The sequence below is a fragment of the Corvus hawaiiensis genome, chromosome 1 (assembly GCF_020740725.1).
Source record: "Corvus hawaiiensis isolate bCorHaw1 chromosome 1, bCorHaw1.pri.cur, whole genome shotgun sequence".
Classification (NCBI taxonomy): domain Eukaryota; kingdom Metazoa; phylum Chordata; class Aves; order Passeriformes; family Corvidae; genus Corvus; species Corvus hawaiiensis.
Window position 1 is genome coordinate 8000790 of NC_063213.1, and position 143742 is coordinate 8144531.

At 41.4% G+C, this 143742-nt stretch overlaps 2 protein-coding genes and 1 long non-coding RNA gene across 8 annotated transcripts; 1 reads left to right on the forward strand and 2 right to left on the reverse strand.

Moving 5' to 3' along the window:
* The first annotated feature begins 7612 nt into the window (after positions 1–7612).
* On the forward strand, positions 7613–108961 carry RBM33 (RNA binding motif protein 33). Of its 6 annotated transcripts, none has more exons than XM_048325496.1 (19): positions 7613–7846; positions 18605–18683; positions 23564–23612; positions 25454–25530; positions 27513–27813; positions 28909–29019; positions 35715–35886; positions 40708–40916; positions 42708–43017; positions 48217–48275; positions 63909–64068; positions 64967–65298; positions 66016–66264; positions 67052–67339; positions 74749–75387; positions 88395–88598; positions 89978–90166; positions 102009–102097; positions 102277–108961. In XM_048325496.1, exons 1-19 carry the CDS (start codon positions 7819–7821, stop codon positions 102323–102325), a joined length of 3594 nt encoding a protein of 1197 aa, XP_048181453.1. In that variant the 5' UTR covers positions 7613–7818; the 3' UTR covers positions 102326–108961. The 6 variants fall into 6 exon arrangements, with proteins under 6 accessions (XP_048181453.1, XP_048181263.1, XP_048181354.1 ...); XM_048325306.1 differs by lacking the exon at positions 7613–7846 and adding an exon at positions 14066–14117; XM_048325397.1 differs by lacking the exon at positions 7613–7846 and adding an exon at positions 14066–14117 and having other exon boundaries at positions 88398–88598.
* Positions 108962–129386: 20425 nt separating this feature from the next.
* Positions 129387–132759, reverse strand: LOC125336798. The gene is made up of 2 exons (XR_007207856.1): positions 131236–132759; positions 129387–130737 (listed from the first exon to the last, which is right to left on the reverse strand). It is a non-coding gene; the product is annotated as an uncharacterized LOC125336798 (long non-coding RNA).
* A 59-nt stretch (positions 132760–132818) lies between these two features.
* SHH (sonic hedgehog signaling molecule) lies at positions 132819–142726 on the reverse strand. Its single transcript, XM_048325974.1, has 3 exons — positions 142157–142726; positions 137146–137407; positions 132819–133630 (listed from the first exon to the last, which is right to left on the reverse strand). Exons 1-3 carry the CDS (start codon positions 142463–142465, stop codon positions 132924–132926), a joined length of 1278 nt encoding a protein of 425 aa, XP_048181931.1. The 5' UTR covers positions 142466–142726; the 3' UTR covers positions 132819–132923.
* Between the last annotated feature and the right edge of the window lie 1016 nt (positions 142727–143742).

Here is a 143742-nt window from a genome sequence, read left to right on the forward strand (position 1 = left end):
TTATTTTGTGCTTCCAGTGTGTTCATCCTATTCTAAGAGCCAGGTCTTTGCATTAGCCTCAAGTTCTTTATATGTTTTCTGCTTGCATTTCTTTACATCACATAAAGGACTAGAGAATTAGCCATAATTTAGCTTAGCTGACAACACAATCATTAAAAGAACAGTCTTGAAATTATTTGTCCCTCATTTTTGTCTATTGTGCAATCACAATTTTTTCTAAACTTTACAACATGATCACAATTACAACCCTCTGAAATCAGCAATGAATGAATCTTTTTTATGACTATGAGATCATGAAGTCACTGGAAAATCTCCTCCTGCAAATCAGAGGCTAAATTTCTACTTCATCTGAGAGCTGGTGCATTGTGAATAAAAACTACATAAATCCTATTACCAGTGAAGGCCACTGGTAACATTCCTCCCTGCTACAACCTTCCTTACAAAAATCCATCTGAATCTTTAATACTAAGTCATGAAGAATAAACAACCTAGAACTTAAAAAAATCAGGTCTTTTCAATTAAAGATTTAAAAGCAGAAGGCACCTTATGTACCTTTTTCTTATCTTTCAGATAAAGACCTCTTGGGTAAGCTTGGTAAATCCTTATCTGCTAGATAAAGGGCCACCATGATGGGCCTTATCGCTTAATTAAATCCTAGTACTATGTACAATGAAGTCAATAATTTGTTATACAAGATAGCACTTCAACCTGAGCATTGGATAAAGCATCTCTATCGGTTCCCTGTACCTCAGCCCACTGTAATGGGTCATGTTCCATAACCTGCTCCTGGGCTGCCAGGAATTCAATACAAAAAAGGTACCCAGCTTAACATGGACAGGCTGTGATAAATAAATCTGTTGGATCAACTAGATAAATTAAAGTCCCCATATCAAACTGATTTGATACATAAGTCCTAATTCTATCACTCTTCCTTGTAAGGAATTTAGCTGAATGTGAAAATTTCGTGATTTTGACCCAAATAAAATACTGATGCCTCCAATGACTGTAATGGAAAAATAGTATAACCAAAGTTAGTATCAGAGGGTGTTGCAAAACCTGTGGACCAAATGTAGCTACTGAAAAAAAGACATGATAAGGTCTGAATCCTGACCATCCTCGTGTTCATTAAGGTTCACATACTCATTGCATTTACATCCACACATATCAGGATGAAAAGAGAAACTGATCAATAACAGCTGTAGCAACTATCACCACATATCACACTGGCAAGGTCTTCCTGAATGTAAACCCAGTTCAAATTATTCTGTCTTCTACACAAACATATTTGCATAAAGCAGTCTAATACTTGCAATGCCTCGTTTCACTAATTGGCTTATTGGTAACGTGCTAGAGTGATCTGTTCCTGAGTCTGTTTGGCAACAACACTTTTGTGCATATGGAAAACCCATAAAATCAGGTGCTTTGTATCTCTTGAATCTCTGAAGGACCCTATTAGAGCCTAAACCCATTACCCATTAGGCCCAGCAAACACAGAAATAGCTTGATTCTGTAATAATGCACTGAAGCTCTCCAAGCCAGGAGTCTTTTCCCGATAAACATGGAAAATGTTGGACTGAAGATCTGCTACCAGCACTAATCTTGCTCAATCCTTTAAAAATAGAGACTCTATGGCTGGGATTTATTTCCCTTCACCTTGACCAAAAGAAGTGTCTCCCAGCTAAGAGCCCCCATTCAGCCCATCCAATGTAACTGAATGAAGGAGGTTACACAACGAGCTTGGCTTAGGCATCTGACCTTTGCATAACCAGAGATAGAGAACATTTATCCTCCCCTGAGAAAGAAGCCCCGAGGAGTGTCTGAGCATGGAGTTGTACCAGTGCTACAAGGCAAGATGTCTGTCCATAAAGGATGGGGCATTAAAATTCTCAGGTGCTCAGTAAAACAAAAGGTCCAGATGAGGATGTTGCTCATGCTGAAGATGCTGAGTGCTTTGGAGTGTGTTATCTTTACTAATTTATGCCAATGATGTGCTCAGACCTGCACTCTCAGTGTTAAGCAGAGACAACTCTGAGCAACTGGGATAAACCATAAACTGACTCTATAGATTATGCCACTCCAAATCACCCTCATTAGGATTCTTCTGTAAATTTAGCATCTCCACACATTTACAGGGTTTGTTGCTATCACATTCTGCTTTCATAAAGCTGAGGGAGCAAAAACTGCTTTCAGGAACTACTGGTACTGACGCCAGGCTAAATATGCTCTAAGTTGCTCGAGCTGTGTGCAGGAGTTCCTGGATTTCACAGCTGGCTACTTCTAGCAAATTGTACTCCTTTCTGTGCATAGTCCCAGAGGATTTCCCCATAAATGCATAGACCTAGTTCTTGCATGTCTGGCAAACTCTTCTTGTATGCTTGCCAAGTTTTAAAGGGCAAGGAATCAACAGCTGATAATTTATGCCAGGAACCTACAATGATCCAAACTCACCCCTCGTGTAATTCTGGTAAAGACAGCAGAGTTCCAGGGGAGAAGTTGTTGGCTTAGCAAAGCAAATTTTCACTGACATTTGAGAAATACACAGTATCAATTAAAGCAGAGCTAATTATTGCTACTATTATTTGCATTGCAGTAGTTCCCAAAGGCTTTTAACGGGATTACAGCCTTCTGGCACGAGGAGTTCTTAGGAACATGAGCTTGTATCTGGAAGTTCGTACACGATAGCTGACATTTGGTACCTGTGCACAATGTTCAGTGGGGCTCCACAGAGCACTGTGTTTTGCTCACAGGTATGGGTCACAGGAATCTGAGCCACAGGAGTTCCTTGTGATGCTCTGAGGTTTGCCTAGAGCCATCACGTGTCCTTCTGCTCTTTTACAGACTGGCCTGTGTCCAGAGAAAGCAAGCTCTTCCCAAAGCTCAGCATTTGGGCAAGGCCAACAATGCTGTACATTGGCTCCTTGTCAGGAAGTCTTGGGAGACACTCCTAAGCTTTATTTACTCTGATATGTTTATCATGGGGTACCACTCCCTTTACCTAAGAATGGGGGATCTTAGACATTATCCACTATATTGAGTCATTCTTGAAAGGAAGGACTGCCTTACATTTGTAACTTCACCCTGATTCACCTGCTGTCCCTGACACCAGATGGGTTCCCGGGCGAAATGAAGCAAAGACTTAGTCAGATGCCCAGTTTAGTCAGATTTCCAGCATCCAGACTGAAAAAAAAATATAATTAAATCACTGTAAAATATTTAACACTTTTATTTTCTTGGTGCTTGTTGATTTCTTTCCACTAGATTCCCAAAATATATTGCAAACACTGGGTCCAGAGCACTATTCAGGCTTCTGAGTGCTGCTCTCTGTTCAGAACCCAAAGTACAGCCCAAACTTCCCTGCAGCCAGTTGCAGCTAGTAAAAATTTATATATTTTACACTACAACAAGATATGTGTTCTGTTGAGATTTTGATCTTTGGTGGTTGACCACCTTCCTAGGGACTCCACACGTGACATATCAATAACACACTTGACACATTGCTTGTTCAGCCCATTTCTCAGCTCACAAGCTCTCCTGTTCTCCACCCTCGCAGCTGCTTATGGGGTCCCAGGGTCACAATGCTCTGAAGAAATTACAGTTGAAGTAAGATGTATCAAGTGGATTGCAGACTACAAGGCAGATAAGCTGCAACAAGGGGATAAATATGTAACAAGAATGCAGGAGGAAACAGAAAGAAAAAATACAGTGAAACCAAAATTGGATACACATGAACATTGCCCACAGCTCTGAAACTGCAGTTAGTCATGGGGCTGTAACACACTCAGAAATGTTTTCTGTTCAAACTTCATTGCCAGTATTTTTCATATACTTTGTTTTAATCCTCATACTGTTCTCCTTCCTTAAGGATGACACTTACTAGTTTTTAAGTCTTGGCAACTTCCTAATCTGCCTCTGTCCATCCAGGGAATTGGCTCACAGAGAAAGCACCTTTCACCTGTGTCTCTCTTTTAAGAGGTACTGCTGCCCCCTACGATTGCTGTCACTGCCAACAGGTCATAGATCAGGCCCAGTGACACCTACGAGAGCGGATTTGCTTTTGCACCCCTCATTTGTACACTTTAAATCCAGGATTTCCTGTCAGGTGTGACAGAACATTTGCTGCATCACAGGATGTTGCTGAAGTAACCCAGGAACTGTTTAATGCCTGGTTTGGAGGAATTCACCCAAAGACAGGTTTAACTTTGGATGAAAGATGGTGCCTGGGAGTGAGGTGTCACTTTGAGAGGTTCAGCACAGGGAGGTTATGAGCCAAACCCACGACTGGACCACCCATCTGGGCCAGCCTGCCATACTGTGAAAACTCAAGTCTGGTTTTGCCAGACTAGAAAGCAAGCTCACAAAGAGGTAACTGTGGTTAAAAAGTAAGTCAAAAGTATACTTTGTCTAGGGAATTAGGAACCATTTGCTGTTGATAACACTGTTCTAAACACCCTCATATTAATTTCAAGTGTTTAATGGAATTAAACTTGGAATGTTGCTGTACTGGATTTCTGACTGATTTTTAACCATTTGAGTGTGCAAAAATAAATAATGATTTAAATATAAAAAAGATTTTAAAAAAGATTGTGCCTGCTCCAAAAATAAGTCAAAAATTCTTTTGAAAAGTAAATGTTAACATCCAAACCCTGTGTAAATAAAAGTGATAATGACTATTACTGGGGAAATAGCTTAAGGTAGAGAAGTTAGGACACAACAATTTTTATTGAAAGGTTTAAAAGAAGAAATCTGAGGCAGGAAATGCAAAGCAACCTGCTCCAGTAATGCAGTGAGTGCAGAATCAGGATTACTGGATCTTGAGTTCTCTCTCTGTCATTTACTTAATCCCCTTGCAAGATAATCTCTTGCATTCCTGACTGCAACAGGATTTTCTTGGAAGACTCACAGGCAAGTATATTATTTATGGAGAACTTCCAAAAGTATTTTTTAAACTGATGATGATTAGTTCACATAAAGTAATTTTAATTCATGGGTTCCAAAAGCTGTATGTTAACTAACCAAAAAGACATGAGCACACTTGTGTTTTATAGCACAGCGTAGGTAGTACAGAGAAAAAGCTGGAGTTTTTACACCCAGTCCAGAGCAAGTATAGTTCCTGGAATTTGAAAATTCATAGGAAGTTCTGAGTGAAGGTGAGTAGAGTCACCATACCTGCCTCTGTCATTATCATTTAGGTCCCTGTTCCACGCCTGCTGAAGTTCAGATACCTGGGAATGGCCACTCATTTTGTACCAGAGCTGTGCAAAGTGGCTGAAGTGTTTGTATATTAACAAAATAATAGTTAAGCGTCCTCTTATTCCTCTTTAACATTGGTTTGGTCTGCTAAGCAAATGGTAAATTGGTTTCTGTTTGGACTGTCAGTCATAGCAAACAAATTAGTTATTAAAATGAGCAAAAATATGGAGCATAAGACATCCATAAAATGCACTCTTCTACATAGCTGAATTCCACAAAGCTGCCCATTGTGAATACATTATGTTTAACAATTTTCCAGCATCAAACAAAAGGAATACAGAGAATTTTGACAAGAGAGCTGTGAACTGTAAAAGGCTGCAGCTGAGACTGGCTGAGTCTTGCCCCACACAGCCTTTAAGGAGCCCAGGAACTCCTTCCCTTGTCAGGAAACCCTTTTGTATTGCAAACCAGCTTCAGGAGAGGAAGATCAATACCAATGAGTAATTGCTGAAATCCTGGCTGCACTGAAATCACGGTGGGTTTTTACCATTGATAGTTGTAGTATTCACTTATCACCCCTACATCAGGCAATCAGAGCTGGACTGATGGACTACATACTAAATTATCAGCAAGCATCACCTACTGATGTATTAAAGACAGAATTCAGCTGAGTTTGTAGGAATACAAAAAGAATAAACCTCTAGCTGTATGGTTGTGAAGAAAACCTGAAAAATGAGATCAAATGCAATGTAGAGACAAGTCTGCAGGGAGCACAGAACAAAGTGACATGAGAACTTCACTATTCTCATAGCGAGGGTTTAATCAGATAATGCTGATAATTTAAATACTAACATTGTTAATTATTTCCATGAGGACTTGTCCACCTGGGAAAGTTTTGCCGTTTACTTGAACTAGTCTTGTTATAGTAGGCTCCATTAAACTGTTTTAGATCAGATTTGGTTTCCTCACAAGTAGTATAACCTAGAAGTTTGTTTTATATCATGGCATAATTTTATATTGCATTTAACCTGGCCTGTGCAGAAATCTGGATTCTCCTGTTAAAACTGGGAGAACTCAAGAAGGAAACTCAAAAGGAAAACTTTTTGGTAATCACTTTTCTATGGGATCAGCGATGCAAACTGATGCACTCAGCAGCCACACGATCACTGGGTCCTTTGAAAAGGAGAGGGGAGCAAGCAGCCAAGCAGCCAGGAGGGAAGTGCTTGGACCACCAGCAGGAAAGGATTCACAGTTTGCAATGAACTAAACTGAGCATGTTGTAAAACTGAACCTGTAAAGTGAGAACTCAGGTGAGGTTTGAGTGGGAAAGCAAGAACCACATGGTCTGAACTTCTTCAGTTCAATTTATACATGGGTTAACTTCCCTGCATGCTCAAGCCTTGAGAGATGGGGTACCACTGATCTATCTATCACACCCTGACCCATCCCCTTCATGGTGTATTTAACTCCTCGACTCATGAGGCTTTTTGTCACCCAACAGGCAGCTGAACTGGGGCGTTCAAGCTGGAACTGTGACTCCTGAAGCCTCAATACAGCCCAGTGTGTCCAGTTCTGGGGCTCTCCATTCAGGAAGGACATTGAGATGCTGGAGTGGGTCCACAGAAAGGACACGAAGCTGGTGCAGGGTCTGGAGCACAGGTCTGACGAGGAGCAGCTGGGGGAGCTGGGGGTGCTCACCCTGGAGAAAAGGAGACTCAGGGGGGACCTTATTGCTCTCTACAAGCACCTGAAAGGAGGCTGGAGCCAGGTGGGAGTCGGTCTCATGTCTAAAGCAACCTGTGATAGGACAAGAAGAAATAGTCTTAACCTGCCCCAGGGGAGGTTTAGGTTGGACAAAAAGCGCGATTAGACATGGGAATGGCTGCCCAGGATGGTGGCGGAGACGCCGTTCCTGGAAGCGTTTAAGGAAAGACCGGACGTGGCACTCAGTGCCGTGGTGTAATTGGCATGGTAGTGTTTGTTCAGTCATAGGTTGGACTCGATGATCTCAGAGGTCTTTCCCAACCGAACGGATTCCGAGATTCAATGGGAGCCGCGCATTTCAAGGCGGTACGAGGGGTCACCCACGTCCCCAAGAGACATCTACAGACCCTCATCAGGGAGTCTCTCCCTTCCATTCCCACTGCTCGTCCAGGCCAGGGAAAACCGCACCAGCACCAGCTGGGCTGCCCGCACCCGCAGCCGGGACACCGACCGCAGCCGCGCCCCGCCCCGGCCGCCATTCCGCCCTGCCGGCGCCTCCGCGCACGCGCCCCGCCCGGCCCGCCCAGGCGCAGGCGCGCCGCCCGCCCGTCCCGCGCACGCGCGGAGGCCGCCGGGGCGACCAACCAGCGGCGCGCGCCGCCCGCCCGCCCCCGCCGCGGAGGAGGGACCTTGATCCGCCGCCGTCCCGGCATGCAGCGCGGCGACGACAGCGGCGGCGGCCGCCATGTTGTGCTAGTTTGTTGTTCTCCGGCGGCGGGAGCGGGGCTCGCCGGGCGCTGAATCCGAGCCCTTCCTGGCCCGTTGCCCGCGTCCTTCGCCGCATCGCCGGGAGCCGCCGTTCCGGCGGGCGGCACCGCGGCGCTGCCGCGACCCGCCGCCGCCGCCTGGGCCGGGCGAAGAGCCATGGCAGCCGCGCTGGGAGGAGGCGCAGGTGGGTGCTCGGGGGCCGCGCCCGGGGGAGCGGGGCCGGCTCGGGGCGGCGCGGCCGGCGGGGTGCGGGGAGCCGCGGGCTCCTGCGGGGCCTTCCCGGGGCGGAGGCGCCGCCGCTGCCGTGGGCCTGGGTGGGGGCGGCGCGTCCCGCGTGGTTGGGGGCTGGGGGGCCGCGCACCGGGGGGAGCAGGAGCTTCCCTGGCAGCGCCGGTTCCCGGGAGCGCCGCTCCGGGTCCTGGGAGCCGGCGTCGTGCGGCGATGGGAGGTGCTGTGGCCGCTCGGCCGGGGCAGGGCCGGGAGGGACAGCGGCCTCGCCACTCGCCCCGGGTGCGGGGCGTCCGGGGGACATGGGTGTGTTTTATTGAAAGACATTCACAGGATCAGTTAGGTTGGAAAACACCTTTGAGACCATCGAGTCCGACCTGTGACCGAACACCACCGTATCAACTAAACCATGGTACGAAGTGTCACGTCCAGTCTTTACTTAAGTGCCTTTATGGACGGTGGGTATTTTTTCATAGTTTTTACAAGTACAGGTGTGTGGCCTGTCTGAGTAACACGTCTCTAATCTGCAGTGTAGTTATAATTTATTTTACAGATTGTCCGGAAGTAGAAAATATCACTTGGAAAGTGTAAAATGAAGTCAGTGCTTGACTCCCAGGACTGTCAGGAGTTTGTTCCACTGTACTTCTGCGTAACTGCGGACACCTCTACACACAGTATTTTAATAGATAGCTCAAAACTTGTGGTTCTGATTAAGCAGACTTTAAAATGAGAACATTTGTTTGGGCGATTAAAAGAAAGCCTTTCGAGGGGTCTCTCTGAAGTGTTCAGGGGAGATACAGTTAAGAGGATATGTGTGTTTCTGTGCTTGCTTTCACTAGGAATATCAGTTTTTGATAAAGACTGATCAGAGTGCTCAGTTGACCCGCTTGTCCTTGTCTGTACAAAAGTTTAGGGTGATTAAGTCTCTGTAAGTTGTTGAGAAGAGTGGTGGCTCGTTCAGTGCTTACTCAGCAAAGTGGTCTGACTGTGCTCCATGGTTGGTTTGATCGGTGACAAGGCACATAAACATAATTACATTTTTATAGTAAGTGTTGCCGCACATAAAGGTAAGTGTTAGAAAGAAATTCCCAAATTTAGGAGTTGAGTTTGGGAAGAAGGCGAGGAAGGACAGCGCTGACTGGTAAGATAGCAAATAGTTTAGTACCTTAGGCATTGTTTTAATGGTATTAAATATATTGCAATATTGGAGTTATTTTTCAAAAATTGTCCTAATTTCTGTGGTTCAGATCAGTTACTTGTGATGTGGAAGTAAGGTTGGTATCTGTGTTCTAGGTAGAAGTTTTTGTGGTGTTACGAAGACAGAGTAAATTAAAGAAAGTGTCACTTTTGAAGCATTTTGGTTCTTGTGTTTAAAACTGCTGCAAGGTGAATGAATGTGCTTTCATGTACAAAAGCGTGTGCTGCAGCAGATGGCCTTCAACGAAGTGGTGAAACTGCAATTTCAAGGCTGATTTTTGTTGTTGTAGAGTTCTGTTTGTGTCTGAGGGTGAATTGGGATCCCTGTGTTCTAAGTGGGCACAAGCAGTTGTTTGTTCAGCGTTCACACTGAGCATTGGGAAATGGTGGCCACTTAAATGCGATCCCTGCCCCATATAAACAGTGTTTGTTTAGTCTTGGTGATCACTGTGCAGCACTTGCTGAATGAAGGAACCCACTGGTCACACACTTATGTCCGTGACTACTCAGGGAAAATTCCTGGTTGAGGCTGTTAAATACACTTTTAAAGCCCAGTAAAGAAAGCCTAGAACTTACAGAAATAGAATATGCACCTCTTTTTGGAAAGGGACTACTGTCTAAAGTCAGTAGTGGTAGCATGAGAAAGAAGCTAAGTGATTTTTGTCATTTAAATTTTAACTGTAGAAACTAATGTTCGGGATTTAGTTTTTCAGTTTTTGGGAGTGAGGGAAAGACTTTAAAATATGTACATAACAGCACCCCACAGTTTTCTTAAAAAAAAAAAGAAAGCTAATGATTGGTAAAATAGTACAAAATAGGTATTGGAGATATAAGTTAGTGTTAATTTGATGACATTGCAGCATAACAGCTGACAAAATTAGATAGTTTTGGCTTAGAGGATACAGATTAAAGTTTAAATTCTCTGTAACAGTATTCTACAGGACTGAGAATAAAATGTGAAATGTCTGTGTTGGCTGAACATTTAAATGTATTTGATGGAAGGAAGATGATTTGTCTGTTGGACAGCATGTGTGGACTCATTCATGGGTCATTTATAATCTTTAAAGCTTTGGGGAAATACTGGCTTGATTCATAAGAATAAAGCATTCACAAGTACTTTTGTGACCAGATGTGTTGGTGCAGCAAAGCTTTTTAAGGATAAAGGTTAAGACTCTTTTGGTGTTAGGTTTCACAAGCTAGAAAGTTTTTAAGTGGTGGTCTGTGAGGTCTCTGGGAGTCATTCACAGTTGCATAATACTTTGCAAATTCTTTAGCTAGTAAACCTGATTCAGCCTGCTTCTAATTCTGGAATGGCTACAAGTAGAAACATGAAAAGTCGAGGTGGGTGTGCTGGTGATGAGGGATCTTGAGGGCTCCTAGCTGGTTATTAGTCCATTGATAAGACAGTGGTTCCCAACCTTTGTTCCAATTTTACATACAAAAACAGAACCAGAGGAAACACTGAATATCGAGAACATAATCTTACTTAAAGGGTGAGAACAGAGAGGATGGAGGCTTTCTCTTCACAAGGAGCTGCAAAGAGAAGACAAGGGACAGTGGCTACAAATTGCACCAGTAGAGGCTTCACTTGATACAAGAAAGACTCTTTTAACAGGGAGAATCATCATTCACTGGGAAAATTTCCTTAGGAACATGATGGAGCCGCTGTTACTGGAGGCTTTCAGGATATGTTAGGACAGGGTGCTAGGTAATTTATCTCATCTAGGCTCCTTTTCTCATGGGAGACCAGGTGATGTTGGAGGGTCCCTTCAAACCTGGACTATTATGTGATTTAATGATCATATAGTATAAGGTAACAACCATTTTGTATAGATGCTGAAATTTTTTACTGATATTTACTGCAGTCAGTGTGCAGCCAGACTTTAGTCCCATTTAGGGGGAGGTGGTTATAGGTTAAACACCAAACCATCTCCAAAACAAAGCAAGGAGCACCTTTTCATTGTCTGCCACACTGCAGTAAGGGAAAATAATTGTAAACTTTCTTCCTTTCAGATTAGTTTACTTCTGATAAACTTCAGTGGCCTAGAAGACTTTTGGGTGGAGATGTCCTTGGTTTGTGAGTCATGGCATGGGATTGGATGGAGGAGGAGTTGGGGAGGGTCCCGTTGACACGTGTGTCCCTTCCTGCTGGAAGTCCTGGACCAAGAGTAGCAGAATTGATGTTTTACTTCTGAGGCTTCATGTCATTTGAACATATATGAGGTTTGCTGTTGCACTCTCAGCAATGTAATGGCTTTAAAAGCCTCTTGTGACGCTGTTGATGAAAAGTGGAGAAGAGCTTCTTACACTGCTAGCACAGCAAGTAGCTTTCTGTGTGTTGTGGGTCACTGTCCAAAGATGTAGTAGAAGTTATCCAGTGTGATAAATTCAGTTGAACTTGTTGTGCTTCAGGCTATTCAGCAGTGGCATCCAGGGACTGGAAGTAGATTCTACATTAGTGCCTAGGTGATGCACACACTAAAACTCCTCCAAGTCTTAGAGGTCTATAGAGTTTACAATTAAGGAAATAGTATGCGCATGGATGTATTAAGAACTAGTGCCCTTGTGTTGTACTTAGTATTGTACCAAGAACTAGTGCCAAAAAACATTGCTTCTTCAATGTGCTTGAGGCAGGGAGATGTCCTTTGAACACAGCAATTTTTAATCTCTCTGCTTTTTTGACAAGCTTTCACTCTTTTGAATGTTTCCTCTTTTCAGGTCATCTGAAACAAACATATCCTTAGTATCAGTTGTTTTTATAAAAGCCAGACCAAACTTTATTGTATTAAATACTAAACCTCAGATTTTAGGTCACATAGAATTTTTTATCCAGGATAGTTTAAGATGATGGCTGTCACAGGCTTGACCAGAAAACCCCCGAGTAAGTGATGTGATTCATCCTGTGTTATGTTGTGCTGTAATGCAGCCTCAATTTTAACTATGACTTTTGGTTGCTGTGAAAGATGCTGGAAAGTTTCTGGAGAGTTAGTTTCTCATCAGTGTCCAGATCCATTTGGGAACCAAACTCATGTGATTTTCATTTAAACTCTCGGCCTTCCTTTGCTGTTCAGCATTTGTAAAACAAGGACTATGTTACTTTTGGTTTTCTGAAGCAAATATATTTTCTAGTTCAATCAGACTTTGAAAAATACTTTCAAATAAAAAAAAATTAAATTTTTTTTTTTGGTGACTTGGTGGTTTTGAGTTTAGATGTAGTTTATTAATTAAAAAAAAAAGGAAGAAGAGGCCCTATTTCTTTCAAGCATTGGTTAGAGAATTCCAGTTCCAGGCAGCATATCATAATTCTGATCTTGCATATTGCTAGTGGCTTGCTTTGCATAGAAACTCAAAAAAAAAAAAACCTGTCGGTTTTAAGAAGGTAAAAATAATTTCTCTGCTGTAGAACTTACTTTTTTTGCTTTATTTCTTTGAGGAAGCTAAACTTTGTCTGTAGGAGTAATTTGGAAACAAAACATGAAATACACTAATTGAGGAATGTCTTAGGCAATTGCTAGGTTGTTATAAATACTTAGTCACCAAATAGTTAAGCCTTCTATGAGTAATTGTTTACCAATATAAAGGCTGAATGATGTCTGTTCCTGAACTGATAAACTAAACTGTTTGTGGTGTATTAGTGCATAATGTGGTGATGAGACTGAATGTGATTTTTGTGATGGTGTAGAAAGCTTGCTTGTTTTGTAATAAGTGGGACTGGATTTGTAGTGGGCTTCATAAATTGTTGGGTTTATGTCACAGACTTGGATTCAGAAATTCCTGTTGACCTTGTGGGTTTTCTCCTGCTAGATGCTGTCAGGATTTGTTACCAGAAGTTTTTGTTCAACTGGTGTTAACAGTACAGTTATATTGCCAGCCTGTGCTACAGACACAGTCAGTCTTTATGAAACCTGTTATTTTGTATTGTATGGCAAGAGATACCAAAATTCAGTTCATTGGCTGCTTTTACATGATGTACTTGGGTGCTGAAAATCAAGCTTTTACAGTTCGTATGTGTTGTGTAACTTTTTGCAGTGAAACATGAAGAAAAATATTTTGTAGAAATATGTTATTACAAAAGGATAATCTGGTAAGATGTTTTTCATTTTCTGTCTTGTGCTTGAAATGCTATCAACTTATTTAGTGTTTTGAATGGGATAGAGCAAGATGGATTTGTTATATTCAGTATTATTTGAAAAATACAGAAATGGTGTTTTTTCACGTGGTGACTTTTTCCCCTCTAGTTTTCTGTTCTTCTTTATTTTTTTTTCTTTTACTAGCTCGCTTACCTGTTACAGAATCATACTGGGTTTGTTTTTATTTTGCCCAAAAGCAGTGAGGTTTAGTTACTTCAGTAAAAGACCTGTTGGGTAAAGAGTGCATAGAACTGTTTTAGCCATTGAACTATAGGATCATTGTGGCATCTCCATCTTGTTTTGCATAAGGAGAAGTCTTCAGTGCCTAAAACTACAATAATATGCTTTGTGTTCATGAAAGTGTAATGCTGAAACAAACCAGAACACAGGATTTTGAACTGTTCAGGTCTGTGAGGCAGCATGTGGTTAGTGTTCTGGAAAGCTTTCAGGTGTAGTTCTGGGAAGACTGAAAATGCAGTCATCAAATGTTTTCCTTACTCTAGAAGTCTTGGCCATCTCATTGCAGTAAAATACTCCATCTTAGCAACAGTTGCTATGTGTGACTACCTTTTTAAGCTGTCAGTACCATTTTAAGATGTTAAGAGCTCTGCAGTGTTCTGCTGATTCACCTCCTACGCCTATGAGACTTGACTGTGCAGCTTAAGACTTCCATTTTACAGAGAAAAAATAATGAGGATTTTATTGAAGGGGTGTCCACAGAGTTAGAAACTGCCATCAGCACAGCCAGAGAAGAAATGAGGCTTGTATTTTTGTGGTTTTCTGGTGTGGATGATCTGTTCTCATTGAACAGGAAAAAAGATACCAGTTGTGGCCATATATCATAAAACTAGAACATAAGCTGCATGGAACAATTTACTTCACTGCTGGTGCAGCACCAGGGTAAGTATAAAGAAAATAGGAACCTTTTAGTGTGGGGCCCAAGTGTGTTTGTGTTTATTCTGCTTCACAGCTGGCCAGAGCCTTGTGAGGCCGGCTGGTCTAACAAAACAGGCACCATGAGTCCTTCTCTGCAGCATCCTGAAACTTCCCTGCCACTTTGATCACGGTGGTTTTCTTAGAACTGCAGTAGGAAGAGCCAAGTGGTGGATTGGTTTGGTTTTTCCCTCTATAACTGGCCCCTTCTGCTTGCTTATTCAGTTAATGCATTTTTGGTGTTTGATAGATCTCCTTTGGTTTGCTCTGGGGTTTTTTTTGTTTTGCTTACTAGTGTTGCCTGGAAATTAGAGGGGGCTTAGTGTGTTTGGTGATCACCTATCAGCAGGTTCCAGTTGGTACCCAGCTGATGCACAAACATCATCTTGGTGAGCTTTGCTGAGGAGCCGTGGCCAGCGCCTTGCGTGTCTTAGCAACAGTTGCTGCGTACGGCTGCACCGAGACTGCTGGAAGAGATACAGACCCTCTTCCCTGCCATAGACATTTTAAGGCTTTAAAGCTTATATTCATGGATTCCCACCATCCATTTTTCTTTTCTACTGTCTTACACACAGTAGTTCTGAGAATTATTTAAAAAAAAATTAAACTTTGGCTATGCTCTCACTCTGCTGATGCTGAGTGGTTTTATTTCTGTACAAGTTAATGTTTTATAGGCATTTAACCACCTGTGGCACAAACACGGGCTTTGAGTTTCTCAAGGAGAAACAGCTATAAATGTTACGTTGATTGTTGTTTACTGGTATTTTGCAATGTTATTGCCTAGACAGGTTGAAGAAAAATGAAAGTCTGTGTGGTTTCAGAAATGGAGAGAAAGTGATGCCTCGTGAGGTCTGTTAGGTATCACATCACATTGCAGGTGCAAGGCCCGAGTCCATTTCAGAGGTGCTGTCTCAGAAATAAAGCTGGCATGGAAAGTTATTCGTAGATGTATGGCTGTCATGACCTCCTTTTCTAAAGGAAAGCTACAACCTGCTCTGACAATCCTTAATGTCAAAATGGCATAATTTGTAATGCTCATTGTCAGTGTCAGCTGTCACTGAGCAAATAAGCATAAAAAAGAAAAGCTGTCTCTCTCTGTCCTGAAGATCTTTATATCATGTGTTGATGTGGGGAGAGAAGAGATGAGAAAACAGGGAGGTGAAGGGGACATGTGGAGCAGTTCTTGCAAGCTATGGTCACTACAGGCTAATTGTCCAGTCATTTTTTAGGCTTTTGTATACATCCTGCTAAAAGGCAATTTGGAAAAGAGCTTTGGTGGATGTAATTCAGCTTTGAATTTTGGTAGAAGTTGCTCATAAATAAGGAATAGGATGTGAGAAATTTGGAGGGGTTGGAAGAGGTGGAGGGTAGAGGTTCGGGATGATAGCTGAGTGGTGGAGATTCAGGCCCACACTAGAAACTTGCCAGGAACTTGGACCTTCATTTGCTCTGATTTCGTCACCAGCAGCAATAATAGGTTGAAACATTTTTATGGCTGTGAAGCTTTGATATCTGGTTTGGAAAAGTGCTGTGAGTTGTACTGAAAAGTGTTTCTCTTTGCTGTGAAGACATTTTAACAGAGAAGAAGGGTTTGGTGTGTAACTTCATGTTGTCTAGATTTAAACCTTGCTGATGTGAAGGCCCATCTGTGGGAGGATTGTGTGCCAAGAGCTCAGATCTTCAAGTGTCTTGGTTTATAATACAACTCTAGTGCTAAAGGGGTGCCTGGCATGAAAAAATATATCTTGCAAGCAGGCATAGCTTAAAAAGAATTTACTGTCTTCCTAATGGTGGTCGTTGTCTTCAGCTGTGCTAGGCAGTATGTGGACACGTGTTATTTGGGTTGCTGCCAAACCAGTTGCTTTACCTTAAAAAATAATCTTTGGTGGTAGTTATATCAAGTCAGTGGATTACTGCGATCCAGCTGTAAAAACAGTGTCAGTGCATGATATTAGTGCCCTTAAAATGTCACTGCCCTAAGACAGTCACTGCACCGTGGTTTTGAATGACCATAAGGAGAGCAACATGGTGTTTTTTTTTTTTTTTTTTTGGTTTTTTTTTTTTTTTTTTTTTTTCCTCCTCCCAGAGACCACAGAACTGGTTAATTTAGTGTTCAAGAGGAAGATGGGAAATTTTTGTGTATTTGTTTGGCTTTCCCCTGTGAGTGAAATAGGAATTGGAATAGGAGGTTGCAATATGTAGATGTTTGAGCAGAGAAATGTAAAACAACTGTTTACAGTGGTTTTAGCCCATGTGAATCAGTTTAAATGTAAAAGATTAGTTAAAATATAAACATATCTCTTGATAGTAAAGGGGAGGACCTGATCAAGGAGAATTATTTCTACCTACTGTTTCAAAATAAGAGAGTTGCCACACTTGTCTCATGTTGCATCGTAATTCATACTGAGCAGTCTTACTTTCATAGCTATTTATGATTAAAATTTCGGGTTTGAAAGTTCTTAATATGATGATGTTGCAAGATCTGAATTTTCTCTTTTTAATGTTTTTACCTTCTTTTAAACTTCTATCAGTCACTAACACTGATATTTTGGTAAGATGAAGTAAGAAGTGAATAGGTTTGTCACTGCATATGGGGAATATTCACTAAAGGATAGTGGGTTGAGTTTAAAGAGCTGAAGACAGATTTGGTTTTGGAGGTTTATTAAAGAAACCAACCAACCAAAAAAACCAGTTGAATAAAACAGTTGATCCTTGGCAGTGTACTTGGTTAGAGAGTTGAATGCAAGTAGACTCAGGAGGGCAAGTGGGTATATGGCATCTTCATGATCCAAATTCACAGTGTCAGACCGCAAGGACTAGATTGCTTGACCTCCTGTATTTTGCGGACCATTAAACTGCAGCAGGTTTCCCCCTGTGTTGAGCGTAACTTTTATTTGCCCACTTGTTTGATTCTTACTAAAGCTGTTAAAATATGTGAAAAGAGAATAAATCCAGGTGTGCATTCTATGTTGGGCTGTAGTGAGAGAGTGGGAAAGTGGAGGCAGAGTATAACTGAGGGTATGTGCTTGCAGTTTCCAGGTGACAAGACATGATGTCTGAACAGAGCAAATGACCTTTGCATATTCTCTGCAGAGAAATGGAGGTTTTTATATTTTTAAGTAGCAAAATTGTCATTTGCAAACTAAGCTATGCAAGAGGATGTGGTGGGCTAAATTGGGGTGTTTGTTGAGAGAAATATGGAGCACCAGTTGTTTCTTGGAAGGCAAGTGCATGCTTAGGTACAGAGTGTAGTCTGCTGCAGTGACTTCTTGGGGGTTTTACTGCCCCAGTTGAGATAACTGATGGTGCCTTCCAGCTGACTTTTCTCTTCTGTGTCGTGTTGCTGGTACTGACCTGAGGTTTACTCCTATTTTCAAAGTGCCTTTGCAGGCTCAGTGTTAGTGGTTGAGCTTGTGGCCTCCAAGGGAAGCAAGATTTGGCAGATGTTGTTACCTTCACCTCCATTGTACTAAAGTTTCGTGCTTTTCTGGGGAGCTCTTGTCTGTGGAATGACTTTCATTGTAAAAATCTGCCAGTGATTTAGCTCATGCTCTGTTTTCCTCAGGTGATCCTTGCAACAACAGTGAGAAGAGGCAAAGCTGTGTAGTACATTATGGAGTTTTTTTTACTGTTGAAGCGTGGGGATGTCAGTTGACAGTGGCTGAATATGAGCCAGCAGTGTGGCCAGGTGGCCAAAAAGGCCATCTTGGTTTGTGTGTGTGGCCAGCAGGGCAAGGGCCATGATCACCCCCTTGTACTCAACACTGATGAGGCTGCACCTCAAATCCTGTGTTCAGTTTTGAGCCTCTCACTGCAAGAAAGACACTGAAGTGCTGGAGTGTGTCCAGAGAAAGGCAGCAAAGCTGGTGCAGGGTCTGGAGCACAGGGCTGACAGGAAGCAGTTGAGGGGGCTGGGGGTGTTCAGCCTGGAGAAAAGGAGGCTCAGGGGGACCTTATCACTCTCTATAGCCACCTGAAAGGAGGCTGTATGCAGGTGGGAGTCTGTCCCTTCCCCCACGTGACAAGGGACAGAATGAGAGGAAATGGCCTTAAGTTGTGCCAAGGGAGGTTTAGATTGGATATTTGAAAGAATTGTAAAGCATTGAAACAGGCTCCCCAGGAAAATGGAGTCACCCTCCCTGGAAGGGTTCAAAAACCACTTGGCTATATATGGCACTTGCAGACATGGTTTAGTGGTGCACATTGTGGTGGAGCTGGGTTGATGGTTGAACTTGGTGATCTTACAGGTCTTTTCCAACCTTAATAATTCTATAATTCTATGTTGGTATTTGTCTGTTTTCTTCATGGTAATTAGAAAGTAAAAAAGGGTATTTTTGCATCTTCTGAACAACACGCACACCCCCACATGCACCCAGAAAATCCCATCTGTGTGGTTGCTTTGGCAACGTTTCATTTCAGTAAGAATTATTTAATGTAGTCACCTTTTTTTACAGATGATGACTTTGATCAGTTTGATAAGCCTGGTGCAGAAAGGTCTTGGAGAAGAAGAGCTGGAGATGATGACTGGGACAGGTAGGTAGAATATTTTCATGTTCGCTTTCTGATGAATTTCAATGCTGAATTGCATTGTTCTGTTTTCCCCTTCTGGCATTTTGTACTGTAACATTTAGAACAGTGCACATTTAGATACTAATGAAGATGTTGGTTGTTTTGCATGTGTCAGCCAGTGCTAGATCGTGCCAAACATGTACTTGCCTTGAGGAATATAGAGCATTGTGAAGAGGTGCCATTTAAAATTGGATAAGTACTATGTATTTATGGTGTGTAATTTTGCAATTAATGCTCTGGTTTTCCTTTTAAATATTTAGTAGACCTTGGTGGTTTACAGAGTTAGAATTTGCTAGTACTTGAATTTGCCCAACTTAATTTTTAATTTTTTTTTTTTTACTTGATGTTTAAGTTCTTATCCTCAAAGTTCTACTTCAGTTTTAAATCGGGGAAGAGGTGGAGAGCTTAGGCATGGGCTTCTTCAACAATATCACTGTTTTAAAGGTTGAGAAGAGTGTGTGCTTTGGGTTATTTTGGGGAAGAATGTGTGTTCTTTTATGTGACAGGAATCAAGCTGCTAGCTAGACTGGTCTACTCTTTCTGGGAGAAAACTTTTCACTTGGTTCTGTTATTTTTCTATGATTCCTTTTTAGTAATAGACTTGTTCAGACTTTACCAGTGGTTTCACTCTAAAAGGGAGAAAAAAATACTCCAAATAGATTTCTGTCTTCTCTAATAATCACTCAAGTGACTGTAGTAAACAAATTTTACTAAGTAGTTTTCCACTGAGCTGAGCCCTTGGGGTAAATCAACTGCTCTACATTTATTGTCATTCCAGAGGCATTCAGTTCCTCCTCTGTGCTTTTCTGCTAGGTTAAGTGGGTAGTTTTCATTGCTGCAGGAGGTGAGCATATGACTGAGGAATTTGGACAGTAGCTCCAGTATATACAGGGTGTTCTGCTGTTTGCTGGTGAGCAGTGTCTGCTCTCTGTCAGGCCAGTACAGCTCTTAGAGGGTTGGATGCTGAACTGCATTGAGGAACTGCTCTGGTTTGAGAGGGTAATTAAAAGAACTTGCTCGGGGTGGGTCACTCCTGTGCTGCCTTCCATCCCCAGGATGGGTTATTCAGAAACCTTAAAATCAGTCTTAGAGGCAGAATGTTTTGTATTAGAATATTTTCTGAACTTCTGGCCTTTGCTGACTTTGTGGTGTGAATGGGTGGGCTCTTAGCTGCTGACTGGTCACATTTGGTTTTAGCTGCCCTACTCATCACTTGAGAAAATTTGGAAGAGTCAAGCAGCTGTTGCATCGGAAATTGGAAGCTTTTACCCAGTAGTAAACTCCCTGTGCAAAGCTGGTTTTAATAGGGCTTGAGAGCAGTTCTAGAGTATTTTCACCAAGCTGAGACTTTGAAGTATACAAGGACTTAGTTTTAGAGAAAAAAATTAATTTGTGTTTATTGTTAGCTGCATTTATTTAAGAGAGATGATAAAAAATTCGATAGTGAAAATGTGAGGGAAGTGGTTTTAGGTGCAAAGCGGAAGATTCCAGACTTTCATCTTGCTGTCATTTCAGAAATTTTATTTTACAAGTGTATCTAATAAAATATTATTTGCATGTGTTGGAATATTTTTTTAATTAAAAAAGTCTTTGGAAGTGTTGAGTTTTATGAGTGTCTTGGCAATTACAAATGCTGTACATGGATACGTTGCCTATTGTAATTGCTTGGGGGTTTTACCTACTGGCCTAATTCAGTAAAGGACATGGTTTCTTGAAGATGGAAGAAGGGCTGGATGAACACAGTAGTCTATGTTTTAATCCTTCATGCTTTGTTTTCAACTGAAGCAACATTTGAGGGGGGGAGATGAAGGAGTTCTGTTAGTCACAGATCTTCATCAACCATCAGCTCTTGCTGTGTTGTTATGCAGTAAGGCTTGACTGAGTCCCATCCCCCAGTCACTTAAATAATTTTAAATTTTCCAATCTCTGTCCTTTCTCAAGCCCTGGGGGGTGTTAACTGAGATTTGGAAGGCCCCAGTTATTTGGGAGTACAAAATGTAATATTGTTCTTGGAGAGTTTTTCCCATTTTTTACAGTTTCTTTTCCTGAAACATTTGTGTCCTTGCTACTGCTCATGTTTAATGAGGCATGCTCATGAAACTGGAGGCCTAAGTCTGATGTCTTTATCATGTTAATTTATACATTTATCTACATTAAGTAGCCCAAAGCTTGGGTTTGGGATAAACCTGCATTTCTGGTGCTCTTCTTCAAGATGACAGGGCTGATTTAGTAGTTGACTTCTACTGAAATTCACTTGGTTCGGACCCTTCTTTGAGATTACTAATTTCTCTATGCTGGCAGAAAACTTTCCACTTTTTACTGTCTGCTTTTTTTGTTATTTTTTTCCTTATTTGGGAAAGCTAAATTTATTCAGTGAGGAAAATGTTGGGTGTTGCGGGTTGAGGAAGGGGAAGAAAATCAGTCTCTTTCTTTTGAGAGCAGCAAACCCAAAATTATCTTAACCCAAAATTTCTTGTGGGTTTGGAAAGACTTTTGTGTCTTGATGATAGTGAGGGTGAGTTGCCTTTATCATAGACGTGTACTTTTATTCACGTTTATTTTATGTGGATTTGTGTGATAGCAGATTACAACCATTCATTTTTGTCTGTTCTTCTCAGCTAGCCTAGTATCTGGGGTTTTTTGTTTGCTTTGTTTTCTTTGTGGTTCTTTTGTTTGCTTTCTTTTTAATGCTCAGATTTAGTCCTTGTGGTCCCCCTTTTTTCTAATAGGTAACTTTTTCTAACAGATAACTTGTGTACTTGAAAGGAGCTTGAGATAGTTCCACTATATGGTGCAGTCTTTTCACTGTTACTTTGCTTATTCAAAAAGTCAAAAATGGTCATTTTTCTTCTAATTTATCGATGAAAATACTGAATGACATTGAATATTTTAATATGTTTTGATGGGTATCCTTTCCTGATACAAACTTCATTTATATCCTAGTGTTAATTTTTTTGACTGTCAAGCAATAGGCCAGAGTTTCTAAAAATCTATAATATGTTTGCAGTTACTTCTAGTGATCAAATGTTAATCTTTTTCTGAGTAACCACATCAAGGATGCTTTTTTAGTAATATGCTAAATAGCCCTAGCTATGTTTAGATAATTAATTTATATCTTTCTTTTCCACTCCTTTCCTTAATCTGAATTTCTTGCTACCTGAACTTGGTTTTTGTCTTTAAATGCTGCTATAACATATGCTCTTGCCATCTTTTGGAATTTCTCTAGTGCAGTTTTATTAAAAGCCGTCAGTGGCAAACCATGTGCTGGGAAATATTTTCAAACCTTTTGATGCATTTGTCAGATTACTGGCAGTTGAAGAGATTAGTGATTTTTTTTTTTTTTTTTTTTAGAGACAAAATTGAAGTAGGAAATTTTTCTGCAACCATTTCTGTTACATAGTTTCCTGTCTCAGAATGAAGAGGCTTAAGTTCTAGTCAGTTTGCTCTTTGGAATGTATGATATGTCTTACCTCCTGATTTTTGTTTAATATTACATTGAGCACAAAACAATTGCTATTAGTTAATGTTCAGCCATTCCTGGAACTATTTGTGATCAATAACCATGGATAAATTCTGTGTACTGATGATAATGTCCTATTTAGGGCTTCTTCAGTGTATCATTTGTTCTTTCCTAGCCCATAAGATTTTTACACCACCCCTATGCCTCCTTCCCTCCCATCTGTACAGTAATCAGCACTGAAGGAGATGTATCCATCTGCAAAACCAACTGATTTATGTTTTGGCTCCCCATTTTCAAGTATTTGCCATGTAGTCCTAAGGAACTCATAGAAATTACTTTTCATATAGGCCATTCTCACTTGGGATGATTTGATTTTTATGTACTACCCTAAGGCATGGTGGTTTTTGTTTGTCTTTGATTTTTTTTAAGGTGTGCAGGTAGAAATAGTCTCCTCTTAAGGTACAACTCATATTTCAAATCACTGGCATCTCATTTTAGTATTGATACGCATATTGTAATACATGCTTTTGTCAGTAACAAGGGTTTATTATAGAAGGGGAATCTGTTTATCCCTGTTGCTAGATAACTCTTTCACTGAAGAAAGAGTGAAATTAAGCAGCTGTTCTAAAGTTTAACACACCTGGACTGTAGCTCCTTGAATTGAATCTTATTTATGGGGCAGGTGTCCTGTGATGGCAGAAGTTTTGTAAGACAGGTATTTCTGTGCTTCCTGAATTCTTGGGCACAATTACAGAACTGGGGAAACATGCATTTGATTTTGTCGCCCTACAAATATCTGTTTGACCTTACCCTCAACTTGAGGAGGAGGGAATAAAGTGTTTATGAAAGATCAAGGCCTAAGCCTGGCCTTTAGGAAAGATCCAGGCTCCCAAGCCAGCTGGCTTCCCAGCTCTTTGTTGAGCTGCGGCTCGGGCCACAGGGGGACCTGTAGACTGAGTTTTGCCCACAGGACATTCTTGTCTCACTTGCTTCCTCCATGGGGAGCTGGAAGTCAGCAATTTGGACAGAATGAATTTGGACAGTGTGTCCAAATGGCCTTGGTGTGAAGGATCTAGAATGGCTGTGTTTTGGCTGGCTGTGCCTGTGCTTTGGCTAGGTTTCTCTGCTGTGTTTAGTTGAGGGGATATGGAAAGGGGAGCATATGGAAATAAAATGACTGTGCAATAGCAGACTTATTTAATATGTATGGTCTGTTGTTTCAGTAAAAATACAAATTTTTATTCCCTGAATGCTTTGCTAAAAGAGGCTTTGTGCTGTCTTGGCAGCAATTCTTCTCGAGGCAGTTTTTTAAGGCGCGTGCCCTGTAAGGTGTTTGGTTTTGTTTTGTAAGGTTCAACTTCTTAAATTTGTTACTGTTTTCCAGTGAGCTTGATGATGACTTGCTTGGAGAGGATTTACTAACTGGAAAAAAGGTAAGAGATGTGTAGTAAAGTGAATTGTTGCAGACATCAAAATGTGAATGTTATTCAACTTAACCAGTTCAGGTTTGGTCTCGTGTGTTTTACAGTCACCTCCCCAAAGCCTGACAGCCACAGGTACCTGAGATCTTCCTTACTGCCAGAGCATTCTGCACTCAGGGCTCTGTTTCCTTCTGTGAAATACCTTTAAGTGTGGCTTTTAAAAATAAAACTTACAGGAAAATTTTTTTTCAACCCAGCTACGTCTGCTGAATGCTAATTAGCATGATGAAGAATTTAATCCAAATGCCAGTTTCCTGCCTATTAAAAATCACTTGTCAGAATACCAGCAGTATTTACCAGAGAATAAATAAAAAAGCAGTCAGTGTTGTCTGTGAAAGTTCGCACTTGGTGTGCATGATCTGCTACGTTGCTGTCTGATGAGTAGGCAGAGGATTTCCCCTTTTAAAGTGAGGGGAAAAATATGGGAGCAGCTAAAACTGGGGAACATAAACAAGTTCTCCTCATGTCTGCTCTTCCTTCTGGTACCTATTTCCAGAATTGAACTCTGTGAAAAGAACTAAATGTATCTTTAGATTTGCCAGATATCTGTAGGAGAAGACAGGACTTCTGTTTAAAAAATCAAATCGACTGGTCACCTCTTTCGGTATTTTATCTGCTAAATGAACTCATTTTTAAAGTAATTTTAAAGGTTTTCATTGGAGACTAATAGGTAGTTAAAAAACCCAGCTTTATTAAGAGTTTATTTGTTGTAGTTTTTTATAACCATCCTCCAAATGTTGAAAGTTAGCTTCTTGAAATTATTCTATAAGCATTTCTATTAAAGATAGGAAGTTCCTTATTCTAATGTGCTGGTTTAAAGAGAACAAAACTCCAGGAGGATAATGGTTGTAGATGTTTGTAACACAGTTACCAGAACCATAAGCAATTAATTAGCATTGTATGCATCTTTGTACTATGAATGGAGTTGATAAAGCCACTTACTTACCTTAAAAATTATATATGTGAATACTGACCAGTACTCGATTCTCCAGTGTATTATGGTTTTTTGTGCTTTTTCTATTCTTCTTTTTAGTTTGTCATGTCACAGGGCAGCATCTGTGGGTATGGACTCATATGGTGGGGTAATAATAGATTTCTCAGAAAGTTTTTCCCTGAGCTATTTAGGCTAAACTTCCATCTATTTAATCTCATCCCAGTACTTTTAGGTAAATCTGCCTTTGTGTGACCTTTCTGGCCCTATTACTTTAAGGGTTGGAAATGTTGCTTAGCAAAAATGCAGTTACCTCTTCCAAGGGGGTAATTATTAAAAAAAACCCAAACCAAACCACATGAACGTTGTTTAATTTGACAGATTAGGAGGAGACACAGTATTTTCTTCTGGTTTTTTCTTCACTTATAAATGAAAAATGATTTTTCAGTTTTCTTTATTGTATCCTTTCCTCCAGTCTCCTATCTCAGCTCTCTAGAAGTTGCAGTTCTTGCATTTTCTTGACTTGCCTAATGCATCAAGGTCACAAGGCTGTGTACAAACGCTAGCCTTTCTTCCTTCCTGGTCTGTCTTAAATTGTCATCTTTGGCTGTATTTGAGAAGCATCAGTGAAAAAAAATGTTGATAGGCAAGTCTGAGTTCTGTAAATATCTATAGGATTGTCAAAGATGTATTTTAAGATTTGTGATCTTGTGGTGTGTGTTTTTTCTTATTGAATTAGGTAATTTCTTTGATGATATGGTCTTAGTTTGGAATGTATTCTTCATAAAAATTATTTACCGTTCAGTACTTAGTTAAAAGTTTGTATCTTTTGTGTTCATGATTGACTTTTTCTGAAACCTAGAATCAGTCAGACTTGTCAGATGAAGAGCTGAATGATGATCTTCTGCAAAGTGACAATGAAGAAGAACAAGAATTTCGGTATTTCTCTCTTGAATCTTGTTTTGGATAACTCAAAGCTATGAATGACTACTATTACTGATAACTAATAACTACTAAACTAAAGTTACTGATATGTACTTAGAATGGTTTTGCTTTTTAGCTAGCCAGTTATTTAGTGATATATATATATATAATGTATTCAGTAGCATTAACATTTCAGTAAAATTATTTTTTATTTTGATCTAATAAATTTATTCAAATCTATAAAAAGCCTATGAGAAGAAATTGTCATCTATGGTGCATATAGAATTAATTATAAGCACTTACAGAGCTTTCTTTACTGCCTCAGTATTGCTTACTGTGGTAAGCTTCCTTCTCCTATATAGTCCTTTTCTGCCATCTTTCTTTTAGAAATTTCTCTTACCTCCTAAGATGCCAAGGAGGAAAATTTGTGACTTAAGTATCTGTGTACAATTACATAGCAGAAAATTTTGAACAGACTTAATGGGCTGGAGCAGGTACTGCCGTGGGAGTTTACTGAGGATCCTGCCCTGTGAATACCCTGTGGTGATACAGCTCCACAGCTGAATTATGGGCGTTACAAGTCAAAATGAGTGTCTTCTTGTTTTTACTTGTCAAGCTGGACTGAAGTAGGAGGGAGGATGCTTGTGATGCCAGAGTGATGCAGTGCCATTGCTGCTTCTTCTGGCCTGTGTGTTTTTCTAGCTTTTCCTTTACTTGTCAGGGCATGTCATCTGAAAGGCTTTGAATGTGTATGTGTAACATACATAGGTGTATCTCCATCCCTGACATCCCCTGTCTTTAGCTGTAGTGTGGATAAGGAGTCCTGCCCCTATGTTGGACTGATGAGGGTGTGATAAAACACTCCACCATCAATCTCTTCACTGGCTGCTGTTTTCCTCCCTGCAGGAGTGAGGGTTGGACTGTTGCCTTCAAAGGGAGAATCCCAGTTGTAGTTCTTTGTGGTTTTTTGCTGTATATCCTCCTTGAGGCCCCTGGGTAACAAAACACAGTGATGATGAAGTATCTCAAATGTGATAATATTGCCCAGTGGAAGCAGGTTTCTGTAGCCAAGATTTGCATTTTTAGCAGTTTTATTGCCAGAGAGAGCCTTTCCCTTCCCCTTATGTTTCCATTCAACCTCATGCTTCTGTAGTTGGGAGGATAATGATAATCCTGCATAATGTCTTCACTTTCCTGTTAAATCTTCTCTGTCTTAGAGATGCAAATAGCTCAAAGCTGCCTGGATCTTGTTCCCCCAAACTTAGGAAAATAGTGAATAATAGGAATGTTATTTAACAAAAAATAAATACTTTGTGTTCCTTATACCTGGAGCCCTCAAATCAAGAACTAGTCTGCTGTTGGTTAGTTGCTTTTTTTTGTGTTAATGGCACTAGCTTTTGTCAACAGTAAACTCTGAGCTTTGCTTTGCCTGCCTGCAGATTATAAACTTGCCAGTTTTTCTATTGATTGGTTTTTCTCAGTGTCTATGCTAGTGCTAGTTAAGAATGTCTTAATCATTTAAATTACAGTTCTTGACTATTTTATATGATTTTAAGTAGAACATTAAATCTATCATAAAAATGTAAGTTGGAATTCAAGATAATCAAGAATGAAGAACATTAATACATTTAGTGAAAAGTACTAGTGTATTCTGGAAGATTGGAAAAACAGATGCAGTTATAGTAATTTTGTGTGGTTTTTTGTTAGTCTTGGAATTAAAATTGAATCTGGTCTGCTTTGGTTACCAAGCAGGACTTTTGCCAGTTTGACCTGCTAAACCATCTGGTTGGTTTGATTCCCCTGGTCAAATAGCCTGCAGCTGGTGATAAGCTGCATTTTAGTATGCATTATGAGAACATGACATGGAGTCAAATAGTTTATGGGGTATAATTCTATCCACCAACTTGGATTTTATGTTTGTTGGCTTTGTTTTGCTGAATCTTTGTGAGTAGTTGACAGTTAGACTTCAGCCTCTGAATTCTCCCCCTATCCCACAGCTCTCCAGGCGTCACAGTGAGCCTCAATGCCACATCTGGCATCCTGACATCATACGAACTCTCTGAGTCCATCAACGATCCCTCACTGGAACATGAGTCTGAGTATGACCAAGGGGAAGATGAAATTGGTTATGACAAATCTGAAGCACCTGAAGAATATGCCTCAGAGTATGCAGAGGAAGGACATTATGAAGGCAATGATCCTGAACTGACAGAAGACCAAATAGAATATGGGGAAGAGCCTGGAGAAGAAGATGAAGTGCTAGACCTTGAAATCAATGAACCCCTAGATGAATTTCCAGTGAGTTTCTTTCTATTGTATCTTCAAAGATAACATTGCTTCACGTGCATAGGGTTTTAGACTGATTTAAAATCTGTTTACCTCCCTAGGGAGGAGGGAAAATTAGACCTATTATCACTGTGTGCCAGTTTCTTTATCTAGGCTGTGACAAAGTTTGTGTTGACAGCTTGTTTGGCGGTAGGTAATGCTCCTTTGTCATGCTGGAAAGCAGTTGAGAATCATGACCTTGAGGATTGTATCCTTAAGGAAGAAAACAGCTTTGTGTGGTGGAGATACACTGCCAATTGTTAGAAGTACTTAATGCAAAAGCTTTTATCCAGGCTTTAGACAAGATCTGATAAAGTCCTTCGAAGGTGAAAAGATTATTGACCTGCTAAAGACATCTTTAAGGTGCTAATATCCCAAAGTGATTGATGTCCTGCTTGTTCATCCTTTTTGTAACTGAGAGCTGTCTAAACCTGAATAAAGAGATTGGAGGTTAGTTCAGAAAATGTCACCTGCATAATTCAATATAATTTAAGCAGCATGTTAGAGAACATGCACTGGCTTTAAGTGCTAATGAAATTATTTAATCTTAATGAAAACTGTATGTGTCAGTGAGGTGTTTTAAAATACAAGCAAATGTAAGAAAGATTTTGCTTTCGTTTTATGTTCATAATTTTTCAGAGTTGAACCACTCATATGTAAGCACTTGCAGAATGCTTAAAGAATGTTTATATTTCGGTGGGGTAAAACCTGATGTTAATGTATATGTGCTATAGATGGTTTTTTCCTGTAAGAAAGTCCTGCAGTGTTTGCTTTATGAATTTGTAATCAGTGGATGTAGATGTATAGAAGTAGTTGGGGCAAACAGAATTAAATTGAATCTTTATGATGACATTGCTGGGATAGGAATGGAAACTGTTTTGGTAACGTTGAAATTATTGCCTAGTTAAAAGCCCTGTTAATTATGCTGTATATGTGCTGCATAACTTACTGTTGATAGTTCTGAGAGATGCAATACTTCTCTTCCACTCTGGAAGCTGTAGCAATGCAGTCAGACCTCACCTATTTTGCTGGCCTCTGTCTTTTTACCTTCCTGTGTTACTGCTTTAGGATGAAGATTACATGCAATCATATAATGAGCAAGCAATGGAAGAACAAGGAGAGTATGCAGCTGATGAGGAGCTGGAAGAATCCCAAACAATGGCTAATGAATCAGAAGAGGTATGCTGTGACTAATGGAAACTTAAAGTAACTAGCTCTGTTACAGTTTGATTTTTGTAGAGTTGTACATACTGCTGGGTAAGAATTGGTGCAACTTCGCCAGTGTTGAGTTACTGGTGGTAGTACTCTTTCTATAAGATGAATTGTGATAGCATCTGTATTGTCAGATACATCAGATCCCCTCTCTCCCTTGGGATTAAAGTCATAAGGAAAAGCCCAAAATGAGCATACTTAGTCTTGGCTTCAACATTAGAAACTTCAGGGACCTGTTTAGGTAGGAGATGACAGTAATACTGCACAGTCTGTTAAATCTCCAAGAGCTGTGGTGCTTCCCTTTCCAGATGTATCATTGGGGCTGTTGGGATGTAAATACAGTTCTTGGGTATCTCCCTTTGAGGAGGAGTGTAAGCATGGAAGGTTTGGTATTTTAGACAGGCGAAGGTCAGATTGTTGTTTCGAAAGTTGTGGTAAGACTGAAATTCCTGTGAGGTTTATCTTCTTTGATTAGAAAAATGGATGGGTTCTTTCAGTTGCAGTAAGAAAGCTTATGCCAAAGTCTGCCAAGTACACATTAACTGATTAATGGTAGTGATGCATAAAGGTTTTTTAGCTTTTTATATATTTTTCATGTATTTATAGCCTTGTAGATTTTTAATGTATATTTTTGTAGCTTCTAGTATTTTTCCTGCCCTCCCTCACAGTTTAACAGACCCTTACTATACATTCTTGAAATTCTGTTTAGTCTTATTCTTAAGAAGAGAATTCCTGACAAGGACATCTTATTTTCTACCAAAATTTAAGAGACATAACAAGAAAATAGGGCAAAGAAGGCCCTGGACCACTTCCAGGGGGCTTACCCAGGGGTGGGTTACTGGGATAACTGATTTCTTATTGGATGTACTGGCTAGATATACTAATTAACCTTACAAAAATGAAGACATCTTGTATCATGTGTGTGCAATGCCATATTTTGTGCACTTGAAAGCTTTAAGGAAAAGAATTGCTTTTTTAACTTACCACTTTAACTCTGTTGCAAGGTTTCTCCTTTTGTTATTAGGCAAGAGTATCATAACTATTTTTAATTTGCAGCAAGTTTTTGATGTAAGATTTTTCTTTTCCCCACCAGGAATCTCCTTTAATATTACTTTTATTCCAATTCTTAATTAAATAGGATTGAATGGATTACCTGCTGAGAAGTGTAGTCAGAGTGTATTTCCTCTTTGGAGCTTTAACTCATCAGGAAATCAATTCCTCAAAGACACAGCAGCATTACTCTAGGAAGTTCTGACAACTGGGTGTGCTGTGATGCTCCAGTTGTATCAAACCTGTCTTGGTAAAACAACATTTTTGGTAGGTGGAGATCTGCATTGAAAGGGGCCACCTGCATGGTTCAGCCTTCACTGTTGCAAGAGCAGCATCTTGCACCAAATATACCTTAATGTGGTTAATTTCCTACTTCCCAAGTGTTAAATCTACCCTCCAAAAGAACGTGAAATCCTTGAACACTCTTTATTCATTCGCTGGATTGATGATACACACTTCTGCTATGGTGTTTTGGAGGTGGACTGATGCATTTGTGCTGTCTGCAGCCACAGTCTGAGATGATGGACACAAGGCACATCATGTAAAATTAAATACATAGCTGGGATTCACTGCCAAACACTGCTGTAGAAAAGCACAGCTTCATTTTGAGAGTACGAACTCCAGAGTGAGAATTCTGTAATAATCACCTTGTCCAAATTTGTCGAACTCAGAATTAAAATCCTTTCATTCAAAAGGTACCATCAAAGCAAGTTCTTAACTGATTTTGTTAATGGAGCTTTTATAGAATTTGCTCATCATTTAGGGTGAATATTTTGGCTGTATCTTCGGTTACTCATGTTTTGGCTTTATTCTGATGGCTTGCAGATTGCCATAAAATTCACCTTTCCAAAATAGTACCATCTCTTTATTCCTGTATTATTTTGTATGGGTCTTATTTCCATTTGGCAGTAGGCTCACAGTTGCACTCTCCAAAGGAGAATACCACTATGAGAGAGAACCTTTGTAGAGTATTCACTTCTGTTCATTGCATGGTTAGATGCCTGCCTCCAGCTCTGAAGAGTTTTGTTCTTTATTCGAGTGTTATATAACAGCACTTTTCCTTAAATCTCATAACATCCACTGCTTGTAAACAAGGGTAAGGACTGCTGTTCTCCTGCAACACAAGACTGGAACTGCAATGGATGCAGTACAAAGAAAGAGCATTATTATCTCTTGATTGAAATTTGGCATCTGAACAACAGAGAAGGGTGTCGAATGGTTTATTTTAAGCAGTTTCCACATTAAAACCAACTGAAGTATCTTACTGTATTGCACGAAGAAATCTTGTAAACCAAGAGAAAAGCTTACTGGCTGGAGAATTGGACCATGATGGGGGGGAAACAAGTGAATAAGAGAAGTGAGACACTTGTTACAAGTGGCACTCAGGTGGGAGAAGTGAGGAATAGGCAGATAAAGTTTGGTTTTGAAACAGTCCTTGAAATTTCAGAACTTGGATTTTAAATGAAAAACACTCTGTGTGGCTTCCCTGAAAAATGTAGTAATGCTTCAGAAAATATTTTTGTCTTCCTAAGGTATAAAGCAAAACCCAACACCCAGAAGTTTCAGCAGCAAATAGGTGTGTAGAACAGCCACATGAGGTATCATGTCCTAAATATTTTTAGAGGAAAAATACCACTAATTACTTCTGTGAAATGTTCATAAAAATTAAGCCTCATGAAATTAGAATTTATAATGTCTTTGTTTTATATTGGAAGTAATCTGTAAAGTCTATGATAGGGGATTTATCATTGCATAATTTAAACTGTCTTGGGTTATGCTGATAAGAAATGAAGAGTACTTTAATCAAGAAAGCATTTAATGAAGTAGTGCTGCATACTGCTTTTCTTTTGATAGAATACAGGCTTGGAAGAAAAAGGCCAGTGTGTCTATCTGAATTGTTCCATCTGTGTTTAGCCAAAACTTCTGCATTTTAGTTCTGTTTTTCAAGTTTGAAAACACTACTTGCCAGCTTGGAGGAAAATGGTGAGAAGAGTGCAAATCAAACCATCCAATTTTGAAACATATTTTAAGGCACTTAGATTAATTTTTTTACTCCCATTTTTTGTCTGTGAAATTGAGGTGCCCTTAGAATAGGTGTAATATCTTCTTACCTGCCTTATTTCTTGATCCCCTAGGATTGAAGAATTGATGCTGCTTCAGTGTTAACCTCTAGTAGATGCTTCCACTTCCTTTTTTATGGCTATTTAGTAGAAGTTTTTTGTTTCACCTTTAGTTTAGTTGGTTTTGCACATCTTAATGAATCTCTGGCACAAAGCTCTCCTGAACACTGCTGGGAGGATCCCATGTTTGGGGGGATCATGCTGTCAGTGTTTCTGCGCTTCCCTTGGGCTGTGTCAGTTACCATTCCTGCATCTGCCTGTAAGCTCTTCAGGGCAGGAGCACTCACTCCTTCTCCATAGCGGATCATAACTCAGTGTGAGGAGTTCTGCTCAGTAGCTGGGATTTATGGAATAGTTATTTCTAAGAATGGCAGGAACCCCTGACCTCATGGCAGAAGAAAGGTCATTCTGTTTCTGTGTAAGGGCCAGCAAAGCTCTTTGGTAGCTTTGTGCAAGGTGTCATAATGGGAGATGTAAAGCTTCCTTTGAGGAGAGCTGCTGAGAAGCCTTGGCTGGTGAGTCCAGTCCAATGACCTCAAGTGGCCATTCAAGGACTGTTTATATATATGCAAAGCTATTCATGATTAGCAAGTATTAAAGAATCCTGTAACTAATAATGTGTCTTAATTCTCTGTCTTCAGTTGTGTCTTTTTGAAACACAGAATTCATTCATGCATCTTGGCAAAACAGCTCCTTCTGTTTGGCTGGAAGCGGGAAAAGATCATGTAGAAGTTTTGCTTTGTACAACTGCAGAACAAACTGCAGGGGAAGGGTGTGTGCTGCTACCCTGCTCAGCCAAGCTTTCCTGGAGCTGTATGGAGAGAGCATATGGGTGGCTGTCAGATGTGTTTGTATCTCCATTGCAAAATCCCTCAATAATAGGTGTAATCAGACTTGGGTGTGGGTCAGTTACCGTTCTCCAGCACTGAGTTGCCTTGGTGCCGGCTTTTTCATTGGCTCCTTTGATTTTTTTGGTTTTTTTGTCTTTGATACTTAATGCTTGTACGGCTGTTACTAGTTAGTGGGTGGCATGAGCATTATGCTGATGAATAAAGTGAGTCAGACCAAGGCTACAGAACTGGTGTAAGTCAGTAAGAGTAAAATAGTGCTAGTCTAGAAAAGTTTGAGATTTTTTGGTTTTATTTTTCTGTAGCTAAGCAGTTGTCTGATAGTCTGTCAGAACTTTGGATGTTTTCTTTTTAGAATAGATTTTTTTTTTTCCAGAATGAATAATTATCAAAATGCAACAGAGTTTCTACAGGTTGGTTTGGTTTTTTTTTTAATAGCATTTTGTTAAAACACAGCGGAAGTTTCCAGGACAGTGTAGACTTCATTAACCTTTCTAGTCCTGATTCTGAAGTTTGAGCTACACATAGAGCCTTGCACATTAAGTTTAGCACTCACAGATGGGATTACATGACTGAGACCAGTCTTTGATTAATAAAAACCAGAATTCCAATGTAGCTTTTAAGGGAGGTGGACATAGAGAGTAGATGTGTCTGGGATTTATGCTTTAGCGTAAAGCAGGAGGCTCAGTGTAGTGTGAGTATGTCTTGCAAAACAGCTGTTCCACTTCTGACTTCCGAATCCTGGTCCTGAAGGGAAAGTTTCTTAGAAGAAGCAGTGAGACAGTAAAATTATGGGGTTTGTGATATTTATAAAGATTTAATAGAGATATTGCTACTCCTTTCTCTTTTGGGAATCCCTCTTTTGAAATTCCAACCCTGTCTTTTTCTTGGTGTTGTTTGTTTTTATTAAACCATGTTAGCATCTCTTTCCTTGCTAACATCCCTCCTATGTTTCATGAGTATCAACTGCTTGTCCTCAAAGGTATTTTGATTATATGTGGATATGTTAATTAGACCAGTTGTGCTCAGTTTGGGTTTGCTTTTGAAGTTTGGATTTATTTCAGTCTTGAAGGGTTTTTTTCCTGCTTTGTCTGTTGTTTTTACCTGCTTTTTTTTTAATATGATAATGTTACACCAAAATAAATATATTTATAACGTGAAAGCCTTAAAGCCTTTTGTAAAATTTGACTGTTCTCTTAGCTATATCTTAAAGCAGTTTTGTGACGTGAGGAAATGTAATGCTTAAAAGTTTGTCTGGAATGGATAAAACACAACTTGAGCACATTAATGCCCCGTAACTAAGTATACAGATCATTCATTCACCAGACCAAATCCAGAGTAGCTTTGAGCTTGAGTTCATAAAGGTTTGCTGTCTTCCAAAGCAGAAACTGTCTTGCCAGGTCACCCTGTCTCTGATACTGCTTCCCACATTTCTTTTTGGTTATGGATGAAGTTAGGCTGCTGGATAGGGAAATTTGCAATCTCTTGCACAATTATGCCATTAATTCTTTCTTCATTTGTGTTTTAATATCTGTCCACATGACTGTCACACTTGCTGTGCCTTTCTCATATAAATTTCTGCACTGATCTGGTTAATTAGAAGATTAAACCATTTTTGCATGTTAGATTTGGCTCATTTTTTAACTGTCCTCAAGCAGCATAAAATTTATGATGTATTTAGTGGCTTTGCATAGAATTAAAATGCATGTGCAGGCCCTAAGAAATGAACGAATAGGCTTGTACAAGAATTAATCAAATACAGAGTAACCAAAAATTTTTATGGAGAATCATACAGTATTAGAACACTTCTCATTTTCAACTGTAGAAATCAAATATAGCTTGTGTAACACTCTGAACATTATTTTCATCAGGCCTGCACGGGAAAATGAATTTTTTTTTTTTTAGTTTATATTAATTTGAAGGAGAGGAATCCATTGTCATTTGGAACATTGTTTTATTTAAATAAATGTTCTCTGTTTTAGAGAGAACTGGAAAGTAAATTCCAGAAGCATTCCAGTAGCATTCCAGAATACAAATTTAGTATTTCCAAATTTTATCCAATCCTGTTCTCATTCTCCCCATCAATACTGAATTAAAACTGAAAAGTATTTGAGGAACAGACAGAGTGAAGGCATACATACCTAGGGGAATGAGATTGAAATGCAAGGTTTTCTTAGTTTTGTTGTTGTTGTTTGGCTGGGTTTTTTTTAACAGCATAGGACTGACAGTTGTTAAAAGATGAAAAAAAATTAAGATTTTACTCCTTTTGTTACTTGAATCCTTGAATCTGGTAGTAAGCAAGGTTTGCATCTTAGTCAATTCAGTGGTAAAATGTCAATCTGTGTGCAGAAGTAGCTACTAATCAGATGGAGCTTCCAACTGGAGTTTCAATATTCCCTTAAATATTACAGCAAATTTCTTTTCTAAATAGATTTTACTTCATAGTTTATTATATAGTACAAGTGTTTATAGTTCTAAAAAATTCACCAAGCTCTTAAATGCTCACTGAATTATATATGAGCACAATGTATAATGCCAGCAAAATTTGTAGAAAGGGGCTTTTAAAGAAAGCTTTGCTTTTTGACACTGTTTGCCAGAGACTTGTTCTTTTGAGGCTGCATGTCCTCTGTTTTTTGTGATTTAGGCAGCTATTGGATCTCTGGAACTTCAAGAAGAAACAAAAGAAGAATCTGATGAAGAGGAGGATGATGACGAAGAGTCTGGACGATTACGTTTCAAAACTGAACGGAAAGAAGGAACAATCATCAGGCTCTCAGATGTGACAAGAGAAAGGAGAAACATTCCAGAAACTTTGGGTGAGGTTTTGAGGCAATGGACTGTTTTGCAGAGCTGTGATGAATGATAGTAAAGGGCAAAGGGTGGTTCAGCTGAGGTGCATTCCAAATGTGTTTGCAACCATGAGACCATATTTCTACAAACCACATAGAGACCGTATCTTGTTTGTACAAAAGGTGCTGGTGGCTTTACAAAACAGAATATTTCAAGACCAAGACTGTACTGGAATAACTAAATTTCAGTACATAATTGTAACGTAAATGACAATTGCATTTGTTTTCATGTATCTGTAGATTTATTCTTAAGTTTAATATAAAAACAAGACCAGCCAATAAGGAGAAAACCTGTAGTGGAGCTTGGCTGTTAAAGGAACCGTGATTTGAATTAGACTTTTAAATGTAATTCTAAGTGGTCTGGGATGTAGCTCTGAGATATAAGGGAAAGATGATGCAAATGTGGATAATTCTAGAAAGAGATTTTTTTGGAACACATTCTTGTGGTTGCAAAGTGGTTTCTACTTGCACTAGTTTTTCCTGATAATGTGTTGATAGAGACCAGATAACTGACCTTGTGGTTGAAGGTTTAAACTGCAAAAAATTCTTGTTTGCATATAAATATCTGCTTCCTTTTGAGAGTATAGAGCAAATTTTTACAGCTGCTGTGGTTTTAAAATGAAATTTCATTGCAGACCTACATCTCCTTACTCTAAAATATGAACATAGTTCAGAAAACACTTAAAGAGAAATTAACATTTCAGTTGAAGTTACAAATGTAATTTCCATCCTGTCACATTTTGGTGACCTTTTGTGACAGCTTGTCTCTATTGGAGGAGTGCATTCTTACTTACTGATTAAAGATGTCATTTGAAACCATTTTATTACCAGAGATAGTGAAATTAATTTTGACACTTAGAGACACTAGAAAAATAATTGCTGATTCACAGCATTAACTGTGTGTGTGAGAAATACAGTCAAGATGAGACCAAGTGTGTGCTGGTAAAAAAGATGTAAAAATACTGTGTTCTCAAAAATGTAGCTGAGATCTTTCCTAAACATTTCTTTATCCAAGATAATGTAAAGAATGGCTTTTCAGAGCTCAGAAGAGGGGTATTTTAGGACATCTATGCAATTGATTTCTAGCGACATCAAGTTTGTCACCTTTGGTAAGAAATACATAACTTCTTTCAGTGCGTGTAGTTGAAGTCTTCTCAGAGTGGGAATTGTCACAATTCTCTGGATGTAGTCACCTGTTAAGGAAAGTGAAGAGGAAAAATGTCTTTGGTATTACTAAACTGAAGTATTCCCTCTGAATGTAATAAAAAAACTGCAACTCAAACTCTTAGACTTACGCAGAACCATTTGCAAAGTGTTAACAAAGGTCAATTGGATGTGGCAGTACTTCTTGTTATGCCCTGCTTAGTTGGCTCGTGTTCACTCTGATGACTGGTGGCTGAGGTTTCAGGCAGGGCTAGGAAATTAAAGTGAATGTTTTAAATTTGTCCAGTTGTTCTGTGTCCAGAAGCAGAGTGTGTAATCAGTTTGCAGATCTGGATGATGAGGAGAAAAGAAATGACAAGGTATTGCATATATATGTAAATGAATATGTCTTAATAGTTGTGCACAAGTTCTTAGCCAGTGAGAAGCAGTATTCATGTGAGTACCTAGCTGTGCTTGGGAAGAGCCCAGGGAGGGAGAGAGAATCTCTTCTTCCTCTGCTCGTCACCTCTTTTCTACTGAGCAGTCTGAGCTTGCTTTCAGAGAAGCAGGGACTATTTTTGTTGCTTCCTTCCTTGCAAAACCATCTCCTCTGCTTGATCTCTGTATGTGGGACACAGTGCTCTCAAATTCAATATGCAGCCCCTCTAATAACAGAGCTGACTATATTTTGCTGTGTGGTGATGTATAGATACATGCAGCACTTGAAGTATTCATGGCATCCGTCTTAACTTTTGCAGTCTGTCTGTGGTTCTGAACTTGAACTTCTGTGTATGAACAAAATTCTTCACTGTTGCCCTCAGTGGCATGTTGTGGGGAGAGTATGCTTGATGTTGATATAATTTTTTTTTAATCAAATAGTTATATTGTACTTCTGTGGTCATAGACGTAGTATCAATGTGAATTTATGGGGAGTTTTGTTTGGGATATTTTTTTCCAAAATTAGTGTTTCATGTGTTCACTTTCATGACTGAAAAACTAAGCATGTGAACTGTGCCTTTAAGGACATGGCCTTAAAAGTTTGAGAAATTTTGTGTAAAGTGAGGAGTAAAACAATTTATTCACTTTGAAGAGAGTGATTTTGCACATCCACGATTGACAGACTTGACTTTGCATGGATGCTGTCATCCCTTCCCCAAGCTTAATCAGCATAGTGCTCTGAAGTAATTTTGTTAGGAGCAGCCCATTCTTTCTTCCAAAGTTGTTTCTATTCAGTGTCCTTCAGTGTGTACTGCTGAGAGACTTGGCCATAATCTTACTTTTTAGGAAGCCTAGCTCTGTTCCCAGGTTCATTAAAAATTGCTTTCCTCACATGTGATTTCTAAGCTATTAATAGGAGCTTGCTTCTTATCTTGCATGACTATCAGTGGTAGGTACCTGTTGCAATGACTGAACTTTATTCTCCAGACTACAGCCTTGCTGAGTTCAGGGTTGTAGTGTGGAAGATGGCAGAGAAGTTGCCCTGCTTGTCCTATTGCTGGGCAAACAAAACAGCTGTCCAACCAGCAGCATTCCCAGGATGCTGTGCAGGATTTGTATCCCTTCTGGATAAGGGAAAGAGAGTTACTCTTTTGCAGCATAGTGGCACTGTTTTTCCCCATGGATGTATGGGAAGTAGTGGTCTGTTTTTCAGGCAGCTCAAATTAAAGCTCACGTTTGCCCTTTCATGCTTGTGGGTTTCTGAAGAAACACAACTTGATGCAGATGTGGGGAGGAAGGAGACTTTAAATCAGAGCTCTATTTTTCCCATCAAACCAGCTTTTTTGATCCCTGGCTGACCAAAGATGGTGGTTGTTTTAGTTCCATATAATGCTTTTGATTGCTTTGGGCAAGAGTACATTTGTCTTAATTTTTGTCAAAAATGCACATTTGGTACTTAAGATTTGAGAGATTGTCGTTCCTTTACTCATTTTAAGCATTCTGTAAGATTTTCCTGATAAAGCCTGATTGTTGTGGGCTCTGCTGTGCAGGTGGCTTGAGGGCAAAGGTAGCATTTCATGAGAGTATCTGTTAAGGTTTTATGCCATTTAATTATGGTGTCAGAGTGGAGAGAAAAGGAGGTAGGGAAACTTTCTCACCACCAACATGCAGAAATGAAATAGGAAACTGGGAGATCCTGGGCTTTTAGAAGTCTGTCATGTTTGCTGTGTTCTTACAGGCCATCAGCAAGTTCAGAACTTTTAAAAATTGAGAAGCTCCTGCTTTGTGGAGGTGCTAAATATTTCTGAAAACTGGGACATGCAAATTTACAGTCATTGCAGCTCAGTCATGCAGGTAGTTTTTGTAGCCAAGTAAGAACAACTGCCGCAGAGGGAATGCTCAGTGCTCACCCTTTTCTGCCCTTCTGTCAATCCTCAACTTCAAAGATTAATAGAGATTACTTATGGAGATGTTTAAGATGGTGGTTTAAGTAGCTTTGGCCTTTAGACTCACAAGAAACTGTAAGAGTTTTCTAATTGAGTTTTATATTCTTGGTGGAGGATATCTAGTGGTGTGGAGATGTAGTAGTAGTGTCTCATGCCACATACAAATTATTTTTATTCTGATATTCAGGTATTATGACCACTGTGTAGTATTGCAAATTATATATACTATATTAATTCAAAATGTTTTTGTCAGGAGTGTGTTTGTTTTTAGTGGTTTAATTTTGCCTTGTTAGAGGCAGAAATCAATGTTAGGGGTAACAAAGGATCTGACTGGCACATGGCAAAAGACTCAGCTGCATATTTGAGTTAAGGTTTATTATTCCTTTTAATTGATTGAAACCTAGTGTGTGGTACGGCATATACTTTCGTGGTGTGTTTCCTGAAGTATGTTGTAGACTTTTTCTGTATTTTCAAGTAGTTTCATTACCTGGGTCTATTACCGCATCATTTCTTGCTTAATGTTGTCAGCATTGTCCAAGGTTTCAAGAAAATGTCATCTTTGTTGATTACCATGTGTTCTCTAATGTTTACCTATCACGTGAGTTGGGTGGGTGTTATCAGCAGCCATGTGTTCAACTTGAGCTGAGCACAGACTTTAACGTGTGCTCTCTCTTTAGTGGAATTATCACTTGTGAAGTACAGCTGGTTCTTAAACCACATACAATAAAATAAAAATTAAGTAGTTATGTGCTAGAAACACACTTAAGCAAGCAGAAAATCCTCCTTCGGAACAGGCCAATGTGCAGAAGTCTGGTGGATAAAATCTGTTTATGTGGAAGACTCAACAGATCCTTTACTGTAAAGTTTACTGGAGATTCATTGTCTTGCCTGACATCTGCAGATAAGTGAGATGTTAAAGATAATGGAACTTTGAGAGGAGCCATAGCCTCCTCTTAAAGAAAAAGGCAGATTTCAATATACCATCTTCAAAAAGAAAACAACCAAACCTTTTTGTTCATGTTTGTTTCATTTATCTGCTGCTTTTTGCCTGTGCAAAAGACACAAGCATCTGTGCTCTTTTCTTTAAAAGATGTCTTTTAATGAAATGTTAACATGCCACCTAAAGGAGATGAAAGTGCCTGCAAATTTTGTGTTAGTTGCAGGGATTCTTCTATAGTTCTGGCACTGTTTTATTTGCCATTGTGTTTTCCAGCTTTTCAGCGCAAAGCTAAAATATTTTTCCTAATTTCTCTCTCAACAGAGCTTTCTGCAGAAGCCCAAGCAGCATTACGTGAATTTGAAGAGAGGGAAAGGCAGCTTAAGCAGGGACGATACGGCTCCAGGAGAGGAGGGAGAAGAGGAGGCTCAGTTATGTGCCACGGAATGGGAGAACAAAGGAGAGACAATAATGATAGGGGAAGAATGAAGGATCACAGGCCTGCACTGCTGCCAAACCAGCCATCAACAATGGTACCTTTTAATCCTTAGTATTCTTTGAGCATCCTTTCAGGAAGTTGTGGAGAAATACATTTTAAATCATGAATCTTTGCAAAGGTGGGATATATATTCCGCCTTCTGCTCTTGCAGGGCACTGTTAGGCAATGTGGGCTTTCTGTGATGTGATGATTGTAAAGTGTGTGCTTAGTCCTGTTACTGGCTTGAGCAATCTCAAGGCCTCCAAATGAGAAGTGGATTTTGACTGATAGATCACAGTCAGACTTACCTGCTGGTTTGCATGAGGATGGAGGAAAAACTGAATTCCTCTGAGATGTCTTCTACATGCAACATGGAAGCATGTTCAGTCTCACATTATTCATAATAATGTAGTTTAAAAAATGATTCTGTAAAATACTTCTTGGGTTCTGTCGGGATAATATTTTTGCTGATACTTCTTAAAAAAATCTATTTGCGTATAAGCTATGGTACTGTGGAGGTAAATAAAACCCTAGACAGTAATCACCACTTCACTACTAGATAAGTTATTATTTTGGGATTTCAAATGAAATTTAGTTTTGTTTCTACTTTATTTTTCTCCCCTGTGCTTTGTATCACAATCTAAGAGACTTTACTTTTTCCATCAAAAAACCCCTACAAAAACCAAAACCAACTGTGGCAAGTGATCAAGAGGTCAACACTTATTTTTGTTCACTGTTATAAAATATACTGGAAGCTGAGATTGTAGAACAAAGTCTGTAAATGTCTTTTCAGGACAAGGTCATCTGTGTAAAACAAAGGTGATTTTTTCCAACAGCAGTAAGTAGGCGCTGGTCACTGGCAGGAGTCGGTGCATATCTCAGCGCTTGAGAGCCCTGCAGTAGAGTATTTCGTGCTTTTCAAGCATTGAAGGTTGAAAACTTTTTTTCTATTTTGCTGCAGTCCTTGCAAGCTATTTTGATTTTAAATGTAAATATTTTTTGTGCTCATCACAGTGACTGCCTGTGCACACTATGTAGCTGCTTTGCTTTATGTGTATGGCTGTTGAAAGAAACAATCTGTCACATCCTTGTTGCTAAAAGGTTGCCTTTTTGGGTTGCTTCTTGCACTGCCATGGAAGGTACTGGAGTAGGACTGATATCTAGTATCAGTGACTTCAGAGGCAGAAGAATGTCTCTGGAAAGAAACAATATTTTTTTTATTAGCACTGGTTGTTTTTGAGAGTTGAGCAAGAGACTTTCTTGTGTGTTAGGGAAGATAGCTTTGAAAGGTATCTTTAAATGAGTTTTTTCTTCAAGCAGTATGGATAGTTGTGCTGCACTGGTATCTGAGGGGTATTTGAATTTGTGCTGTACTGATATCAGAATTTGTATTTTGACCTCAGTTGATGGTGCTAGGTCTGTTACCTCAGAAAGGCTCTTTTATAGATGAGACAAAAGGTAGTGGATTTGTTTGGATGCTAGGACTCAGATTTCTACTGATCTTCACGCACACCTTATTGCAGTTGATAACAGTTTCCACTGACGTAGGCAGAACCCTGCCATATGAAACTAGACAGTTTCACTGTTAAAAATGAGTGAATGTCTGCATTCCCTGTGTGTTCCTTGCTCTTTGCTGTCCTCTCCTTCATATGAATGTTCTCGATTGCTCCTTTGCTTTTCTGTGCTGATGTTTTTTAGTGGTTCCAGTTGATTATAGGAAAAAGAAGTTTCTCTGTTCATAATTGGCCTTAATTGTTCTCCAGAGATGTCTTGGTTTTGTGCTCATTTATGTCAAGATAATTTTAACTTAAAAGCCTAGTGACTCTGTTCTTTTGTCTGACTTTAGACTCACTCACAGAGGTTAATTCCAACACACCAGCAACCTGTTATGAGTCTGTTCCAGCAGCAACAGCAGCAGCAACAACAACAACAACAGCAGCAACAGCAGCAGCAACAACAGCAGCAGCAGCAACAGTTACAATCTCTGCTTCCTTTACAGCATCAGCATCATTCTTCTCCTCCTCCAGGGCTACATATGCCCCCTCAGATAGAAACACCTCGAATAATGATGACTCCCCCTCCAGTGACACCTCAGCAACCGAAGAACATACACATAAATCCACATTTCAAGGGGACAGTAGTGACGCCTGTACAAGGTGAGCTTTCTGAACACCTTCTCAGTCATGCAAGCGTGACTCATCTCATTCTTTGCCAGGGATGGAACAATTTGTTTGTTTATCACTTCATGGAAATGTGCTTCAGGCTGCTCTTTTTTTCATGAAGCTTGAAACAAATGTTTTGCCAGAAGTAAGACAGAATGTTGTTGGACTGTGGCCAGCTGAACAAGCAAAGCCTTTTCAGCTTTTATCATGTTTGCTATTCTAATGTAAAGCCTGTGAAGAGCAGTGAAAATGGAAACTGAAAAAGAGAATGTGTGTTTCAAAAAACAGTAAGTGTCAGTTTTCAAAACTAGGGAAGTACTGCAGTTTGTACATTTCCCAGGACATTCCAACCATTCGCAGAATGACCATCTACCTGTTTCGGTGAGAAGGTACTGAGGCACTCCTTGCAATATAATTGCTCTGTGAAAGATACCAATTGCTGTCCTTACTTAACAAGATAATGGGCCCTCAATTCTCCTTTCAGGGCCACATCTGTAATTTGTTTTGATTTGCAAATATACAAGTGTTTTTTCCCTAAGTTAACACAAATGTTCTTTGGGATACACTTCTTAGGGTAGCTCTCAGCAAAGCTGTTCATGTTACTGCTTATTTAGGAAGTGTTTAATCCCAAAGAAGGTTAAAAAAAGAGACACCTGCATAGCTCTGATTTCTGATTATGTTGGGACAAGACAGACTGAAGAAACAGATAAATATTTATAGATATTTACCATTAGTTTTTCTCTATTTTTTCCCCTTCACATCAGAACTCCAAGCCAGTGCTATCTTTGCTTCATTTATTTGACCAATGAAAAACAGGAATTTGGCAGGGTAGAATATTGCCAGTATATGGAGGTCTGTTGTGCTTCTCACAGATGGCTTTGTAGTAGCTGTGTCAGAGAGCTTATTTTGTTTTTCCCTGTGGTGTTTCCCACCAAATTATGTGTGAGGACAGATTATCTGGAAACACTCCAAAAGACCCTTTACTCTTGGATTTGTGCCTTCTGTGCATTTTTCTAGTACTACCAAAGTAAGTTACTGTTTAGTGAGTAGCAAAAATTGCTTTTACACTATTCTAGATGCTTTTTCTCTGTCCCTGTGAAATAGTACCAGACCTTTTCTAGCTAGGTAATCAAATGTGATCATAATGCTGGGAATGGCTATTGAGGATTTTGCCTAATGTCAAAAGTGTACCAGTGTATTTTCTTTCTTTTGCCTGAGGAGTTTTTATTCACATTACTGGGCAGCTTCAGGCTCTTCTCAGCTTTACCACTATGTCTGTGGCACTGTGGCTGTTGCAGGTCTCTTGCTTGATCTTGTTCATAGTCTGTTTTTCAGTCTTCATTTCCACAGAGTTGTATACCTCCTGCAGGTTAGGAGAGCTTCAGTATTGGATTTGTAAGAGGGATGGGGGTTCTTGGATTTTTTTTTAGATCTTACACCTGCTGACTTTATGTGCACATTCATTTCTTGGCTTGTAAAAGTCTGGGGGTTCTCTTAGACTGAGCAGCCCTGGAGAAGGAGTGATTGATTGTTGAATGGTGTTAAAACCTGCATTCAGCAAGGACATTCTTTGCTCTGTGTATTGATGGCAGCTGCTTCGTATGAAATCCCTTTGTGCCATTCATTCTACTGAAAGAGTCCTTGGCAAGACTACTGAATTTTTCTGCTAATAGGTATGCAGCATACTGTTAAATACAATCTTTTAAGTCACTGTAGAAATTTAATCTTTTTGATTAGAGAGCATATATTGGAAGCTGAGTCTCCTGCAGTGACTGAGAGTAGTGGCCATCTCAGTCTTAATTTGTAGCAGTACAGTTATGTTACAGGAAAGTAAACTCGCACACCTAAGGAAAACATGAAAATGTGTTGGAAATCAGATAATAGATAAATGAGCATAATTCTAAAATCTTCAATGGTGTTTGCATATTAAGGTGAATTTTAAAGCAGTCACTGCAGGCAAATGGTTGATAGACATTCCAGTGTAGGGAGTGCTGTTCCAAACTTTCTCTTAAAAAATCTTCCTTTAATCCATCTACTTGAAGCCCCAGTAGGCAGAGACTGGTGGTTGACAACATAAGGATGTGTTTCACTTGCAGCATCATTTCTTTCAGGGTACCAGGAAGGATGAAACATCAGATTGACTTTGTTCTTGATGATGTCTTGCCCCTTCTTGGCTGACCATATTTCCAGATACATGAGGGCTTTTACACGCTGGAGAATACAGTCAGATAGGTGCAAAGTTTGTTGGGATTCGGTTGTTAAAAATGTGATGCCTGGAAGCTAAAAATGCCATGTCTGGAAGGGCATGATATGCACACTTAGGTTCTGGTAATTTTAATGGTGTGCTGTCATGTTTTAGTGTAGACTGGCATTTTTTCCTCTCTAATTTTATGGCAGGATTAAGCTCACACACTTCTAATTGTCAGCACCAGGGACACTTTTCCTAACTGCAGATCATAGAATACACTTTTTAAACATTTTTTTTTGTTTGAGTTAGTCTGGAAATGCATTGAATATATCAGTATTTTCTAAAATAGACTCAAACCTCCTGTAAATTGTTACGAAATTTTCATGTGAATAAAATATCATGTCTGAGAGCTCTAGTAGATAGCTAGTTCAGCCTGAAAAGGAGTTGAAACACTGTTGAAGAATCCCATCATTGGCTTATTCCTTTGATGTTTCAAAGGCAAATCTCTTACAGTAGCCACCATCTCCCTGCCCAGCCTTGAATCCTGATTCAAAGAAATAGTTACTTTCAAGTCAGTTTTGTTTCAAATGAATTGGTACTATTTTTAGTCTTTGAAGATTCATAAATGATTATGAACTTGGTCTACTGAGCCCCTAAAAGATGAGCCTCTGTGGATATCTGCTGCAGGTGTGTGCAGTTGGTGTTCAGCTGTGGCTCCTGTGGCATTTGAATCCCATGTCTGTTGCTTGTCATATAGTTTTCTCTTTTCTTTGTATCCTATTCTGTAAATTAGTTCTGAGTTGTAAGTAGTAATTTTTGCTGAATGCATGTCCAAATTTGAGTATGATCAATTTATTAGTGCTGGAGGACTGTACGTAGATGTACTGTGAAAATACTGATTTAACCTGTGATAATAGGTGTTGCATTTTTTCCCCTTAAATGTTTATACCACAAGTAACTATTTCAAGGATACTGTGGTGCTGCCAAAACTGACATGAGCTAATGAGCAGTTTATGGCAGCTCAGTATGCCATTTACCTTTTGAAAACTGTTTGGTGTCTTGGGAGAAATCACATTGTAATTCTCCTGAATAATCGGTGTGGGAGTTGCTTCTTCATCTTTTCAAGTATAGCATTGGAATTTATAGCAAGAAGCAATTTAATCTTCTTAAAATAGTGTCTTACAACATGCTGTGTATTATTTTTGAAGCATACTTTTCACACCTATGGAATATTTGACATCAAGAAAATGAGGGCTTGAGACTTCTCTGCTGCTCAAGCAAGTGTCCAAGGATTGAAAGGGCACAGAGTTTAACTACTACCTTTCATGAGTATTAAATTAATTTGTTTAAAATATATGAATATGTAAATTTATATGCTACTGCTGGAGGCAGGATATTGAAGTAGACTTGAGTGCTCTGTTCAGTTGATATTTCTGTTTCCTACCTCATGCTATTTTTCTCGGTGCCCCTCTGACCTGTAATACCTGATCTATTTTAGGACTAGGTCTGTCAAGAGCATCCTATCAATTTTTTCCATGTGGCCATGGCTGTTTGATACCGACAGATGTTCATTAGAGGCCAGGATGAAACTATTCAAGTCATCTTCTGGTGTAATGTGATACAAAGCTTGCACACAGTCCTCCCGTGCTGAAAGACTGCTGCAATTAGTTTACCTCATCAGTCTCTGAACCAGCAAACCACAAGTACTTAACAAAAGTGGATGGAAGCCAGGCATGGACATGAACTGAAAAAAACCCACTAATGTATTAGTTCTTGTGCCTTGGTTACCAAGGGAGAAGGGATTTTTGAGGCATCTGAGCAAACTTCTGTGCTGGGGAAATGCACCCAACTTCGCTCTCAAACTAGCAGCATTTCTTAACATCTTTCCTGCTCTGAAGTGTAACACAGTAGCTGTCTGCAAAGTCAGTGTATAACCCTGCCTGGAAAATGTTTTCTGTTGCTTTCAGAAGTGCTTAAAACAAATGATAGAAGAACCTTACTAAAGGCTTTTAGTAAATGAGCAAACACACTCTCTGTAGTTTAAAATGCTTTATTTAACTTCTCTAGGCCTTTTGTTTAACATGGAAATGTTTGTATTTTTAACCACTTAGACAATTCTGAGAGGAAATAAAAAGCACACAGGGAAATGGGAAAGCTGTCATTACACTTTGTGTTGGGGATTCAAATATAAGTTCAGTTCTCAAGGTGATCCAGCTGTATGTACCACTTTGTGCTTTTTGCCATAACATTCAGTGAATGTTTTGGGAAATCGCTTTTTGTGACTAGCGTTTCCAAGTGCAGTTGTGAGGACAAATCATCCACGTTAATCCCCCTGAAATACTAGTTTGTGAGGGTTCTTTTCTGAAAAAGGTCTCCTAATTCTTGTTGGTGTCTCTATGCAATCACAGTCTTTCATCTGAGATCAGCATTCTGTGATCACAGTTGCACACACCACTGTGGTGGCAAGGCCAGATCTAAGTAGTTTTTGTGTGTTGTTAATTGCAGCTGCCTCATTTTACCCTCAGTGATTTTTACCAGCAGTGATTTTTACCACTTAATGTCTCTAATGTCCATGCTTTTTGTGGTAGCTTGGTGGTGAAACTGGGAGATGCCTAGGAAATGTTGAGTGGTGTGAAGTTGAGAAGGCACACTAATCATATATCCTTCCATTTGAAACATGAAATTATTGTTAGTGTCTCTGTCAGCTTTGTCTAAGAGATGTCTTTGGCTGAATAACTATTCTAGTTTGCCTTCCTGCAACAAGGAGCAATTTAATTCTGGAAAATGCAGAACTAAATTATGTAAATTAACTAGGAGAATCCTAATTGCCCTGTTGCATGTTGCAGGGGAGGGAACGGTTGCTCAAAGTTAATTGTCAGAACTGTGACATGTGAGGGTAAAAGTAGCAGATTTTAATCATGGCTTTTTATTGCAACTGCTTTTGGAAATAACTACAACAACTGTTAGGTAAAACAAATGGTGTTAAAAGGTGCTTCTTGTTTCAGTGCCCTTGCTGCCAGTTCCCACCCAGCCACGACCTGCTGTAGGACCCCAGAGATTTCCTGTGAGTAGCAGCTGTTTCTTCTTCTCTGATATGGATAAGCATACATTTGCAAGGAAATATTAATATAGCAAATAAAAGCTGTTCCAGTGAAATATAATTTTAAGGATTTGTAAATATTGACAATACATTCTGCAGTTGAAAATGTTTGTTAAAAGCTTAAAAAAATCCAAAGGTCAATGGATTTTTGAGAGTAGAATTAATTCCGTTTAACTGTAAAATTGTTGAACCAGTCTCTCCAGTGGGAAAGGCGTGAATGCATCTTGTCTTAAGGAATATGGGCTTCATTTTATTACTTGACTCTTTCTGTATAAATAGAATCCTTATTTTATTTGATGTAATAAAAGGCTATTTGAAATAATCCCTAAGCTTAAAAAGCAGTAATACATATTTATTGTAAAATGCAGCAATCATTTTCATCATTACTAAAGGTATTTCAATGCCCTCATGTTTTTTATATATAAAATTGGAACTGGCATTGCATGACCTTGCTTTCTTTTATGTTTCTAATTTTGAAAACAGAGAAGACACTTAGCTGCTTCACTAGGCTAATTTCACTTCATAATTTTTTTTAACTCTTTGAATGGAAAGAGTACATGCTTCTGGAACTTTTCTTATCATTTCACAGTTTGGGTTATCCTAAATTTCTAGTTGAAATGGTTTGCAGAGTATCAAAATAAGCAAAAGAAAATCTTGCTTGTAATATTACCTGAAGTATTTTATGCTTCCCAAATATATAAAACGCACAAAAAATATCCTCTGTTGATGTGTGCAGGGTTGAAGGAGGAAAATAGGTGTCTAAACATCTGTGTAGTATCACACAGTAAATTACTGGCATAGAGATCAGATGTGTTGGAAAGAAACAGATTTCAGAAACCTGCTGTGACTTTTGATTGCCCAGTGCAGAGCTGGTTGTTTTTAATGCAGACTATTTTTCATACAGAACATGTAGCTGAGGAATTGTGATGTCTGTATTTTGCAAAGAAACAGTCTTCACATTTCTGCTTTCTTCTGTGAAGTCTTAAAAGGTTAAGCAGTAAACCCACAGTTTCATTAAGTAAATTTGTGTTATATTTTATCTTAAAATATTTTTGAGCTATTTTTTTATTAAAAGTATTGTGGTTTTCAGAGAAAATAGTTTTCTTCAACAGCCTTTAGTATTATGGGGAGACCTTATTTATATTTTGAAAGTAATTTTAATTGCTATTTTTTATGAAAACCAGTGTCTTGCATTTGTTATTCTTTGACACTAAGTTGATTTGCCAGTAAACACAATTTGGGATGGAAAAGAAATTGGACGATAAGGAATACCTGTGAAGGCATTGTAATTGGCATCTTTGAAGTGTGTTTACATCAGTGTAGAAAAATTGGAAATTATTTTTTTCAAAATTGACTGTGAAATTAGATTTTAATTCTGTTCACTTTTGAGGTTGCAAGTTGAGAAGTACTGCAAACCTAACTAATCTATATGCAACAGTTTTTAAAAGGGAATAAAGTAAATAGAACACTTTTTGGTAGGACTCTTGCTCCTTTAGCCTGCAGGAAAAACTTGACTACTTGCTGCCTTTTTATTTATATAAGCAGTGCACCAGAAAAGAGTCAGTGTAATTAAATTTTCGTAAGGAGGAGGAGGGTTGACTTAACTAAGAGGATCTGGCATTGTCATTTGGTTGCCCTGACTGGTTTTTTTTCTACTTCAGCAGTAACGTGCTGCATGACTCTGAGAAAGGGGCTTCATCTTTCCATGGCTTACTGAGTTATAAAGTGGACTTCCCTTATGAAGTACTTTATAAATTTTGCATAGGTTATCAGTCATATTAGGATTAGGAATTAAGTGTCACTGTGTACATATCTCATGTTTATTTTATTAAATGTAGTATGTTAGCTCTTGAGCTGAAGACAAATTTACTTTCTGACTCTAACGTTTTATCTTCAGAACTACCTTTTTTGCTGTTACATGTCAGATGCCTTTGTGCCATTATAATTCACTTGTTTATGTATAAATGTTGACTTAAAGCAATGCAGCAGTGGTTAGACAATTTTGACAAGCCACTTGAAAAAGATCAAAGACTTATTCCAGATTACAGTTCATTCAGCCTTTTCTTCATTGTATAAAGAATCTCTGGATATGTAATAACTTGAATTTGCTCTTTTTTTTAGGATTGCATAATCAAAGGATAATAGTTAACTGATTTTTCTGATTGCTTTGCTTCTAAAAGATGGTGGGGTTAGAATTAAATATTTGCAGTCTGCTTTCCCCTTGAACTTTGAACTGGGTGGTTTCTTTTGATTGAATGTGGCAGAGGTGGAAACATGAAAAATAATGAAATTCTTGCAAGAAGAGACCAGAAGTGACCAGTGCCATAACTGAAACAAAATTTCTCTGAGTTCCTGTCTTACCTAGGAGAGAAACTTCTCAGTGCAGAGAGCCTGTGTGCTCCAAATATGGGAAGATCTTCAATCAGAGCTAGTCAATTGCCAGTCATAAATCTATTGGAAACCAGGTGTTGCTAATTTAGGGCAGATGAAATGACTTGTAACCATGTAATGGTTAATTCTTACAACCTTCTGCAGAAGGATGTAATTGAAGGGTTGAACAAAGTTGTAATGAACATGCTAACGTATGGCATGAGACCTAAATTATAGGAAATAATGTAGTGCTATGTCAGGCTAGTGTTGATCAGGACTGAACCTGCTTACAGTGGGGACTGATTAAATTCCCTTAAACTTGATTCTCAGTTTTAGTATTTCAGGGTAGAGCTCATTGTTCAGTTATTTCTTTCTTAAAACTTAACTTCTGGAATGTTTAGAGATGGAATACTGGAAAAGATGCAAGGGAATGAATCTGTGTTGCCTACATAGTTATTTTAACACTTAGAGTAATCTTGAATCAAGCAATCAAGTTGTCTTATCTGTTACTCTCCAAGTGTTTGAGGTGACTTGGTGTGAATGATGTTTGAGAGCTATATGCAGCTGACAAGGACTGAATAAATGATGGATCTGAGGTGTGTCACAGCTGAGAAACATGGTGAACTTGTGGGATATGGGAGTTAAGGATGTGAATTCTGCTTGCCTGAATTGCACAGTACTCGTGGCTGTAGTTTATAGTAATCCAGTCTTCAAGCATGGTTTGAATTAACTTGGAACTGTGCAAGTGCCAAGTGCATGTTTTCTTTAAACAGTTTGAAGAATAGATTAAATAGCCTCTTTGGCAGAGTCCCGTAGGTCTGGCTTTATCATCTGCCTTTGCTTTAATGTGGTTAAGAGGCCTTTTCCCGAGTTCCTGTCCCAGTGTCACAGTTGGTATTTCACATTCTACTTTGGGGACTGATCCATTAAAAAGAAAGTCGCAGAAGACTTTATTCACAGACTGGTCATATGGATCTTCTGAAATTTTCATGTGTTTTCTGAACGATTTACTAATTCTTGTGGATGCCCCAGTGCAGGGACAGAGCTGGAGGGTTTTATGTTACACAAGAGGGACCACTGTGATTCCTGTCCTTCATCCTGTGTTTGTTATCTGGGCTAATTTCTCTTTCAATTCCTGTGTTCTGTGAAGAAAGATGGGGTAAAACAAGGGAAGAAGAGTTTAAATGGGAGAGGCATTTCTAAATGCTTTATATGAAGGCTGCTGCTAACTGACTCTTACGGAGGCCAGGGCATTAGTGAGTATGAAGCTGGGAGTTAAGCTGATGGTCCAGGTTTTTTTATTCCATGTCTGAAATATTTCAGTGTTTGCCTGAAGAAAAATTTATAGAGGCTTTTGGCTTCAAACATCATTTATTAACTTCATGAACACTGAAGCAATACCATGTGACACACACATGCAATATTTTACGGACATACGAAAATGAAAGGAGTGTTGTCATGCCCGCTTCAGGATGGAACGTGGCAGAGGGAAGGTGTCAGTGTTCTTCAGCCAGAAATTGTGAGTTATCCCTAGTATCCAGGTTTGTGGAGAAAAGGAAGCTGGGAAGAGCCTGCCTCACCCTGCTGAAGGTAGAAAGGGATTCTTCAGGTCTGAGGCTGCTCCCCCTCTGTCCATGACCCGGACCCTCCTCTGAAACTGCTGCTGCAGAGGATGCAGAGCCTGTTAATGGAGCTCGTATGCCTTTTGCCAGGAAAACTTTCAGGAAGTTGGGATAAATTCTCATTTAGCTGTTGTTCTTAACCTGTTACCCTGGATGTGGTGTGAGCTGGGCAGGTGTCCAGCCCACTGACACGTTTGGTCAGCTTTGGTCAACTTGAGATTCAGAGCACCAGTGTCTACCTGACTAATTTGTGCCAGGAAGGCTTTGTTATTTTTTAATGCACAAAGCTTTTTTCTTTTGATAGGACACCTTAGTGCTCTGGGTGAGTGTGTTTCCGATAACTGTTGGATTCATGTCTGAAAAAGTTGAATTGTAAAACATAAATTACGTTTTATTCAGTATTTTTAAGACTTTATTAGGGTGACTTACCTCAGGCCCTTGTGAATAGCATATGTTGTATGTCTTTTTGATTCCCAGGGAGTTTTGACGTGATTTGTTTTTGGAACTTCTTTTTAGAATAATCTTTATCTCAGAGCATACTTTTTTTTCCTTTAAACCTCAAAAACTTTAGTAAACTTTATATTCTCATTCAGCATGCTGCCACTTGATCTCCAGCACATTAGGTGGTGTCTCAAATGGATGCTGTGAAAGGCAGTTGATTAGCTTTGATTCATTTTTTCCAACACTTCTGGAAACAATAGTTTGAATTCTGAGCTTTCAAGTGTTGTTTGTGTTCCAGACACTGTTTTTAAATACTTCTTTATGATTTCATCTGTGAGAGGTTTTTAAACAAGGGACCAATCATTGCTCAAAACAGAAGTTGCTGTCCTTTATGGTCACTTACTTGAAACATTTCTTTTAAGAAAGCAGCATATTAGTGCTATACAAATTAATTCTAAAAGGTACATTAGAATACAGCTTACTTATTTTTTCCCGGGTGTTTCTTGGACTGACATGGATCACCCCACCACCATTTAACCAAACACTGGTTGGCTTAATGGTATTACAGTGGGCCTGGGTCTGTGGCTGCACCACCTCTTACAGGATGTAGAGGCAGAAATTTGCAGTGCTTTGAAAACAAAACTCCTTGCAATAGTGTTTGCCGTGTGTTGTGGGAAATGTGAATAGGGAGTAGATTTTTTCCCAGTTGTTTCAAATTCAGTCATGAGTTGCTACATGTGAGTAAGGGTTTTGTAGCAATTGTTATTAATGTGGTCTCATATTCTGCAGTACTCACAGTATAGACTAATTATATAAATATCCCTGCATCTGACCACAGTCAGTCATTTTAAACTGATATTTAGTAACTCATATGTGTTTGCAACGGTACGTATGTAGGAGACAAACTGTTAATGGAAATAAAAAGCCAATGTGAAAATGATTCTCTTACTTCCTCACAATTATTCTGCTTTAGCTATGGCTTCACTATAATGAGTAACAGTAAATGAAATTTTCACTCTATCGCTGTGTAGTAGTGGCAGATCACAGGTAGTGTAGAAAGCATTTTGTTTTCATTTAACAGGATACATGGTATCAGGTGGTGTTGATTGACATTTCTTGGACAGTGCTTTGCACAGCATTTCATGCAAATCATGTTTGAATGAGACTGCTGCATCAAATTACATTTCTTTCAGATTATAGCCCTTGCAGATGTGAGACAGAGCTTGTTCAGCAGCTGGCAAAAGGCTTTGGTTTTTAACAGGTACTGTTTTCACAACTTGACTGCAAAGCTCTGTAATTACAGCACTTAAGATAGTGAAGGAATGATGGGCTCTTTCTGTTATCAGATCTGTAAGTAGTAGCAAGCAAGTGCAGCATGAGATCTCTCCAGCTGTCAAGTTTTGTCAGGCTGCCATAGAGGGAATGCAGTTTAAAATGCAGGTGACATAATACCCAACATTCTCCATTTGCTAGTGGGCTTCTGATTAATCACGATTACCATACATTATCATACCATCAAATTTAATCATATCAATGAATTCCCATCTGCAGGAGGAGCAGCAGCAGCTAAACATGATGGTAACAGCTATTAAATAAGAGAGAAATAGCTGGTTTCTAAATGCAGTAACCCTTTAACTTGTCATGCTGGCTCCAGCGTGCACGTGCTCTGTAGACAGTAAAATAGAGCAGCAAACTTGTGCATTTATATTTTATAGTTACTGTCATTTATTCTTGTGTTAGGTGATTGCTGTTTAGCACAGCCAGGCAAAAACAGTTATAGATTTTATTTTTTCCTGTGTTAATAATGCTAGTTTTCCTTCAGTCTCATCTTTACTTCCTGCTAAACACAGAATCACAGAGGCTGAGGTTGACCTCTGGAGATCACCTGGTCCATCTCTCTGTTCAAGCAGGGCCAACTGAAGCCAGTTGCCCAGGAACACACGTGGATGGCTTTTGAATATCTCCAAGGATGGTGCAAGTGCGCAGGCATCCTCAGAGTAAAAAAGTTTTTGTTTATCTAGATATATAGGTTGTACTTTGTTATTTGTATAAATGCAATGTGAAGCTTTTAATGCATTGTAAGCAAAGCACAGATTTTTATCAAGGCAAAGAGGTAAAAGTATTATGCGTATGCTATTTTGCCATTAATTAAGTACTGTTAAAGAGTTACTTTGCAGAAATCAAGACTTGTAAAGAAATCCAATTAAAATATACAGTCTGCTGAGTACAATGCCGTAAGAGTAGTCTGGAGCTTAAACACGGAATAGAGAACTAAAATGTATCTATTATAATACCCGAGAGTATTAGGTGATAGTATAGTGATCTTAGGCTGTTTCACTGAGATGAGAAAATGTCCTTTTAAAAGATAACTCAGTACATTTGTGTCATCACAATACAAAAAAAAGTAAATCTATAAACTGGTATTTGTTCACCTTCTGTGCCTTCAGTTCTTGCTAATTCTTTAGAATGTGAAAGGGGAAAAGCTCCGTTTTATTATAAAACAGTAAGTCACTACTGTTCACAAAAAAATGAGGCAATTCAGAGAGATATTATTGGTTGACTGTAGGATACCCAAAAATGAATAAAAAGCATTCAGGCCGTCTTACCCAACACATGAATAGTACCTGCAGGCATATTGGGAACTCTTGAGTATATAAAGTTCTCACACCAATGTGTTTGTAAGGTCAGAGATGTGCAGAACACCTCAAAAATGAGATTTCCTTACAGAATTAAAAGTTGTGAATCAGGTAAATTGATTACTAAATAATCAGGTCATTTTCAAAGTCCATGTTAGCAGCAATTCTGATTTTTGTCTTCTGTAAATCTGGCTGCTTCTTGGCTTTTTTTGTAACAACCTGAGCATTTTTTGTTAAAGGGAGGAACATCATCCTCAGGTTGCATTGAAGTTCTCTGACTTGTAGGCCACCAAGATACACATAAACACTGTGATAATACTTCCAAGGAGTAGTCTCTGGGAAGTCCAAGGGAAAGGTGTAAATTTTGTTTAGATCTTATCCCATTGATCCTGAGAGCAGGAGGGGTCCAGTGTTTCTGGGTCCTTAATTTTTTACGCATCCATAAAACTGTTAGCTTTCAACACAGAAAATATGGAGAAGGATTTTACTGTCCTTTAATAAATGATTATCAAATCCTTATCTCTTAAGGGAGAGGTCATTGTTTTAAATGACACTTACGTCCCTTACACTCTTTCTCCAATTTCTATTTGCATTGTACTTAATCTTATGAAGATAGAGGCCACCAAACAAAAATTATCATGCACTCTTCTATACCCCACTCCTGCAGAGGATTGCAAACTTAAGCGAAACTGAATCTTCCAGATGCATTAGTTTAAGAATTTAGTGTTTAAAAAATTCCTTAGGTTTGTGGTTTGAGAGGTTTGGGTTTACTCTTCCTTCAGTCTGTGCAGGCTGCAACAGCTTGTCTGTCACACTGTTTCTCATTATGGCCTGTCTCTGCTGGAAACACTCTTCCTTCATCCATACAGAATAGATGGATGGGAGTGTGGTTGTTTTGCACATCAGCACTTTAAATTAGGAATTTAAATCTAGAGCTGGGATTTAGTTACCAATACATTTTCTATGTCTGTATTTCATTAAGGACTTTGTAAAGCAGAAGTTCTCCTGTGGAGAAGTGGTTGCTTGTGGGCGCTTCTGCTTTGTTTCTTCTCTTAGAAACACATTGAAATTGGGAGTATTTTTGTCTCCATTTGCAACATGAATCAGTTCCTGCTGGATGTATTGCGGGGATGTCCTGAAACTGGATGAAACTTGATTAAAGCTAAAAATTAGAACTATTGTATACTAAAAGGTTTTATCTCCTGCACCACTAGGGGTTGTCAGTATGCTTGGATTACCCATCTCTGTCTGTATTGCCTGTGTTACTTATTTTAGCTATTTGATCATAAATTGACTTAAATAACAGGGGATTCCATGCCTTTCTCTCCTGCTTGTACTGGTTTTCCATGTTGGCTGAATTCTGAGACCCTAAACAGTGAAATAGGGCATTGGTGCCTTCTCTTACAGATGACCTGGACTTCTGCCTAAGCCTCTCAACACTCTATCTCTTGGAGTTGAGTAGTGTCAGAGGAGCTTGTCCAAGTTGCGTGGTACATTATAATATTAAAAATTGCTTCCAGCTTAGTTGAAAATACCAGCTCATTCTCTCTGACTCAGTCTGCCTGTAGTGCCAGGATCTGTGCAGTCCATGTGCTTGAACCAGTGCTTGGCTACCTTTATACATTTTCCCCTCAGAAAAAAATTCCAGAAACTTTAAAAAAGAAACTTTAAAAAGATTCACATGTGGGTAACATAAAACTGTTGTCTGGACTTCTATGGGGACTCTGAACTTTTTTGTCTATGATTGGCATGAATTCAAGGTGTGTCTTTTATATTAGGTGATCTTATCCTAAATCTTTTGGAAAAGCCATGGTGCTTGCTAGGTTTTAGATCACCATGATGGACTTACGTGATAGGCATCAGAGGAACAATACTGAATCATTGAAACCGTATTTAAAAAATATTAAAATTAATTTTATGATAAAAAATTTCCAGGAGTCATTCCTTTTTGTGTGCTATGCAGACTAAAACAAAGTACTGTGAAACTTGAAGACCTGTGTTTTGTGGAACATATAGATACATATTTCTACTTGAAAATTTTTGAACCATATCCAAGATATATGAGTGGTGTTTCCTACACAAGAGGATGAAAAGTCAGTTCCTTGCACAGAAAGTAGGCAGTTTAGGAAGGCTTTTTGAAAAGTCTGGGGGCTGCTGAAATAAGAGGATTAACATCTTGTGACAGATGGCTATAGTTTTAATTGTCATAGGTTATAGTGGTCATTATTCTTTGCATTTAAACCATATAAGAAGAATTAACTGAATGGCCCTGCTTAACTGTCAATGGGGTTCTCCTAGCTCTTTGCATTTTAAGTGAGATTAATAAATGAAAACATGTTGTGCAGGCAGGGTGTATTTTATTGAAAGATTCATGAAGTTTCAATGACATTGTTAAGGTATTTAATTAGTCTCATGAAAAAAAGTGGAGTGACCCTTTTAGAGAAGTTGATAAATCATATAATAGCTGTTAGATCCTCTTTATTCCTTGCTTTATAAGATTAACTTTGTGCTAAGCAATTTATGCTAAGTTTTCCCTTTTATTGGTAACCAAAGTTATCTGTGCTTCATGAATAGATTATTGCAGATAACATCATGTAATTAACAAGAGATGCAGAAAAGTAAAAGCACAATTTGTGTAAGAATTGTATGAGAGAAAATGTTAATTTCTTAACTAGGAAGGATATTTAAAGGGATAAAAGGAAGGCAAAATAGTGCAGTTCTTTGAAAGGATTAAAGTAACCTTATCTCATGTTCTTTCAGAAGGTGGGATTGCCTGTGTGTGTGAAAGTCATGTTCAATGAGCTATTCACAACTCTAATGAATTGTAGACACAAGTTTGCCTTGCCTTTTTTTTTTCCAAAAGTGATTGATAAGGTGTAAGTTATGCCTTAACTATATTGAGTAATTGAAATTAGTAAAAGGGGAAATTGTATGACCTGCAGTTATTCAAAATTGTATAAAAATGTCAGTCTGGAGTGCAGTAAATTATGGTGTGTCTGGGAGGAAGAGTGGGTACATTCTTTTGGTAAGAGTAAACTTCACAAAATTAAAGATTTAAGACAAAATACCTGTCAGTAGCACTTCACTGTTCTGTTGTCTTCTCCTTTGAAGTATTTCTAAAATGTCTATGATTGTGTTCTCTTTAGAAATCTACACAGAATCCTATTTCCAATGTAATTTCCTTCTAGACCTCAGTTCTTGTATTCTTATGCACCAACTTTTTTTTCCCTTTTTGAATTTTTGAAATAAAATTGCATGAGGATAAATTAAGTTACAGAGTCCAGAGCATTCCTTACAAACAGGAAAAAATACAGACCTCTGCTGGGTTGTTCTTACAGACATTTGGTAGCTGTCATGGTAACCATTTCTGTATGAATCTGAACCAACCTTGTGGGATCTCACTGGGAAGGCACATAAATATTTTGTCCTTTCCCCCAGTGTCAGAGTTGGCCCCAGTGTTGGGCTGAGATGCAGAACCTTGGACCAGTGGCTGATCATGTGAATTTGCAATTTTCTTTTCTTAGGTTGAAACTTGTTAGCTTGAAAATAGGTGGCTTTGAACACTGAGTAGGGAGGTTTCCTGAAAGATTTAATAATGGTGAAGTAATAGTTAAAATGTTTTTTTGCAGGGAGTCTTAGCTGATGTGTGTACTGAATAGTTGGGTGTAATTTGAAACTGTCTGGATAGTGAAACCATGAAAAATGGGAGTAACTACTGTGCACATAAAGATTTATTATGCATCTATGTTACAGTATGCTTATTTTATCAAAAATAGACCATTATGAAACCTGGCTTTTGCACCTGCTCTTCATTAATTTTTGAAGTTAAATAGCTCTGAGTGGTCTTTCCTACCAAATACCAGAGGGCAGTTGGGGGTTATTAGCAACAAATACTTGCTGAGTGTAGAATTTAACGTTAATGGTAAAATAATCCACTTCTAAAATTATAGTTTAACTACTGTTAAGCATAAAAAAACCCACCAAAAAGCCAAGCCCACCCTCAAAAGCTTTAAGCAATGGAGAGGTGTTACATTACTTTGTACTGGTTTTAGGACAATTAGAATTTGGCGTAAGTAAAAGTTGAAGTGGTAGTATTACTGTATTTCTATTGAATTGGGAAAAAAAGTAATGTCGTTTGAGAATAAAAGACAAACACCTCATAACTTAGAAAAATACCCATCACAGTTTACATATTTTCTTTTTTAAAAAGAGTTCATGTGTGTCTGTAAGTAGTAGCTCTAGTTGAACATTAAAGTTTTAGTTTCACATGGTAGTGTGTGATATGAATCAACCACACAATTGAATTCCTATTGGAATTATCCTGGAAGCTTTTTCAGAAGAAAAATCTCAACAATGTAAGTTATGAAAATACATGCTTCCCCCTCCCTGTTTTACTGTTATTTAGGGCAGTATTTTTATCTTTAGGGACATAGGAGCAAAGCTGGTTTAGGGGAGAAGTGGAGGTCAGTCTGTCATGACTGTAAGAAGGAAAAGAATAAAACTATAATTTTTTTTTTTTTTTTTTTTTTAGAAGCAAACATTGGTAATTCGTTTTTCAGCAAATAACAAGTGTCTTTGCAATTAATTTTGCATGATTGGCCTTTGGTTATCAGCCAAGAAATGTGATCAGTCATAATTTAGTAGTTTTTCAAAATGTCATGTACATAAAGTTAAAGTCTGCTCAGCAATCAAATAAGTAGGTATTTGTTAGCAAATCTGGACTCTTACTTAAAAACTGGAAAAACCCCCCAGAATTCTTAACTGCTAGGGATGGAAAAAAGAGAGGCCAATCGGAAGAGTTCCAAACTTCAGGTATTTCATTCTTGCTTTTTCTTGGAGTTATTTTGACCCAAACTTGTGTTGTGTCATGTACTTATGTGAAATATACTACTAATAAAACTAGAGAAAAAAATTCTTAATGTATCTTAGTGAGCATTTGTTGGATTTTTTTGATACCAGTTTTTGGATAACAGTTGGATACCTGTTACTTTGTGTTAAATCAGTGCAGGTATTTAGAGGGCAGTAAATGTTTGTTTTTTAAGATGGATGGACACCTTTGGTACTGAAGATCACAGGGAGCTTGAAATCAGCATTGCTACTATTTTTAACAGTAAAATGTCTTCCTGGTTAACAGTTTGTGTAATTTTTTTGTAAATGAACTGTAATATCATATTTTAGAAAGTGTGACCTTTCTTAGACCTAAAATGACTATGTACTGCTCAGTTCTAAAATTCACCTAAAGCTTATTTCATAAAAGTTTGTTTCCTTATGATGGGAAATACAAATCTGTGCTCAGTGTGTGTAATACTAACAGAATTCAGTGGCCTAAACCAAGATGTGCTGGTTGCTGGCCTCATTTTAAATCCTTTTGGTTGAAATTTTCCAAATACTTTCATTCCAAGACTGAAATGGTGGAAAAATACTGTTGTGCCCAAGTGAAGTTATTTAGAAATGTTTTATTATTGCTCAGTTTCCAAGGAAGAAACTTGAGTTTGGCTGCACTGAGGATGTTTCAGTACATAAGAGCTGTGTGAAATTCAACAGGACTTGCCATGCATTTGCAATTCAGGGCTGCCTTAGGAGGAGATGGATCTGGGCATAGTAATGAGGGTACAGGTTGGCAGGAGAGGGAAGGCTGGTACAAAGAATTGTTTATTTAAAATACAAATTCCTGCTGCTTCCCTGGCAGGAAAAAGAGGGGAAATGGCCTGGTGTAAGTGTACAGGCAAGGAATCGGGGCTGAGTGGGGCACATAGGAGCTCTTCACCAGCTGCCACAACACGAGCTCACCAGTTTGCAGTCTGGAAGCTGGGAAGCTGGATCCATGCTGGGATTAGGAGTGAAAGTGGGAGAGTGAAAGACATGATGGGGGATGAGAGGATGTATCTGAAGAGTGAGCAGGACCAGGAAGACAGTAAGGCAAATTTGGCAAGGAATTAATATTGAGGAGGATGTTTGAGACCAGGTTACAAATGTGGTTGGAGAAACAGAGTTGGCTGCTTATTTTGTAGCCTAAGCCTGTTACCTTCCAGCCTAGCACTAAAACTGAAGTTTGGGAGTGAGGGGAGAGACTGATTAAGGATCTGTTACCTCAACCAGCACAGAATACATGGAGTTTGGAAAAAGCAGGTAGAGGAGACTGTGATCACTGCAGTGCCATTTGGTGCTTGGAACCAAGCCCAGACAGATCATTGCTGCTGCCAGTTCTTCAGCTCGGCTGGCAGATATGCGACACTTAAGATTTATTAGCCCAGGTTTCAGTAAGTTTCCACGTAATTTTTTTTTTTTCTGGCTATTTTACAAATGACCAAGATATGTACAGGCATTTGTCTAGGGTAAAATATGAGGAATTTGAGAGCTTCCAAGTCAAGCTCTCTGAAAATGGGGAAAAAAGGTTGTCTGTCAAGACCATGTTCTGTCCTGAGATGCAAGATGTGTGACTACATGCTGTAAATCAGATGCAAGATTCAAACCATCTTGTGTGCAACTGCCCTGTTGAACTGTTGCAATGACCTTATGCATTGTCCAGTGATAAACTAATAACTAAATAGCTAAAAATGAGTTGGTTTTCTGGGTGCCTCCCTTGAAGATGTGCAGCAGGTGGAAGGGCTGTGTATTCCCTGGGATTGCTGTAAGAGCAGTACTTTTGAGAAATAGGCTTTTATCACCAAGGCTTCCAAGATGAGGGAATGCATTTAACCTTAGTTTGAAAGTACCTCTGGCAGCTCCTATGTGCACTGGTGCTAGAGATGTGTTTGGGAGTGAAGGGTCAGGATCCTCAAGGCTTGTATTCAGTTGCTCTTTTGGCAGGCAGCCAGTGCTGTCCTGCTGAACATGAGGGAAGAGCAATGCAGTGAACATCCTTGTTGAGCTAAGCCTGAAAAGGTTTCCATGGAACAAATAAATGTCACTTTTTCCATCCCAAACAGCTCCCTCTTGCTCTAACTGTTGTCTGCAGACAGTGTGTGAAATTCAAAGGCAGTACTCGCTTCCAAGGTGGCAGGAGTATTGTGTGTTGTAACTGTTCACTTGCAGAAGTGTAGCAGCTCCTCCTACAAACTGTATGTTATGAGGACTGTCATGCTTGAGTGTAATGTAATGTCTCTTCACTAAATGAAATACCCACAGGAGACTGGCTGGCTGGAAGCACTGGCAAGGGGATATAGACCCTTTAATCTCTAGGAAAGATAATGTATTTGTAGTTGATGGCTGTATAATGACATAAAATAAGTAGTCACAGTCTTGCTCCCAAATAAGAGGTCTTAGTATCTCACATATCCCTGTTCAGGTGTTCTCAGGAAGGCCACAGATTTAATAATGGATCTGATCCTTGGTGCCTCTCATCTACTTACTTGGGCCTTGCCAATCCCAGTTATATTGTGCTGGTAGAAGACTATAAAGCAGCTGTCTTGTGCTGCTTTGATAGTGAGTACAGTCCAGTTTCCAGGGCCATTTTTGCTGTGCGAGAAATTTCCTTGGTGAGCGCAGCTCAACAGATAAAAGATAAGCTACTGCAGCTTAGTTGTTTGGCCCTTTCCTGATGACCATACTTCAGCCTAGCACGGAGTTTTTGGTGTGGAATCTGTTTTGAAAAGCTTGTCTTCAGCAATGTAAGTTTAAGCTTCAAGGTGAGCATTACATGTAGACAGAACAGGTCCCATCACTGGTTTCCTAATCCTTGTAATGAGGGAAGCAAGGATGTTCACAGATTATTTTCATTGCTTACTTGATTTACTCATATAATAAGGAAATGGTTGAGAATATGATTTATGTGAAGCAAAGCTTATTCTGTGTATGAGGTTGCCAATATGTTTTGTCAACTTCTGATAGAAAAAAACAACAGTGTGAATTACTCAATTAAATTTGTCTTCTGCAGAGTTCTGCTTTTGTATTGATATACTGCTTCCTGCAATATGCAAAGGCATTAAAAAAAGAAAAAAAAATCCAGTGCCTTACTGGAGGAAAGAAAATTTTGTACTCTTTCTTATAATGCTTCAGATGCTAAACTGTGAATAGACAGAAATGTTACTCTCCTCTTAATTCTTTTAGAAAGACAATTTCTTTAATTTTCTGGATGCCGTAAATTGTCCTTCCCCCCCCCCCCCCCCTTTTTTTTTTTTTAAGTAAAGCTGCTCACTTCTGTAGCTTGCATTGTGCTAAATTGATGATGAAGAATAATATGGTTTAAGAAGATAAATGTCAAGAATGTCTTCTAAAGTAGACGTTCAGATTTTTTTGGATTAATGGGAAAGAAGGTCAATAATTGCATGGATTTCAATAAGCTTGAGAAGAAATGGCATTCCTGTGGTGCTACTGATTATTAAAACCTTGTGAATTCATTTCAAGATACTGTACTTGGGTTTAATATATCTTCCATTGTGAATGAATGACTCAGTCAGGGCTGTCAGTTTGTACAGGTGATAGGAGATAATTCGTACAGCAATTGTATTTTTAAGAAAAAAGTTATAGCAGACAATACATACATTTCTGCATGGTAACCTTAATTTTAATTCTGCCTTTTTAAATAGGGCCCTCCAGACTTCCAGCAGCATACACCTGGACCAGTTCCTACCAACTTCTCACAAGCCCCAAGGCTGCCAATCCAGGACCAGTGGAGAGGGCCACCCCCACCACCTCCACCACTCCCTCCTCCACCTCCTCAGGACAGAGATCCTTTCTTCATAGCAGGTAAGCATTTTCAATCCCATTAACAAATAACACCCACCTTTTGTAAAGTGACTCTGCACTGTGACTGCATATACCACAACGTGAAGTGTTCAGAAGAACCTGAAGGCTGGAAGATCCTTTGTGATGTAGCCAGGCTGGTACATGCCAAAAATTCTGGTTGTTGTGTATATTTTTACTTTTTTTTATGTGGATTTTTACCTTTTTTTTATATGTCTTCACCTGTAACTGCCATGAATCTGGATATTTATATAGACACAAAAATAATTAATATCTAAGTGGCTGTAGCAATGAAGTTGTTGCACTTTGTTATATTTTGGATAAGTACTCTCTATACACTTGGGTTTCCATTAGTAAGTCTTAAAACCGCCTGGACTCAGTGTGTAATGTAAGAAATCTGTTAAGGTTAGCTACAGTGATAAAGCCTAGCAAACCAAAGAGAGAGAGTAAGTGCATGTTTATGTTTATACCACATATATGTAATGTGTGTGTATACAGCATATTACAGACATTTTACACACATTTGATACGTAAAAATGTGCTATGTACCTGGTCGTGGTACAATGATGGTGTCAATGTTTTATGAGTTCTTCTGTGCTTTAAACTATAATCACTGGAATCCTTCATTGATTTTATTAAAGTAGAATTTCCAAAAGGTATTGCTGATTCCAGCAAAGTACCAGTTGTGCTGGTCTTTCATGGATCAATTCCTTTTATACACAAGTGGCAGGAACAAGATAAACATAACCTTGAGGGTAACTGATATAATTAAAACATCCCATACAGTTTTGCATTCTGCTAATTTCAGGTTACTTTCCAAAACAGAATAGAGCTCTATGTTTCTGAAATGTGTTTGTGTCCCAGGGAGGTTGTCATTTAATCAGTTCTTTCCTTCCCACAGATCCGAGGTTCCCAGGTCACCCCTTGTTTGAGCAGCGAAGCCCCCCACCGCCACCGCCTCCCCCGCTTCTTAACAGCGCCCATCCTGTACCTACGCAGAGCCCGATGCCGTTCAGCCCGCCCGGGCCCGCCTTTAACCAGCAGGGACAGCAGCCCGTGTATCCCCGGGAGCGGCCGGTGCGGCCCAGCATGCAGCCCCAGGGCCCGGTGGGGATCCTGCACTTCAACCAGCCGGGCTCTGCCACCCCGCGGCCCTTCATCCCCCCGCGGCAGCAGTTCCTGCAGGCGCCGGGACAGCCCTTCCTGTCCCCGCACGCGCAGCCCAGTATGCAGGTACGGGGCCAGGGGCAGGAACAGAGCCAGAGCCATTGGGATTGCAGGTCCGAGGGGTATGGCCCTGTAACGCCCTTACTGCTGTGCCTGGCGAGTGATGGATCTTCTCCCTGCTGCAGTGTCCCACTATTGTGCCCGTGTCCCGGTCTCTCTCCAGCCCTCTTCGGTCGGTGCCGGGCCCGTGTTCCCGGTCTCTCTCCGGCGCGTGTTCCCGGTCTCTCTCCGGCGCGTGTTCCCGGTCTCTCTCCGGCGCGTGTTCCCGGTCTCTCTCCGGCGCGTGTTCCCGGTCTCTCTCCGGCCCGTGTTCCCGGTCTCTCTCCGGCCCTGTCCCGGTCGGTGCCCGGCCCGTGTTCCCAGGTGCTGCGGGGCGGCAGTGCCCTCTGCCGGCAGCGGCGCCCGCCCGGGTACGGAGCTCTGCGGCACCGCTGAAGTGGGGCAGCGCTTTGGGGATGTGCAGAGGGGCAGGATAAACGTCGTTAGAAAACAGTGTAGAGGGCAGGAACCCTTGAGTTTGTCTGTTTGCACTTCAGCTGCTGCCTACACAGGTTTATGTGTAGAACAACCTTACACTGCTTCTGTTAGTCTGTATTTTTACTCTCTATGATTTTTGTTTAACCTGATTCGTAGCTGCTTATAGTTCTAAGGATTCAGGAGGCTGGATTTGCTTTTCAGGAGTTTATTACCTTGAAACTAAAATATTTTTTTCTTCATGCAAAGGGTCCCATGCATCCTCCAATACAGCCTCAGCCACAACCTCAGCCTCAGCAGCACCATCACCAGCAGCAACAGCAGCACCATCACCAGCAGCAGCAGCAGCAACACCATCACCATCTCCAAGGGCCTCCGCAGCCCTTGATGCCCATGAACCAGCCACAGTTCAGGCCTCACATGCAAGCCACGCAGCAGCAGCCAAATAACAACAGGATGCAGTGTCAGCCACGACAGGGTCCAATGAAGCCAAGGCATGTAAGTGTCACATATATCAGTGTCCTGCGTGGGAAGCAGGCATGTAAGTGCAGATTACAAAACTCGCCAGCATGGTTTTTCAGTCCTATTTATTCCCTTCCTGCCCTTTCCTCTACTTTCATCATTTCTTGCTCATTTTCTGCCTTGATTGTTTTATAATCTACATTGAAAAATACCATGTATATCTTTTCTCCTCTCATCTTTAGTGTTCTTTTTGATTTGGATCCAATAGGAGATGTTGCAGTTTCCCAAGAACTAGCAATGAAGGGGTTATGAAGGATAGATCTGCTTAATAAGACTTTACAACTGCTGGTAGTCTGTGATTGTGTGGGAGCCTAATTCTCTGACATGCTTTCCATGTGAAGGCCTCTCTGTACCACTGCTAATCAGTTTTCTGGTTCAGGTAGTGCCTCCCCTGTCTTGTGAGTTTCCTCCCATGCAGCTTATTCTGCATCTTGGTAGGTTTGGTAGCACAACAGTCTGTAGCAGTGCTCAAGACAAGGTAACTATAGTTTAGCATAGTTGCTTTGATTAGGAAAGTCAATCACACAGTGAAGCCGATTTCTCAGAATGGTGTTAAGTGAGATGAAGTTTTGCTTTTAATTAGAAAAATAGGTTATTAAAGCGTTCTAATTTCTGGGGGTTTTTTTTCTGACATTAAAAATATTGTGCTTCTTCACAAAGCTTGTTTTCCCAAACTTAACTAAATCAGGAAAATGTGGAACCAAAACAACTTCAGCCTGGTTTGTGGTGGAAGTCAGCAGTTTTTTTCTTTTCTGCTTTTCAGAGTACCCCATCACAGAATATTGTCAAGCGTTCGAATCAGCAGCTTCAGTCGACTGCTCCCAGGAACAGCAACTTGCGTGAGTTGCCAATAGCCCCATCCCACGCCATGGAGATGAGCAACAACAGGCGGAACTCCACCCCAGCTGCTCAGGTCAAACCCATTACCAGCACCATGTCTGCCACCAAGCCTGTCACTGGTGGTGTGAACTCCCAGGGAAGGCCTGAGATGAAAGCTAAAGCAATCACACCAGTGGGCCAGGCAAAGTCAGAAGGAAAATCTGAACCAGAGGTAAGGGGGGTTTTTGTTGTTGTTTTTGAGCAAAAGACCAACAACCAAACAAGAAACAAAGCTCTTGCCTTTAAAAAACTTTTCTAGTCTGATTTATGAACTGAAAGCACACTTAGTATATTATCCACCAAATATTTTTTGGTGCCACTAGAGGCCTCCCTTCTGAATTGCACTTTTCTCTTTTATTGCAATAGCAGAAACAGTCTCCATTGATATAAAAGGTCTGGAAGGTTGGCAGGGCTGCGACGAATCTGTTTTGCAGGAGAAGAGGCATTTCTACTAGGGAAAGGTGATCAGTGATACAAGCCTCTGAAATACTCATTTTGCCCATTTTTATCTTGGGGAATTACAATTTATTTTATTTTCAGGTGATCTTACTCTTCTAAGTCTTACTCTTTCTAAGTCTGAAAGCCTCTTCTCTGTCATTTTGTATGATGCTGTATGCCTCAAAAGAAAAAAGTAGGCTATTTGGAGAGCTGTCTTTCTCTTGCTGTTTTCCTTTAGGCTGTTCAGTCTCTACTAGGCCTTGAGCATTCATGCAGGAGTTCTTAGCTGTGCTGTCCGTGGAGCTTCTTGCTCTTGAAAAAGAAACTCTCCCTTTTATGAAACCTTTTTGTGTGAGGGACAATAGGAGATGCTTTTAAGTTTTCCATTTTGGAGAAAGTGATGCTGTTTGCTCTGCTGGTACTCTGCACAATTGAAAAAATGAGATGCCAGTGTTTTCAGCTCCACTGGATTGTGTGGCGTGAACAGATGACCGTTTCCCTGCACAGGTCTCCTGGCAGCTAGAGAAGACTCTGGGAGCTCTGTTGGTTGGAGAGAGTGGGTAGGATTGGACTGATGGTGCTCTTTATCTTGAGCATGATGGCTAAATGCACCCTGTGTGCTTTGTCAGGCTATTCTGTGAAGAACTGTAAATCTTTATAGTTGCAGTTAACCATGAGTCTTGTCTCAAGGACCAGGTTTTCTTCAACAACTGTTGAAAGCTTTAATTGTGATAATGCTGTCTTCCTTTTAAGCTGCTCATGATTAGCTTTTCATCTTGTTCTTGAATTAGGGATGGTCATAACTAATTTCCATGAATGAGGCACAGAAGAAACCCAAAGCTACCAGTGTTTCACCTCTTGTGCACTGGCTTTGCAATGGAAATGAAAAAAAAATCCGTTTTTTAGCTTTTAATTTTCACCTTTTTTGGAAAAATATTTAAGTAATCTCTTTCCCCTCAATTCAGTCTCTTGGAATAATCTCAGTCACAGAAAATGCAGTGCCTCATAGAGAAGCCCCTGTCTTTCAGGCCACTAGTAAGGTAAGTCTTGAAAAATCAGCCACAGGCCTCCCCATCTAAAACATCTTGAAGTTATTCATAGTGTAGTCATATGAAAATTAAAGCATCAGTTCCAAAATATCTCTGGCAGTATTTAGAAAAGGATAAGAATATTTTTAAATTTTTAATTAAATTAACTAGAAAACTAAGAAAAAACCAAAAAGCCCCAAAGCAGTCATCTTGTTGTCTCCATTTTACGTTTTAAACACACTCTAGCTTGTGGTTATCAAATGAACTAATCTTACTTGTGTGAATTCTTGGTGTATTACAAATAAAGCTTTCTCTTTATTTCTCTGTCAAAACTGTCATTGAAAAAAAATCTGATACCTGTTTTATGCAAGTTTTTGCAAAGCAGGATAAAAAACCAGAGTTGTATTGGAAAAAATGATGTCTCCTAGTAAAGCCTTTGTAGACAAATTTGGCAAGCGTTAGGAGAGTGTGAATGTGTGCACACAGAACCTTCTCCTTCCAAAGCACACCTGAACAGAGGATGGTGCTGCAAACAGTGTAGTAGCAGTTGTCCCACTTCTGCTGTGCCACTGCAGGTCTTGTTCACTGCTCCTGCTTATTGTCACTCCTACAGATGGGAATGGTGCACTAAGAATGCTCATTTACAAGCATTTAATCTTACATTACAACAACAGTGCAGAATAAGTTATTATATATCTCTCCTTAGGCAGATTGTAATGTTTTCCAGTCTTTTTTGTGTGTTTTTTCTGGTAATTAGCTGACTTCATCCTGTTCTTTTGCTTTCGATGACAATGAGAAAGAGTTAAGTTCTGTCACCTTTTCTAGCTGTATGGCACATAACTGAATCGGGCAGGTTATTTTGCAAGTGTCCTCAACTGGAAAATTAAGACTTCTCTTTGCATCTTTCTTCCTAAAGAGTCAGTGGCTGTATTTGTGAGCAGCCTATCATTCAGGAAGCACCAAAAAATAACAATATTGGCTGTTAGAAGTTTTGCTCACCCTAAATATAGATATTTGAAAGATTTGCAACATGAGTGACTAGAAGATTAAAAACTGTGTGTTAATGGAATGCTTGTGTTCCTGTTCCTGTGAGGCTGCAAAATACTGACCTTAAATGCCTGTTCAGAATAGCTCTTACTCCCCAGGATTTAAACTTGTATATCCTCAGTCTGAAAGATCATTTTGTCATTGAAATAGGAAAGTCTGGATGATGTGGGCCTAATGCTGCTCCTGTTGAAGTCAGCTTAGGATAAGAGGAATTAAGGCAGTATTAAGCATTTTTGAGGTTAAAGAGGGAGAATGGAGAAAGGTGATATATCTTTAGGGGAAATGGATATTGGAGCTCAGAACAGGAAGGAAATTAGTAGAGCACTGCATAATCATAGGTGTGCTGATGTTAGTACTTATATTGGGATTAATGTCCTTGATGTACTTGAAAGAAAACCTTCATATACCATTTTTCCAAATCCAGTAAATTGTAAAATTTAGTTGCTAGATTTTATGTTGCTGTCTTTTTTAACAAGGCTTGCAATATAGAAAAGAGTTGCTGCATTAAATTACTAGATCAAATGTATCTGAATATTTTTATCTTTTTGGAATTAAGCTACCTAAAAAATTGAAAATGACTCAATTTGATTTTTCTCCATTTGAGATAGCTTGTCTTCCAAAATTTTGTAATGGTACCTCCCGTCTTGTGCTTAGAAGAGTCTTATCACAAGTTTTGGGGTTTTTTTCCAATTGGAAGTTGGCAAGAGGGCAGTGTGCTTCTTGGAGTAACTTGTAACCTTGTTCTTTAGTCTCTCCCTGTTTGTCCAAGATGTACAGCACCTGTGCTTTGTAGGGTGTCTCATACCTTCCTCACGTTCAGGAGCTGATGTTATCAGCAATGTGAAATGTACAGTGTATATATGTAGGTACCCTTTAATTCAGATATTTTGTGGGTTTGAACACAAGCAGCTAAATGATGCAATTTGGCCCTGGCTGTACCTTTTGCAAACACTTGGCATAAATTTTTGAACGAATTATTCTAGTCTCTTATGTTTTTAATGTTACAGCATAAAAAAATAAAGGCAAGCCTGCTGAATAGATCTGTGTTTATGCCACAGATCAAACCATTTTGAGTGCTCTGTTCTTGCACCCATTTTACTGAGACACACAAGTGAGCCTGGTTGCATGATTCCTTTTTTGTTCCTTGGGAGCCAACCAGAACATTAACAGTGTCTGGTTCTTATGACTCAGCATTTAGTTCTATTAATTGGCAATTAATGCTGCAGACCTCTGAAAAAACATGGGGTTTTAAATTTTCTTTTTAATTCACTATACAAAAAGCAAGCTACTGATACTAGGACTAAAATTTCAATGGAAAGTTTAATCCCTTGTTTTAGAGTGTGTCTTTGCTGTCTTTTCCTAAGTCCACAGTGCCATTCTAGGTTCCCCAGAAGAAGGATGTGAGACTGCTGCTTCTCTTGCTGGTGCCCTTCAGCTGGATTCAGAAAAGCAGCCTGTAACGTTTTCTTTTGGTGCTTTCCATCAAAGCTGCCTTGGACCTTTAGGCAGAAGAGAAACCTACAGCTAAGGCTCAGTCTGCCTTCAAATCTCAGTGAAATGCATTGTGTTCAAGCTGTTCAAAGATGGATGAGAATTTCCACTTGAAAAAAAAATAAAAAGGAAAAAGAAAACAAACTCTCAAAACCTGGCACAAAAAAAGCCACCCCCACAGAACCAAGTGCATCTCTGGCCTTTTGTATTCTCTAGCCTCCTGTAAAAGGAGGAGCCATGTACTTGCATGATGCACCATTTCTTCATGTTGTGAAGTTTTCTACCCAAAACATTTGAAGATTAATAGTTTATCTAGGGAAAAGGCTGCTCCATGTTTTTCTGCTTTTTCACCTACAGATAATGTTGCTTCCAGACACAGGATGTGAAAATTATAATGGTTTGAACTTTGAAGGATGTGTACTTTCTCCCAGTTGATTCTGTAGGCACAATGCTTGCTTGCCTTGCCTTCTTCTTTTTTCCTTGGCAATCCTGTTGTTTGTTGGAGAAATCTATATGGGGCTTATTAAACTAATGGGATGAAAATCATTAGCAGTAGGCATTGTCCTGTGTTCATCTTGATCCTGTCTTGCCTGTTCCATATGCTGAACGTCCTCATTACATACTGTAGGTCATTATATGTACTATACATCACATATATATCCCCACTCTCTAGGGTGGTGTATATAAGGTGCTCTTAAAGCTGAGGAGAAGGGGATTTACTTGCCCCTGTTTCATCCTGGTAAGGAGTTTGCTGTCCTTCTCAGTCTGTACTGTTGGGTCATTGTACAACTAAATTGAGTTAAACCTGACTTCTAATGCAGATATTTTGTTAATCATCACAGGGCCTTTATATTATCTTCCTCTAGCTGCAAGGGTATTTTTGTTTAGAATTTAACAGTACTAGTAACTTGCTTATGGGTCTACCTCTAGCCTGTTGACAGACTGATCTGCAGTTGTCATATAACCTAAGGGCTCTTGGCCCTTGATTTTCAAGCTTACCCTTTAAGAAGGGACTGACTTCCTAGGATCATTGCTAATTTCTTGAGTTGAGTTTCAGAAAGGAAGGTTACGGATTATATTTGAGATCAAGTTGCCTGAATATTCTGACAGTGAATATTCTGCTAAGCATTCTTCTAACTGCAAGTGTGTTGGTAATAGAGTTTGTCAGTCATCTTTTCTGTGTTTAATTCTGGCATAGTTGGAATTAGTGTATCTGTCCAAGGGCTGTTGCAGGGATGTATTAGAGTCCCTCAGGATGTTCATTCCTTGTCTGCTGGCAGGACTCATTTAAGTGTGCTGCAAGTACACATCTCTCTGCTGCTGTGTGTAACCTTTGAGTTGGTGTTCTGAGCTTACCACATTGTGATCTACATCTCCCAAGGCCTTCAGAACTTGTTAGGTGATAGCATGAGCAGGCAAATCCTTGATAATAAGGGGCACTGGTAGAAGTGGTCGCCTGCAGACTTGTGCTGCAGTGTTCCAGTTGAACATACGGGGGGAAAAAAAAAATCACACAGCTGCCTCCAAAAGTGAACTTGGTATTGGCTCATGGCATCTGTCAGGCTTGTTAAGATAAATTGTAGAATATTATGATCTAAACCAAAGTGCGTGAATAAACTAATTCATTAAGTGAAGCAAGTTTTCTCTTTGGACAATTTCAGTAACTGTGATACTTAGTGTCTCTGAAAATGACTGAAAATTTTATTAATTGCATCAGGATCTGCATAACAGCAGATCCTAGCTGGAGTTTACCTGTTTTCTCATCCTTTGCAAGCTATTCTTAAGGGTCTTAATCTTTCCCTGTATTTCATAAGGGTCATTTTCTATATTTTTTTCTACAATTCAGCATCTCTAGTTGTCAATATAAGATGAAATATTTGGGTATGTTTCTCATCAACACAGACATCTAATTTAGTTGTCACAGTGATTATTAATCACCACCATCATGTTCCACACAGTATAGATAAAGATAAGAACTTCTGGGTAAATGTAGCATTCTCATGCAAAGGACTGTGTTAGACCTCATCCCTGAACTACAACCCATACTTAAAAAATAAATACAAATCGTAAAAAATGCAATTTGGTTAGTCTTATTTAGCCATTGTTTAGGCTTCTAATTAGACTTCTAATCTGAGACAATGAGCTGTTTTTTAGTAACTGTGAGAATAATCCCAGTCAATACCTGTTCAGGGAAGAAGCAGCTACAGCTGAAGGAAATAAGCATTCAGGATTTGTGCATCTGGGTGCTGTGAGTGCAAATCTGGGCTTTCACATCCATAAACCAATATTACGGCTGAATCTGTTCTGCTTGGTTTTGACTTGGGTTGGGGAGGATTCTAGGGTGCACCAGGACTAAAAGCACTTGAATATTAAAAAAAGCAAAACCAAAAACCTCAGGTCACAGATTTGGGTCACATATGCTCAATAAATGGCAGTTGTGTTGACAACAGTTTGCACTGAGTTGCTGCAAGATACATAAAGGTTCATCACAGATTCCCAGGTTTTGAGAAATATTTTAACACTCTTTATGCATTCATTTACCAGCATGTGAAGAGAGAGAGGCTGTTGTTAGGGGTGATTAATACATCTTGAGTAGAATGTTGTGCTCATTACCATTTGTAAGCATTCTCTATAAGTCTAACTTAATATTTGAAGTGGTTGAAAAGAGAGAAGTAATATAATTTAAAAGTTCCTTTCCTAATATTGAAAAATATATGTGATTTTATTGCAAGAAGCATTTGATTTCTTTTCCAGGATGACGAGAATCTGCATTTCCTTGATTCTTGTCCATTTTTATACAGCTTTTCATAGAACCTGTTCTGCCAGAGTTGAGGAATCTTTAGAAAGGTTATTTGATGGTGTGCAGTACTTTCAGAGGGGCCCAGGGCTGGAATATTAAAGGCTTTCTCTATATACCATTAATATTCCAACACTGCATTTGGCAACATTTTGATTCTGAAGAGAGTGCATGAGTTCAAGGTCAGAGAGATTGACTTGTGCTGTTCATTATAACCAATTATTGTGTGACAAATGAGTTTGAGATCAGGCTGAAAATTCTGTGAGAAAAATCAATAGTTCTAATCAGGGCCTTTCAGGTCATTTACCACCCTACCTTTTGTTACTTTGTCAGAAAAGAGCAAGATAAAACCTGTGTGACAGTGGGTTGCCTCTGTATTGTTACCTTCTATTTGAAACATATTTTGATATCTTGAATTATATTAATAGTTTAATTGGTTTTGGAAACTTTTAAATTAGTTCCAATTTGTAAAACTTTTTTTATTATTATTATTTTTTTTAAGTATTCTGATCAGATTTCTGAAGTGGTATTAAAGCTTTTCTGTCTAGGAAGTAGTATATCTGAGTCCTAAGCCAGATCTGAGCTGTTTGTCTGTAATGAATAGCAAATAAACCTTAGCAGCAGATACACTCCACTAATAGCCTTGCTTTGGTATCAGGGGAAATTTAAAAAGCTCTTCAGAGTTACAGCTTTACAACATCTGAAACAATTTCTTGTTGTTTTGACCAAGCTGGGCATTTTTTTAGGATTTTATAAATTCATTTGTATTTTCCTTTGTAGTATCCAGACGAAGATGAAGAAACTCGGTTGTATCGTTTGAAGATAGAAGAGCAGAAGCGCCTGAGAGAGGAGATCCTGAAGCAGAAGGAGCTGAGACGGCAGCAGCAGGCTGGGGCCAGGAAGAGAGAGTTGCTGGAGAGACTTGCGCAGCAGCAGCAGCAGCAGCAGCCGTGTTCCCAGCAGTCCTACATGCAGCACGAGGAGGACTCCTCCGAGTTCCCCACCAATGGCAGCCCCTACATCCCCCACTCCGGCTTGCAGACCAGGCACAACGTGAAAAACAGACTCCTTGTTAGAAAGCAAGACGCGGTAGTTGCAAACATCCACCCCAAACCCACAGATTTCCCCCAGGGCGCAGGGGATGGGCAGTACCAAGGACAGCAGATGAAGCCAGTGAAGCAGCTGAGGCAAACTAGAACAGTTCCTGCGAGTCAGCCTCAGGCACCACAGAAAGTGTTACAGACCAAACCTGCTGCAGCGGCGCTGCCCACGCCACAGGCGGCTCGAGTGGCCTCCGTCCCTGCGAGGCCCCAGGAGCAGAAGCCAGGGGTGAAAAGGACTGTCATGCAGCGGACAAACAGTGGTAGTGATGGGCCCCATGTCGGCAGCAAAGTCAGGGTGATTAAGTTGTCAGGAGGGGTAAGTTTACAAGGCTCATCTCATCTCTGTGTCTCCTCGTGGTTTGTTTCTGTGTGTTTGACTCTGTGTAACGCCAAAATAAAAAATGGGCCTGAGCTGGTGAGGAAAGTAACAGGTTTAGCACACCTAATAGTCCATATATTATATTTTCAGAACTGTAATTTATTAGCAGTTATTAAAAAATTAGTGCTTCCTGTAATACTTTACTGCCAGGCAGTTACCAATGAAATCACATAGAAATACTCCTTTCTTTTAAGTTGTAACTTGGAGACTGAAATCTGAAAGCTCAGTTGAGTTCCTTTTGCTTAAGGCTGATAGGTCTGATAATTGCTCAGCGAAAAGGGTTTGGGTGGCTGTATTTAATTAAGGTTTGGTTAAAAAGGACCTTCTTATTTGGTAGGTGAAGCCACCTAACTTAGTTGTGTGCAGATGTGTGTGATTCTGTACTCAAGGGAAGATTCTTTTTATTTTCTTGGGAAGCATGTTATGAAACTAATTTTAGCAGTATGTTGGAGGGGAATGTTTTCTGTTAGAGGCTGGGTTTAAAACATTACCATTTCACTTCTGCATCTAAATGAGATTTCCTTATCTCTTGATGAGGGGTCTTTTATCTGCAGTATGTCCCTTGAGCACTAGTGTGGAGGACTCACAATGATTGTCTTGAGGACAGTGTGACTATTTAAAATCTGGTGTTTTGGTTAGAAAGTCTCTTGATCAAATTTCTTCTGTCTTAATGAAAAGACAAGTTAATTTGTTAGGGCTCTAAAGAAACTAAGATGAGGGGACATATTGAGATCATGTTGTCAGTGAGTGAAGTCTGTCCTTGGGTTTATACTGAGAAGGAAAGAATGATGTGATGTAGCAGCACATTGGAGGTGTTTTTCTGGAAGAATGCTTTTAAATTATTTGTAGCATTATTTGGGAAAACAAAACAGTGTGTAACGGACTGAACAAGGGCTTGGAGGGTAGGCTTTACTCTGTAGAAATGGGGAGGAAGTTTAAATGCCAGAATCTTAACTAGTTTTTATTAACTTTTTTCTACAGCTCATAAAACTTAAATACGCTCAGAACTGTGAATTGCATGATGACTGTGTGGTCTTTCCAAATATTAACATACGGGGCATTATTGACTACACAGACATCCTGCATGTCACATTGTTGTCAGCTCTAATTCCTCAGACATGGTAACTTAAGTACAGAAGAATAAAGTACAGAAAGCTGAAAGAAGTTAATTCTGTTGAGCTAAAAATATTTATATATAAGTATGTTTGCAGGAATCCCAGTGGCCTGCAAGAGGTATGACAGGTTTGTGATTAATGCAGAAGTGAATAAAGGAGTCATGCACAACTTCTTTTATTGTGTGGTGGAACAAAACAATGCCAGTCACAACTGTATGCAGCTCCTCGTAACAAATAGTTATCAATGCCCACAGTAGCATTCACAATGAAATAGTTTTATCACAGTGCTCTGTTTCAGAAGACCATAAATTATTTGTTTCAGATAAGTCTCATGGTAAGCAAGAGCAATGAGCTTCATTAAATGCATGTGTAACTCCTCTTTCATTGTGCACAGAAGCAGATTTACTCTGTCCTCCTTAACTTTCAGATACTGAGGTTTCAGCAAGGTGAAGCAGGTTCTTTACATGTAGCCTTTGTCAGTTTTCATGTTGCCATGGGCATTTTAAGTTTCCTTCCAACTGTGGAGAGCGAAAGCAAGCATTGCAATCAGCTGTTAAGACTGATCAAGATAGTTGATTAATTTTTAATCAGTTAGTGACAAGCTGAATCTGTGACTTTATTTGACCACACAAGGAAAAAAATAAACACTGAGCAGCAGGGCAGACAATCTTCTAGTCCATTTTTGACAGGATTTAAAGGAAGAGTTAAAAGGTGCTTGGACTCCGAATACTAGCACGACTGGAGATAATATTTAGTTTCCACTGCTTTAGTCCTGCCACATGCTTTATTTATTTTTGCAACTTTTGCCTGAGCACTAAATATAAAGCAAAAGCCAAATCTCATTTTCCCTAGCCATTCTCCTTGGCATGTAATAGTGCTTCCTCTAATTCCCTGCCTTTGGCAAAGTGGTTGGTGGTATCCCTTACCTGTATGTGCTGGTTCTGTCCTGCAGCTAAGCATCCCTGCCTTTGCTCTCCATATAATCCCTTGTAGCCTTTTCCTTTCTTGGGCCCTTTTGTGCAGAGGTGGTTTGAATACACTTGTACAAGTGAGGTGGCTCACGATTAGACACAATGCAGGTTCCGTTTTGGAGCTCACTGGGTTCAAGTGAAGGCCTGGCAAGTCCCTCCTGTTGCACCACTGGAGAGCTCTTAGCTGAAGGAGCTGCTTGAGTCCAGAACTGTACTAACTCTAGACCAAATTGGCCTAAACCAGAAACTGGTAACAAGGACTTTTACTAATTTAGTAGGACCATCTGTAGAACCAGGATTCAGTGGTTCTGTGTTGCTGGTGATGGTTTTTGTGTACCAGTTAAGGAGTATGGTGTGTTGGTGAGAACTCTGGAGTACTGATACTGTCAGAAGAGAATGGCTTCTTCTCTTGAGGGCAGGCTCAAGTTTACCAGGCTGAGTTTTGTCTGTTTGTGCTGCTGGACACAGCAGTGCTGCCGAAGATCTCCGACCTGCAGGTGGAAATACCGCTTGGGTCCTTAGAAGATAAAATGGTCTTTCATTTTGTGAGAGGATTTTACTTTTGGAATTGTAAGAATTGCCATGTAAATTCCAGGAATATTTTAACTTGTTCAGTTTTCCTGATGCATAAGATGCCTTAATTTATGACTTCTTATGCTTCAGGAAAATGAAAGTAGAAAATGATTCAGCATTTCCAGTATGTCAGACTAAGTCTGTGTACCAACATGTGTGACATGTTAGGTACTGTCAGTAATGATTTTGTCTGTTGATACTTTTTTTTTTTTAAAACAAATCCCACCCTTCACCTCCCCCAAATACTGATTTTCCCATCCCTCTTTAATATACATATAAATGATGCAGGAATGGCAGTAAAGTGAATATCTTTCCATTTTAATTATGCCTTTAAATGTTATGTTCCTGGAAAATGAGACAGTGTTTTATCACATGGACTTGGAATTTTTTTGCTGCTGGTTTGGTTTTGGATTGGGGCTTTTTTTTTGGGGGGAGGGATGGTTTGGGGGGATTTTAGGGATTTTTTGTTGGTTTGTTTTTGGTTTTGTTCTTGGTTTTATTTTTCCAAGGAGGCCCAGATATCTTTTGATGTATCCTGTGTGCTTTGTTTTGTGTGGCATTTCCTCAGAGCTGTCCTTTTCAGATACAAGAGCTCAGTGTATTCACTGAGTATTCATACTTGTAAATTTTACTAATAAAACATCTGAGACTTGCCTGGCTTGCTGAGGAGCCTGAAGTCAATGGTGAAGTTACTTGTAAGTATAAAGTCAATGAGAGTGTAGGAAAGAAACACTCTAATAAATCACTTCAAAATTTGATCATAAAATTATAGAAAATAAGGGTGAAAAGACTGTTGAAATAATTTGTCTTGAAGGGGGCAGGGGGGTAAACTCAGTAGTATTCCTGACAGATTTGTTCAACCTTTTTCTGAGATCTCATTTTTGCAGATTTCCTAGGTCATCTATTCCAGTATCACATGTGTATATTTAGGAGAATTTTCTTAGTGGCCAAATCACATTTTCTGGCTGTAATTTTGAATCTCTGACTATTTGTATTATACTTGAAGAGACATGGGGAAGAATTTCTCTCTCTTTGTGCCTGTCTCTCTTCTTAAAGATATCTTAACTGTTTCTGAGCTCTCATATCTTTCATTCTCTCTTGATGAGTCATGTTTTCTAACACTTTGGCTGTTCGTGGTGCTCTTTGGGCGCTCTGTGATCAATCTTTCTGTTAATAGTTCTAGTACCAAATGCAATTGAATTCCTTACGTCAGTATATCCAGAGTTGTTTTAGTCCTGGAAGAACAGGTTTGTACCAGCTATAACCTTAGATATCTTACAATCATATGAAATACATGCTGAACATGTTTTCTGTTTAATTGGAGGTTCTGTGGGAAACTACAATATCTTAAACTCTCTGTATCATTGTCATCTTATGTTGTTGTTGGATGATTTCTCTCTAGCCAGAAAATGTCCTGCCATGCTCAGAGAGCTGTGTGTCTGTCCCAAAGGCCTGAAAATGCTGGTTCTTATGCTGCACCAAGAACACACCAATCTTTGTCTCTGTGGAAGGCTGCACAATGAGGGTTTTTTCATAAATACATTTCTACATAAAAATACATAAAAATCTTGGTGTTCCCTGTTGCATTACAAGCAGTATCTTACAAGTGATCCTAGTTCCTGAAAACCTGAAATGCTTCATATGAAGAGCTTGAAAAAAGAGCTGGCAAGTTCTTTTGTTTGAAAAGCCTGTCACAAAAAACGTCCTTGGATTGCAAAAACAAAATGGAGATGGAAGATGGACAACTTTGTTCATATTTGAAGTAACTGAGAAGTGTGAGATGAACATGGAGTTCTAAATATGGAAAAAAGATACTGATTGAGATGATTCTTGTTTGATAATGTAACCGTATCAACCAGCTTTGCTTAATGTTTGTACTTGTTTCTACTTGCATGTATGTGTTCAAGTTTAATTAAAAATATTTGACTTGAAAGCTCTTTTTAGCCCCTTTCATCTAAATGTCAGGAATTGTAAACACTGAGAGTTGTGGCATTTGCGTGAGAAGTTTATGAGGGAGCCCTTTCCCCCAACCCTTGACAAAGGAACCCCTGCTCTATATGGTTCCATAACTTTTTAAGAAATGGGAGAATGGCATTGGTGTTTTTGTATCCCACTGTTTGAAGGAGGCATGGATAATGCCCACCTAGGAGTGGGCTGAGCGAGCTGCAGAAACCATATCTATGCCCAGATACCATGGCAAAATGGGCAAGACCTCTGACTAATGTAAATGCTGTTGAAGAAGGACTCTGTCTGCCACAGCCTGCAAGATTTCGCTCTGGAAATGTTTCACAAATGGACATTCATTTCTTAGTTGTAAGAAACTGTTGAAAAGTGTCCAGGAGCCACAAAATTGGTAAGGGCACTGGAGTACCTCCCCTCTGATGACAGACTGAGAAAGTTGGAGCTGTTCAGCCTGGATAAGAGAAGGCTCCAAGGAGACCTTATAGAACTTTCCAGTTCCTAAAGGGGCTACAAGAGAGCTGAAGAGGGACTTTTTACAAGGCCATGGAGTGATAGGACAAGGAGGAATGACTTCACATCGAAGAAGGGTAGATTTATATTGGATATTAGAAAGAAATTCTCTCCTATGAGCATGGTGAGGAAATGGAACAGGGTCCCCAGAGAAGCTGTGGGTGCCCCAACCCTGGAAGTGTTGAAGGCCAGGTTGGATGGGGCTTTGACCAACCTGGTCTAGTGGAAGGTGTCCCTGCCCATGGCAAGAACATTTGAAAATGAGAATAAACCCTGTCCCCCAGACCTTCAGTGAGGATGGTCCCTATAGAGACAGAGTATTTAATGGATTGGGGGTCAGGAGGTGGATTGTGTTGTACTCTTAGGGCATATTTGGTTACTGGGAAAAGGAAATATTAAGGGTGTGTGTGGACACACTTAGCAAGTGAGACTTAAGGTGACAACCAAACCAGATACAGATAATACATTTTATGCGCTTCTAATAAAGTGGTTGAAAGGGGGAAGAGATCTTTACCTAAACTGAATTTGACTTTGCTATGGGTAGCTTGGATCTAAAGTGCAGTAAAGCATTTTCTATTGTAGACTGCAGAACAGGTTTCTCCTTTTCCTCAGGAGACTTTTAAATTGTATATTGAAGAAGAGTGCAGCTTGCTCCTGAACATGTAGAAAGCAGAGCGTTTGTTACTTGTCACTCTTGTTAAGTCTCAAAGGAGAGTTTCTCTGCCATTGTAAATGTTACAGTGCAGAATTCATATCTGTACAATGTTGGTGTTACAGAGGATCTTGGAGCTCAGTTTCCTGATAAAGACAACTGTGACACCACTAAAGTGCTTTGCAGAGAGAGTCAGTTTTCATATGAAAATGCAGTCTCTTAACTAGGGAGGCAAGCTTGCAGATTTGTACAGTTGAGTAGTCTGGGAAGTCACATCCCTCTGTTAAAACGTTGGACCACTTGGACTAGACCTTTGGTGTGGAGGTTTGGCTCTTGAGTCAGGAGTGTTTGGGGAGGGAGGGAGGGAGGGAGGGAATGGGGGTTGTCTTTATCAAGACTTAGCAGGAGCTTCAGGCAGGACACAAGAGGGATTTGACTTGCCAGTAGTTTTAAGGTTCAAGGAACATGAACTAGAAAGACCAGACACGGCATAAGAAGGGAAATTCTAGTTGTACAGGTCTTTGATATCCAGTAGTGGCTTTCTGTGCCATAGCTGGTGTCCAGCTGGGAAGTGTTCCTCCAGGAGCTTTGGGCCATCAGAAGTTTTGAATTGCTGAGATTTTCCAACAGGAGCTTTTTCTCTTGGTGATTCTCTGCATGTCCAGTCTTTGCTAAAATTCACTGTACAAAAAAACCTCTTAAGCTGCCAACTGAAAAGCAAACCAGGCACCTTTGCTCAAAACATTGTTTATATGCGTTACATATTTTGCAGACGACACATAAAAATGAAGGTATTTCTGACAGTATTAGACATGTTCATTCCAGAAGCTTGATTTTGCTGTAGCTTTGACACATAGTTTTTATAATTTTTTTTTCCATAATAAGCTGGTGGGTGGTTGTATTAAAAACCATTTAGTTGTGATTCAACACTGATTCAGTGTGATTCAAGCTGTGCTTTTGTCACTCCCAGTGAAACTTCATGCAGCATGGGTATGGCTGGGACTCTGTTTGGCCAGTCCTTTTCCATGCCTTAGTTCTCCTTTCAGGCAGATGAGGAGATAGTTCAGTTAAGAGTTGTGTTAGTACATAGGATTAAATGGAATTAGCTGCTTTTTTCTATGAGACATTTTCTTCTTGCAGTTCTGACTTTTCATACACCATTAGGCGTAGAAGATACTCATCACATCATGGCTCACTGAAGCAGTGTAGCAGTGTCTTTATCACACGAAGGGAATTGTTTCTGCATTTTATTTATTTACTTATTGCTTAGTCTGTGTGCTCTTGCTTGGGTTAAATTCAGCCTATACAAAAATTTTAGGCCCTAAATCACTGACCAGCATCAGAAGTGTAGTTTTTCTCTGGTGTGAACTGGGAATGATTTGGCTGTTTCATCACTTTTGTTTTCTGATGTAGCTTATTGCTATGTGTACTTCGAGTCAAAGCTAGACCATTAATATATCTTAAACCAGTTGTTAATGATGCGTTGTCTGTTGAGAGAGTGGCATTTTCTATCCTGGTGGGAGAGCAGTTTTCTTAACTACTGCTATTCTTAAAAAAAAAAAGAACTTTTTAAAGGTCTAGAAGGCCTGAAAAAAAAAGGCCTCCAGGTGTTTCTCATTGGCATTTGACAGATTGAAAACAGATCGTCAACTGTTCAGAAACAGTGCTTGGTCATGTCACTCGGTTGTGGGATATTTGGCAAGTGATTAGGCTTCCTATTCCCAGCTCCCCAGTCTGTCAGCCAGCTGTATCAAAGTGGTAAAGCATTTGGAGCACCAGTCAGAGAGAAATAGCTCGTTATTAGGGTTTGCCTTTAATATGCATTTCTGCTAATTGTGGTGAAAAAATGCTCATATGTATTAGATGAAAATCAGTGTTGTTCTGTGTGGTTTTTGCTTTACATTTCTTTGTTACGTGGGGATCACAGCTGTCTGTGTAGATTTCTGTCTTTTTACTACAGTCAGTTGCAGTATCAGTATAATACAAGTTTACCTATGAAAACCTATATAGCTGATGAGTAGTAATTTCTCTTGTCCTGAAAGTAAAGATGAATTTAATAACATAAAGGATGTTTTCCTCACCCAGCTACTGTGATACTTTAAAGGTACTAATTTCTAGAAATACTGCCTTAAACTGGTAACAGATGAGGGGTTTCTTCTTTCTTACAAGAAATCAATTACAGTACCATTTTGGACTGAGATTTCCCTGCCAGATTTAAGTCTTCATCGTGTTACAGAGAATTTGAGTTGTAATGCAGCTCAAAAAAAGATTACAACATTTTGCTTCTCTGTGGTATTTTACACAAATCAACTAGAGTTTATTTATTCCTTTTAAGTGCCTTATCCAGCATGCGCATCCCTTTGCTATTGGATGATTTTGCATTAGCTTTACAAAGATTACATGGATAGACACAGCATTGTGGTAGTTAATAGAAACCTGTGCAGTGAGGTCTGTGGGCTGCAAGATCACTAACAGTGCCAATGACAGTGAAGTATGGCCTTATCGAAAGGAGAATTCATAAGAGGCTGCCCTGGGACACTGCAGCACTGTCCTTCTGTGTATCCTGACAATGTTATCTGTCCTCTCAGTACGGAGTATCAAATGTCTGTCACGAGTACAGAAATTAATTTAATGTCACCTGAAGACATGCAATTAATCTTTTAGAGGTTTTCATAATACCTTTACAGAAAGAGTTGCCAGTTTGGTGGATTTGGATTTTGGGGTTTAACAGAAGATAAGGAAAATTAATTTTTCATCAGGGTTAATACAAGCTAGCAGGGCCACAAAGGCTGAGAAAAATGGTTTAGGAATTTATCAAGTGTTGTCACTCTAGAATAATGCTGCTTAACGTCTGATAGGTGTAATCAAGAGTTGAGATTTCTATAGAGGGGGATTAATCAATTTGCTCACTACAGAATGCAAGTTGGTGATACCATTCCTTCATGGGGTTTAAGAATGAAAATAAGATTTGATCTGTCAAATTGCAAGCAGCTCTGACAGTATCAATAGGCATTTTTATCAGTACATTTTAAAGCATTTGTTATAAATAAATTTGTCCTGCTAATGTTGGTGGCAAATAAACTTCATCTTCATCATAAAACTGTCATAATGATTATGGCAGAGCTCCAGCTTGCTAAATTCAAGCAGTCCTTCATAAAATTCTGCTTTTAGAATTTGTGATCTCGTATTTGACAGAATTCTTTCAATGTTGCTCAAAACACAGCACTGACTATAGATAGGTCTGTATAGTGAGAGGCTGATGAAAAACAGCTTTGATAGATATCAGTGAATTGGTTCTAAAAGTCATGGCCATTGGATGGCATCAGTTCTTTTTGTTAGTCTAGTTTCAGGTCAAACTGCAGATTCTTCCAGAGCAGAGGTTTGAAAAACATTCACCATGTAAATCAAATCCTTTTACCTCTTTTGAGCTTTGTTTATATACACACAGTTTTTGAAATTATTTTGGCACTGCATGCAATCTTTCACTACTTGAAATTTGAAAGATACTTTTTATACTTGCCCCTGAACAGAACTCCTGCAACTTAAAAAAAGGCATTTTCATTACTCCAGCTTTAATTGAATAATGGAAAGTTTGTTTCAAGAGAACTCTTTCCTGGCAAGATCTTAGGAAGGCAGACCTTTTTTAAAACTTGGAAATTCAGAGCTTGAAAGTCAGGATGATTTATAATCTAGAAATTAAGGAGTAGACAATAAGAGAAAAATACTCTTCCGTCATTGGTTTGCAGACAAAGAATGGAAATTCCTTTTCTGCACAGGACTTTAGAGGAAATTTGAAGTATAAAATCAGAGCTTGTATCAATCAATCCTAGGTCTCTGTGGTGGACTCTAAGGCATTCTACCCAGGGTCAGCATTTTGTACATCAAATTAGATGAGACAGGCCATGATGATGAATAGATGCATCTCTGAAAAATTTACTGCAGCCCTGTACATTGTAAAATGCCATAGGAAGGAAAACAGATAAAAATGTATTTTGACATGAGAAGGCTTAAAATTTTAATACCTCCCTCTGTTGCTGCATATTAAGTGTGAGGAGGGCAGTGATGTAAGCTGGTGAAAAATTAACAATACAGAAATTGTCTTTAGGAAAAGCAAAAGCTGATTTAAGATGAGCTAGACCTGAGACATTTTAAGTAGAAGAGATGTTAGCAATTTAGCTTCTGTGATTTAGATGTCATTTGGGGTAGGTGCTGCAGTACAGCTTCAGTGGACTTACCTGCTTGCCTGTAATTTGCTGTGTGTTTTGGTGCCAGTTCATAGGACAGCTCATGAGGGAACATCAGGAGTCAGCATATGTACAGTCATCTTTACAATTGTATGTCCTTTCCTCCAATATGTCAGTGTTCTCCTATGAGCATGTGACCTGTCAGTAGTGTTCTGAGGGTTTGTAGCTTTAAGTCCAGATGTTAAAAAGCTCTTTTCAGGTGTTTTGCTCAACTTGGTTCTTCATTGTCGTACTGAGAAGAGCCACCTGTTGTTGTCTTGGACAGTAGTTTAAAGGATGATGGTGGTGGTGAGAGTAATTTGCCACTACATGGTACTACATAGGTTGCTCATTTTGGCTCAGACAAGTGTTTGTCCTTGCACTGTCATGTCCTTAAGCAGTGAAAAAGGAATTGCTGCTAAAATGCATCTTCTGTGTCGTTTTGCCTGTTGGCACATGTCAGTTAGCAGTCATGTTTTGTTTTTATTTTCTTAAGAAAACCACCAGGTTTTATCTTCAGTTGAAGCCAGGCTGCCTGTAACAGGAACTAATGTCTTGCTGACATGCTCAGCTCTGTTAGGCCTTGAGCACCACACTGCTGGCTCATGGACCTCTCTTGAGAAGCAGTGCTGCAGTTTCATGTCTGCTTGCCCCCTTCGAGTTGTCTCAAAACCAGTAAATGTTCAGAGCAGTAATGGAAAGAAAGGGTTTGATTCAGTTTCCTTTCCTTCTTTTTGCAGGAACAAGCAAAGCTTGTTCCATCCCCTTTCTTTATTGTTTTCTGTAGGTTTTCTTACTTCTGAAATGTATCAGTTCATTAAAAAGTCCACAGCTTTCCACTCTTTTCAGACTCTTGCAGAAGCATCGTGGTAGCAGCAAACTCCAGTGGTGGCATTTGAGACCCCAGCAGGGAACAGACCCCATCAGATTTTTCATCAGTGCAAACCAATGTTGTGTGCTAATGCCTTTGACTCTGTTATAGTTCTGTGCTCAGTTTATACAGTTTTATTTGGTGATAATTGAGCTTGGTAGTTAAATATTGGGTGGTTGTTGGCCATCCTAGACTTTTATGTGAAATGATTGTTTGCTTTTGAAGTTTCTGTAATGAGCATGTTCGATGTGTTTTGTACCTGAGGGCTTTGCTCTCAGATTCTCTTCCGATGTGCTGGGATCGTTTTTTGGTTTGGAAAGAAATGGTTGCAAATATTTATGGTTCTCACAGCAGGCATTTAGCAGAGATTAGATTTTAAATCCCAGTTACTGCATTTAAATTCCTCCTAGAATTTTTTTTGTTCTTTTTAGTTTAATCATCTTCCAGCTGCTGTAGGTTTGAATAAAAGAAATTATCTGATCAAGGCATAGGGCTTATGGTGATGCTGATATCAGAACTAATACTAAAATGAGGAGGTTTTAATGCTGTTTACCTGGTAAGGTTTTGTGCATATGTTTGGGTTTTTCAGGAGTGCTCTCGCTTTTGTACTTTTGAATACAAATTGAAGAGAACTGAAGGGAAAGCTTTATAATTTCTCACTAAGTGCTACTCTAAAAGGTTTATATATAAAGTTTTCCATGAGGACTTGGGGCCATTCAGTTCAGCAGAGAAAAAAACCAGTTTGTCATTAGAGGTGGAAAAGACAGATGCAGATTTCTGTTGCTTTCTCGTTTTGGACACTGTGGGCAAATGCCATTATGAGCTTTAGGATTTTCCCTGTGACAGATTGTGCTTTTGAGGTGTAGTGCAAGGAGGTTTGAATCTCATTTGTCTGGGATTTCAGTACTTGAGAACTTGTAGCCTGCATATACTTTATAATGCAGAGGCCTTTATTGAGAGGTGTAAATTGTGAACTGAACTTGCAAACATGAGACTGGCTTACATACCACAAATTATTTCTTATCAAATCTTAGCTGAGGCTTAGTAACCAGTCCTCACTAAGTGTTTCTTTTGCTTTTCTTTAATGCAGAGAGGTACTAATTTGTATTCTCAGTGAAGATAATCTTGCTATTAGACCATAAATATGTTCCTTCTGCACCCTTGTGTTTTGTCTCCTTACCCACAAGAAATGTGCCAGTTAGCATGAAAACCTCTGGTTCGTGACATGTTACAGATGCAAAAGGAGTTTTGGCTTGTGAATATTTAGGGAAAGGGAAAAGAAAACCCTCTGTAAATAAAGGTAATTTCATAGTATTTTACTTCTTTCCCTTAGACATGCCTTCTATTTGAGAGCTTTTGCAGGATTACCAGAGGTTGGTTAGGGACTTAGTCAGAGACAAAGACCCTGAGATGGTGTTTCACTGTGCTTATGATTACAAATATATATAATAAGAGCTTTATAAGGCAAACAAAAAAACACCTTGAGGAACTGTTCCAAGTACAGATAGTATCTGAGGAGGGGGACTGCTTAAAAAGCTGCTGGTGGAGAAGTTGGCAGAATGAGTATGCACTTCAAAATACATGCCAGTTTTTAACTAGAGGAAGGTTGGAGGTTTAAGTATGAGCAAAGCAGTTGCCTGACTTTTCCAGCCTCCACAGTTCTTTGCTCCTTCTTCTGCAATGTGTATGTCTCTCTTTATGTTAAAAAAAAAAAAAAAAGTAATAAATAACACACACCATAGTTCACATGTAACCTGGAAGGAAGAATGATTTGGAAAGAGAACTGAAAACATCTTGTTGCTTTGTATATGAAAAGACATGATTGACCATTGTAATTATAATAAAGCCTGAGCAAAGTAAACTGTTCTTCAGTTAGCGTGGATTTATCTTAGGGTGAAGTGTAATTTCCAGGCTGAGCCTTGGCACGCGCCTGCCACGGCCCCCAGTTTGCTTTAGCAGGCAAAGCCCTGGATACTCTCTGAGTGAGCTGGAATGTGGCAGGAGGCTGCTCAGGGCGAGGGTGTGCAGTGCCTGGACACTGAGCTGCTGTTGTGTTGTTGATTTCAGCAGGGGGGAGAGGATGCTGGCTTTTTTCACCCAGAGGGCCAACCCCAGCGGCCTCAACAACCCCCGGAGCCGAAACAGCAGCCAGTGCGGAAGGTCACATTGACAAAGGGAATGCAGCAGCACCAACAGCAGCAGCAGGCACAGATCCATTCACCAGCTCCTCAAGGAGTCAAAAACATCCAGGGAATCCATCAACCTAAAAAGGTGATTTTTAGATGCATATTGCTGCTAGAAGTTTCACTGTCTAGCTGTGTTGCTCTATAAATAACCAGCATTCTGTTTGTCAATTGCTAGCGCAGGGCTGCATGACCCACGAGATGCATAATTGCATATAAAGCTTTTAATCTAGAGAGACTTGTTTGTACCCAGCACAGACTGGCAGTGCCTGCAGGTTGCTTCATCTGCTGACGTTCTGGCCGGCTCAGCACTCCCAGGGGAAGTGCGTGTGTCCTGAGACAGCTACTGGAGGAGATTATATCCAATGTGCTTTCTGGCTTTAAAACCAAGTGGTTTTTTGAAATTGTGCATAAGTTTTTATTTTGGCTGTTTCCTGCATATGCAGGAGCACACAGTAACTGTTTCAGGATGCTCTTTGCTGGATCCCCAAAGTTGGTATCACTCAAAACAGTTGGTGATCTTGTAACTTGATTTTTGCACTGATCATGCACTGGTAGGAGGCAGGAAGGGTCAGGGTGTCAGCAGCGTGTGCCTTCTCTGCATTTGCAAGCTGGCACACTCCTTGGAAGTGGCTGGGATTTTGGTTTTTAAGTTAGTTCTTGGATTTGAACTGTTGGCCATAATCTCCCTGCTTCATGTAAGGATAAAGTTTCATTGCTGATGTGGAAGGGTGTGAAAAGTTATTACCCATCATAGGGTTTCCACGTGGGAATCAAGAAACTCTGTTGAATGTTGACTCAGTGTTAAGTGTTAACTTTGTTTAATGTTTGTTACTCCGTTTCATTGTTATTTTTCCTCTCTCTAACTGTTCAACATTTAATTTGCAAGAATCAAATCCATGCATTTCCTGCTCCAGAGTACAGGGGAGAGGAACTTTGAAAAAAGTTACTTTATTTAGGCATTTGCAAATAAAACTCCATTCTGGTAACAGACCAAGAGTTGGTAGCAGTAGAGATTGAAGGTGCTTCAAGCAGTTTGCTGATCCTGTGAATACATTAAATTTAACTGCAGGTAAAGAATAGAAAAAGGAGAGGGATCACCTGTTGGATTTTTTTGTCCAGATTCAAAATATGGGAGCTGAACACATGCTGCTGATGTGATCAGTGTTGAAAACTAGGTTATATATTTTTGTCTGAGGTCTTCCGCTGCTTGATTGATCAATCTGTGCTAGAGCTGAGGCTTCTAGGATGAATGCAGTATATATAACTCAATATATAACTTGTTATCCTGCTAAAAGAGGTTTGTATATGTTAATAAGCAGCCTTTCAAATCAGCAAACAGCAACAAGCTGTTTTAAATCAACTTAAAGTCTTCAAGTAAATAGCCAACTTATATCCTCTGTCAAGTGCAGTAAGCAGAGTCAGTGGGTAAGTAAATCAAAATACTGTTACTTTTGTTGTTGGCAGGTCATTATGCATGGCAGAGGCAGAGGAGTAGCAGGCCAGATGGGCCGAGGACGCTTGATGCCAAATAAACAGAACCTGCGAGTGGTGGAGTGCAAACCTCAGCCCTGTATTGTGTCAGTTGAAGGGCTTTCTTCATCAACTACTGATGTCCAACTGAAAAACCTGCTGATGTCAGTGGGACCCATTCAGGTAGGTCAACCTTGGTTTATCATTTTTGTGCCAAAAGGCTTTCATTCCGGAAAGCTCAATTAATTCCCTGACATTAAATACAATGCGTGTTTATTGGTAATTTATGTTTGAAGGCACCCCCACCCACACAAGCTACACCTCGTAGCAAAGACAAGCACGTGATGATACTGCAGCACAGGAGGTACAGTGGGACTTTGCTAACCATCACATTCCTGCTGCAAAATTCTCCTTCATTTTGGAGTTCCTGTGCTATTTCTGTTATTTTCTTAGGCAATACAAGCCTGTCCATTCTGTGAGGTTTTATAGCCAGATGGTCATATCAAAGCAAATGTATTTTTGAGTGCTGTCCTTGTTTATTGTTGACTTGCACCTACTCTCTTTTTTGACATTTACCTTTTTCTGTCATTGCAATCTTGGGGTACAAGCACTTAATGACCACTATCCAGTGGACATTTTATACTGTGTAGCATCCTCTACTTTTTCAGATGAAAACACAGGTTTCTTTGGAGGATTTTATTGATCCTTAATTTTTTAGAAGGTTGTCTTCAGTAGGGGCCTGTGAGCAAGGTTATGACACGCACACACTGTTGTATCTGCTGTGCAGCTTCTGTTCATAAACTGCCTCCTAGAACTGATGTGTCAATTAAATGACTTTAGGAAAGCAGGAGGTTTTCAAAGCAGTGAAAGGCTTAGGAGGCCCTGTCTGACTTACTGTTACTGCATTTAAAAAGATCAGTCAATGAATAATGAAAAATACAGGTGAGAATTTTTTTTCCTTTTGACAGGAACAACATTTTCAGACAAATGCAATGCGTGAATTGGAGGTGTTCTATGAGACTTCTTTATTACTGGGATCATCTCTCTGTTGCAAAACACACTGCTCTCCTAAAGATGAGCACTCTGCCTCACTTGTTCCTAATTTAGTAAATGGAATAATGCTGAATTATTTACGTCATCAATTCAGGGAGGTTTAATTTGTTTGGGAAAGCAAAACTACTCTCACAAAATACTTTGTGCCTTCGTGTTCTGTAGTACTCTAGGAAATTATTCATACAGTTCCAAAGCACATTTATTCAGTGTTTACTTGCTAAATCTTGCATGAGAATATTAGAAGGAGATTAATAGAAACCCTGCAAGGAAATCTCACAATCGAGAGAAGTTATTGAGAATGTGCTAAAAAATTTATTCAGTACTTGCTGTTTCATAGCAGACTCCAAACCCTGGTCTCTCAATTCAATGTCACAGGCCAATTTAGAAGGATGTACTTACAGGAGAAAAAACAATGACTAATTTTCTAGTGGGATTTGATGCATATCTGTGCCCTCCAGAACTTGTATTCTTGCAGCAGCATCAACTGTACCTTTGGAAGTTATGCTTTCTGAATCATCATCTATTTTCACCTTACCAGAAATCTAGAAGTAGTACTTGAACAAGGTGCTTGAATTTAACTAATGAGGCAGAATGCTTTTGTGCTAATTCTGCACTTGAATTTCAAGTCTGACTTGTAGAAGGCTAGAAATTCTCTGGCTTGTTTGAGACTAAATGATGTTTCACAAGTATGAATGGTGAGATATGCAGGAAAAGAGTGATCCTTTTGTAGGAAGACTGTAAGACTGGTTCCACCATATGTAATATTTAGCTTTTTGGTTTTGTTCTTTAATGCCATCTTCAGAAGTGGCACCACAGAAGTGTTAATGCACCCAATGAGGAAGATGCAGCAACTATTTTAAGTGACTAGGCGGACAAGAATGGAAAACATAATGTTTGAAAATCTACATTGTTGCTATCCACAGCAATTAGTTTTATATAGGTGGTGCTAGATTTTCAAAGAGGTCAATATCCTGAAGTATACGAGTGGATTTTCTCGTGGCTGTAAATTAATGTTTTAACTATTTTTTGTGCTCAGTGCTATACAAAATCCACTGCAGCTGGGAGGTTGGGAGGCCCTGATAGCAAAGGGATACTCAGTTATTTCCTCATTCTTTCTTTAATATGGGCTCCAGGTAAGGGATTTTGCAGGGAGGAGTGCCGAAGTGAGCTGCTGAAGAGAGCCCAGTAGTGACTGGAAGGGCTCTTTCCGTGCAGGCTTTGGAGGCTCTCTGTGAGGGACAGTGTGTGAGAGGCATGGACCAGAGCAAACAGCTCTTGGGTAGTGCAGAGCTCTGGCCCTCTAAGATGAAGTGTTGCAGCTTGATGGACTGGAATAGGAGGGATCTGGGGAGATGGCAATTGTGAGAAAAAAGCAAGGTGAGAAATTCTAGCTGCTTTTTTAGAAATTAGGCAAGGTGCCCAGGTTTTTAGATGGTGTCTGATGGAGCTGAAGAAATAGTAAGAGGAGGGAAGGGTGAGTCAGTTCTGACTCAGTCTTTAAGATGTAGAATATCCTGTCTTCAGCTGTTGACTGTATTCAGCAGAATTTTCCTTAAGTAACTGAACTCTTTTGAGATCAAGATTTTTCATTTTATTTGTCTTCAGTGTGTTATATGTCAAACTCATCCTTATTTTTTTGCAATTTTAAATGAAATTTAAGTCTCAATCAGAACTTAAGAAGTTCTTGTCATGCCTGGATAGCGTTTTGAAATAACACATATCCAACTCCCAAATCCCTGATTAAAGGTAAAGGTTCACAAACTGTGGCACATACACCTCTGATGTTAAACAAGCACCTTGCTTCAAAGCAACATGCAAACACAGCTCAGAAATCCAAGTATCTCATGTATCAATTTCTGCTGCAGTCCAGATGTGAACGTGGTAGTGGCTGCACTGAGACAGAGCTTGCAGAGAGGAGGAAGAAATACTTCCCAAGTAGGATCTCCCTGCTCTTTGACAGGAAGAATAGAGCATGAGCATTTGTCCCACCTGATGGAGGACCTCTGCTTAATCTTTACCTTCCGTGCTGGGGCATCTGTAAAGCAACTGATCCCACACCAGCTCTTGTTTCCAAATACCCTGAATTTGTTCCAGTGTGATCATCCTGTGTGTGTTTTCTCAGAAAGTGAATCTTTGCTGGCATAACAGTTTAAGTTGTGGAAAAAGTCTATAATTTATCAATGGAGTTAACAGGGAGGAAGAGATTACTTTGCTTTTCTGGGTTAGGGTTTTATTTTTAGCTTTGTCTTGTCAGTATCATTCTCGAGGTACAAGTACCTTGCACAAACCTTGAGAAGGGAAGTTAAAAGCTTCCCTCAGTTTATGATGTTCAATGCTCCAAGCTTTGCCATCAGCTTTCATTGAGTCAGGGTTTGGGAATAACTGGGCATGCATAAGAGAGGATGGGGGAAACTTAGAGTTGAAGTTGGAAATTCAGCATTTTTCCCTTCCATACTCCAGAAATTCTGAAAATTATCTTTCCCATACATAACCTTTGAAATACCCTCTATTGCCTAATCATTGAAAACTTTAATTCTCATCCCTGCTTCACTAAAGGTGTTCTGTTATTAACGTAGGAGAAAAAAATAGCATTAAGATTCTCACATTGAATAGAAGAAAATCCTTGGGGCTCCAGGAGCATCCCCTTTGTTATAGCTGCCTTTTACAACTCAAACATGATGAAATTAGCAGAAGGGCTTCCTTCCAGCATACACTTTGCTGTCATACTCTTTCTGACAAAGATAAGCTTTCAGAAACAAATAATGTGTCTGCAGTAAAATCTCATTGCTGATTATAAAATAATTACGTGTTATAAATAAAACTATGTATTCCAAAGTGTTGGAAAGTACAGAAGAAAAAGCACATCACCAAACTAAAGCCTCCTGAGGATGGTGCTGGAGCAGTGACATTCAATACACATCCATCCAGAACCACTTGATAAAGTAGATTACTAATAAGTTGCAAAGGTCATGAAAAACAGCACTTGTATATTTTTTTGTGCTCTTGAATCCAGGTTTAATGTTTACACTGTCTAAAGAGGTTTGTGTTCAGCTAGTTATTGCCACCTTCAGATGAATTGGGTGTTTTTAGGATGGTGGCAGGTAGAATGGACCATTTTCTAGATCTCCAGATAATTTGAGTACTGGGGGAGTTGTTCTGTGGAGGTGTTCCATCATCGTCATCTTTAATCATGTTTTCTTACATCAAATGATTGCAAACCAATCACTGCAAAATCTCTGTATTGCTCTGTGAAGATTTAAGATCATAAATTCTGATGCTTAAAAAAAGAAAAAAAAAGGAAAGATATACTATTGTATATCAGAGGTGATGAGAATGTTGGGATTGTAGGTGTACTTTGAGTACTTCTACAAACAGGGGTTTTACTCTGCTAACGTTGTCATTTCTGGTCTGGGAAAGAAAAAGCAATTCCAACGTTGACGTGCCTGGCTTTGCTTTCTTGGAGTGATAGTGCTACCTAGTGCTCAGCTGGGGTAAAGGCAGCCACAGCCAGCCCGCTGCCCTGACTCTGCATTCCAGATTGCTGGATTTATCTTTAGTTCACAGAGGCATCAGTGGAAATGCCATGGATGCACACACTCAGAACATGGCTCTTGCAGGTCAGCAGGGGGATTCTCCTCTGGCTTAATGTGCTCAGGATTACATGGGGACCACTGTGGTCTTTCTACCTGTTGCAGAAGCTTTGGGAGAGAAGACATGGGCAGTCCTGCTCCATCCTTGGGGCTGGGGGAAAAGAAGAGCAGCTCCATCATGAGCCTGTCCAGTTCAGCCTTGCTGTAGAGCTGTGTGTGAGCTACAGATGCCTAGCTCGAGGACAGAACAGCCTTTCCCCTCATGACACCTTGCATATGGAGAAAGAAAGCTGAGTACTCTTAAGGGTAGATAGTAGGAAGTCAAAGGTGGCAGAAAAGCAGGAAGGAGGAACAGAAGGTGGAAGAGATCAATTGCAACAGTTAAGGTGAAATAAATACATTCTGTCCCAGCCTCTGTGCCTGCTGGTAGTGGCTGGGAAGCGTCACTGCTAGGAAAGATGCTTCAGGTGTCAGGAGACTGCGAGGACAATAAAAACATGTCTGCATTTATTGATGGGAGGGAGGAATAAATAGAATCTGATCTTTCTGTTCAGAAAGTGCCTGCTGTGCTGCTATTTGACTTGTTGCAGAGTACCTTGGATCACACACTAGAGATGATGTTGGTTGGGAAGGTTTACACTTTCATTTTGCATAGACCTGGATTTTAGCAGCTTCATATGAGTTGCCACTCCTAATACCAAACTCACTGATTACTGAACATGCGGTCTGCTGGGCAGTCCATTTACTTCAGTGAGAGAAATTAAGTGAAGGAGGAACTTTCGTTTCACATGTGTCTCCTATAGTTGAAATGAGTGCTTGCTCTAGTCTCATTCCTACCTGCTTGGTTTCCATCTCCCAGTCCTCTGTAATCTTCCTCTTAACTTCTTGCTCTCTGTGTAACCTCTGAGAGTTTTGGTGTCAAAGATGTTTGCTTGCTGCAAACAATCTCTTGCTTTGTACTTAAGGATGTCCTGCTGTTTGTCTCAAGGCCCTTGGTTTTGCAGTGGAGTTTTACTGAGATAAATGTGCTGCTAACTGGCTATTTCAATATTGTACAAGTAAGTGCAAATTTAATTACAGACTGTGGGTAGAGGAGAAATTTGAGGGTAGTGTAGATCTTCAGGCCTAAGGAAATACCATTCAGAGGGAATGGTCCTTTTATGATATTCATGCCTTGGCCACTGGTGATAGTTCAGTTGCAGAAAAAGCCAGAGCTGCTGGTTATTTTTTAAGTTGTTGAAATAGTATGTTGTTTTAAAACAGTTTGTAGGTAAACTCTGAATCAAAAGTCTGGTTATGAAATACTGGGTTTCTTGAATTTTCCATTCAGCCTAAGATCTGCATCTTCCCATGGCAATTCCTAAGCAGAAAAAGGAGACGGTCAAGATCAGTATGAGCTCTGTGCTTCCTAAATCCATTCCATATAAAATATGGTTCCTCACTCTAAACTAGCTTTTTATTTTAATGCTAGAAATGTGTCAGAATGTAATCTCTGTTTTCCAGAGTCCAACAGGAGCATGCCCACAATACCTGTGACCTCAGGCTGCTATCAGGAAGTGCTGCACAGTAGATCTGTACAGCCAAATCTGTAAAGTAACCAGTCATTTGAAATCCCTTGGAAGTTATTGTGTGTATTGTCAATCCTTTACACCTGAGTGGATCCCAGAAGAGGTTTTCATCCTCTGGTGAACATCTTACTAGGTCAACTTAAAGAGATGTGAATGAAGTTGTTTTCTCAGAGCTGTGACGTTTGGGAGGATTGTGATATTTCAGTTTAGGAGTTCATGATAGCAGAATCTGGTGTCACACGGTGTGGCAATAGGGAAGTCTTCTGTGGAGGACGAGGGAGGCCTCCCATTAAATGAGAAGTCAGGCGATGCTCACTAGAACCAGCTGGTCTCCAGAGGCTGCATCCTTCTCTGCCTCCTACCACTGGCCTTTCAAAACCTGTAGGTCACAGAATAATCCCAAACTCAGATCAAATTCCTAGTGAGGTATCATGCTTTGGGAAAGATAGAACCATATGTTTTGTCAGTGAAGATCATAAGACCGAGGACTGCTGTGATGCCTACTATTGTAGTAGTAGGCATGTACTGTGGTGATACTATTGTTAGATGTATACTGCTGTTAGAGTAGATACTTAGAATGGTCTCGACAAGGTAGAGCCCTTGTCAAGCCTCTAAAGGGGGGGAATGATACCTTAGGTTTTAACTTCTATATTTTTCAAATCCTGTACTGCCTGGTGTGTAACTCTGAAGTTTTGTGTGGACTGTTAGCCACTGTTCTCTCGTGCTGGTTAGACATAACAAACCTCTCTAGGTTTGCTCTTAAAGGACACCTCAATTGTCCCAGGCCCAAAATGTGTAAACTAAAAGCTTCTGAAGAGGAGGGGCAAACTTGGGGTAATTACATCATTAACTGAAGTTATAACTGGAGAATTAACCCTGATATGCAAATGGACCAAACTTACAAAAGTGTGAAGAACCCGTGACCCAGGGTCCATCTTGGGTGGAGCCTTTTGGCTGCCTGAGGTGTACCTTTGAAGGCCCTTCAAATCAATACCTACTTTTATTCTCTTTTTTTTGTCTAGCCTCTGTTTTTAGGTGGCCACCCCAAGGCATCAGCTGTAGGAGTATTTGTTCTTTGAAAATGAGAGAGCAGCTGTCCTTAGTCCTGTGTGGTGCTCATAGCTGCCTTGTGGTGCTGCTTCAAGTCTAAGAGCAACACACTGAACTACTTTTTGAGAAATGTGTATTGGATTTGATGCCCACGTTTTTGTAGTGGGGGGGGGGGGGGGCTACAGGGGTGGCTTCTGTGTGGAGCTGCCAGAAGGTTCCCCTGTGTCTGATAGAGCCAATGCCAACCATCTCCAGGATGGACCCACCACTGGCCAAGGCTGAGCCCATCAGCAGTGGTGTTTGTGCCTCTGGGATAATGTGTTTTAAAAGGGGGAGAGGGGCTATTGAATGTTATCACTGAAAAAAACCAGCTGCCAAATTATTCCAAAGGGATGAAAATGTTTAAGTGTGTTATATTAGGAAGGTAACATGATTAAGATTTGCAAATGAATTAATTTTTAGATGTATTTTCCTAGCTTGTGTGTTTGAAATCAACAAAAGCAGAAGCTGATGCAGTAAGTCTTTGAGATAATGCCTTGAATATTTTGAGCTAATAAAATACCACAGGGTACACAAGGAATATTTTCTTCTGACTATAGTTGTGAACATCATCTAAATGCAGGATCAGGTCTAAACTGCAAATCACCCCAAATTCAAAAAGACAGAAATAATCCAGTAGGATGAGTATACAGTTATTTTACTTCAAATTTCTGCTGAAGTGGGACTCTAATTTCTATGCCCAGCCAGTAGTCCATCTGTTCAGGGTGGGATAGCAGCAGTTTGGGACCTACACATGTGGCAAATGTGTGCCTGACAATCAATGTTCTAAAAACATAAAACTCGGGGCTTAAGTAATAAAGTAAGTAAGAGGGTATTGTTCCAAAATCAGAGCACAAATAAATATTTGTTAGATATATTTTTTTATATTTGTTTTATATTTGTTAGATGAATAATGTTCATACTTGCAAGTGAAGATAGTTGAGGATTTGTTTGAAAACACAGCAAAGGTATTTATGGTGGTATTGCAGGCTGCAGTCACATCTTCAGAGTAACTTAGCTTAGTAATTGTCCCTTGTTAAAACAAGACCAGAAGTTTTTTTCATCTATACCCAAAGAAGGTGTATAGACCTCATATACCTTAACAAACATGAAGTGATTATGCATCATTTTTGCTACCATTGTTTGAGCACAGCAGAGGCTGAGAATTTTTATTAAACACATTTAAATCAATTTTTTTCAGACAGTTTCCTACTGGAGCAGTATTGTTTGTGTAGCATTAGTGTATCCTTTGTTTTGCAGTCCTTAATTCTTGGTCTTAGTCTAGGCATGTGTAATTGAAGCAGTTGAGGAGATGCTGCCTTACCCTGGGCTGAGTGATGGGTGATGTTTAGGCAGTTCAGAGAAGGATCAGATGGGTTGGTTTTTTGTTTCCATTGTTGTCTGTATTGACCAGTGAAATTAAATCTGATAAAGATGCTTTTCAGTAGACTTACCCAAAAACTGATGCCTTGTTGCCAAAGCAGTTGAGTATTAAAATGCATTGTGTTTTAATTTGGATTTTTTTTTTTACTTTGGAAAATAAAGCAGTAATGCAGTGTAAGAACACAGTACCCAAACTAGTCAGTCAATAAACTTAATTCATTAGAAAGTATAAATAAGTTACCTATAATAATATTTAGATACTTTGCCTAATTCTGCTAATAAGTCTGCACTACACCAGAATATCTGCCTTTAGTTGACTTTTTACATGCTAATTACTGAGAAGCTTGTTAATAATTTAGCATCATGATTGTATAAACTGCAAAATCAAATTTTGCTTTTGTGCATGTCAAGAATATTAATGCAATAATAGCTCAGTTCTTGTGGGAAACATCACCAAATGCAGCTTCTCTTCTTCAGTTGATCACAACAGGGGTCTGGAGCATAAAGCATTGGGAGAACCTGCTGTGGCAGTCGAGTGAGACCTGACATTGTGGGGAGGATCAGTTGGCAGCAGGAGAGCTGGAGGTGGATCTGGAGAGGGGAGGGAAGCAGTTGACAGCAGGACATGCAGGGTGCAGCTGGAAGGATGCATCCCTGTGTTCTTTTACAGCCCTTCTTGCTGAACTGTTCACTGAAATATTCATCCTTTTGATGATTCAAACAGGTTTTTCTTGTATTAAAACTGTTGACTTCTTTGGAAGGAACGGATTTTTTTTGTTTGTTTGTTTTTAGTTGCAATTCAGAGATGCTTTTTTTTTGTCAGCTCTTAAAGTCTGTTCTTTCCAAAGGTTATTTAAGGGTTGTGTTTAATTTTTAGTCTTCAAAAGCTTAGTCCTCAGTGATAGCACTTACTTAGTTTGTGGTTCTTTCTTTTCTAGTAAGAAAAGTGGTGTCAAGAAAGTGTGTGTTAAGATCTAGTTCTATAAATCATAAAAAAGTGAGATCAGTAAGGGAGGAGAACACAAACTACAGCATTCACTCATTCCTGCAGGAGAATTGAGCTTTATCCAAGATCTTTCACTGCTGCTTTCTGCAGCGTGACTGCATTCTTGTAGGTAAAATGTGCTTAACTGTGTCAAGAGCATTTTGATTTAAAAAAAAAAAAAATCATCCACTGAATGGCTTTTTTTAAAGCTAACTACTATTTCTACCAGCTCAGAAATGGGGAAGTTGCAGTAACTTACCTTTTCATCATAGCAGCTTTCAAAAAACTATAAAATGCAAATTAACCTGCTGATGCTTATCAGATTTGCTGAATTCTTTAACTTTTACTCAGCTTTCACTTTGAAATCACAGATGTGGTGGAAATACTAAACATCTGTGATTTTCCTGGAGAGAGGAAAATTTCCTGTCAGTTACAGGAAGGTGCAAAATTAATTGCTTCAAAATCACAGATAGGTAAGTTACAGAAAGTGGCAAAGCTGAATTGTCAGGCTTAGATGCAAAGAAATACGACTTATCAGGTTCCATGGCTCTTGTTAAATAAACATCTTTCCAAGAGAGTCTTATGTGTTCAAAAAAGATAGAAGTAGACAATTTTAATGACAAATTTCATCTAGGCGTTTGACGTCTTGCTTAAAATGCTCCATTAGATTGAATGAACAGGGAACACATTCGTGGGATTAAAAGCTATTTCACTAAGAGATCTCAAAGTATGTCACCCTCAAAATGTATCAAGTGGGGTTGTATGTTGTTTCCCAAGGAATAGTTGTTTTGTCTAAAGATCTGTGGTACTTTTTTAACAGTCTAGATGGTGATAGAGAATTTTTGGAGGTAAAGTTTAAAATCCCAAAGACTGACCGTCAGAGGACTGGAATCATCCAAGTGTGGGGGATGCAGCTGAGGTCCAGGCAAAATGCAGGAGCAAAGAATTATGTTCATACTTACCCATCAGGAGGTTATCATCTAGAAAAGTTTTAAGGTGTCCGTATACCTGCATTTGTCTGTGTGTGTATATATATGTGTGTGTGTATATATATATGTATCTAAATCTCAGTATAAAACTGTATTGTCTTTATGTAGACACTCACAGAAAAGTAGAATGTTAATAATTCTTTATTCTGCATCCAAAGCCATAAGAACAACTGGAAACTGGAAGCTGAATCAGAACAATTCTGTCTTTAATGTGCTGCAGCATAGGCTGTTAAACATCCAGAACTTTCTTTGAGATGTTGGAATCACTGTGAAATTTTGATTAAAACCTTCAGATCTGTTTTAACCTAGTTACTCTGAAATCTCTGGCCTGTGTTCACAGGCAGCAGGATTTCAGGATCGTATTTCCATCCTGAGTATTCTGTGATGCTGAATACTTGTTGGATGTTCCCACTCATTGTTGGGTATGTAACTACTTAATGTGTAAAGCTTAATCTTCTTGAATTTCTCAAGTATCTTTTGGGAAACTCTTCTATCGTAACTGAAGGGCTAACTCAAAGCATGAACTTTCATCTTCATAAGTGTGGTAACACCTCTTTACCAAGGCCACAGGACTCCTCTCTGAGATCATTTTGGCCTGAACTTCTGCTGCAAGCAGGGAGTAAGGACATGAATTCTCCAGAGCCCTGGCTCAGGTGTGCTGTAGTTTCGAAGAGCTCAGTACTACTGTTTGTCATAGTTAAAGCACTGTGAACTGCTGCTCTCATGGTATGGGAGGTATGTATCAGATGGACTTGTCTGGGTAGATGTGTGTTATATGGTTTCCTTTTACTAGGAGGACTTGGAAGTGGTGACCTAATCCATCTCAGTGGGGTTTCATGGTGGTGCCTGTCAAAAGCTGGCCTGTTGTTTTATGAAAACGGTGTGAGGATACACAGTTGAGAGATCAGAACTTAGCACTTTTTTCTGTCTGCCCCTGTTTAACCTGTGGGAAGCCCTGATCCCTTAATGTACATCAGGTGAATGACTCCAGGTGCTTGTGTGGGAAGTTGAGCTCTGACCAGTTGACTGCTTGTTACTCCTTGGAAGTTTGGCTGTGGGGTTTGGCTCGTGTGTGTGGATTGAGTTGAAGTTGTCACCTTTGCTTAACAAATGATAGTCTGGGTTTTCCAGGTGGTTCAGTTGTTTAACACACCAACTCAAACACCTTCAGCTGGGACTGTGACTGCAGTCTCAGAAGTCTCTTTCCAGTGTGTTCTCTTACTGGTTATCAATAAGAGAACTGAAGTATGTTACTGAAAAAGAGAAATACAGCAAGATTTCAGTTGGTTTCGTGCAAAATAAGGGGTTATTGTGAAGCGGATCTTGAAGTGAATATTAAAAATATGTTTTGGCTTTTTGTCTCTGCAGAGTTTACAGATGCTTCCTCAACAACGGAAAGCCATAGCGAAATTTAAGGAGCCAGCACACGCTTTAGCATTTCAACAGAAATTCCACAGGTAAATAATTAAGCACTGCCGCCGCCGTGGTTCCTTCCCTCCTTTCAGAAGATATAATCAATCTCTGGCCCAGTGTTTCGTTAATCCAATCAAGCATCTGTTGATTAGTGACCTTCATAGAAGCTCCTTGCCAGAATCAGTCTGAGCACCGCATTTAACCTTCTTTTAACTTTTGACAGGCACATGATAGATCTGTCCCACATCAACGTGGCGCTGATTGTGGAGTGATGTCTGCTGAGAGAAGCCCCAGCACCAACCTCAGTGTACTGTGGAGCTACAGACTCACAGTGAAAAATGCATCGGGTTGGGAACCCTGTCAGCTCAGTCTGTAACTGCTCTGTTGAACTACAGAAAGTACCGAGATGACCTCCAGGAGAGGTGAATTCAAGAGAATCTGCAAAGGTGGAATTTCTGTTCGGTTTCTTCACATTCTGTTGTAACCACATGGAATTATAGAATTTTTTTTTTCCAAAATGCTTTTGATGCATGTAGACACTGTTCTTCAAGATCCTACTGTGTGACCACAGTGACTTGAGAGAGAATGGTTGCAGCGAAAGATTTAAAAAACTTTCTTCATAGCAAAGAATATTTGATAATGGTTGCTCTTATCTTCAGTGCAAGGTATTTGAATGAAAACTCATTTTTCTAAACAAATTAGTTGCATTGTATACCTGAGAGCACAGAAGGTATTCTTGCATAGATTTGAACATGGTCTGCTTCACTGAATAGCAGCTTGCTGAGAAGCTTTGGAGGTGACACTGGAAAATTGTAGTTTTGGTCTTTGTAAGTCTATCTTTGCATTTTTCTATTCCAACATAGAGTTCCATCTTCTCTTTCCAACTCTGCTTATTCCATAAAACCACTGCTGTATTTTGCCTTGGTTTTTAAAAACAAGGATCTTCACCCTTCAGTAGCATCATGGGTTGGTGAACTCTGAATTGTAATTAGGTTGTTTTAAGTAACACTGCCAGATGCAAGGAAAAAGAAATACTTGGTGGGTCACTTCAAAAATGTTATGCAGGAAGAGTGGTGCATTCCTGGTAGTTCTTTTGGGCTAGTGTTTCATGGTTGCCTCATGCTTTATTTTGATCAGGCTTTTTTCTTTGAGATTTATTTTGTGATTAATGCTGAACCGTAAGAAACCCATAACTGAAAGGACTTGTTTTGATATGGTGTTCCTGATACATAAAGGGCTATAAGGACATTGTGAATCTCCTGGTGAACATGTCAGTTCCCAAAAATGCCATGCAAACGTTAAGGAGCTTATATTTTATTCAAAGTCAAATTCGTAATATTTCCTTTTGATTAGAACCGTCCAGATGGAGTTGCCAAAGGAACAATTTTTTCAGTTACTTCTGAATAAACTTATTAAAATGTCGTCTTTATATTGGATTCCAGTTTTTATGAACATTTCCTTAGTTTTTAGACCATGATGTTTTGCTCCATGCTTTATTTTAGGAATACTCTTAAGCACTCTACCTACTGTTTGAAGGGAGGGGGACTTGCAGAAATGTAGGTTTGTTACCTGAGTGACTGCAGAAAAACACTATGGGTATGAAATAAAAGTGCTTCAAGTGGGGTCCAAAATAGGCAGGCCAAGCTGGAAAGGATGAGCTAAGGAAATTTATAGTACCTTTTTTTAATAGTATCTATTTTTTTTTAAGATTTAATGGCACAGATACCTATTTGTCTTTCTTCCACTTTTGGTCCAGATTTTCAATTAGGTAAAAGTTACCAAAAATAATGAGTAAGTACTGTCAAAAGTCTGCTAGGTAGACCTGCTCTCTGTTCATTGAAATAATATAGAATAACATGGTGCTTAGGAAATACTCTTAAAGTCCTTTTAAAACGTAGTGGCAAGACACAGTAACAGAATGAGAATCTTTTCATGGAAGTGAGGTTTATACCCTCATATTCATGCATAATGTTTAATGACAGCCAGCACAACTGCTGTACATGAAGTGCTGTTAGTGCTTCAGGGTCGAGCCAAGCCCAGGACAGAGCATGAGCTGCAGGTAGGAAGTGCCCAGTGGGACCAACCCCAAAGACCTGCGAAGTGATCAGCCCTGGGCTGTTCAATGCTGACACCATCAGCTCTGGGACCCCTACACTGCCTCCTCAGATTATGTCACTTCTATTCTTCAGAAATAACTGCTTACCTTTAAAACAACACATTAAACAGTTCCTCATCCCAGTGTTAGGGAGCAGCTTCTCTGCAGTGAGAAGGACGAGGAGACATCTCGGAGTGGAGTGATAGTGGTGCGTGTCTGGAAATCTGGGAGAGATGCAAACGCCAGACAGGCCAGCAGCCGAGTTCAGCAGTAGGAACATCTGCAGTTGATCAGCTGTCCTGTCAGAAGCAAACATTATTGGGGTTAGAGGGTTTCTTGGAGCCTAAGAATATGGGTTTGATTCAAAAGTCAAAGAAGTTTGTAGAAACGCTCCTGCTTTGGGTTTTGAATCCATCCCAAAGAGCCTGAGGTTCAGCCAACTTAAGTTTTAAAAAATTTTATTTCAGTTGGGTTTTTAAATTTTTCTTTTTTGACAAATGTGTGGCTTTGGAATAAAGACATTAAATGGCCTCATATCTATTTAAATGTAGGAGTGACGTGAGCAACGCCTGTTTAATGAGTAGATGCATCCTCTTTAACAGCAGTTGCAGGAGATTATTGCTTGTGCATAGACAGGGCATGGGTGGATTGCTGGGGATTAATTCAGCTGCTTACTGCAGTACCTGGGTATCTTCCTATATGTAAACATACTATATGTATGTATGTCTATATTGGTTTTATTATACACATACATACATACTCACACCCTGTGTTGTCACCATATCTCTCTAATACCCTGAAAAACTCAGTAGCAAAAGTAGCTATTAGGTGAGTCATTTTTTAAAACGTTTGTGTTCTCTTACTTCTCAAATCCTATCTTAAAAGTGGATCTCTTGGCATTGATCAGTTTGGATGATACAGCTCTTTCAGATCCATTTGTTGTCTCCTCCCAAAAAAACCCAAAGGAAGTAGAGGTAAAGCTAGACGGACGTGTTCTTGATGTGTTCTCTTCCAGCACAGAGTTAAATCTGAGAATTTTAAGTTAACTTTCTTGGAAGATCTGTTGCAACCATTATCTTGTTCTTTCTTTGTAGTGAATTCACAATATGATGCAAAATGGAAAAAAAAAGGCATTTAATGTAGTATGTAAATATTGACCTTTTAAAATTAAAATGTTACTCAAAGTGCTTACAGTCAACCACATCTTAGCTATTTGTTAGTTTTTTGTGTTGTCTTATCTAAATTTAAATGGATATGGTTCCATAAATGTTGATGTGTTTTTGTGTATATCTTCAAATTTTTATAAAGATGCTAGTAAGTCAATACATATATCCTGATCTGTGTATTATTTGTTCAGTTTTTATTAGCATAATTTTATAATTATTTAAATAGGCAACTCCAGTAGGTAGTTAAATGAAGTCAGCTTTTTTTTTTTTTTTTTCCAAATTATTTCATTTCCATCTTGTACCACTGGAAAATTCACTTTATTCATATTTTGCCTTGACTAAAATATTGAATTACCCATATGATCTGTGGTATTTTAGTAGAATGTTCTACTTTTTTTTTTTTTTAATTAAAAAAAACCCCTGAAACAACTCTGTCCTTTAACTTCTGAGGGGTAATACAGTGCACTGTCAGACCAAGGCACGGGGTCTCTGGGTTTGTTCCATTGTGCTGTGTGGCAGGTACAAATTAGGTCTGTGGTGTAATACTGTCCTCAAAAATTGGGGCTGTTTTGGTTTCACACGTAGGCCAGGTTGGTGGCACGTTGGTGCATTGCAGTGTTATCAGTGGCACATGTTATCAGTGGCACACGTTATCAGTGCCACACGAGCCATCTGATGGAGTGACGTGTGGTGCTGGGGACACTCGGGGTCCCTGCCACACGCAGGGGGATGAGGACAGGTCTGTAGCGTTTCCATAGCCAGAGGGATGCTGTCCTCAGCCCACACATATCCCCAGTGCCACTTTGGGAAGGAAGAGTGGATACAAGCTCTCTATGCTGTCCTTGGATATCTAGTTTATCCCCCAGATTCGCTTCAGTTTTCCAAATTTCTGTAAAGAAGTCCTTCTAGCCGTCAAAATGCCAAGCAAACTGAGCATTTTAATTCACTGATGTTAGGTTTCCATTGCAAGGTTATAGATGAGAGTACAACTGAAGGTTATTTCAGAATAACCTTGGAGGTCCCCATTGTTCTTTTTAACATTAGCTACTGGGGATAAGAAAAAACCTTTCACTTGGTGCTAAATTTTTAATCTTTTTTTAAACATAGTATCTTTTATCTGTGTAGCTTGAAATGATGCAGTTTCCCTGGAAGCTGCTGTAGGCACTTCCTGCTGCTGCACTCAGTAACTCCGTGTCTGCCTGTGTGTGTGGGTGTGTTCCCCGTGTAGCTCGGGTGAGAGGGGGGGTGGGAGGCTCTGGGGTTTCTTCTTTTGAGGGTTTTTTTTGGCCTGTTTATTTTTTTTGTTGTTGTTTTTTTTTTGTCTGCTTGGGAGATACCCTGGGTTTGTCCTCTGGCATAGTATTTGTGATGTTCCTGTCCTTTGTGTAGTACTGTGTCTGTGATGCAAGTCATGGTACTTGAAGGTAGAAATCTGGCTTCACCTGTTTACTGTCAAAAAGGCATTTTTTGTTCAGAGAGACATGAACCTTTTTTTAATGCATTTTTTTGTGCTTTTCTTTTTATTTTTTTTAGCATCATGGTAGATGAGAAATTAAATGTAAAGGAAACAAATCCTGAACAGATTTCAGAAAGTTAGCTGTATTATACGGGTCATTTAGGGTAACACAGAGCTTTTGTTTCAATGTTACCTTAAATCATGCCTTGTCTTCTAATTAATTCATAAACATAATACTTGAAAGTATTTTATCTTAAATTACTATCAAATCCTAAGGATTTTCTGTAAGGTTTTTTGTAACCTGATTTTTAATCACGGAGATAACTTACTGTCCACATGAGCACAGGGGCTTGTGTACAAAACCAGATTCATATTGGATCCTTGCGTATACCAACTTCTGGTATAATATGGTTGGGAAGGATCATTTTGTTCTTTATAATGCTGCTTTTGGCAGGGTTGGGTTTTTTAATTTAAAAAAAACCAAACAAACTCCATTTTCAACTTCTCTGCTTGTTTTGGTGGAAAGTGTGGTCCTTATTGCACTAAGGAAAACCTTGAGGGGAAGGTTAATCTCATGGGATCTTTTAGGTGCCTGTGTTGCTCTCTGCTTTCTTGGTTGGATGCACTGATTTTTCTAACTAACTGGAAATGGGCTTTATAGATACACTTTTTCAACAGGTTACACTGCTTTTATTTAGTGTAACAGCACTTGTGTTCAGTGGTTTTTACCGTCTAAACTTTAAACAGTATTGCAGATTACAAATACTTTTGTGAAAGACCCTGTGTACAGTTAAATGTAGATGTATTGCAATGTTGTGTGTAGTCACTTGGCAGATAACAGTTTCAAACACTGCTGTATTAATGTTGTGTTTGTTCAGGATTATCTTTGTCTGCATCTAATGGATTTTAATATGCATTGTATTTTTTTCCTAGTGTCTGTCAGGCTGAGCTTGGAATGTTACAGTTTTATTTCTATTTCTAGACTAACAAAACCATTTGTTTGCAGGTTTTCTTTTTCAGATGATGAAACTTCTTTCAGCAGTTTTAACTCCTAATTAATAGACATTTTCATTTACAGATCCAGCAGAGACCAGATTCTAAGACTTATTTATTCACAGCTGATCTTCTGTACCATTGCATATAATTTTATTTATAAAGGAGCCCTTGGATTAAGTCAACTTTTTTTTCCTGTGGTACCCTTTGCCTCTCAGCTACGCTTTTTCTCATTTCCATCTCATTTGCTCCCATTTTTCCATTTTCACAAGGATATTTGTATCCTTATGTTCCTGCCCTTTTCACTCCCTGTTAAGCTCTGGTTTTTTTCCTGAGTGCATTGCATTCAATCTTTTGCTCTGTTTTCTGTTCTTCCAGCTCTCTTGACAGTACCTGAAGCCTGTATCTCCCACTCTGAAATCCTACCATACTCTACTTCTCTTTGCAGACTTTGGTGCATGAAGCTGAGGTTGCTTTTATACAGGTATCACCCCTTAGGCGATGCTGCCCATCCCAGAGCGCTGGAGAAGCACCACTTAACATTTTTACTTTGCAGTTTTACCCGTGCTGGGGAATTTAGACATTTCCGTTACATGCTTGAGCATTTAGCCAGGCTAAACAGGATTAACAACTATTTTATCCTTTTCACTTTTTCAGGATCTCTGTTCTTGAATTCAGTGATAGTAATAGCACTTTTTCTTATTGCCACGTAGAAATACCAACACTGTCGACACGATTCTACCTCCTATTACTATTACTGAATGTGATCCTTCCTAACCTGTAAAGTCCTAAACAGTGTATATATATACATATATATATCTCTCTATATTTGGGTGTTTTGAGAATCATTTCAAATGTACTGCTCTAATCTGGATTGCAGAGTTTGTTTATTAGCAGTTCAGGATATAAATTCAACAGCCGACTGTATCATGCTGACTGCACTGGGAGTGCGTCTGCCTCATGTTTTCTACAGCATCATCTGCACAAGGTGTGCACTGCTGATTGCTTGAGTGTAGTACTGGACTGGAGGATACCAAATAAGAGATCTTTGTCGTACCTATTTAAGTGCATGTAAAAATGGAAACGCAAAGATGATCTCATGTACAAGTTTTTTTACGTGTAAATCCATGTCTGAAATGTGAACATGTAAATATATTTATTGTACCTAAAATATGTCAATAAAACCTGATCTTTATCATTTCCTGCGTTGTTGCTTGATGTACTTCAGACTTGTCAAAAAAGGCTTCACAAACTGGATTATTTTACCATTTTTATTATGGTGTCATCTTACTTATACATCAGCATTGTAGCACAAGATTCTTCCACAGCTGTGCAAAGGTGCCCCAGATGGAAGCAAAGGTGGCTGAGGGTAAAAGGAACTTGTGCTTGTGTGGCTAGTTCAAAGGGTCTGGAAGCTAAGAGGAATCTCATAACATACACACAGGAGGAAAGCTTGTGAGTGTTAAAGCTTTTCTGGTGTTTTTTAGCCATACTGACATGTCTAATAAAAGATCTCTACTTTCAAATGTTGCCTACTTTAATTTATGACATAAAGAGGAGCTTTTGGCAAGCTCAGTTTGGTCACCATGAATTACTTCTTGAACACAATTATATCAACATAAATGGAGGCTAATTCCACTGGTCCCTTGCAGATCAAGTAAAGAGGTCATAATGAGCTGTCTTGCACTTCGTAGGGTTACTTAGTAGTTTGTTAACATTATTCACAAAGTTAAATATAAAAAATCCTGGCATCACTGGACGTGGCACCTGTGATCCAGCACACACGTTTCCAGGGAAGCATTACTAACTTGTCACATAATTACTGGGGTAGATCTCAAGAGAACATCGTTACATGGGGGCAGACTAATGACACCCCAAATTGCTTGTTCTGCTGGGAGCCTGATGGAGGACATACAGCAGCCAGCAACACAGTAACCTGAGAAGGCTCATCAAGGTAAAAAAAAATGCCTCTGATGCAGTGATTTAAATAGTGAGCCATGTAAGAACAGCCATGTTTGTGAGCAAAGTTCCAGCTTAGTTTTCAGCCTGTGATTTTGTCATGTATTAAGAGTAGGAGCACACTGTAAATATCCATCTGACTGCAGCATCGCCTCTTCCACATCTCCTCCTCTAGAGAAGGCTCCAAACCAAAGTAAACCTCACCAAAACCCCTCAAAACCCAAACTTGAGTCCTATGTGTTTACTTCCTTGTACCACCTTTCCCTACCCCTGTCAATCCATAGTCTTGGGGCAGGAATTTGTGTTTTAGTGATGTTGAAGCACCACTGAGCATCGACTCCAGTCTACTCCTGCCATAAACTGAATGGATTGACCATAGCACAGCACCGGGGAGGAAGAAGCTCCCTTTTCAAGAGGGCAGGTGAGGATTGGGCATAGAAGTCTGTTGATTTTCAGAAGTTAAAATGTCCTGCTGATGAACTTGCAGTTTTGTAGGATTTCAGGATTCATGCAGTGATGTGCTTTGAGAGCTGGAAGGCTGACAGCCAGGAAGAGAGGGAGGAAACCAATGGGCCTAAAAAATAGTTACTGAGGGGATGGAAAGGGAGTGACCAAGGGAGATGCAAACAAACCTTTAAAATCAAATAGTGAGATGCCTTGTGCTGTGCTTCAAAAATTGGACTTGATTGACCTTAATTAATTTGTAATGATTTGGGCAGGAAGAGTTGGAGTGTACTCACCAAGCGTGTTGGGAGAGAGATGAGGGAGGGCTTAGATGAGGAGGAGGATCAGAGTATCTTAGAGGAATTGGGTGAACTAGAGAATTAGAATAATAGAGGTGAGATTAAATTTAATCTTGCAAAGTGCAAGGCTATGCACTCTGGTATTAATAAATAAGGATTTTTGCTGTTAGAGTCGCTGGGAAAAGAGGAAGAGCAGTGAATTAATTGCAGATACCTGATCTATAGATGGGGTGATCTGCCTTTTTAGCCTGGATGCATCAGACACTTCCAGAATTGAGTTATCAGCATGTGTATGTGTGGTATGAAGATTTAGTGCTGGACTTCAAAAATTGCAACACAATCAGCCACCTCCCTACTGCCCTAAGTAGAAACACCCTGTGGATATTTATTTTGGGAATCTTTTTTGAATGGTTCATCTATCAAAGGTTTCCTCTACTTTTGCTGTACACATTCAGCCTGTCAAAGAACAGGGCTTAAACTACAGAAAACATCCTTAGATGGGTTCAATGAGAATTGACTGGTCACATGGTGCCACTGCTCCTTGGTTTCAGATGTCAATTCTGGTAACTGCTGAATATACATTAAACATATTCACCCATCCATGCTGTTCTGAAAAGATCCCAGGGGAATGTGTGCCTTCAGCTGGTGAAAAATTAAAGATGCTGACCAGGAAAATTGTTCTGTGGGGATGCTGTTGGCATTGGGGATGCTATGGGGAGAACTTAGGAGTTAAGCATTTCTATTTCTTCTGATTCTAGTCCTGTATTCCACTGATTGTTACCTAATTAAAAACCTTTTCATTAAATTACTGATTCTCCTTTCATAGGAAGGATTTTAAGACAGCACGAGCATGGACTGAATAGCCCCTCAGCCTTTTCCAATCCTGTTTTCTTGGGTCTCAAACAAATTAGGCTGTGCATTCTGAAACTGTGATGTTCCTGTACAGCATCACACAGCCTTTACTTGCAGCAAAGCCAGTAAGAACAGAGAGAGAGGGGTTTGGGAGACTTTTTCCTATGTTTATCTATGACTGTGTAAGTCATGTGCCTTCCACAGCCTTAGTTAATGTGGATCCCACTGCAGGGCCTGAGAAATGAGGGAATAGCTAAAAGCTTCAAAGAAAAAAAGTGGAAAGCAGCTCTTTCATTTGTTTTTGATAAGACTCAAAAGGTATTCAGGAGTTTGGGATGCCTGGCTGTTTTTACAGCCCCCAGTCAATTCTTTGTGATTTTTTATAATTTGCGTTTTTTAAAGAAAGTTATTACTGCTATCATTATTAACTTTATTATTGAAACTGGTGCTTCTGCAAACAGTAGCTGGATGCAAAATCTGAGTCGTGGGGACTGGATAGTTTGAGAACCCTGGCATTGCAACTATGTCCTTTTCTATTTCTAGCCTGGATTTTTGTGTGGCAAAACCGGTCCTGGAAGCCAAATCCTGATTAACTGAATGAGAAGATAATTTCTTTTTATATTCTCCATCTTAAATACTACTATAAAAGGGCCTTGTCTGCAAAGTGATACCCACAGTTCCTACTGCTTCAAACCTTTCAGAGTCTTTAAAGGTGGTGGCATATTGCAAAGGGCTTGTGTTCATTCACTTGGGTCAGGAAAATTCAAGGACTGCATCAAAACAGGGAAAATGTGGTCTTTCCCAAGTCTTCCCTGTGCTACTGTTAATCAGCCCTATCCAGAGGGAGGATGCACACTGCTTTTAGTGGGGGTGAGGAGCAGGAAGAATGTAATCATCCCTCATCAGTGAGACCCTCAATCACTGCACTTGAAACAGCTGGGGGTACGTAACCTCATCTTCATTTGAAAATTTTAGTACCTTTTCTCTTAGCCGCCTCCATTTTAAGCCTTTTTCTTCCCCTCATAAATTTTTATGATTTTTTTTTTAAAGGAGAATTTATGGGCGAAATGGCAGAGACCGTGTGAAATGTGGAAGAGCTAAAAGGCTATCAGGGTGGTAAATGAGGCTAAATGGTTCTCTGCCACCAGCTGTGTGGAGTTCAGTGATTGAGTCTAACTGACAAGAAATAATTACCCCTCTCAGGGAGGTGAAATGGGTCCTCACACTGTGAATGCTGCTGATGAAGGGGCTGTCCCAGAGCCGGCAGGATCCTTGCCGAGGTTTTATGCCACATCTTGGCAGCTTGAACCCCGTGCCAGCATCCTGCACGAAGGTTTTCTCGCATAGGGTGATGTCCTTCAGTGACTCAGCACATCCCTCCTGCCCTTCTGCTCCCGGGGAGGTTTAAAACCCTGACGCCACATCTTGCAGGGATGAGCCCAGAGCCAAGATATTCCCTGCATTACTGATTAAAACTGGCAAGTGTCTCTTAGCTGGTTTTATTTCAGAGCAAGAGCCCTCGTGTTTCTTATTGCAAAGATGTGCATTAGGATCTAAAGGAACCTGACTTTTTTCTTCTTGTCCAATCAATTGCAAGGAACAAATAGATGAGTGCATTTGCTTGCAAGCTGGGGAGGGGGAAAGGAAAAAGGAAAAGGAAAGGACTTGCAGTTCTCCAATCTTAAACCTGCATCCTCACAGATCATGCTGGAGCCTTAAAAAAACCCCACACAAATCAAACCCTAAATATTTTGAGTATGCGAGAAACATGAAGTCAAACACAAAAGCATGACTGTGATGGCTTGAATGCCACTACATTTTTCTGGCTTTATTATCTCTGTTACTGCATAGATGACAATGCAAACACTTTGGATACAGTGAAAATTTTGTATCTGCTATCTAATTAATTCTTATTGTGCAAGAGCCCATCCAGGGTCATGCTGTGTGCTGCTGGAGGAAAACAGGTACCATCTCAGGGCAGCTCAGGAGGAGGCTCTGTTGGCAGCCTGACAACACTCTGTCCCCAGCATTGCCATCATTCACCTGGTCTCTGTAGGAGATGATGACTGTGGTCACCAGATGGCTGCCGTGAGCCACCGTGGTGCAAACAGGGCTTGGTGGAGCCTCAGCAGTGAGGGAACAGCTGGGTGAGGCTCTGCATCAGTCTCTGTTTCATTGCTCCTCTTTTATGTGGCTGTTTCTGGCGAGACTCTGCATTTTGAGATTTAGGTGTGAAATATCCAAGGGCCTGTGGTTGTAACAGCCTGGTCAGTGCACAGTGTCACCAGTTTGGCCTCCTCCTGCTAAGAGGTGCTGCCTTCTTCACTTCTTCCCCCTTGGTTTGGCCTCAGAAGGAGATAGGGTGGGCACACAAGGTAAGAGATTGCTGAGCCCCAGAGGCAGCATCCTCTGAGCATCTCGTACCTGGCGGCTGCTGCATCCTCGCTTTCCCCCTCCTCTCATGGTGCTTAAATGAAGCAGGTGATTTACTGAGCACAGAAATACTTGTCTTATCAAAATAGTACCAATAAATACCCCCAAAAGCTTAAAAATAACCTAAAAGAACCCAAAAATCCCACAAGCAAAAACAGCTAACCCATCAAATGAAAAGACCCAACCAGGAAAGGCCTCTGTCCTCCTACCCACCATCAGGTCCTAACAAGCTCCCAGTCACCAGTGTGGCCCAGCAGCTCTCCCAGCTTCATGTATCTGCTAAAACATAAACACCAAGGACAGGATTTTCCCACTGTGAACCCACAGTGACTGTGCCTGATGACTGCATTATTCCTTAAATGCCTTTCTGTAGTACTCAGTATAATCTTGTCCATAATTTTTCCAGGAACTGATGTTGAACCAAGGATCTGTAGTTCCCTGGGTCTTCCCTCACACTCCTTTTTGTGTATTGAGTATCTCCCACCAGGAGGGACCTTCCCCAGACTTCCAAGACCTTTGGTAGATGATCAAGAAGGGTCCTGCCATAACATCTGACAGCTTCTTCAGAACTCCAAGATGAATCCCATCAGGTCCCATGGACTTGGGAGCATTCAGTTGATACAAATGGTCTTGTACCATGGAGGAGACAAACCAGACCCTGGGTCTCCATCCACAGGGACTTGGCAGGAGGGTGAGGGAGGACTCAGGTGATCCTCACCCAAGGATCAGGAAGGGACCTGAGGGAAGGTGAGGAGGCCTTACAAGCCGTGGGGTCAAGGAATTGAAGGCAAGCATTTTTGAAACATCAAAAACTTCAAAGCAAATGAAAAAATGCTGTCACATTCTATTCGAATCTCCTGGGTTTTATTTAAAAGTGCAGAGTGGGCAACACAATGGATGGGAACCTTCCCCATGAAGGTGGTGTTCATTTACAAGATATTTGGGGTTGCTTCCTGAGTGGATGTATGAAGTTACCCATGACAAGATACATGAAAGCCAAGTGTCACAAAAATCCTCACTTTTTTTTAGGTTTCCTCATGTTGGTGAGTGAATCTTAAGGAGGATGTGCCAGTGTGAGACAGTGAACCACTGTTGCCAGCTCTGTGATTTTTTTGGCCCGGGTTGCAAGGACTCATGCTGGGCATGAAGGTACAAGGGCTTTTCTTCTTTCTCAGCCTCATAAAATTAAGTAAGTCTGGTATACGTCCTTCAACCACACCTTTGCCCATCCCCAGTCCAGCAAGCCATGATGAAATTCCCTGAGAAATTCTTCCCCCAGGACCTCCCACTCCCCTCCCAAACCCTCCACCCAAACTGTGCTGCCTCCTCTAGCATAGCCATTGGTATGGGGGAGCCTTGTCCCACCTGGGAAAGGAATCCTCCACCCCAGGAAGAGCCTGTGCCCATCTCTAATCCCTTTTCTGGGTTAGACATCCATTTGTAATGCTTACCTTCCCCTTCCTCCTCCTGTCTCTACTGTAAGATGGAAGGACACAGACCCACGTGGGGCAGTGGGGTGGGCACAAGCAATGCTGAGCCACTGGGGAGGAGCGATGCTGAACAAGGTGTGGGTTGTGCTGGAGTTTTGCCTGCTCCTGCCAAGCCCAGAAGTGCCAGGAGAGGTGTCTGGTGTGCTGGGAGGTGTGCTGGGTCGATGAGGTGCCCAGCTGGGCACTGTCAAGCTTCCCAGGGGAGCAGAGGGTAGGGAGAGCAGGATTGTGTTTCCCACAGGAATATGGTCCTTGTGCCATGATTTGAAACACCCTAGGGAAACACAAAAAAACCCCTTGTTGCAGTTTTATATCAGAATTGTTTACACCAAATGTCCCAGAATATGCTCAGAGAACCAGTTTTAACATGTGATTTTGGAAAGGGCGTGAAAAAATCTTACATCAGACTGAGCCAGAGACGTAACCAGACCGAAACCCATTTACAGGAACTAATTACCAGTGGTTTGGGTAGGGTTTTTATTTTTTTTTCCCCCCTGGCATCCTCAACAGTCTTTAGACAGGAGCACAACGAACAGGCAAGGAAGCAAGCAGCTCTGGAAATGCAACCTGCTGCAGTCTGAGCTGCTGGGAAGGGCGCTCCTTGCAGGACACAACTCCTGGGCACGCTCATGGTCCGTGCCAGCCTTCCTCCTGGTGATAAATCAAAATATCAGAGAACCACAGAATGGCTTCAGTTGGAAAAGACTCCCAAGATGCCGAGTCCAGCTGTTAACCCAGCACTGCCAAGTCCACCACTAAACCACGTCCCCAAGTGCCACAGCTGCATGGCTTATAAATACCTCCAGGGATGGGGACTCCACTGCTGCCATGGGCAGCCTGTTCCAGGGCTTGACAACCCTTTCTGTGAAGCAATTCTTTCTTAAAATCCCATCTAAACCTCCCCTGGTGCAACTTGAGGCCATTTCCCCTTGTCCTATCACTTGTTCCTTGGGAGAAGAGACCGACTCCCACCTGGCTACACCCTCCTTTCAGATGGTTGTAGAGTCATAAGGTCTCTCCTGAGCCTCCTTTTCTCCGGATTCAGGAGATAGGTAGAGAACAATAGTTTAACTCGAGTTTGTTGCTCAGTTGCAGCGTTTGAGGGATGCCAGAGCCTGGCTCCTGTGTGGCAGAGCAGGTGGGAGGAACGAGAGGAGACTGCTGCCACTGAAACATCTTTACCTGCTGGCAGAGGGCAGGAAAAGCCGTAACACACCACAAGCTGGGTCCACTGACACCGTTTCTTCTTTGTATTTCACAGAACCAAAAATTCCCAGGCCCTTGTGCCATGTGAGACATTTTAGGAGCAGTGTGGTCAGTTGGTGCTGACCGAAGTCCTGACTGTCAGCCTAACCTGGAAAAGGGGATTTGGATCATAGTGGGAAGAGGGGCAATACCTGCAATGTGGTCTCCATACTGCTGGCTGCTTTCTAAATGAGCTTCATTATACACATAATTAAAGGAAGAGAGTTGAATGCTACTCAGCCACGTTTTAGGGGTATTAATTTCAACATTAAGGGCACCTGGAGATTAAATGAATTAACTCACAACTGAATCAGGTTAATTGTCATTTTCTTTACCTGGAATGAAGCTGAAAAAAGGAAAGGTTTTAATTCAGTAAAAACTGTGGATGTATTAAAGAGCAGATTCTTGAACAGAAGGAAACTAGCTATGAGAAATAGTGAATTGGGCACCAAACTGGACAGGGAAAAGCTGGGTGGCAGTGTGGGCTTCAAGGTTTGGCCCAGCAAAAGTCTCTTCATCATACTGGGAAGAAACTGGGCTCTGGCTCTGAGCTGGGCACTCTGTTTGTCCATGGAGAAACCACAAGTTGGACCCTACATCAGGGGCTGCCCTTCTGTGCACCCTTCTGTGGTGGGGTGATGCTCCTAGACAGGAGCAGAGCTGGCCCGAGGCCACACTGCGGAGATCACCACTTTCCACCCACATCACATCAGCTCTTTGACTGCAGTCACCAAAAATAACATCAGCCAAAAGTGAGTGTTCCCAGGCACCCCACCCGGACATCCCCTCCAGGTATGCACATCTGTCCTGGAGCTCTTTCCTGCCAAACCCCCATCCTCTGGATTCGACATGCCTGATTTACCAGAGCTTGGATTGGGATGGGTCTCTTCAGTGTGACCTAGACCTCTGCTCATCTCCTGACTGCTGCTCCAATACCCATAGGTCAGGCTGGTCAGCCCTGGAAATCTCTCCTGACATATAAGTGCAAGCTAAACACTGCTTTAAATAACAAGTAATTAGCTATAGAGATATGTGTGAAACCTGCTGAAATTCCTGGAGAGATGTGATGTGTTTCTGAGTGTTTGTTTTTCCATGGGTGGTGTGACCGACCAGTGTTAATGTACATAAAGGATGAGCAACCTTTCAGCAGAGGGCCTGTCTCTAATCCTCCCTCTTTCAGAGTACACAACCCCCTGACTTTCTTCCTCTATCTCCATCATCATCAGACTCACTCGATTTCTAAGCAAAAAAATTCAACTTCAAAACCCCTTTTTTCCTGTGCCTATCTGCTACTTCCCAAACTTTTCCCCCAGCTCTGGTGGAAATAGCTCACCTGATACCTCTTAGCATCATACTGGCTTTTTTGCACAGGAATGCTACATTCCTGATGGTTACATGGATGTGGTTAATGCCTGCAGGAGTCTGTTCTCCCTTCTCCCCTCCCATTTCTAACAGGAATAACTGCTCTCACTCACAAGGAGCACTTCTGATTATCATTTTCTCATAATTTTTATTATTTGGTCAAGGTTGTCTCATGCTTCCTGACCAGTATTTTGGTCACATTTATTGACCGGGTCAGCTTTCCTCTTGTCACCCACCATTGCATACTCCTAAATTCCTGCCAGGGCATTAGAGTAGATAAGTGAAACAAATCAATCTGTGAGGAAATCCATTTGTCTCCTCCTTCCATTTTCATGGTGAGCTCTTCACAGCCCCTCATTGCCAAGCCTTCAGCTTGCACACCAGCCCTGCCTGTTTCCATTCTCTCGGGCTGAGGTAGCACATGCTGAGGTAACAAAATTGCAAATTCACCTTAGATCAATTGTTCTCTCTAAAAATAAAATAAAATTGCTGACTTTATCAAAGAACCATTCTACATTAACCGACTCATTCTGGTACTATATATTCCATTTTCTGTTTGGCTCTCTATCTTTGATCCTTTTTTCATCTAAAACCTGCTCTGTTTTCTTGTGCAATACCAGGGTCATGACATTTGCCTTGTGCTTGCTCAGGCCCTCTCCTCCCTACCACAAATTAGAGTTTCTACTTTCACAGTTGCCCTGCCAGCACAGCTGATTTGATGGGTCTGTGTAACATCATCCTCTCTGGGTGTGTTATCTCAGATGCTGGTTCCTGTCTGCTCCTGGGTGGAGAGCTGCAAGGCTTCTAGGTTAGGGGCATAAAAGGACAAATTGAATTTCTGTGGTGGATCCAGTAATTTTCCATACATATCCATGAGCCATTTCTCTCTTCCTCCCATGTCCAGTATCAGCATTCTCCTGGAAGCCACAGCAAGGTGCTTTTCAAGCTATACTTAGTTATCTTTGACTCGCTCCTCCCTGCAGGGTGAATGAAGCTATCCCTGCACAGCCTCACCTTTACCTGGACATTTCAGCAACCTTTAGGTCATTCCTACACAAAGTCAAGCTGCAAAACCTGGTTTATGGTAATTTTCCCTATGAACCTCCAAAAAAGATCGGCTTCTTTGCTACTCAGAGGCTCGCTAGCTTGTCTCTGGGAGTGAGGTGTGCCTGCAGTGATGTGTCAGGTTCTGCCTTGTGCAAGGGTGGCTAAAGAGGACTGGAAGTGCATTTTCAACACTTTACAGGTATCACAAAATTGGCTGAACCACAGACACAGCCCAGAGGATATACAGGGAGAAGAGCCATTAGTCTCAACACCTTCAAAGGGCTTCACTGGGCTTTTAGGCATCGTCCCTTCCATTAGCATTAGGTTTTGTTGGTAAACACTATTTTTTTTGCTTTTGGACCCAAAATGTGCTTGGCAGGTTGTGCAGTCCCACCAGCACCAGGGAAACTTGAGCTGTTATAACATCTTGACTCACTCTTCTCTGGCATGAGGGAAGTCTGGAGGCTGGCTCCATTTGGAAACCCCTGCAGGAGGTGCTGGGGAGGAGCTGAAGGGACCCCTCAGCCCCAGTGTTTGCCCCTCCTCTCTCTTGCTTCTTCCTTTGACATTTCTGAATCCACTCTTGGGTACCAAGGCAGGAAATCCAAATCTCCACAGATGGTTGTGAGGAATCTACAGGAGCATATTGTGCAGCACTGATTTCTCCCGGCTCTGTTCCTGCACCCCTCCATTGCTTCCAGCCCCAATGAATTCAGTGAGACATTTGCTAAGGAACAGATTGTCAAACTCCTTCCCTTAGGAAAACTTTCCTTCAGACAGAAGTGAACCTTTTATAAAATATTCAACACCATCCTGTTTCTCCTTCTTCAAGCGAGTGACCACAGAGGACCGGGGTGACACTGTCTCTTGTGGACAGGCTGAGCTGGGTGGGCTGGTATCCAGCTGGCTGGTTTACACTTTTCTATGGTTTCCAGCATCAAAGAATTTAAATGTTCCACTCTGCTACTTTTGAATCATCTCCTGATTCCAGTTTCAACTGTCCAAACTTTGCCATGACATAAATACAAGATCAACTTTTTTTTTAATTTCCTTATTTCCTTTTTATTTTTTAACATTTCAGGTTCACGTTCTTAACATTTTTGCTGCAGACAATGAAGGCTGGAAGTTAATTGGAAAAAAAAACAAAATCTGTAATTGGCATGCAAACACATGCTCACAGAGTCAAATTTAAAAATGCCTCTAAGTATGAGGATATTCAAAACAAACAAAATCAAGGTTTAGTAAAAATACTCTAAAAGGTCAACCTATTATGCAGTGTTGTTATCTGAGAAGTTCTGTCATCAAGACAATATTTCAGCAGCTTTAGATAGATGAGATTTCTAAAGGGGATGTCTAATTTGTATTTGTTTTTAATTTGGAATTTGGATCACAGCAGCAGCAATAATTTGTTTTGTTTTGTATTTATGGCTGCACATGTTTAAAATGGTAAATCTGCACTGACCTATTAGACCACAAAAGTGAAACTAGCTTCTGTCTTCTCATTCCTTAGCTGGAAAAATAAAACCCACAGCATGCATGTGTAAAATAAATTATGTTTTTACAGCTTTCAGGGCTGGTAACCAAAGGCTATGCAAGTATTTGGATTATCACAATCCTGGCTTTAAAAATAGGAAATGGTTCTTTACCAGAAAGTGATTCTTTCAAGACAAAATGCATTTTTCTAACTGCTGTCTTTCATTAAAATGATATCATTTAATCCAAAATGAAAATGAAATTTTTAAGGAGCTTAATAAAATGTACATGTTTCTTTGTGAAAGAAATTAACTGAAGCACAGAAGGATTCTGGTTTGGTTTAACACCAATAAAGATACCTTGGTCTAAAACATAATTCGGAGTTAGCACCAGATCACCCAGTGCTGAGCCCCCTGCTTTTTCTTACCCTCCTGTTTTTATTGGTTTTGCTGCTCACAACAAATAAAAGTGTTTCCCTTCAGTCTCTAAACCTTAAAAGCAAACACAGATTGAGTCATATTTGACTTCACACAGAAATGTGGATGGGACCTGCTGCTTGGCCCCCAGTCGTAGCTCTGCAGAAAGTTTACCCAGGCAGAGCAGAGCCTGGGCTGGGACTCTCTGGTAGCTGGATTCATTATTTGAAGACAAATAGCTTTTCTCTGGCTAATTTCTAGCCCTGGACAAACACATGCATCATTTTACTCATTCAAGTTGCTTCATGCCTCAGGATGGAGGAGGATGAATTCAGGAGATGCTCCTGAGCAGTGGCAGGTGAAACCACAGGTTGACTGTAACAGCCCAACACTCAGGTCCAACCTGGGCATTTTGAGGGTAGAGAGCAGTGTTTATTAGGAATACAGCCTGGTTTTCACCATGGACACCCCAGAGAGGCAGGAGGGTCCCCAGCATCCCTGACAGGGCTGGTGGGGCAGGCAACACCCATTGCAAAACTTCTCATTTCCATGTGAAGTCCTTCTGAAGTGTATCTTAGGAATGTCTCAAATAGCACTGCCTGGTGGGAGTGGAAGGTGCTGACAAATCTGGGGGGAAAAAAAAGGATCTTTATTGCAAGTGGGTGATCAGCCTGGCACTGACCACAACAAGGGAGCTCGTTTCATTACAGCAGCTGCAGCACAGCCTCCGTGGAAATTACAGGGAATGCTAAATCAGCCCTGGAAATGATTCAAACAGCAATTTGCTCTCAGCATGGCCATTGTGGAGAGCCGACAGCAGGGAGAGACAGCAAGACAGAAGTAATGTTCTTGTCCTTCTTCCTGCAGATGTCAAACCTCATGGTCTTTAATGGACGTAGAGATAGGGCAGGAAAGAACCAGAGGTCAGAGATTAATTCTTCGAAACATGAACAAACACAAAGCAGCTGGGTGGGTTTTCTTCTGGTAGGAATAGGGTCCTGGTTTTCACCCAGCTCTGATTCAGAGATTGACACATCTAACCTATGAAAGACTTTTTAAAAAATATCTACATTCTGAGTCCCAACAGAGCTCAGCATCTCCTGAGCATCTTCTTCGTGCTCATCTCAATCTCCTGTGCCAAAGGAATCAACGATTTTTTCTGCCTTTGCCAACCCTGAAATATCCCTGGAGAATACCAGGACAGAGCACACAGTCATCTTGCTGCTGACAGATCTTCTCCTGCATTGCCTCTGAATGATGATACCCCATTTCTAACTCCCTTTGCTATTGATTTTCTTGGTAAACTGACATAATTTGGCTGATACACAATTTTCATTTCCCCTGCCACTGATGAATTGTAACATCCTCTCTCTATGCTCTTTTTAAAAAAACCTTAATAGTCTGGGAGAGAAAAGATGACCTTGTAGAGGTGATAATCTCTCTGCTTGAACCTGGGGATGGCTTAGCCCCACAGCAACACTCCACACCCCCTACACAACTGGTAATAATTTTGTGATCAGCCCGAGACTGTTCCAAAAATTAGGAACAAATGAGTTAAATCACAAATCTAGTGCACTTCCTATCCTGTCTATTCCCAAAGAACAGCACGTCAGCAGTGCCAGAAGACACATGGATGATAAGTTACTAATAAATTCATTATATTGCTGATTTTTAATGGGCTGATGAAAACACTCCTTTTAACAGTGCATAGCTTGCATGAGAAGAAATAGTAGAGTTTGGGAAAATATTCTCCACTTGAATTGTAATAATTGTTATTGCAACAGCTATTAATTTCTGTAATTTTGCATTAACCAGGTATTGATTGCATTTTTACCAGCTGAGAGAGCAGCACACGTCCCCTCTCACCCCTCAAGCTCAGTGCAGGCGGCTGCCGAGCTGCACGGTTAACAGGGAATCACTAGAGGTCACTTCGATTCCACCTAATGCAGCAAAACCTGAAAGATCTGAGGTTTGTTTCTGCCTTTTTGTTGTTGTGAGACACTTTTTAAAAGCAGACTCTTTTTGCACATGTGTATAAGACTTGTTAATAGAAGCTCCTTGGGCTGAATTTTATTCTGTTGTAAAGAGCGAAACTTTGAAGAAGTTTATAAAGCTGTGTCTATATTCATCAAGAGGAAATTTGGCCACGAGTTTCTATTTTAATATGAAACATCTTCTACTGGATTTGATATTCCTGATAACAGATGTCACTATTTAACTCTCAATAAATAGTTCTGTCCTGTCAGGATCCATATAAGTAGGAAAAGAATAGCTCCAATGTATAACCTACAAGAAGATACTCCAATTTTGCTGCATATTCAGTTACACCCAAAGAAGAAGTAATATTTAGGTGTATTTCATTCCTAGCTTCAGTTGATAACCAAAGTACAGATATCTCCTTGCTAAGAGAAAAAAAACACCCCTAAAAAGGACCACCTTGTGATCAGGCAAAATACTTCCCTGGTGCAAAGAGCAGCTCCACGGGGAGACCAAACTTGGCTTTTTTTTAACGTTTTTAAAGTGACAATTTGCCTCCCTGGGAACCTATAGCATGAAATCTGACTTTTTCATTTAGGATGTTTGGGGCACTTTGGCACACTTTGGTCCTACCGTGCCAGATACTCTTGTCACAGGTTCACAAGTGCCTGAGCCCTAGCTGAGGAACCCATGGCACATCTCCCTGAGGAATGGCATCACTGCTGTCCAGATGCCTACGTGCTGAGTCCCTGATGGGTCAGGGGCTGCACAGAGACATCCCCCCTGCCCTGAAGAGTGGCATCATCCCGCCTGCTTCTAAATGCAGTTGGTTTAATCCTGTTCTGGGAAAAGCATAAACACTTTGCATGTCCAGGATGTTGGTGGTGCTTAGGTCCTTCTTGCTGCACATAGGTCAGCTTTTGCTGCAACCAGCAGATCCCACAAAGCTACACCTTTCCTTCTGCACCTGGTATTGTTCAGCTCCTGCTGGAAGGCACCAGAGCACCTGAGGGATCTACATCACCCCATGCACTGGTGGGTACCAACTGCATGCCTTCCACGGTGGCACCGCCAGCTCAGCTCCACGCTGCTCGGCACTGACAAAAGCAAGACACCAGAGCTTATTTGAAATGAAAATGTTTCAGAAGGGCTTGTCCCATATCCTGTGCTCAGTGCAGAGGATGTTCGTACTTGTGCTTGGGAGCCAAGGAGCCAAGGACAACACCTGTGATGCTGCCTGTCACAGTGCTGGTTGCAGAGATCAGGGCACTCGCTCACTGTGAACGACCCCTTTCACACCCACACGGCACTAAAGGCAGGCCCCAGTGGCTCCCTGCTGTCTCCGCAAGTGACTCGGGAGCGGTGGGTGGGAGAGCTCTGACTGTTCTGTGTCTGATGCCCAGGACAGCTCCTGGTGTCAGCACTGAGTCTCTCGGACTGAGCCCCGGTGCACAGACCCGGCTGTGTTGTACCCACACCCAGCCACTGGGGACTTCTGTCCTTTCCATGAGCTGCCCTAAAACTGGACTTTGGAAAGTGGGAGGTTCCCAAGACCCCCAAAAGTCCCAAGCAAGAAGTCTATGTTGGGTGTCAGGGCAAGCCTCCATCCATATCTCCTCACCTTAGGGAGCAGATGGTCTTGGTCTCCTGCTATCCCTCCCAGAAACACATCCCCTTTTCCCTTTGACAGGGCACACATTAAGGGAAATTTCTTTCCCGGGACAGCTCTCCATGGTGCTCCTCAGCCCCCCACAGCTTTTTATCCCCACAGCACTGCATGTCCCCCTCCAGATTACATTAAGCAATGTGATGAGCACCTCTCCCACGAGCATGTATCTTCTCCCTTCCTTCCCCCAGGGGAAAATTGAGTGGGAATAGTTTTAATTAACTACACTGTACGTGCACGGTGTTTATACCTACGCAGGCAAGGCTGAACAAGTGTGCCTTGTTCTTGGAAAGAGAGGCACTGAGGTTTGTGGCCTCTCTGAAGTCCTAATCCCACAGTGGAGAACCAACTCCAGAGAGAGCTCTGGCTTTGAACTACGCTGGGCTTACCCCAGCACAGAGAGAGGGGTGAATGTGTCTGGGCCCAGAGCTTGGTCACTCTGCAGAGCTGAGGAAAGCCCATGTGCACCCCACACCAGGACCACTGGATGAGTCAAGGATGTCCCAAATGTAGCCTGGGACCTCATGGGGAGTCTGCAGAGGGCTGGTGTGACATTTTAGGCAGGATTCAGAAGTAAAGTTAGGACTCCTACATTCAGATGTATTTGCAGGTGTCTCTGTGAGCTCTTGGTGTCTCAGCTCACTCATTAGAGACCTCATCCAGCCAGACTCCACCAGCCAGAAGGTATCTCCTCTCCATGGAGGTACACGGAGACACAATCAGAAGCCAAAATTGTTTCTTAGCCTTGGTCTGGCTAAACCCTTGTGGGTCATCCTTGTGATGTATGTGTGTAATGCTGAGTTTAACATCATGGAAAAGCCAGCTGTCCTCTTTTCCAAAGATATTTAGAATGGACTTCAAATCCTGTAGGAAGCATGCTTATTTTATATATAAGAATGCTTAATACTGGCAGCTGTGAGACATCTAAAAATTAGATGAGTTTTTTACCAATGTGTAAATTACGCGGGCTTGGACTGTGTAAAGGTTTTGGATAGTCCCTGCATTTCACCATGTGCCCACAGAGGACATCCCTTAGAGTGGCACATGGGAAGTAGATGATACCTGATTCACTGTGTTTCTCATCATGTCGGCCCCATAGATGGTGGAAAATTATCCTCAGAGATGTTTTTCTGCCCATCTCTGGTAAAGCCAGGGAGACAACAAGCTACTTGCTCAAAATCAGAAGAAACCCCATCAAAGGGGCAAGGACCAAACCTGGTTCACTCAAAGCCCAGCATTGTTCTGGCAGCTTGTTTGTCCGTAAAAAGGAATTATTTTTTTTACTGTTTTCTCCTTCCTACAGCTATTTATAGTTTCAGTTCATAACCAGTGGTTAATACTTTCAAAGTAGTCAATCATGTGGTCACCCACACAGAAGATGTGAGTGATTCTGCTGCGCTGCCAAAGAAGCGTAGCCCATGATATTCAGGATCTTTCTGCAAGGATCAGTGGAGAGCTGTTGGCAGAGGGCAGGAAAGATGCCCTCCCGCCTTGGCAAGAAGGGCTTGCTGAGTCTACTAGACTGTGCAAGGCTCTGAGTGAGCTTGCAAAGCTGTTGCCTTCTCCTGAAGATGTCCTGTGTTGGATTTTCGTGGATATATTTATTTTTTAATTAATTTAATCCCCCCTCTTCAAGTGCAGCTGAAAGTTCCTGAGTACATGGGTTAAACCTCATTGCACTCTGGATCAAAGACTGACTGGTATTTCGTGCCTCCTCCTGCACTGTTGTGTAGTGACAAAGTTCCTGGTGACTTTAGTGGGAGAGAGGCTGTGTCCTGGGAGACAAAACTTAATTGAGTGTAATACCACAGGGCACATAAAGTAGGACAACACAGTCTGACCTCATTTTGCCCATCCATAACCCTACTGACATCACTGGGAGCTGCACTTATGCAGTCAGGGGATGACATTTGCCCACTCTTGGCTGCTCTAGGAAATTCTTACTTGCCTGATAAATTCTATTATTTAATGGTGCAATATAAGAGCGATGGATACACCAGGTAAAGCTGAGCAAACACAGCTCAGCTCCCTGCCTGTTTGAAGTTGTGGAAAGACTTCTTTTGACGCTGGTGGTTGTTGGATTGAGCCCACAGTACACAGTGATTCATAATAATTTTCCTCAATGAAAGCAACCAGGTTGGTTTGTTGTTATTTGTGGGATCACATACTCATTATTTGCTACTATTTGAATGGCAGTTGGACTTTCTGATGCCTGTGAACCCCGTAGCTTCCACTGGTGTTAGCACAAAATGGTTATTCACACAAATACTGTGCCAGAACAGACTTGTTTGATACTGTACATTTATTATGCTCCTGTTTCCAGAAAAACTTTGCTGAGTAGAAAGGGCATCATTTGGCAAAGCCAACAAAGCTTACACCAAACCAGTGACTATTCCAAGAGAATTGTTCATGAGCAATCCTGAGACTAATATTTATTTGCATTCATCCCTGTCTAATAATTAAAACCAGTTCTTACTGCTGTAGAAAACAGGATGGGGCTGACTTAAAAGGAAGATGTGAGATGGGTGAGTGAGGTTGCAGCTCGCTGCTCAGGGCAGGCTGCAGAAGCAGCAGCAGAGCTTGGCAGAGCTCTGAATGTCCCAGATTTTGAGCCTGAGATTTCTTAAAACTAATCTTGTTTTAACTCTTTGGTCTCCGTCCTCTCAGAATAAATGCAAAGAGAATATAAAGGAAGATTCTTGATAGATGGGATGCAATGCTGCTGTATTTAGGAAAACTGTTAGCTGATTGAACAATGCCAGTCCTCAGAGGGATGGAGCCCCTCCATCCTTGCAGACATGTGGGACCTGACAGAGGGTGGCCTCCAGCAGCTTGTTCTAAGCTGGCCTGGGCTGAGATGAGAGCTGGGACCACCAGAGGCTGCTTACAGCCTAAACTGCTCAAAACAAAAGCGCATGAAATGCTTTAATGCTCCAAACTAGCCAAAGCCTGAGCTGCCTGAGCTGCATCCTGCTTGTAAATAAGCTTCCTCCACCCAGGGAAACCCTATGACAGATCTGTGACACAGTGTCTGTCTGTCAGGAGACCAAAAGGATGTTGCTGTAATTGCACACAGACGTAGCATCCACTCCCTTGCAGAGAATGCCACCAAAAGACTCAAAACTTGGAATGATACAGCATTCCCAAGGATATTTTCCTGTGAGTACATCCCCTTTTCAAGGGGGCATCCTGGTGTCCCAGGGGTCTGGTCCAAGGCAAGCTCTGCCCCAGAGATGGGGTGAAGAAGAAGGGGTCCCTGTGCCATTCCCAGAATCCAGCGAGCTGGGCAGATCTGCATGGTGTTCTCACAGCATCCCTGCTCCCCTGTCCGTGTCCAAGCCCTCCTGCCCTTGGGCAGCAGCCAGATGTGAGTTTGGTGGCCAAGGAACCCTCCACAGTCACGCCACACAGAGCATCCCTTGTCACCTCTCCTCCTCAGTAATACAAACGGACATTTGTTCACACCAAACTGAGCAAATCTAATATTTATTTCACATTTAGGACACAGGACATCAAAACAAATATTTTTACCCCAAAAAGATTTCCTGACCTTGTGGTTTCACTCCTGATTTGCAGCAATATTTGTCTGAAGAGATGTCTTGCTCTCACTTAAAAATGAAAGGAAAAGAACTTATAAAGGATCCTGCACTCAGCTTTAAGGTGCACAATTGCCTGTGCACCCAGATCACCTCTGGATGCCACTCTTGATTTCACTGGAACCAGGACAAGACCATTAAACTCGTATTTTCCTGGATTTGTTCACTATTTTTCATCCCTGAAAACCAAAATTACTTAAATATGTAAGCCTAAACACCCCAAATGCAAAGCATTAAAAATTATATTTAACAATCTTGGCACAAACAGACCTCCTATCAAATCTGAGACAGCCCCATCGCTTGTAAAGATGCATTTTTTAAAGATGATTTTTTCCCTTTCAGCCTGCAGAGGCCAAGGATCACATTAACACTGCTCCTTTGAAAGCTCTGATGGGCTCTGTACATGGAAAATTGACCTTTTTTTCCAGTTAAGTTTGAACTAGTTTTAGGTAGAAACTGCTGAAGAGAGAATTTCAAAAGCTTAAGAAATTCAGTGGTCCCTTATGGATTGCAGTAATGAGTAAGATAAAATGCTCTTTCTGGTTTCCTTCCCCCTGTAATTGAAATAGATGCTGTACTGGGGCTGCAAAACTGCTGCCCAATTATCACCCAACCAGGCTGATTTACATCTGCTCAGCCTCGGCGTGACGTGAAATGCTCAGGAGGGCCAATGTAAACATGTTTATATCCTGATAGGATATGCTGAGCTCCTAATATCAGGATAATAATATTTTATCTGTATACATATATGTGCATATATATGTCTAACCATCCAGCTAAGCAAACTTTCCCATGTGAGGGCACAAAGAGCTGCTGGCTGAGGCACAGCACAGCTACTTGGCTGTGAAAGACCTGGTTCACCCCAGTGCTTGGCTTGGATTTTAGTTGCACTGTGGATGTGATCCTCTTTTACTGGCCCATCCAAGCTTCCCTTTGGAGGGTTTCCCTGGTGTCTGAGCACCAGGGCACTGCTTGAACTATTGGTCAGGTAAACACAAACTACTCCCAGTCTCATTAGGGTCATTTCTCACGTTCGCTTGGGTGAGGGAGGTGGAGAGGACAGGCAGCTGCTGCTGGCCTGCCCTTCAGGGCACCTCTGGCCTCCCCGCAGAACCCTTCCAAATGAGTTGGCTTTGCAAAGCCATGCAGTATTTCACAGGTAAATGACAGACTGTCTACGTGGCTGTAGGTGGGAGGAGAGGGATGTTGTGACCACCACATGAAGCGGCACCAGCACAATTCCTGACATGTTTGAAGAGTCCAATACCAAATCCCACAGGATCCCCACTCTGCGTTTCAATGTCATCAGGGTAAAATCCTCAGAGAGTGTGAGATAAGAATGCCATCACATATCAGACATTTCAGGAAGTCTCTGTAATTTCTTTAATTATTCAGACAACAGAGCACAAGGATAATAGCTTCAAGTACATTCTTATACATTATTTTGACAGTAATAGATACGTATTTAGTCATAAACTATTCTGTAGCCACCACTATGTGTACATTTTATACAAACTATTGCCATACTTGGACCCTGAAAATGGACAGTGACATCTCCTAGATGTTTTGCACAAAGTTATGGCAGTACATCCTTCATATAAGAGCTGTAGCTATGGGTTGGATTGGCCCATCTAAGGAAGCACTTCTAACACACCACTGAGGGGTGATCCTGATGAGAGGTGCCAGAGGGAGAGGTGAAATACAGACATGATGAGAGGAGGACATGAAGCTGCTTGGAATAAGTGCAACGGAGAACATGGCACAGCATTTCTCTGCTTGGTGAAACAGGCTGATCCTGGCGTAAGAGCATCTTAGCTTCTCTCACACCACAAAGCTCTGAGCTCATCTCGGCCTTTGGGTGAAGATTAAATGAGGCAATGTCTGGTGTGGTCCCATCCAGGCACATGCCCTGCCCTGACACAAGCGTGGGCTCTGGTCTGATGGCTCTTTTACATCTCAGTTGTGATTTTGACTGAAAGCCCTCAAGCCAGTGGCTTTAAATTTGATCATTGACATCCCTAAACACCTCCACCACCCAACCTCTGGAGAAGGGACCTTCCAACACGGTCATTTCTTTGAGTGCAAAGGCCTTAAAAAACATCAACCACCTCTCAGAGACACGGTAAGAGAGCTCAGACACCCAGACGCTGCTGTACTAAGGCCAGACTCTTACAGCAGAGACTCATTTGTTCCACGATCACATTCTCACATGCCCCAAATCAGCTGGGTTTGCAGCCCCCAGCACATCCCAAAGACAGGGAGGTGGCAGAGTCCGAGCTGGGGTGGGCAGCAAGCCCTCAGCACCCACCAGGCAGTCCACAGTCCCCCGTGATGCCTCATGTCGGGTGGGCATGGGGTGGCTTGGTTCCTCTCCTGGCGCTGCAGTACGCTGTGGTCACTCCGAAGTCTCACCAGCCTGGCCATGTCCGATCTTTGGAGGCTGGAAGTGGGCCTGGACTAGAGGTTGACAGGAAGAAGAGACCACATCCATCTGTTGGGGCTTGACACAGCAGTGCTCATGCATGGGGCTCGGCCATCAGCTCCTGACAGTGCTCCAGAAACTCCTAGGATTTCAGCGTGGAAGAGCACTGTCTACACTCTCTGGAGATGGCCCCAGGCAGGGGCATTCCGGGAGGCCTTGGAGCTGCCGTCCATCCCGACAGAGAACATGGCTGTTTCTCTGGAGCAAAAGGCCTGGTGGATGAACATCCTAGACTGGTGAGTAATGGAAACCAAAGAAAAGGTGAGAAGACATTCAAGGCAAGCTCCCTTCCAGCACGGTCCCGTCGCAGACGCGCACACACATGCACACACAATGTTTTGCAAAATTTTTAAAGGGATCCTGGAAACCCTCCATGGAGGAGCACACGGTGCAGCAGAACCTCACTGATCAGCACCTGTCAAGGATGATCCCCTTGGGGTGGGTTGGGGCTGGGACCAGGCAGGGGACGCAGCGCTGGCCGCACCACTCAGCTCCTAAAACACATCTCCAGCACATTCAACCATGGGTGGCTTGGGACGGACTCCTGCGTTACAGCTAAGGAATGTCTCTCAGGATAAATGAACAAATCTTTATCCTTTTGTTTGTTTTGCAAACGGCGTTTGGTCTGTTCTCAGTGGCCCCAAGCCCTGTGCTGTTATTCAAAGCGGCCAGTGAAATCTGGTGGCCATCTCCTTCTTCCAGCATCAGCCACATGAATCCCTCTAACTCACCAAAGTCAATGTCTCTCCCTCAGGTTTCCATCTTCTGGGCACCCAAATTGAAGCCCACTGAAATCCCGGTGTTGTCCCAAGGTGAAGACAGCTGCCTGCCTTCACATTAACGTGCTTCAAAGGGAAAACTTGCTTTAACGTCCTCAGAAATCAATTTTAAGAGCCATCCACAGTCTCCAGACCAGACTGGGAAGTGGACATGGAGCCGGTGCTGGAGCTGGAAGAGAGGAGCATCACCTGAGCGCGGATGGGGAGCCAGGGCTCTGGCAAAGGAAAACCCGTCTGCCGGTCGCTCGTGCAAATAAGTGAGGTTCTACTGTCAGTACAAGAGATTCCAGGTTATGCACAGATGTGATGGATTCATTTCCTTAATTAAAGTACCAAAATTAAATGTTATAAGCAACACATCTAAATAAAATAACGGGCACTCATTTAGGCATCATAATTCCTAAACCAATAAGCAAAAAGGAAAAAAAAAATGGGATGCACCAGGAACTCTTAGTTATTATATACTAACCAAACTGTGCATGGCACATTTTATTTCTATAAAACTATTAAAACTATTACAAAATATTCAAAAATACATTTTAGTAAATTTACAGCAGTTATTTCTCAATTTATTAATGCAAAACATCCTTTTCCCCCCTCTGTACAAACTACCATCTCCATCGTCACAGAATTGCCGCCATGTGCGCTTTTTAAAAAATATTATTTTCTAATAAACTTTTTCTGAAGTTAAAAATAACAAAGTTTCTTACGGTTTTTGCAAACAAAAAGTTTGTGTAACAGTCTTGACTTCCATGAACATGGCCAAATGGTGTTTTTACAACGCAAAACATGGAAAACAATACAGGAAATGATGTTACATTTGAAACTATTTAAATTAAAATAATATATTCTCATATTTTACACTATTTCAAAAAACGAAATGTGATTCAGTTAAGTATTGATCTCTCAAAAAAATCTAATTTACAATTCTGTGTATAAAAATATAATTTACGGACCCCCATGAAGTTTGTCTTTTTTGTGTGTGTTTGTTTGTTTGTTTGCTTGTTTTTTAGGCTTGCTGAAATGAAGGAGCAATGTAATGGAGAGATGGGAAAGTACAGAATTTTGCTTTCTGAAAGTCAGGACACACGTGACATGTAGAAAAATAGACTCTGCGCAGTTTTACTTGGCCTCACAAAATAATTTTTTCCCCTGTGAGTACAGTTCACATGATAATAAATTATCAAAGAAACTATTTAAGGCTCTTGAAGGTCCGGTTCATATCATTTAAAACATCTATTCAAAATACCAAAGAAATAAATATCCAGGAGAGGAGGGAAAAAAAAAAAACCAACCAACAAACAAAACAAAAGAACAAATAAAAATATATATATATTTATAAACTAAACAGAACAGAACTTCCAGGGGTCTTTGTTTCCCTTAAAGTCTACTTTGGACTGTCCTACTTAATTATTATTATTTTATTATTATTATTTTTAAGTCTTAATCCGTGCTCTCTTTTAAAAATATGTATTTTTTTCTTTTTTTACTCTTTTAGGTTTTTCTTTTCTTTTTTTTTTTTCCTCTTTTTTTTTTTTTTTTTTTTTCTCCTTTCTCTCTCTCTCTCTCTCTCTCTCTCTCTCCGTGTCTCTGTCTCTCTGCTGGAGCCTGGCGGGTGGCCGGGGTGGCGCAGGGTCCCCTCAGCTGGATGACACCACCATGCCCAGCGGGTGCAGAGAGTCACTATCCAGCACCCAGCTGCCGATGCGGTAGAGGAGCCGAGAGTACCAGTGGATGCCGGGGGTCGGCGGCTCTCCCATCGGGGCGCCCACTGCGGAGGGGCAGAGCGCGGCCAGCACGGCCTGGAGCAGGCGGAAGGGAGCGAAGGCCCAGTGTGCCCAGCTGTGCTCCTCGATGACGGCGTAGCACGAGGCCAGCACGCGGTCGATGAGGATGGTGCCCTGGGCAGTGAGCGGGGCGTAGGCGCCCGAGGCCTCCTCCCGCAGCGACACGCGGTGCACGGCCGCCAGCAGCAGCCGCCGCCCGCCCTCGCCCAGCACGAAGACCCGCTGGCCCGGCCGCACGCGGCTGGCGAACAGCGCCCGGCTGCCGGCGGCCCCGTCCTGCGACTGGTTCTGCTGGGGGGCCACGAAAAGGAGGTGGGCGGCCGTCAGCAGCAGCCGGGCCCGGGGCTGCCGGGTCTCGATGACGTAGAAGAGCTTGTGGGAGCCGTCCTCCCGGTCGAGGAAGGTGAGGAAGTCGCTGTAGAGCAGACGGCCCTCCGTGTCGGCCACCAGCACCCTGTCTCCCGGCCTCAGGTCCTTCACCAGCTTGGTCCCGCCTTGCTCCAGGTGCACCGTGGCCGAGCCAGGGAAGCAGCCCCCAGATTTGGCCGCCACTGAGTTTTCTGTGCGAGGAGAGAGGCACAACAGGGTTAGAGGAGGCGCATGGCAGGCTGGGTCATGGGGGCATGGGGGAACTTATCACTTACCCAGCCACCCCAACCCACCCAAGAAGGTGCAGGACACAGCCCCACTTTCCTCTGAAATTCCTATGAACACGCCCCATTTGCACTCAGTGGGTCAAGTGAGAATCCCCTTCCTGCCAGCTTTGAGCCAGTGCGTTTCCCTCTAGGTTAGGAGTTACAAGAGTGATTTGTCTCATTAAGGAAGTGAGCCAAAATATTTCCACTGAGAAAACTGTTCCAGAACAAAATCTCTTCTGGAAGAACTTCTCACTTGGCTACTGTTTACCCTGCACTGACACCTGATGCCAGATAACTTGCAGGCTTTCAAAGCCAAGTGGTTTTGCTGGCATAAAGTTTCATCTCTAAGCAAGTGCCTGTGCTCACGATGCTCGGGGTGCCCACTCAGCTCTGACTCAAGGAGAACATCTAGGGTAGCAAACAGCAGGGAACAGGAGGAGGATTTGCCTAACGTGCACACGAATTTTGCCACTGCAAAGCAACAGCCTGAATTTCCCCAGTTCTACTCCACCATGCTGCACAAGCCCCCACGCTGACTCCAGCCCTCACTGCTCTCCTGCTCAGCAGGAGTGGTGGCTACTGGGGCACATCCCACCCTCATGGCACCCCTGCTTGGCATCTCCAGCACTCTGCTTCACTCCTCTTTCAAAAAAGGGTAAAGTTTCTCCCTCCCCACTAGAAGAAGGATGCTCTTCCCTGTCTCAGGTCTTGCGGTCCCAGAGCAGCCCAACACCTGTGCCAGGCCCAAGTAAATGCCTCCTTCACCTCCTCCAGCTCTTGGGAGTTACTCATTTTAGATACTACATGCTGTCATCAGCTGTTGCTGCTTTCCAGTGCTACTGAGTGGAACAATCTCAGAGTAAAAGAAAGCAAAAGCAACAATGAGACTCTAAGTCTCTCTTGCAAATCACTTTTTGGAAGCCCTGCTGCCTGTGGAGCAGTGGGAAAGCTGTGTTCCAGGCTGGTCTCTGTCTTAACAGAGGGACTTGCAGTGTTCCTAAAAGCTCTGGTTTTCTAAATATTGGGTAATACCCCATAGTATGTCATGGTAGCAAGTGTCTTTGCTACAGCTGTTGAGATTCCCCATCCCTCCCTTGCCTTTCCCTGCTTTCTCCCAGTTACTCCTTATACCAGTTAAGAGACCTGGTGATTTAGCTCCTAAAGATGGACAGATTTTATATTTTGCCTCTGTGGCTGTCACTGAAATTCCTATGATTTAAACAAATCCTTGGAGTGTCTCCTAATGACTTTCTCAGGAAGGACAGGAAGGGTGAAAATTAGACCGTTATTGATTTGCTAATGACTTTATCACTTCTCCTTCTGAAATGAAGCAGCAAGATCTCCAAGGCTTCCCTCTTCAGGGAGGACATGGCAACAAACAAGCTATGTGCTTTATGTGGAGGCCTCTGCTAGCAAACTACACCTTCCTACAAGCCGGCAGTAAAGGTCTGGCTAGAGCTCTGTTTGCATATTCAGGGACTTGATGAATAGATGTAGTAGTGTAGCAGCTCTACAAACATGCCAGTGAATTGGCAGAGGTGTGAAAATCTGCTTCTTTGAGCAGTGCTTGTTTGGGTTCTCTAATTAAAATCCAATAAAGGATCAGCATTGTCATTCTGATTCATGTAATAAATGCAGACACTCTTGGAAGAGAGGACACTTCCATTTTTTTCCCAGCTTCTTCCCCCCCTTTTCTCCCCCTCCCTATTTGTTCAGGTGCAGAAACCCTATGTGCCAATTCACACACATACTCTCCAAAAAACCCAGGACCTTCCAAGCACTATTTGCACAGCAGAGCCACTTTTCCAAGGCACTCAAGATCTGTATTTGAATTTTAAATGTAGAAGCTTGCTCTAAATACTTGCTGTAGCGCATTATCAATGTCCCTTTTACCACCCCTGCCTCTCCCTCCTCTGTTCTGGTGACAATAATTCAGGCCTTGGGGGAACTCTTCTTTGCATTCCAGTCTCCTGGATCATACTTTTTGCAAACAGAGATCTAGATAAAGAATCTTCCTGCTGGCATTATGGGATTAATCTTCTCATGAGATGCTCTGTCATGAAACGAGGTTTGGACAGTTTAAGATCAGGCTGAGAGGATGGAATTCAAGCCTGCTCCCTTCAGACTGCCTCGTACAGTCACACGACCCTGCCTGACACCCTCTAAATATTGCCCCCAAGTCCGTGTGTGCCGAATCTCAATGAGCAGCTTGGGGTTGCTCCTCTCCTATGAAACACCCCTGTGGTGGATTAGGAGGTGCTCCTGGGCTAAGGTCATCGTGCACCACAATCGGACACCTTGCGCTACAAAGCCCATCTTGGCTATTGAAAGGGGTGTTTCGGATCTCCACACAGCTGACAGTTTTGCAGGGCCTCTTTTCAGCTAGAAAGGACCCAGGAGCTGAACAAAAGCAGTAGCAGGCTCTCAGGACAAAGCCCACATGGGGCAGGAGAGGTGCTCAGCCCCTGGGGAGCTCTGGGCTGTAATGGGGAGAATAAACCCCTCCTGCAGGTGGGCCGGGCTGGTTTCCCTGCCGTGGGGCTGCTGGGTTCGAAGCAAACGGCTATATTTAAAGAAAGCCCATTATTTTCTTTTGCAGCCAAGTGTTTCTTGACACATCCAGCAGGTTGCTGGGCTAGAGTATGCTCTTAAAAAGAGCTTTGGATGTCATACAGCTGGATGGAGGGAGGCGGTGGAGCTGGGGGCTGGCACTTGTCAACAGATTTGCTACCCCAAAAAACGAGTCAAGTGTGAAGAAAAGGAACTCTGCGAGTTGGGGATTTCTTGTGAGCTGTTCCCGGGCTGAGACAGCGTGTGGCGTTGTAAGCACAGGGGAGGGGAGGAAAAAAATTATGTGTATGTGTATCCCTGTCTGGGAATTTCCTAGCGGCTACCGCTGAAGGAGGCTGGGGACCACGTTACTTATTTATTTTCCTGGCCGGCTCCCACTCGGAGATTAGCGCTCGCGAGTAAGGCGTGCAGCCAGCGGGGCGGCTGGAGACGGCCACGAGTGTTTGTGTTGAACATGCTCCTTGGATGGGGAAAGCAGTAGATCCCACGGGGGGAGGAGAAGGGTGTGTGGCTGCGACGCAGAGCTCGTGGGAAGGCTGGCCGAGCAAATCACCCAAATAAAAACGCTGTGAAAAACAGTTGCAGCTGGGCTTTTTTTTTCCCCCTTCCCCTTCATTCTTTCCTTTCCCCCACCTCTGCTACGGCGGGGTCACTAAGAGGCGGGGGAAGGCCGGCTGCGCCCTCGGGGCTCCATTCCCATCCCTGCGGGAGCCCCGACGGGGCGGGCCGGGTGATGGGGACCCTGCAGGGACGGGAGGAGGGAGCCCGGCGGCAGACACAGGGCGCAGAAGGCTCTGGGGCGCTGAGTCGTGGCCCGGGGGTGTCCGCCCACTTCGACGCGTCCCTGGGCAGGCTGCCCGCCTTACCTGCTTTGACGGAGCAGTGGATGTGTGCCTTGGACTCGTAGTAGACCCAGTCGAAACCAGCCTCGACAGCCAGGCGGGCCAGCATGCCGTACTTGCTGCGGTCCCGGTCCGAGGTGGTGATGTCCACGGCGCGGCCCTCGTAGTGCAGGGACTCCTCGGAGTGGTGGCCGTCCTCGTCCCAGCCCTCGGTAACCCGCAGCTTTACCCCGGGCCACTGGTTCATCACAGAGATCGCCAAGGCGTTCAGTTTGTCCTTGCAGCGCTGCGGGGACACGGGCAGACAGGGAAGGGTCATTGTGGGGGTGCTGCAGCCAGGGGAACACTCCCCCTTCTCTATCTATACCCCCCTGGGCCTCATCCTGCCCTCCCTGCCCAGCCAAAGAGGGGGCATCCCTCTGCTCCCTGCCAAACACACCCCAGGATGGGCTCAGCCAGAACTGAGCATCTTTTCCCCCGCTGCCAGGGAGGGACGGGGAGGCAGGTGAGGAGGAGGAGAGTGAAACCTGGGGATACAGGATGAACAGACGCTGAAACACCACAAATACCCACAGGGATGAAGCCGCCCCCTCACCCGGCACCTGTTGCAGGGACAGGGGGTCCCGCTCCGCCGCACCACCGGCGCTGGGCTGTGAGTGTGGCGGTTCAGAGCCACCTGCACGCAGCAAATTCCCTCTGCTAAGTGCCCTGTGCCTTCCCGAGAGCAAAGTTTCTGCCCAGAACAAACATTCGCCATATATCTCGGAGTCACAAATTCCCCCCCGGAATGTCTCTCCTGGTCTTTTCAGCTTAATTCTGTGTTGAAAAGGGTATCAATACATGTTAACAGCCTTTATGTGCTGTAGGGAGGGGTGGTTTATTTTTCTCTCCCTTCGCCCATCACTCATTAGAGCCCTCAAAGCTGCATGGGCTGGGAGCCTTCACTCTGCTTCAAACATACATCGGCGCTCGCCTACAAAGCCGAGCAAATCCATACAATAATATAGCTCTTAGTGGGAAGATGAAAAGCAAGGGAGGGCCAAAGAGGGAAGTTAAGCAAAGCAGGGATGCCATGCAAGATAGGAGCCCTTTTGTGTGGAGTGAAACCCTTCCAACTGCTTGGAGAAAGCACTGCAGGGTTTTTCATCGACCTCCAGAGCCACCAGCCTTCCCTGGGTTGAACTGGGCCCAGCAGCACCAGGGCACGCAGGGACCAAGTAATAAGGGGCACAGGATGGGGGAAAATGAGGAAAAGGGGAGCGGCAGCCCTGGAGGGGGATGAGCTCTAAATGAAACCCTGAAAGTTTTGGGGGGATTCCCATCTTAGCCAGGCAGGGAATAGACACAGCAGCAGTAGGGGAAAAGGACTCTCAGCCCTACAGAAAGAGAAAATCAGCACCGAAAGCATTGAAAAGTGCTTGACTAAAGGTACAGAGTTAGAAACACACACTTTGCCAGCTTTCTTCCTCCTTTTTGAGAGAAAAACAACCCATGGATATACCCGATGTGGTTGTCTTGATGCAAGTATCGATGCGGCTGAAAGCCACGGTGGGATTCAGTAAGCTGTGCTCCCAACACTTTCACTGGCCTGAGTGCCATGCTTGGCCTTCTGCAGGACCCTTCTCCCCAGTGGGCTCACAGCACACCCAGTAGCAGACCACAAAATCCCCCTTTCACAGCTCCCAGGAAGGCAAAGCCCCTCTGACGACGCTACTTTTAGGGACGTGACAAGGTTACTCAGCAAGAAAGATCCCATGTGTCCACCAACAGCCATGAAAGTGATTCCAGCAACACACAGGTATCCGAGAGATATAATACACAGTCGTGAGCTCACTTTGGACTCTCTGGCCTACCGTTTTATGGAGAGAGACGGGTGTTTGGGTTTCGGCACCGTTCCTGGCAGCAAAGTGCAGCAGCACAAGGAAGTTGATTTATTTTTTTCCCTCTCCCTCTCACACCCGAGTGGATAGATACGCTCCTTCACTGATTTACAGGGGAAGAGGGGCGAAGGATCAAACATGTCAGCTACTGATAAGGCGACAGCACTGCGCGACACGGCGATGTCTTGCCCCGCACGGAGGAGCGGGCGCGGGGGGCGCGGGCAGGGACGCGGACAGCGGTGCGGGCAGCGCCGAGGGGCTCTGGCCGCTCCGGCCCTGCCAGCACCAGTTCCCAGCTTCAGGCGAAATAAAGAAGAAGAAACAGCGTCCTAAAGGACTTTTCTCCCTTTTATACTGCCTGAGCTGGATTGTCAGAGTCAAAAGCCGTGAAGCCCAGACTATTTATTAATTCATTGGGTCGTGTGCCACAAATCAAGCCCAATTCTGTTCAGCCACCGTGAAGCTCAGCAGGGCTGCCTCCACTAACGCTTTGTGTGGAGGCAAAGTTGTTCAACAAGCCCTCTCCTGCCAGCTCCTAATCTCTTCACAAATGAATTGCTTGAAGGAAACACTTAACAGGTACCTGTCAGTGTAAACAACCTGGTGGGCTTCCTAAATGCCAAGTTGATCTCTAAATTCCTCACATCACGCACCGGTTGTGTGCCTGCATTACACGAGATTGCTATTTTATTTCATACAAATTCCAGCTTTATCATACTGACCTGGCCTCCTTATCTCTCTCCCGAATCCAGCCAATGGCCGGGTTGGGGGGAGGAAGGGGAGGAAGGGGGGAGCCCTTAGCAAACTGCTGGTGTCACCTGCAAAGTTGAAAACCTGACTTACCTACCTCTGTTTGCGTTCGCCCCCCCTCCCCTTCTGGAGTTAATATTAACTAGCGGCTAATGCATTCGGCAACCACTCTGCAAGTTTAACGATTCTGTCCATGAAAGATCTCTCCATGGTTGAAGGGCTCCCGAAGCCGGCGTTTAAAGGCTGGGATTTAACGAGAGGTTGCTGGCCGAGGGAGAGAGGGAAGGAGACGAAAGCAAGGCAGGGAGGCCAGCGGCAGGACGGCACCCCGGGTCGCCGGGGAACGGGGGACAAGGGCAACCATTCCGCTTGCTCCCCGGTCCCGCTCCGCTTCCCCGCTCCCTGCCTGGCCCAGGGGTGCCGGAGCCCCGCTCGCTCCCCGACCACGTTCCCCCACCTCGCTCCCCTCTTTGCCGCCGGGTACCCGGCCCTGCGGCCTCCCCGGCCCCGCTGCTCTCAGCCCACCTCCCCCCTTTGTGTCTAAGGCACGGGAACAAGCACTGAAGGAGGGGGGGAAAAGTATTTGTTTTCGTTTCGTTCGTCTGAGGGAAGTTGACAGAAGGTCAGGAGTTCAGACGCTGCCAGCTAATGCAGCGGGAGCGGCCAGCCGCGTAGCCGGCGCGGCGTGCCCCGGGAGAGCCGCGGGGCCGGGGTCAGCACGCAGCCCGCCCCCGGCCCGCAGCCCACCGCTCCCGACCGTGCCCCGGCTCCCCCCGCGCCCGCCGCCCCGCTCCGCTCCTCTCCGCCGCTCACACGCACCGGCGCATCCGCGCAGGGAGGGATGCGCCGAGCCCCGGCGGGAGCCCGTCTCCCGCGGAGCCGCCGCCGCCGCCGCTGCCGCCGGGCTGCGGAGGGAAGGGTGAAACCCGAGCCGGCGCGATCGATACGCGAGGGGAGTAAGTGGAGCTGAAAATGCGAGAGATGCGGCTCCGGAGGCAGCGGGGGCGGAGGACGGCGGGTGCGCGGAGGGGCGCGGGCAGCGCCCGAGAGGGGACCGGCACCCGCTCCGCTCCGCTCCGCTCCGCACCCCTGCGCGGGGCGGCGGCGGCGACGGGCGGAGGCGCCGCCGCGCTCTGAGGTGCGGTGCGATTTAAGGTGGTCGGGAGGAGATGGTGGCGGCCGCCGGTCCCTCGCCCCGAGAGACCCGGCAACGTGCGGAAAATCAGGCCGAGGAACGGGGAGAGTTTGGGAAATTCCACCCCCCACCCCCCCTTGCCCGCGTCCGCTCCCCGCCTAGTCCTTCCAGGCGAGTCTTGCTCTAGCACTGAAGGTGGGGCTTAAATGTATTAATATTAAAAAAGCGCTGTTGACCTATATTTGGAGGAAACCCATTTCCAGTGTCTAGATTGCATGTAGTTTCTGAAACTCCGGGATTGGCAGAGCAAATGACTTCACCGAGCTCTCTGTTGAGCATGAATAATAATTACGAGGTGACTCTCGGAGCGGTTCTCTCTCACACTCTTTCTCTCTCTTTCTCTTTCTCTCTCCTTTATCTTTTTTTCTTTTTTTTTTCCCCCATAAAATGGTTCCGCAATCCGATTCCACCCGAGATCCAATATTTACCCAGTTGTAAACCTTGTGCCATCAGATTTTTTAAAACAGAAGGTGATGCAATGCCGATAAGTTGCAAGTCCCTCCCCTATGGAAGTACCAAGGCATTGGCGGCGAGCATCCTTAAAGAAATATCAATATATTTACGCTCTGATGGGCACAATTGCAAATGATGGTATTGCAATACGAGCTATATAATACGGAATCAGATGAGGAACGGTCGATCCGGCTTCAGCTGCCTTTTGTGAGTGCACGACTGCATGCCTACTAAATTTAGACTATGCTCGCGAGGAAAACAATAATAATAATGAAGGTTAAAATGAAATGAAGGAGAAAAAAAGAGAAATTAAAGAATATATATATATATAAATCAAGTCAGCAGGAGCAGCAACCACGGACTACGTTTGTAATAATGAGTGGGTGGCCTGGCGGTCACTATACACTTGGGGTCCGCTGAGCTGTATGCAATTCGTTTGATCAAAGTGCATCCTTGGGGACAAATGCAAACAGCAATCACTAACCAAGTTACAGGGAACGCCATGGCACGGTAATGACTGTAAGTATCACACAGATTCCCCCACCGAATATCTAAACACCTCCAGCTCCAGCCCCTGCTAACTTGTCTGGATAGATGGTATTTACATTTAATGGGGAAACTAGCAGAGTTTGGAGGGGCGGGGGGAGGAGGGGGAGAGGGAAAGGGGGGGGCTTTCAAAAATACTAAGACAGATGCGTCCTTTAGGATTGCTCAGAGAGGTTAACAAACACAAATACAGGTATCTCTGTGGCTCTACCTGAGTCATCAGTCTGTCAGCTCCCGTGTTCTCTTCATCCTTAAAAATAATGTCAGGATTGTAATTTGGGGTTAGTTCTTTAAATCTCTCGGAGTTTCTTGTGATCTTCCCTTCATATCTTCCACTGGCCCCTAGGGTCTTCTCTGCCACATTGGGAATAAACTGCTTATAGGCTAAAGGGGTCAGCTTTTTGGGGTGTCTCCTTTTTCCAATGCCCCTGCCTGGTCCACAAGTCAGCCCAGAGGAGACTAAAAGAGCGCAGATGAAGCCCACCAAGAGAATTCTTGTCAACAGCAGCATTTCGTCCATTGAATCCAATTACTTCAAAGCTCTCTGTGCCTATCCCTGGCTGTCTCTCTAGAGCTCTCTCTCCTCCTATGTCCTTGTCTGCTTTCTGAATCGTATACTATCCACCGATCCCTAGCAAGACAGGTGCTGGAATGGCAGGCTTTAGGTCGCTGATAACGGAACACATCGGAGTTTGGTCGGGAGACAGCAATCGAGAGACAAAAAAAGGGTCTGATTTTAATGGTAGCAAAGCAAGACGCTTGTGAGAGGAGTCTGCCTTTAGTTCTATATTATAGCTGCCAGGGCCGAGAGCTGATTGGCCAAGGCGAGACAAGCTTGTCTTCTGATGTTTTAACCCTCAAAAAGGCAACAAATTCTTGAAAGATTTTTTTTTTCTTTTTACCTGAAGGGCTTGGAGCTGAGAGGGGTGGAGATCGTGCTTTCTTGGGATAACATCAATTACACGCTTTTTTTTTTTTCTTTTTTCTTTCTTTTTTTTCTTCTCCTTTTTTTTTTTTTTTCAAAAACTTTCTTGGCAGAATGGTACATTTGTCAGCAAGAGGAACAGATGCCTCTCTGAAAGAGGGGAAAAAAATTAAGATTTGCAGGCTACCTCAGTGCAAGTCAAGTTTGGAAGGGCAGTTGTGGTTAAATAAAATGCCGAATTATCGGGGCGCCGTGAAAATAGGAACGTATTTAGGCAATATTAACGCCCCGGGGGGGAATAATGACATTTCAGAGCGCACCCACCTAAATGGCTTTGTAACAGGTTTCTTGCCCCTGAAAAAGGAGATTGCTCTCTCTCCCAAAGACATACATTTTTAAACACATTCGCCTTTTAGCTGATAAATGACCACTTTAAAAGCAGAAACAGGTCTGATGCGAAGCGGCAGTTAAATGAAGTTAGGCTGTCTGACTTGTGTATCACACAACTGCAGTGTGGCACTTTTTTTTTTTTTTTTAATAAAATCAGGACTATCACCCAGTTTAAAATAACGTTGTATCTTCTGAAGTGCATGAATAATCAACTGATTAAAAATAGATGCTCTCCTGAGCACGCTGGGGCTATATTCTTTGTTTCTTTGGTCAAAGTCGGAGAGGAGCGTTTTAGACTCTTACACCTCCTTGCGGGGTGTCATTAAGTTTTTAAGAAAAGCATAGTGTTGAAAGCATCCGCAAACACAATTAACAGAGATCGATCCAAGCAAAGTGAATGGAAAGGGGATAAGTTTAATGTTAAATTAATTGTTATCTCATGCAGCGTGGCAAGTGATGTCTTTATCCCGATCTCCAAAAGC

Excerpts from the sequence above, each read along its gene's own strand:
- RBM33 (XM_048325306.1), top strand. The coding sequence starts at position 14,081 with ATGGAACAATTTACTTCACTGCTGGTGCAGCACCAGG. Across the intron at positions 43,018-48,216 it reads AGTAGTGACGCCTGTACAAG|TGCCCTTGCTGCCAGTTCCC; the intron begins GTGAGCTTTCTG and ends TTCTTGTTTCAG. Across the intron at positions 64,069-64,966 it reads AGATCCTTTCTTCATAGCAG|ATCCGAGGTTCCCAGGTCAC; the intron begins GTAAGCATTTTC and ends TCCTTCCCACAG.
- SHH (XM_048325974.1), bottom strand. The coding sequence starts at position 142,465 with ATGGACGAAATGCTGCTGTTGACAAGAATTCTCTTGGTGGGCTTCATC. Across the intron at positions 137,408-142,156 it reads CTGACAGACTGATGACTCAG|CGCTGCAAGGACAAACTGAA; the intron begins GTAGAGCCACAG and ends GTGTCCCCGCAG. Across the intron at positions 133,631-137,145 it reads CCACTGCTCCGTCAAAGCAG|AAAACTCAGTGGCGGCCAAA; the intron begins GTAAGGCGGGCA and ends CTCCTCGCACAG.